A 109,666-nucleotide genomic window follows, 5' to 3' on the forward strand; every position below is an offset into this window, starting at 1 on the left:
ATTGAACATGACTATTCGTCAATCATATCTTTTTTAATTATTTATTTTCTTTTCAATTATCAGACTTGATCCTGTATAGGGGTGTAGTCATCTCAATAAAAAGATATCTAGTAGTGGGATATTATGATATGATCTGTTGATTAAAGATTTTAAAAAAAATCTTTAGAATTATTTGGATTTGTTAAAGTATGCATTAGGTAAATGATGCTTCACTTTTTCTAGATTTATTAGTAAATTATAAAATATTTTTTATCATGATTTATAAATTTAATACATGATATTTTGAATTGCTAGACATATTTTTTTCTAAAATATTAAGTGATTTATGATAGAAAATATTAAATTTGATGTGAATTATATGGATTGATTTCGATGTTGTATGGTTTCACAAATATCCGATTTAGATTACAAAATATACTTCAAAAAAGTATTTGGGTTTGAGATGGATTTGACTTTAGCCTGATTATTACATTGAATCCTACCAGTGGGGGTTAAACATTGGTACTTTGATACTCTATCAGTGGAAGTTATATATTGATAATTCGATATTCTATTAGTAAAGCGGTTAGATGCTAATATTTTGATATTTTACCAGTAGAGATTGTGCATTGGTAATTCAACATCCTACCAATGGATCTAGTTAAACCCTAATAATTTGATGCCCTGCTAATGGAGGTTGTGTGTTGGTACTTTGATTTAGTTCATGACTATCAAGATGAATGTGATGTTTTGAAAGAAATCGATTTATGAACTAAAATAAATACTCATAAATCTTATTTTGATTAGGATTATACTTTTTAAATTGATACACCTTGTATGCTTATTTTTAGTATATTACTATTGCTGGATTTATTTAACTAAAGTGTTAATTGCTTACTGGACTGTCAGCCTCATTATTATTTTTTTTTCATATTCAGATGTTTAGTTTCAAATATGGGTACTACTTGGAAGAGAGATTAGAAGCGAGATTCAATAATATCAATTTTATTTAGATTTATATTTATTATTATTAGTTGAGATTTATCAGTCAAGATTTATTTAATATAAAAACTTTTGAATATATCTATTAATTGAATTTGTTAACTGAATATTAACTTTTAGTTATTTAAATTAATTTTTTATGATGCATTGATATCATATTTAGAATACCTTACATGTTTGTAGAAAGGATTCTTAATGAGTATGCATTGATTGCCATGACCTCTAGATTCATGATCTCGGATCGGGAGTGTGACAACAAATCTAGCATTACCTTTATTCCAGCCATCTATTAGTGACAACAAATCTAGCATTATCTCTATTCTAGCCATCTGTTAGGAAGGATACTCGATGCCAGATGCCAATCTGTAAGGACTCATTGCTGAATGCTAGTTGGGAAGGATGCTTGTTATGGAATGTTGGTTGGGAAGAACACATTATCAAATGCTGGTTGGGAAGAAGGATGGTCATTGTAAAATGTTGGTGAAGAAGGATGCTAATTGTTGGTCATTGGTAGGCAAGGATGATGGTCATTGATTGCCAGTTGGATACGGATGCCTCACAATGGTGTGGGAAAGTTGGAAGAAAACCCTAACAGTCAAGATGAGAAAGGATCAAGGGCTCTCGAAACTTTGAAATTGAAGAAAATGGTGATGGGATTAAGGGCATGTAGATGCTAATGCAGGATACTGGGTCTGGAAGATCAAGACTTGGGATATATCTTATACGGATATCCGGATCCAAATCCCCAGATATTATAGAGATCTATATCTAAATCCGTATTCAACTAATTTTTTAGCTAGCTATTTGGATTTGTATCTGGATCTAGTTGGACTCATCTATATATATCCAAATCTAGGCCAAATTGGCTGTAGATATAGATACGGTTGGAAAAAAATTCAACCCGCTTTGGCCCTAACTTTAGGTTATGATACATGAGCCCTTTATTGATATACAAAAACACCATACATAGGATAAATGTGGAGGAAAGAAATGGAGAAAAAATATAGATCAAAATAATATCTCATAGATTGAATTGAGATATCTGAGACACCTATTTCTCATCTCTTACTCATCATAAAGAGCCTTTTGCCCGAACTTTAGTATGTAGGCATCTTGGCAAATATGCACAAATGCATACATAAATGTGGAAGTAGAGAGAAAAGAGATCTCAAATACTAAGCCATAGCCTCAACTAATGAATATCTTTTCCTTTACATGTTAACGAGAATGATACCCGTGCGATGTGTGGGAAGATAATAAAAATTGGAATACAATTTGATGACAATAAAAGGATCATAAGAACCTAAAAAATAAAATAAAAAATACATTATAAGTGAAATATATTAATAATTATTGACAACATTACTATCAACATCTCACTAACAAAAAAATCAGCAATAATGAAAAAAAGAAATTGTTAAATATAATAGGTGAATATTTGTAGTAGGATAGAAAAATATGTGGTTATATGGAGACATCTTATTCTTTTTGATTTGATATTGAAGGTTTCAACTGATTCTTTTTCTTTGAACTTGGACAGTTGTTTTTATTTTGGTTGGAGAGTTCATCTAGCAATTATTTCAACTTATAAAAAGAGAGAAAAAGATTTAATAATATATATATGATTTTAAATAAAAAATAGAAAATCAATATAGTTAGACCTTTCTACTAGATTGATTATACAAGGCAATAAGCTGTAGAAGAGAATAACTTTCTTCAATAGATGTAATATTATTTAATATTTATTATATTAAATAAATATTAAATAACTTCTATAGTGAATAGCAATGTATTAATATTATATAAATTTTAAATAAATAATACTCATAACATTGATAAATTTAAGTACAAATCTTATAATACTAATATTAACATTAATGTTAACATTTATTAATATTAATAAATATTAATAGCAATACTATCAATATTAATAAATATATAATATCAGCAATATTATTAATCAATATTGCTAATAGTATTAAATTTTAAATCAATCTTTGTATTCAAATTTTATTAATAATAACATGTTCTTTTTTTAAGCATGATGAAAAAAATTCATATGTATTATTTTTACTTATACATCTATAGCATAGAAACTATAAATATAATACTAATATTGATAAAGATAACATGAACCTCTATTATAGTAGCGGTGGCAAGATTCATTCCTACTTATAACAATCAAGTTTTAGTCTTCAATTGCTTCCAAGTTATATTACAATAATTCAAACATCACCATTATATGAAACAATAACTGAAGGAATTTTAAGAATAAATAAATAAGATTTATTTCTATGAAATAAAAATTTCAAGATGAAGTTAAAATAATAAGAATAATTGAAGGATAATTTGAAAAAAGTATAGTACTAAACTAGAGATGAAATTTTTTTTTCTAATTTCTGTTACCTTCGATTACCATGATACTAAATATGACGTTGCAATTCAGATGTTACTATTATAAAACAAATAAATAATTGAAGGAATTGCATGTTAATAGAAGTTAATATTTATAAATATTTAACAAATTTGTATATTAGTATTTAGTATTTGAATAAAATAACAGAAATAATCAAAAAAATTAATGGAAAATATCACAATACTAACCTAGAGTGTGGTTTTTTTGGTTTCCTAACTTTCAATCTATGTGACAATAAATACAAGGTTGCAATTCAAACACTACCTTTATATAAAGAAAGGAACAATTGAAAGAATTGCATGTTAAGTGAAGTTAATATTTAATAAATATTAAATAAACATATATAATAAAATTTGATATAACAACAATACTCGAAGTAGTAATTGAAAGAATTAATAGAAGTAAATATTTAATCAAAATAATTGTATATAAAAATAATGGAAATAATCAAAGAAATAATATAGAAAAATGCAATACTAACCTATAGGCGAAGTTTTTTTTTTTTTCATCTCAATTGCTGTGACAATAAATATTCATGTGTGAGGAAGAATAAATAAGTAACAAATTGTTAGGTGTGAACTATGTCATGTGGATTTGAAGGATTTTGAAAAGTCATATTTCAAACTCCTATTTCTACCCTTTGTACTTTTTTTTTTTTAATACTGGGACCTGAAAGGCTCCTATTGTCTATACTTTATATGTGATTTTTTAAAAAAATATTTTTCTTTTCTAAAATGCTAGGAGTCTTCTTATTTTTCTATTTTTTTTCTTTTTTTTGAATATTTTTTAATTTTTCATGAATTTTGGAGACGGCTCTAACTTTCTCTCTCATTGTTGGAATTTTTGTAAATTTAAAGAGTCCAAATAAAATCCTAACTCATCCTTTGTGCATGAAAAATATCAAGATTTAAAGTACTTCTATTGTCTATTCTTTGTATATGATTTTTTAAAATATTTTTCCTTTTCATGAAGTCTTTTTATTTTCCTTTTTATTTTCTGGTTTTTTCTATGAATTTCTTTTAGTTTTTCTTGAATTGTGGATAGGGCTTAACTTTTTCTCTCCTTTCTATTTAATAAGTACAGAAATAGAGATACATTAAGGGCATATGTAGTCATAATTAGCATATGCATGTGCAAAAACCTCAACCGAAGTGGCTGTGTGGACTCTCTCATTTTTCTGTTGACAGACACTTGATATGCAACTAATGGTTGATATCACTTAGCAGGATTGATGAATTAACTCACTTTTAATTAAAAGGATCAAACTATTATGGGATAGTTAATAAAAGAAGCACACAAAAAAAGTTATGAGTTGGCATTGCATGAAACGGAGTAAAGAAAATGGATAAATTGTGAATCACCTTGCAGTTACCTATATGCAGACATTTTAGATATGGTAGCTTCTTTGCTTGTGCATTAGCAAGGTAACTAATCTCTACCATCATGACAAAAACTCTCTATTTCTCTACCATACAAAGTCTTTAGAAGAGGATTCTAGTTAATCTCATGCATTGGAGAACATTAGTGATTACAAATGAGGTTCTTGATGAAATGTTAGAATTTAAACAAAATTTAGTTTATTTACCGTGAGAACAGACTAAATATATTCTCCTGTAAATTCTGCTGTGGCCAACAGGACTTAGAATGGGAAAAAGAATTACTTACATTTATAATCTGCCTACTCAATAATGACCACTAACAGGAAGACAATGTTGTATGGTGAATAAATATCATCACTAATGACCAGGGCCGGTCCTGATATTTTTTAGGCCTGGGGCCAAATTAAAAAAAAAATTACTAAAAATTAATATATTTTAAATATTAATTATTATTGAAAAATTAATCTACGTATATTTTGTAATGCAAAATTTTTTATAATTTCTTTGTAATCAATATTTGACAATAATTCTTCTTCAATAGATAGCATAGCTAAACCATTTAATCTTTCTTGTAACATTGTTGATCGTAAATATGATTTTAATAATTTTAATTTTGAAAAACTTCTTTCAGCAGAGGCAACAGTGACAGGTATGGTCAATAATATTCTATATGCAATTGATGTATTTGGATAACAATTCATTTCATTAATATAATTAAGTATATCTATAGCAGTATTGTTTTCTTTTGGCATAATTGCTTTTAGAACTTTTAATTCTGAAAATAAATCAATCACATCAAGATCATAATGATCACCATTTGTTAAAATATTTTGAAGATTAAGACAAAATTTTTTCAAACTTTCTTCATCCAATGAAATTAATGTTTTGAAATCAAACAAAAATCTAAAATTATTTTCATATAATTGAAATTGTTCAAACCTATGTTTCAATGAAAAGATAGCTTGATCTACTAAATATAAAAAATAATTAACTCTAAATGATTCTTCTGGTGATTGTTCAATATCTACATTAATATTTTCGTCAAATTATTTTTTTCTTTTTACTTGACGTTTTATACGAAATATAGGATCAATTCCCATCTCATTTGCAATTTCCTTAGCTGAAATCATGGCAGAAGTAAAGCCAGTCTCTCTATATCTTTCAAAAAATGAAACTAATCCTTTTAATTGATCAATGGCAACATCTATATACATATCCTTAGATTGTAAATTTTTACTAACTAAATTAACAGTAAATAGTATATCATACCAAATAATCATTCCTAATAAAAATTCAAAATTTTCAAGCTCATGTGTTGCTAAAGATTCAGTTTCACTCTTTGTTTTTGAATCCTCACAAATTTCAGCTAATTGATATAAAGCTTCTCTTATTTGTGGAGTTTGAAATTTTATTGCTTTGACGCTCTCAATGCGACTTTCCCAACGTGTTTGTGACAATGGCTTTAATGTTAAATTAGGTACATTATCAAGTAAAATTTTTCATCTCTTTGTAGAACCACCAAATGCATTATATATACGTTGTATTACACCAAAAAAAGTTTTAGCTTTACTACAAGATGAAGCCATATCACAAAGTGTTAAGTTAAGACTATGACAAGCACATGGTGTATAAAATGCTCTAGAATTTATTTCTAATAATCTTTTTTGTACTCCCTGATTTTTTTCTTTCATATTAGATCCATTGTCGTATCCTTATCCTCTTATATCATCAATGTTTAAATCAAGAGTTTCTATAATAGATTGTAATTCATTAAAAAGGTCTAAACCTGATGTATTATCTACTTTTAAAAATTCTAAAAAGTATTCTTCTATTGTTATTGGTCTTTTTGAGATATTCACACATCGTATGATCAAAGACATTTGTTCTTGATGACTTGCATCTGGAGTACAATCAAGTATAATGGAATAATATTTTGCTTCTTTAATTCTTTTAATTATTAATTTTTTTATATTAGATGCTAATGCAATTACTAACTCATCTTGAATTTTATGACTAAGATAATGATATTGAATTTCATTATTTTGAATACGTCTAAGATGTTCTTGCATAATTGGATCAAAAACAGCAATCATTTCAATTAATCGTAAAAAATTACCATTACTATTTTGATAAATTTTTTCATTCGTTCCACGAAAAGCTAGAGAACTTTGAGCAAGAAATTTAACAGCAGCTACTATTCTTAATAGTACTTTTTTCCAATGTTCTTTCTCTTTATTAATTTGCTCTTGAATATGTTTATCGATTGTTTGATTTTTTTTAAATCTATTCTGTAAATCAATCCAAATGGTCATATTATGAATGTGATCATTACTAGTTTCATGAGCTTTAAGTCTTTCACTAAGGTGTTTCCAATCTCTAAAGCCATCACTTGCTAATTGACTTCTACTACTATTATCATTTGATTTAAATAGCTTACAACAAAAACAAAATAAATAGCTTACAACAAAAACAAAATAATTTGTCTAACTCTTTTGAATATACTAACCATTTTCGATCATGTTGCTCTCCATTTGGTAAAGTTCGATCATAATGTGTTAAAGAAAAATATCTATTATATTGATCAAGAGAAAATTTTATATTAATATCTCTTTTAGGATCATTTTTAATTAATAAATCTTTAGAATTTGTATCAAGACTATCCCATATCCTAGGATCATAAATGTCAAAAGTATTTGATTCACTTGATTTTTCATTCATTAAATTTTTATCACCACTAATGAGATCATCTGTGCTATTAGTATTATCATTATTAATAATATTATTATCATTATTTAATTCATAAGTAATATTTATATTTTTATTGACAAATTCACTAGCAATATTATTTGAATTCTCAACTATATCACTTTTTTTACTTATAATAAATTTATCAAGACCTCCTTTTAATGATTGAGTTAATTGTTCTTGTTTTCTTTTTTTCTTAAGTTTTTCATGACCCGAAGGATATTTTCTAGGTATCATTTTGATAAATAAAATAATAAATATTAGCTAAAATTAGTAATCAATAAATTTAAAGTTTAGAACAATAGAACCTGATTTAAAGCTTTTTGATAGAACAATAGAACTTGCTTGAAGGCTTTGTTGATGGAACAAAATTTGAGCAAAAGCTACTGTAATTGTAATAAAAATTTAAACCTGAAAAATAAAACATGATAATTAATCAATTATTTTAAGAATAAGATATAGTAAAAATAATAAGAAAATGAAGTGAAACCACAAGCTATCTAAAAAAATAAGATGGATATAAAGACCATAATTATATTTATTTAAAAAAGCAAGTCCTAGATGTACAAAATTAAATATATTCCATCATATGCAAGAATACTGACCTATTGATTGAGACTCTCACATAGACGAACTAAATTTCATATACCTAAACCAATTGGATTATAATTAACAAATCCATGTAATTATATTGTGTGAACCATTTTTTTTTTTTTATTGTGTGGACTGTGGACCATCTTTTTTTTTCCTTCTTCTTCTTCCATAGTAAAACAGAGGACTCATCCTCTCTTTTTTTTAATAAAACAGTGTGGATCATCTTTTTTCTTTTTTTTTTTTATTGTGTGAACTGTGGATCATTTTTTCTTTTCTCTTTTTTTTTTCCTTTTTCTTCCATGGTAAAATAGGGGATCCTTTCTTTTTTTTTTTTTAATGGAATAGAGGACTCATCCCTCGTTCCTGAGGTAAGGTCGTAAGGGAGATCCTCCTCTCCGGCCAACACCGCCCACAACTAAAGGAGCGGTCTCCGACGATCAGATGACGACAACCACAGGCTTCAGTGATTTTTTTTTTAATTTTAAATTTATTACATATGTATAGAGAATGGTCAGAGAAAAAGTTCATCTGGAAGACTCAATGAGCTGAGAACAAGAGAAGCTGAGAGTACAACATATTCAAGGATCTAAAAAGAGAAATAAAAAAAATTATATATAAAGCATCAAAAAATTCAATTCAGCCAACAATGGTCGAATAGTTTTTTTTTTCCTTCTTTTTCCATGGTAAAACAAGGACTCTTTCTCTTTGTTTTTTTTTTTTTTAATGAAACAGAGAACTCATCCCTGTTCCTGAGGCAAGGCCACAACCTACAAGGGAGATCCTCCTCCCCGGCCAACACCGCCCACAACTAAAGCCTTCGACGACCGAACGACGACAACTACAAGCTCCGGTGAAAAAAATGAAAAAACAGGGGGAACTTGTTGAACTAGGATTTCAAAAAATTTTTTGACAATAAATCAGCAAAAAATTAAGTTTAAAATTCATAGCAGATTGAAAGAGGAGGATTGAAGAGATTTACTTGACTTTTTGACGGATTTTGATCTGATTTTTGACGTCCAAAATAAGGAAGAATCACCGATGGACAGCAAAATAGGATGAAAAGATCGGAGATGGAGGAGGAGGCGGGGGAGAGGAGCTACAGGTTGTGAGAGGGAGAAGACGTTTGGTTTATCTAAAAAAGCCGTTGGGGTGCTGGGACTCGGGAGAGGAAGGGGCGTTTGGTTTACCCAGACGGAAAAAAAAAAAAGGGGCCTGGGGCGGTCGCCCGCTTTGACCCGCCCCAGGGCCGGCCGTGCTAATGACTCTTGTGACATTTTACTAGAAAAAAGAAAAAGAGGAATGTCATTGCATCTTTTGAGTATAAAAGTTTCTGTATTCCATTTAGATTAATACGATTCCAATGATGCGAGGCACATATTTTATAGACAGATATGTATTTCTCTCTCTAAGACTAGTCCACTGGTTTTTCTATACTTAGAAAAAATTATGCCTTACACCACATATACCACATAATGCACCATATCAATCATCTGATCTCGTTCTTTTGGAGTCTAATCCAAAACAGACGCATGATGAATGGAGTCTACATGAATGAGATGAGGCAATTGTCATGGTGCATGCACCATTATGTGGTGGGCGTGGTGTAGGATATAAAATGAGCAATTGTTTATATAATTAGCACCCACCCATTATTCAAATGGAAAGAGAGTTTTCTCTCTCTTTTTTATTTTATTTATTTATTTGTGGGGGGAAGGGTTGGGGGGTGAGGGTTGGTGGTGAAGGAGAATGACCATTGGGATTTTCTGATCTGGTACAAGATTAGACTAACCAAAACACGGTTGACGAATTAACTTACTTTTAGTCAAAGATATCAAAACCATAAAAGCTTAGCAATAAAAGAAGTAAATATCAAAAAGTTACAATACGCTTGTTATCCAGCATTAGATGGCAAAAAGCAGATAAGATGGATAACATGCGAGGTTCACCTTGCAACTGTATGAATATGAGAGCTTTTTCTCTTTTGCATCAAGGAGTAGATATATAACTAGTGGACCCCATGAACAGACTAGGTAGTATTTTTCTCTTCTAAATTCTGAAATATATCTGATCGGACTTAGAGTAAGAAATCTTATTTATATTAAGTTTTACCACTTAATAACTCCACTAATAGGGAAGAGAACATTAGATAGTGAACAAATGTCATGATCAGATGCTTATTGTTATATTTTGATTGATAAAAGGGTTTCTATATTGCATTTGTGAAGATTAACTTGATTTAGAGTAATAAGAGATGCAGATTTTGCACATATAATATATGTCAGTTTAACCATGTCTATTCTGCTATTTTTGTTCCCTTCAGTCTATAGGGAAATGAAAAAGGAAAGTTCAAATGTTCCTTGTCAAAGAAAAATGCTTTGAGCCCTATGTACCAAAAAGAAGCTGCATTAACTCATGTTTTAATATCACAACCCAATGGATTATGTCATAGAGACACAATGCCCTTCTTTTTTTGGTAGGCAAAAATGCCCTTCTTAGGTACCACGTCTAGGCTCTATAGCATTGCTCTTTATTAAAACCTCAGCCTATTTTTAGCATGCTAGAAAGGAGAATGGGAATGGGTATCAGTTTTCACCCATTGTTATGTTCGGCAATTCATTTGAAGTCCTATCTAAAAGAATTAAAACCATACTTAGTATCATTTGCTCTTATATTGGATCTGTGCTCAAATAGCAATAAAATGAATTTATTACATATTATACTAGTAGATATGAGTAATTTATCTATATATATTTATATATATGTATATAATATTATTTATAAAATAATATAATTTTCTATCTATAATATTTTCTAATATTACAACATGTGTATAATATGTCACAGTAATATTGCTATTATTAATATTTTTATTAATGCAATACATTTGCATGAAATAGAAACATAATAATAACACTATAATATATATTGCTCAATGCATATTATATTACCTATCACATATCAATATGAGTATATAATACTGATAATTATTAAAATATTTGCTATGGTATCTGTTACACTATTAAAAAATTATAGTATTCTTTCACCCAAAAAAAAAAAATTATAGTATTCCATTATATCAAACAATTTTACATTTTAGATCATATATTATACATAATTTTGTTATCATAATATAACAATCATAATATATACTTATACAAAAAGGAAATATATTATATAATTATTTTAAGATAATATATATTGTTAGTTGTTACATAACTTTTAATTATTATATGGTCTTCAAACATTCAATGCTAACAGCCGTTAGAAAGATCTCTTTTTCAATCCCACCTACAATCCAAAAATATTTGACAAATAAATTAAAATGTTAAAGAAATGAAGAAGTGAAATATGATTGGGAGAACGGCAGGAGATAAATAATGAGTTAGAAAATGGAAAATTGTAGGCTTCTCCAAACGTTTACAGCGAATGAAGCAACTGCATCGTTGATCACATCACATGCAAAGATCCAATCAGAGCCATCGCTGCTTTATCTCACGTGATTCTTTTTGTTTTTCCTTTTTTGGGTAGACGGCTCACGTGCGGTGGCCCAGCGCAACTCCGCAATCTTATCCGCCTTGCCTGAGAAACTAGACGTTATTTGAGCACCCCGTCGCTTCCCTCCATCTTATCCTGTCTATTCTCCCGTTTCCAGTGATGATGCGAGCTAATCACCTCCGGCTTTCTGAACCCTCGCCTCTTTCCCTCTCTGTTCCCCATCTTCCCTCCCTCTCGCGATCCATCCGCCTCAAGATACGCTCCAAACATTCGTTTCCTTCACGGCGGTCTTCTCTCGGAAATCTCAATCTCCGCCGTTCTAATCTTCTCCCTTTCCAGTCGAACCCAAACTTCCAGGTACCGAATCCTCTCCGCTCCTTCTGCATTGCCTCGGTGAATCTTGGAATTTATTTTATCTGGTTACGAAGTTTCTGATTTGTGCTCTTAGATTGATGCGGAGGATGGTTGTTATGGTGGATTGGAGATTGCTGCTGATGAGTTCTTGGAACTGGGGGATATGGATTTGCCGGTGGAGCTCTCTGTGACTCGAGCTCTTCCTCCTGCTCTCACACTCAGAGAGGGTTTTGATAAGATGAAAGAGGCGATCGAGACGCTCAAGGCGAATCCACCGTGTTCGAGGAGCGGTGTTTTGAGGATTCAGGTGCGGCTATTTATTTATTGATTGCACTAGTCATACTATTTGGGAAAGTTTTAAATTCTTGGTGACTTGAACCATAAATAGATTTAAAAAATGGGGAAATTCAAAAGGGCAGCTTATATATTTATATTTTTAAATTTTTCTCTGGGGTCCAAGGACCCCCCCCATTGTATTAAAAAACTTTTTTTCCTTCAAGTTAATGGAACAAGAATTGATGAATTATGTAGATCAGATGATATATCTTTATGCAAATATAAGGTTCAAGTTTGGATCATAAATGATGATTGCGTTCTGGATTTGGATATGTTAATGGAAGTTCTTATTGAGATTTGTAATGATAGTAGGTTTGTATCCTATTTAAGTGACATGTTGGTCTACTGTGCCATCATATGAGTCTGTGAGGCTCAACATAGACTACCCAACATTCACTCAAACTCACCTAAACTCATAAGTTCTCCACTCTGTCATTTACTAATTTCGAGTGGTATCATGTGATTTTTAAGTGGAAAATATTGTATTCAAAGGACTGAAGAATGAACCAAAGGCTAGTTTATTTTTTTCTTGGGGAATTTTATAGGAAAAATGGTAATGCTACTTATTCATTTTATAAATTATAGAAGTAAGTTTGACCAATCATATTCATGTATTAGGATTGTTGTTTTAGTCTCTAAATTCACTTCTCATCAAGCTAAGATCATTCAATCATTATATGGGAAAAATGAGTTTTCTTCAAATTTTTGTTACCTTCTCAACCTGAAATCTCAAGTCAGGGATGTGGTAATTGCTGCATGCTCATAGGGCACTTCCCCCACAAGCATCCAATGCTTCCATGATGATATCAGATATAATGCAGTAGAAATAAATCAAAGCAACTAAAATCCAAATTTTAGTAACTAATAATTCCAATTGATAAAAGATATCCAAAATTCTTGTTCACAAGAGTATCACATCAACTATTGTTTAAAGCTTAAACACTAATCAAAATAAGGAACCTATAAAATGTTTCCACGATTAACCTATGAAAGTAATATTAATTCTAAGCTATGATAGTATGACTGTCTCTCTCTTCTACTCATATACCCATAGCTTAGGGTGCAAATGGGCAGGTTCCTTGTTTGGGTCTTAATGTTGGACCTAGACCCAATCCAATAGAAGGTCGGCCCCACTGCCAAATTTTTTGACACAACAGATCATTTGGGTCAAGTCGGGTTCATATATAACCCAATCCCAACCCAGAAATTCGGATCTGGGTTGGGTTTGGTTGCTCAACTTAAAACCTGTCATAATAGTAACCCATGGTACAAATACAATATAGACAAGGTCAATATGATGAACTCATTTTACACATCCACATCTGAGGCCTACATCGTAACAATAGCCCATTCATGGTTTATTTCACCCTCCAATATTCCAAATACTAATTTTCTGATATAGCAAATCTAAAAGGTCTCTGAGTTTTTACATAAAATGAATTCCAACATTGCTAAAAAACAGCCAACAAATTGTGACACAAAGTAATAAATTATAGCTTAGAAACTTAGAGATTGTGTACTTAAATTTGGAACATTACATGAGAGATGTAGTTTGCAGATGGCAACTGCTATAAAGATCTATGATGGTTACACAAAAAGGCATCTTTGATGATGCATGGGCAGTAACCTATGAATTAAATGTTCCTCCAAGCTTTTGACCATTACTACTGCTGCTTGCTCCAAGATGAAGCTGTTCCTCATAATGATCAGTGATCTTGTGACCACTCAGGGTATGACTTCTTGATTTTGTCCAGTCTAAGTTAGCAGCTTCTTCATTCAACTGTATCCGAATCAATATAATTAGATAAAAACAAGGAGATATGCCAATGCCCATATATGTATTAAAACCCAAAGCACATACACCATGAGTACCTGTTTATTTTGGCCAGAAAAGCCTGCATTATGTCAGAATATGCCATGTGTGCCTGAAACAAATAAACAACAAAAGCAGACATAGCACAAGGTTGATGAACAACAGTTTTGAGTCGCCAAAAAAAAAAAAATCATCAAAGTAACAAGCCCAAGTTGTGAAAATGAGTTACATACAAGTTCGTGCACCAGAGTTTTCTTGATGCTTTTATATTTTCATATTGTATAGTGAACTGACATAACAAAACTAGCAGAAAGAGAACAAGTAACAATCCCAGGTAATTATTTTGAAAAAGAAGATATAAACTTATTTACCATGATAAGAAAGAGAACAAACAGAACTTGCAAATCCTTTGTCGGTTCCCATAGCAAAACATTTGGAATCAGGATTTATACCAATGGTTGTTACAGCTCCTTTAAGTTTGACAATATGAACTATGTAGTTGGCTCCTGGCTTTGCTGATGTATCCCTTTAGAACTCCTTATTGTTCAAAAAGTAGCCTTTAATTGTTTAAAATCTTTAAAAAATTATGATTTCTTTTATTGAATGAGAAAAAAATAAACTCTTCATGGCAGTTGACAATAAGCATCAGTGTCAAACAAATGTTATAGCATGACCTGCCATATCTCTCTGCTAGTTGGCTGACATCGTGCAACTTTTGCCAATGCTAAGGTCAGATGCACAACAACATCACAGAACACTACAAAAAGTTTAAGATATGCTACCAATACCTTTTCTTTTTGACCAGACAACTGGTTGATTTAAGATCACATACGGATACATCTTGAATGAACAATAAAACTGGATCAAAATGATTGTGTCATGTTAAATCAAATGTAACATGCACATTTCACCTTTAATAAAATATATGAACCAACAGAAATATGAATCAACAATCCTTTAATAAAAACAATCTCTTACACTTGACCAGTCCATGGCCACAAATTATGAGGCTGCTCATAGAAACATCTTGTTGCATTGTAAACACCTGCAATGATGGTGGCAGCATAAGCAACTATATCTGAATTAATTGTTCATAAAAACAAAAAAAGGCTAGGAAAGTCTCACCTTAGCAGTTGCAAACAAGAAGCGTATATCATGCATGCACCATTCACTTTATCAAAGAAACAACCAAGGTTTTACATCCCGATGGGATGGAGGGTGTCTCAGCAGGACAGAGGGCATCCCGGTCGTTCCATCCCGTTCCTGTGAGAAAATAGGATCGGGATGAGTTCGGGACTCCAAAATCCATCCATGCGGAGGGAGAAAAAGAAAGAGGAAAGAAGGAAAGGAAGGAAAGATAAGTAAAAGAAAAAAATGAAAGAAAGAAGAGGAAAAATGAAAAAAAGAATGGAAAGAAGAAGAACAAGAAAGAAAAAGGAAAAGAAAGAAAAGAAGGGAGAGGAAAAGAAAGAAAAGAAGGAAGAAAGAAAAAAGAAAAAAAAGGAAGAAAGAAAAGAAAGAAGAAGGGGAGAAAGATGGAGGATATTTATTGGGATGCACGATCGGGATAGTTGTCGAGACGAGATGGGACATCAGGGTGTCCCATTTCATGGAGAAATCGGGATATCTTCATCCCACATGATTTAAAACCTTGGAAACAACTATCAAGTTTCAGTTCCATTTCACAAAGCCTTTTTTGTTTTTTTTTCGTGGGGGGGGGGGGGGAGATGAAATCGCATTTCACAAAGAACTGAACTCACCTGATTTGTAGCATTTAACATAAAAATTAAAGTAATAAACCTATAGAAGGAATCTACCAACACTGTTAAAACAAACAAAAGAAAATAGCTCCAGATCAAAATTCAGAACAACCTCCAATAAAAGTTTAATAAATTAGTCTCTAAATAAGCATGTAACAATAAGGTCCATACATCTAGATAATCAGAACAATCATCAAGCATATATTGCAAGTCTTCATAGTCCCAAAATTAGCAAAGTAGCACCACAACCCTGACTGGACGTGATAGAAAATAGCTGCAAAATAATCCCTTTTTTCCTTAGATATATAGTTAATTATGTTTAAAATTTAAATATTCTTAATAATGTAAACATAATAATGAAGATGATTGTTACTGGCATAAGCTAATCATTAGTATTATAACAATAGTCATTTCGTAATCTTCAATCCTATATTTTGTATGAGAAGGTGGACCAGCTGCATATAAAAAAATTACCAAATTAAAAATTGTAAAGTTTTAATGCCATAGTATATGATAAAGTTTGTGGATGTTCTGGAAATTGAACCTACAAATGAGGCAAGGTGTCTCGAAGCCAATCTTGTGTGCATATCAATGCCTCAACCATATCGCAGAAGGCAGACTCAGATGCAATAGTAGAGATAAGAATTGCCAAGATATCATGAATCATCTTTTAGATAATATTGGATATTTTGATTCACTTAGTCCCTAATAGTTTAGTATGCCAAAATTTTGATCCCCTAGTGGATGAACCAGCTTAAAAAAAGTATGTCACAAGTCATTTTTGTTAGTAATATTGAGTTTTATTTAATACATACATCCAAATTGGAAATCTTCTGAACTGGATAGTTGGGCAACTTCTTGGAAAATTCTTCAATCTTGCATAAAAAAATTGTCATCTCCTGATCTCCTCTACCTTGAGATGTAGACACCATCTCCTCCACTTGAACATGAGAACCATATTCGCCATATAAAATTGCATAATTATCATAAATATTTTGAAGAACATCATGCACTTACATTATTTAGATTTATGATGCCCAACCAATTGGAGCAATACAAAATCCATCTCCCCTTTATCATATGACATAATTTTTTGTGAAAAAAAAAGCTACAAGTTTGGCATTTTGTTAGTATATCATAGATGGATATATATGTGGACTTTTCTAATTCATGTACATTGGCATGCTTGCTTAATACTCCATAAGAGGCTAATGAAGCAGTATAGCATTCTTTATTGCCATGCTTCTTTACTTTATCTTTTCTTCATTTTGTTGTAAATTTTGGATTGCCTTGGAAATACATGTTGTTGTTACATCTTGCTGACTTCTTAGTTGTCTGTTCTTAGTCTTTGAGAGTGGAATCTGAGGTGTCTGGATTGCATTTCTACAGGTTACAGTGCCTCCTAGTACAAAAGCTTTAAATTGGCTGTGTTGTCAATGCAAGGAATTGTTAGTGTATCCTCAGTTTTATTTTTCAGCAAGACAAACTCATCAGCAATCTCTTGAATTGGCTTCGTTGAATGGAATGGTTGAAGTTTCTGGTATCGGGACAGCAATTTATGTTCATGGCTCTTCACACACCCAAAAAGGATGTAATTTGATAGCAAGGTGAGCTTCTCTATCGTTTCACTAAATAATGCTTGCAGCAATGTTGGACACATAGCTACTGAAGTGGGTATCTTTTCCCCATTTTTTTCTTTTTCTTTTTTTGATTCCTAAATAGATTTGTGAAAATCTATATTGATAAAATAAAAAGGACCCCCTGAACTATCTTTGCTTTTGTTTGTGACCAAGGTTCGTGGATTTGGTATCGGAATCTGTGCCGGTTGCCGGCCGGTATGGTATCATATTGTACCATACCATATATAACTGTTCTGATGATAAAAAATCAAAAAAAATCTCATCTAACAGCTAAAAAAAAGAAAAGAAAGAAAATCAAGCCGAACCAGACCGAACTGGTACCGTACTATACCGTATCGGACCAAACCGTATGGTATCGGACGGTTCGGACCGATACCGTACCGAACCGATTGGTTCGGTCCGGTTTAGACCATTTTCCGAAAAACCGATCTAAACCAAACCGGTTCTCCGCTGGTATGGTACGGTACGGGATGTACCAACCGGTTCGGGCCGGTACGAAATGCCATGTTTATGGCATATTGATAATAAATACATTAATGTCCATTCAGTACAGGAGATTCTTTGAGCAAGACAGTGGGGAAGCAGCTATACAAAACACAGATTACCATTGCTGAAGTAAATATTGTTTGGTCATTGGGATGTGCATTTGCTTGATGAAAGATCCAAGAGCAGGCTAGGAAAATGACAGAATGGTGAGGAAGTGGGGAAGAGGCATGCAGCATTTTTAGAAAATGACTGGGACAAAAGCCACCATGTACTTTTTGAATTGGACAGTTTTCTGCATGCCCTACAGCTGACATCCTAGTGCTTAACTTGAGGATCAAAGTTGGATCATTGCAAATTGCATTCTTTTCAAATGGAGCAATAACAGTATATGCAATCACACTAGGATGTACTATCGAAACATAATGTCAGCAGAATGCATGTACAAGTAACAGTAAATCTGTAATATAATGTAAGAGCAGAGTACCTGGTAGCTCTAACAATGTCAGTACTTATATGAAAATCAACCATTTGGTTTCTGTAATATTTCTAAACAGCAAGTCTATTAAAAATTTAAACTTGGAAAATCATAATTGAAATTATACTAAGATGAACCTTCTAATGATTATGTAAACTAATCATTTTCACTGAATCTACTTAGTCCCCCCCCCCCCCCCACCACAAAGTGAATCACGCAATCATTTTGCAAACCTGCAACAAGGTGCATATAAAGAACAAATTGGAATTTTCCTTTATGATTGACCACAGACATATACAAAGCATTAAAATATAACAGTCGAGTATGACATATTGGATGAACTGTTAAGCAATGTTAGAGATATTTCTTTTTGACAGACCAAATAGCAACGTATCTTTGCTTATGCGGACTTCTGAGGTGGAGAGCCTTTACAAGTGCAGAAGTTAGATCAACTAAAGCTTCTTGTAATTATTAGTAATCCTCTATGATCTTTTGGTTTGAATTTTCTGATTTCTGATTAGAGGCATGATAATTATATTATGGTAATATATGAATCTTTTCCCTTTCTGACTTAAAAATTTAATTTTCTTGTCCAAACCCATGCTTGTTTCATTTTCTGGAATATATTTCTAAAAAGAAACATGTAACAGCAACTGATATTAAGAGCAACTAGAGAAAATAAGCGGCACAATAATTGATTCTTATGCAGATACCTTTCAGTTGATTCGCCCCTGATAAGAGCTTATGGATTCATAGGTATCCATTATAAAAAGGAATCATTCATGATGGAGGATAGGCCTGGTTCATTTTTCTTCTTTATACCACAGGTGAAATTAGCACTTCTTTAACTACTGCAGTACATGTGTGATTGGCTTCTTGTACATATTTCAGTTCTGTTTTCTTCCTGAAAAAATAAAGCTAAACTGGGATATAATTCCAAACACCTGCAAATGTACTGATTGAATTTTTTCACAGACGTGGCAGATGCTGGTTTTACACTTCTTTATCACATAAAAGTTCTTTTTAAAAAAAAAAAAAAAAAGATGTTGGGTGTGTAAACTTTATTTTCTTTCATGATGTCTGAGTTGCCAGTATTTGTAGAAAGTCACATGATTATAGAACCAAACATCATCAATATCTTAAAGAATTAATGTTAATAATCATTAAAACCAAAACGATCAAGCCATGTTCCAACTATTTGGGCTTGAGTTCCCTTTATGCCTAGTCTACTAAAGGCAGCTTTTTCAGTATTGCTGCAAATTTTTCTAAGTCTTTTATGACAACTTCAATCAATGTTGGCCCAGGTTTTCTCTTACTCTATCACAATGTCAATCCATGTTAATTTAGTTATATTTCCCCTCTATCTAAGGCCCTCAACAGAGAGTAAATGATCTTGCCTAATTTGGGCAATTCTTAGATTTTTGTTCCATGTGGATCTCCATCTCTTTGTTTCTAATTGGTGCCACTTTTATGCCTCCCATTGTTTTGACTATATCAAGCTGTCTTTACAAAATATTGATAGTTTAATGCAGTCCACATGTTGACCAATTAATCAACATGATCTCGTTCACATATATGATCAAATAGATGCTTCAATGAGAACTTCATTGTTTCAATAAAATATCCTGCGATTTTTCTTAAGTTTGGCCAATTATATGGTGTGTTGCCAATTCAATCTAAAAGCTTAAGATGATCGGACAAGGGCCAATGATGTATATTACGCTTAATACCATCATGTGTGGCCTGGATCATGCATGTGGAGATGAGACCAACAACAAGATGAAATCCAGGGAAATTAAATAAATAACTGGCTTGAAGGTGATTCCTTGTGACCTCTAGCAAACCTGACCTATGATTGTATGTTAACTGACCAAGGGATCTCAAAAGCTTAAGCTTACAAGGTATAAGAATTTTTTTTTATGCATAATTCAAATTCTTTTTTATGCATAATTAAGTGACATTAAGAATTTTCATGCTCCCATCTAAAATTAACTTTACTAGTTTTTATTTTATTTCCAGACCATGCATATGGAAATTACATATTGCCATCTATTCAAAGATAAGCCCATGAACAATTTGCTTTAGAAATTCATTTAAGGTGGTGTTTGGGATGTGGTGATGGCCCCAAGATCAATAGTGATGTGGGTTGAGGTGACTAGATCACTATGTTTTGTTGCGTCTAGTGATCCTATGTGACAATAATCCCAAATCACCCCCACTCCTACAATCACCACCCAACCAGTTATGTTAAACCTATCCTTAAGGACATGTTTCCAAGATCACCCCAGGGTGGTTAGGCTGAAATCGTGGGAAAACAAATGCTCTTCTGTCCTTTGGGAAAAGTGTCTCAAAAAATGCCGATCTCTGGATGAAAAAGCTTCTAGTTGGGAAGGGTTTGATAATCCCATAAAAGATTTCTTCTAGTTGGGAAGGTTTGCTAATTCCTTGGAGTTACTTTGACATGTTTTGATTAATTTTTGGTCTTGTTAAATTGGTTTGAAATGACAGGTTTTGATAATTTGATTTATGTTTATGTGTGTTTTCCTATGATTTATTTGAGAATTCTATTTAACAGTTGCAAAATATATGGAATACATCAGGGGTAGTGATCATATTGGGGTCACCAAATGCCACCTAAAAGTTAATGTTACTAGGGATTCAGGTCCCAATGGGTTGTCCCGAGACGTCCTGCGGGACACGGGGACGGGGTACCATCCTATGTGTTGGAATAGGGCCGTCCCATTAGCGTCCCAGTATCCTGATCAGGATGCCTTGGGACATCCTCTGTTCTAATTGTTGGGATCGGGCGGGACGGCGATGCATCTTGTTCCATGAGAAGACCGGGACAGATCTGTCCCATGAGATTTAAAACCTTGAATGTTACCATACTTGATGTTAGCAAATACCAAAATATATAGTCAAATTCCTTAATAATAAGACTAGTTTGTGACCCTTAGTGGCTGTGATCTTTCACCTATAGTGAGACACTCATCTCAGAGTCTTGTTTTTTCTCTAGGAATAATTGCTTCTGCAAACATTTTTTGGTACTGCTATATTTTATTAGAATCAGAGTTGTTTAAATTGTAACAGTATAAAGATTATTCATACTAGTGCTTTTTATTAGATCACAGTTGTCTAAATCGTAATGATTTGTGGTGTCATTAGTTTCTTGTTCACAAAAGCTGAATGAGTGCATTTCTCTTATTGGTATTTGGTACTGGTGTTTCTTAGGAACCTCATTCATAACTTGTTGCCTAGCATGGAACCTCTTTCATGATAAACTTGTTCACATCAGCATGAGTGGAAGAAATATCAAAATAATTAAAATAATTGAAATAAGCATATAATTTATTTATTTAAACTAATGATTTCCATGCATTTTTACTTATTGGTGACACTTCAATTTTATAATAACTTTGTATGTTTTCTCTCATTCTCACTTTTTTTACTTGTGCTCCCTATTGGGGCAATCATGGCACAAATTAGGTGCTTACTGACATTTACATGTCATAACTACAACTATGCCACCAGTGTAGTGCTTTTATGCCATTTGCTCCCTACTATCACCTCCTTTCAATAACATTGGCTTCTGTCTTAAGAAAGTCTGGGCTCCCCCCCCAACACCCTCCACTCCTATTCTGCAAACAGATTCCACTAACCATCACAAAATTCACATAACATGAAACTAAATTAGACTAGAAGGTTTTTCAAAAGATAAATCCCAGCTAGTTCATGCAAGTCTACTTTGGATCTCTCCTCTAGTTTTTGGACTCCCCAACTTGAATGTCTGACCTCCTTGCCCAGGCACCAATGGCCTACAGCCCATATGGCTAAACCATCTTACATGTTTAGCTTCACTTTCTTTTATATGTCCTATGGATTAGCTTTCTTTGCAAAGTTTTTCTAGATCTCTTCTTCCTAGTTTATATTCAAGTGCTTCTTGTATGCTACCATTTTATCATCTTTCCTTCCAACATTCCCATCTAAATATAGCTTGGTGGTGTTGTGCAGAAACTGTTCAATGTAGTCTTATTGATACTTGATGGTGGCATGGACTCTAGGTCATATACTGGACTATCTTCCATTTTAAGTCTCTGGGTTAATACTTTATTTTGTGAATTGGCCTTTGACAATACATTTTTCTTTTTATGCTTTCATGCTTTTAAAACTGAGATGCTCTTTCCACAGATAGAGCTGAATGAATTTGGGGGCTGCTCTTTATTAGCATCCACACTGATCTGGGATGATTTTGTATCATATACATTTGAGAGAGCTGTTCATACCTTTGAATTATATTTCCACCAGGTATGCCAGGTTTCTATATTTTGTACATTTTGCTGGTAGCTTTGTCAAACAACTATGACTTCTCAATTACTGCAGTTATATATACACATACATCTGACTGAAATTTGAATGCAGAACCCATTCAGCTGCTAGGCTCAGGCTTCCTTTGCCTTTTCTGTCAATGTAATTTTATGTGTGATGAAGTTTGCAAACATGTTTTAGTTCCAAATTCTGTGTTCTCTGTGTGTTAAAAGTACTATGAAGATAGGTTAATTTTGTCATTTGAAATTGATGCTCTGACTTGATTAAGATGTCTGCAGGAGAAGAGGATCACCTTGTTGGATGCCTTTATTTGAATCCATCAGCTTATACTCTTATATATCCTCTTTGATAATCTGTCCATGTTTCTGTCCTAAGTGATATTTATGTGATTAATGAATTGTACCTGGATGCTTGGGAGCAACCAATGAATTGGTACAGTTGTAAAGTTATAAATTTACTTCTCTTTACTCCGGTTGTAACATTTTCCTTTTTTCAGGATTTGATGCAAAATACAGGTATACTTGGATAAAAGTAGATCCTAAAAGGCTAGAACCACTTGAATTACATAAAACAGGGCTCAAGTCGCTGATTACTCATGTTGTGGCTCTTCTAAGAACATTTTAGAACTATGTGCTTTCTCCCAAACGTTCTATGTATAACCTGTACCACCTGGTACCATGCATATTATACCAACCCAATAAGGTATCAGTACAATATGGGGCTGGCACTGAACTTATACATGGTACAACTTCTCTTTCGCGTCCAGCAGCATACCATGTTGGTGCAGGATGACATACCGACCCAATGCATAACAATAAGCATCCATATGTGGCCCGGTGTCATAACTGAAAATCTTGCTTTCTCCAAGAGTATGGAAAAAGATGAAAATGAGTACAATAATAAATGAAAGCAATTGCTGATGGTAGAACTCAGTTTAAGACTATTCTGATAACCATAGACTGGTGTAGGGGAGATACTAGAAGCACAACCATAGCCTAGTAACCTACTATCACTGTTGCTATCTTTTGTTCCTTCTTTGAGGATGATTCATATTAGTGCCTTACATTGCTACTAAAGACTTCATCAATTTTGTCTTCCAAATATTGTTGTCAACAACTTCTTGATTCAGACTCCATCTCAGCTATCTTTCTAGACATTCTATAGTGTTGCTGGACCTTGCTGAGTTCTGAAGTTAGTTTTTTCACCTTAATTTTCAGATCAGGCCAATTGTCTGTTGCCCAATTTTTTGTTCCTTTTTCCTTTACAGCTTGCAAGTTCTGTTGTTATGTAGATATACCTGGTTACTGGAAGCTTTCTTTACCTTCCATCCATATTTTTTGAGAAGAGTCTAGTAATTTAAAAATAGAAATGATTTAGGTTCACATTGTACTTCTAGTTCTGGGTACAATCTTAAGGGGAACCATCATAAGCAAGTTCTACCGTACCATAGCAGTACCAAACCAGCATATCGTCTCGTACCATACCAATACTCGGTATGCTGTCTTGTACCATATCGAATCACACACTGATACTGTAATAGGATGCTACCAGTATGGGGTCTGGTACCGAGATAGCGAACCTTGGTCATAAGAATTGGGATGCATGAAGACGAATAAGTTGGTGATGGAAATGATGCAATCAAGATTAAGCAAAACCATATCCAACTTATGTTAGATTCTGCAATGGACTTATGCTCCAAGCATATTTGAAACCTTCATCTGTAGATACCTCATCTAAGTCTGTAGAAAACTACGGTCATGTTCAGTTTTAAGTATTCTACCATGCACATGTTCCATTTGAAATCTGACAAACTTGAATGTACATCCTATGACTGAATAACTTTATTCCATGATTCTTTTCTCTGTGCAACCTCAGCCATATACAGAGGATATTACCAATATCTTTTCTAAGTACCAATTTTCAGAAACTTCCCTGTTAATCATCTTCATCATAGTGTTATGAATTTGGTAGTACGAATTTGTTATTCCAAAGAACCAGAATCCTGCTCCTTGGAAGTGGTTACTACTGTGTGTCAATTGCTTGTATATCCCTACAAGCAATGCTTGCTTTATAAAATTCTTATGTACAGTAGTGCCAAAATAATCGTTTATATTCCTTCAAATTACTTTCATGTCTCTGATTTTAGGCTTTTAGTGATCCAACTAAGGATGGTCATTGTGCTTTAGAGATATTTGCAAGGTATCTTATGCTTTGGTCATGCTTCTTGCTGACTTTGTGGATATATCATCTTGTATTTTCTATTTGCATCATAGTTTGCTTCTTTGTTTGTTTGTTTTTTATCTTACTTGGAAGTTAGGACAGTTGGAGGCCTGGGGATATCTGGTGATTCTTCCAGAATTCCTCATTATATTTGGTGCCAGGTTTCTATATTCCAGCGTCTTCTTAAATCTTAATTTGGTCCAGCAAAATGTGTTTCATACTCGTGAACTCTTGAAATTTGATGTTTGTTCTTGTGACTTAATATATAAATCTTCTGGGATGCTTTCACAGAATTACTGTTAAAACACTTTCTGGTTTGCTTCTACCAAATTGGCACATAGCCAGCTACCCACAGTCATTAACAAGCCAAAACCCTCCTCTGGCACAACTGTATCCTAGATGTTTCAATTATTTGCATTGTCAGACCTGATTCTAGTGGAATTGCTAACCACAAGTTGTAACTAATATCACCAATATGATAGTCTTCATATTTTTACTTTTGATGACTATTATGAATGATTAAGGTGAGCTTTTTGGTTTTGATTTTAGTGAATTATCTATAAATTTATATGTCAGTGAATCAATTGAAGGTTGCAATTTACTTTAGGCTGGCCTTTAATAGTCAATCTCAAATGTAATACTGATGTTATGGCTGAGTGTGATTGACTTGTGGTTCCACGTCCTTGGGTAAGTCTTCTTTAACCAATTCAGTTCAATATGTGTAGTTCTTTCATGTCATTTGAATAATGGAGCAGTACTAGAGTGAGAGACTAAGAGTATTGGTGGCAATGTTGGCGGTACCATCCCGAACTGTGTGGTTTGGGGCATATCAAGCCATATTGGGGGCAGATCGTTAGGGTTCTACCCCTTAGTTTGAGAAACTGATGAGGAAGGTGGAGAGGGAGAAGGAAAGGGTGGAAAGGAGAGTGAGAGAGAGGGAGGGAGAGGGAGGAAGGTAGGGGGCGGGAGAGCAAAAGGGCAGCATAGGGGGCAGGGGGGAGGGCTTTCAAAGCACTCTCTCTTCCGTAGTGCCAGAATATGGGTGGAGACCCTATTTTGAAACAAAATAACGGTTTTGCTCCCCATTTTTTTGAACTTTTTTAAAGTGAAGTTGGGTAGCTACCGACTTCGTTTAAAAAAATCAAAAAAAAAAATGAAGTCAATAGCCGTCACCAACTTCACTTAAAAAATTTCAAAAATATATATATAAAGGGGACAAAGCCTCTATTTTTTGTTTTGAAGGCTCCATCCTTGTTACAATGTTGCAGAGGAGCGGGAGCTTTGAAAGCCCTCTCTCCACCCTCCATCTGCCTCCCTCTCTCTCGCTCTCCCTCCCATCCTCCCTCACTCTCTTAATTGTCCTCTCTCTCTAAACAATATAGGGATGGAGCCCCTGTTACATAGTGCTAGAGGAGAGGGGGCTCAAAAGCCGTGTCTCCCTCCCCCTCCCTCCCTCCCTCCCTCTCTATCTTTTCCTCTCTCTCCTCCCTCTCCCCTTTTGGTTTCTCTTTGTTGATACATGCCGGAATGGCACGGTATTGTATTGTACCACTGGCCTATAAGCATGGATGCTGGTTCCAATATTGTGGACCTTGACTAATGGTAATACTAGTGAGTTTTCTAATCACAATATATTTACACAATATCTACTTTACATCCTTGCCTTTTTGTGCTAGTTGTGGATAAACTTACTAGGCATATTCTGTTAAAAACTAGAGCTCGGCCCTACGTGCAACGAGATGTGAAGAATAACAGGAGGAAGAAGGAAAGAACACCAAATCGTACACACACACAAGAACACAAGGATTTACGTGGTTTGGAGTCTCTTGCTCCTACGTCCACGATCGCACAGAAAATTTTTACTATATAATTAGGGAGTTTACAAAAATACAAGAGATGGGGAAGCAACTCTCTCTCACACGTCCTCTTTTCTACACAGCACAGATAAAACTTGGGTCAAGGGAATGGATCAGGCTCCACAATCCTAACAACTCTCTCACTTGGAGACTGAAACATCCAAACATGCATCCATCTGAAAAATAACAAACTCCCGTATCATAAATCTGTATACTCTGTGCGGCACCTCCATTCAACTAGCTTCAGAGGCCAATTGAGGCCATGTATAGTCTCAACTTCTCTGCAGTTGCTGTCTTTGGCAACATGTCAGCTGAATTCTTTGAATCCTGAATTTTCTCAAGTGACAAACTTCCATCTTCAAGCAATACTCTGATGAAATAATATCTTAGCTGTATGTGCTTTGTCCTAGCATGGAATATCGGATTCTTGGCAAGATAGATAGCACTCTGGCTGTCGCAAAATAGTATACTGCAACTCTGCTTTCTGCCCAATTCTTTTAGAAGGTTCTGCAGCCAAATCATCTCTTTGTTGGCTTCTGTAATTGCAACATACTCTGCCTCAGTGGTTGAAAGAGTAACAATCTTCTGCAACTATGAAATCCAACTTACTGCTATCCTGCCAATGGTGTAGACATATCCCGTGGTGCTCCTGGTGTCGATATCACCACCCAAGTTAGCATCTACAAAGCTTTATAGTGTTTGACTGCCCCTCTTGAAACATAAGTCGATATCCTTGGTACCTTTCAGATATCTTAGGATTCATTTGATAGCATCCCAATGTCGTTCATCCGGATTTGCCATGTATCTGCTCGTAGCTCCCACTACATGTGTAATGTCGGGTCTCGTGCATACCATTGCATACATTAGGCTGCCAACAGCTGAAGCATAAGGAACTCTCGCCATTCTCTTCAGCTCATCATCATCCTTGGGTGATTGCTCCTTTGAGAGTTTGAAATGACCAGCCAAAGGTGTCTTCACGGACTTTGCATGTGTCATGTTAAACCTATCCAGCATCTTTTCAATGTAGCTAGCTTGAGTAAGCTTTAGAGTACTAGCTACCATGTCCTTTTCAATCCTCAATCCAAGTATCTGTTTTGCTGTGCCCATATCCTTCATTGCAAACTTTTTTGACAGCTTTTTTTTTCATCTTTCAATCTCTCGCATGTTCGGTCCGACTATCAACATGTCATCAACATATAAGAGTAAGATAATGAAGCTACCATCGAGTACCTTGAGATAACGGCAATGATCTTCCTGGCATCTTGCAAAATCATTGTTAGTCATGAATTCATCAAATTTTTTGTACCACAATCTAGGGGCCCGCTTCAAATCATACAAGCTCTTTTTCAGCTTGCACACAAGATCCTCTCTGCTAGGGACTATGAAACCAACAAGCTGCTGTGTATATATATCCTCATCTATCTCATCATGTAAGAAAGCAGTAGTAACGTCTCACTGTTCTAAGTATAAATTTTCAGCTACTACTAACTTAGAATCACTCTAATAGTAGAAAGCTTAACAATAGGAGAAAAGATTTCAGTGTAATCAATACCTTCTTTCTGTTGGAAGCCTTTTATAACTAGTCTAGCTTTATACCTCTTACAGCCATCATGCTCCTCTTTGATCTTGTTAACCCACTTATTGTGTAGAACTTTCTTTTCTTCCGGTAGTGCACTGAGCTCCCAAGTTTGATTTTTGCTCAAGGACTGCATCTCATCCTTCATGGATAGCTCCCACTTCATCGAATTTTTACTCTAGCATTCAGGTTCACCACCATCTGTCAACAGAAGATAATGAAGATAAGGTGAATACCTTTCCAGTGGTCTTGAAATTCTCATAGATCTCCTTGGCTGAGGTGTATCTGGCTTTGGTTCAGGATCTTCTTTAGTTCTTTTAAAAATGTCCTCCTTTGTAATCTCTTCCAACTCAACCTGTTCATTCTCCTTGACCAGCTCTCCTGTACTGTCAGAAACATCCTTGTCCTTGTAGAGGTTTCTTTCATTGAAGATCACGTTCTTACTTTTGATAATTTTTTTGTCTTGCTCACTCCAAAACTTGTAGCCGAATTTATCAGTGCCATACCTAATGAAGAAACACTTTCTTGACTTTGCATCGAGCTTGTCTTTCTTTTTAGCATTGACGTGCACATAAGAGACACAACCGAAAACCTTTAGGTGGGATAAGCTTACTGTCTTCCCTGTCCACTCTTCTTCTGGTAGCTTGTAATTAAGAGGGATCGAGGGACCTCTATTTATCAAATAGGCAGATGTGCTAATTGCCTCAGCCCAAAACATCTTGGGCAAACCAACATGAATTCTTATGCTTCTGGCTCTCTCATTCAAGGTTCGGTTCATGCGTTCAACCATTCCGTTCTGTTGAAGTATGCTCGAGATGGTTTTTTCCATCTTGATTCCATTTATTGTGCAGAACTCTTTGAATTCACTGTTGTCATATTCACCACTATTATCAGACCTTAGACATTTGATCTTCTCACCAGACTCATTTTTCATCAGACTTTTCCATTTCCTGAAAACAGCAAATACGTCATATTTATTCTTCAGAAAGTAAACCCATACCTTTCTGGTGGAGTCATCAATGAATGTGACATAGTACTGCGAGCCTCCAAGGGATGCGATCAGAGAGGGACCCCACACGTCTATGCGTACAAACTCCAGCTTTCTTGCCTTTGGTGTTCTCCCAATCTTTGAAAAACTAATCTTTTTCTGTTCCCAAGAATACAATCCTTGCAGAAACCAACATCAAGGGACTTTAGATCTGCCAGCTTGCCCTTCTTTAACATTATCTGCATACCTTTCTCGCTCCTGTGTCCCAGTCTGCAATGCCATAGGTCTGAATCTGCCTCTACTAGTGCCACTATATCTCTGACATTACTTGTCATGTAAAGGGTACCCAACTTGTTCCCTTATGCTATCACCATAGCACCTTTGGTGATTTTTCAAGAGCGACCAATGAAAGTTATAACGTATCCCTCAGTATCCAACTGCCCAATTGAAATCAGATTTGTCCTTAATTTTGAAACATGTTTAACGTTCTTCAGCTTCCATATCGACTGGTTCGGCATCTTTATATGAACATCACCTTTCCTCACAATATCTAAAGGCTGATTATTAGCGAGATAAACCTTTCCAAAATTCCCAACAGTATAATTTAGTATACACTCCTTCTGTGAGGTAGATTGAAATGAAGCTCTGAAGTCTAGGATTCAGGACTCTATAGGACTGTCCACACTGAGGATCAGGGCATCATTTACTTCATCTGTAGCTGTATTCACGGATTCCTCATTCTGGCCTTTGTTTTGATTTTTCTTTCTGAACCAACAGTTCTTCCTAATGTGACCCTTCTTGCTGCAGTGCCAACAGCCATCACCCTTCAGTCTTGACTGGCTTCTCGTGTTGGACTTGGATCTGCCATGGTTTTCATTGCGTTGTGTAGTTCTTCTGCCTTCGTGAGTGACTAAGGCAAAACCAGAGCTCCCTTTGGATTCTTTCCTCCTGATGTCTTCACTGAGGATCAGGTTTCGGACCTCTTCAAATCTTAATTTGCTTGAGCTACAAGAACTACTAACCACTGTCACAGTAGCATCCTAACTCTCGGGCAAAGAAGACAATAATATCAAAGCACGAACTTCATCCTCAAAACTAATTTCTACAGAGCTTAACTAGCTAGTAATGAGATTGAATTCATTAATATGGTCTATAACAAAGGCACCTTCATTCATTTTTAAGTTAAATAGACGGCGCATTAGATATACCTTGTTGGAGGCCGAAGGCTTCTCATACATGTTGGATAGAGCCTTCATCAAATCAGTTGTCATCTTTTTCTTCATAATATTAAAGGCGACATTCTTGGCCAACGTCAATCAGATAACTCTGAAGGCCTGGCGGTCCATCAGCTTCCAATCAGCTTGTGACATCTCGACAGGCTTCTTTCTTTCAAGAGATAGATAAAGCTTCTTTTGGTACAGATAGTCTTCAATCTGTATCGTTCAGAAATCGAAGTCCTTCCATCAAACCTGTCAATCTTAACCTTTTCTTCTTCAGCCGCCATTGCTTCCACTCTTTCCCTCGAATCTAGGGGCTCTGATTCCGGTTGTTAAGAACTGGGACTCGGCCCTACGTGCAATGAGATATGAAAAATAGTGGGTGGAAGAAGGAAAGAACACCAAATCGTACACACACAAGAACACAGGGATTTACGTGGTTTGGAGTCTCTTGCTCCTACGTCCACGACCGCATAAAAAATTTTCACTATATAATCAGGGAGTTTACAAGAGTACAAGAGATGGAGAAGCAACTCTCTCTCACACATCCTCTCTTCTACACAGCACAGATAAGACTTGGGTCAAGGAGATGGATCAGACTCTACAATCCCAACATATTCAACATGATATTTTTTAATGCATGGTTTGTCGAACCGGACCTAACCACTCAGTTTGGCTTGTACCGAGCCGAACTGGCGTGGAATTGGGTCAATTTGGCCCCTAAACCAAAATAGGGGCCGAACCAGTTCGAACTGCTCCGAACCGGAATTGATCGGTTTGGCCTAGTTTGGTTTTATTTTGTGGTTAAATGGGTTTAAAGAGATGAGTGGGAAGAGAAGTCGGAAGACTTCTCTTTCTAGGTCTTCTGACTTCTCTTCCCATTCGTTTTCGTTTCCGAAAACACCTCTCCTCTTTTCAACAGTACAACCAAGGTGCAAAAGGAGGAGAAATCATCAAATAGAGATATGTAAGCTCATCTCCCACCTCCCTTTCTCCTCTTCCTCTCTCTTTTTTTTTGACAACTTGAAAATTTGTGGAGATTGAAAAAATAAGGGAGATCATGCCAAAATTTTTAATTTTGGTATGATTTTATTATATATTGTAGAACTATGAATGATCTACACAATGTCACTAAAATCATTAATTTTCGTTAAGTATACAAGTTTTTAAACTAAAAATAAGTATTCGATATTAAAAATTATTAAAAAATAAAATTCAAAAATTAATAGTAAACTTAAAAAATTGTTTAGGGGCTTACAACTACTTTTGATGTAAATTTGGTGTCCGTTTATCAAAATTTTAATGCATCATATGCATAGTGGCTTAGGTCTAAATTCGAATGAAATTGAAAAATAAATAGCATTTCATGCATGTTCACTATCTTAAAAAAATATATGGCATTCGTGGTAGGATCTACATAGATCTAAAGTCAACTTAATTTTTCATAATTTTTAAATTTTATAATATTTTTTTAATTTAAGATTAATAAAAATATATAATTAATTCAAAAAAATAAAAATTAGGATAACAAAATTTTATCATTTTTTAATAATTACTGAACTATTGTGATTGTTCAACTTTTAGGAATGGATCTCTTGAGGAAGGAGCTAGATCGTGATGTTTGTTGGGACCATAGGCAGATGTTTTCGGATTGGCACCATTGAAAATGCAACTGGTGCAACACACAGTTTAAGAAGGGATAACTAAGTTGAAGGAACACTTGATTGGTGGTTACTCCAATGTAGCTATGTGGTAACAGCAAGATTTTAAATTTTGTAGGACGAGATTGTCTCGATTTTTTCATGAAATGGGACATGCTGTCATCCCATCCTGTCCCGACTCTTGGGACAGGAGATGTCTCAAGATGTCCCGATTGGGACACTGGGACGTTAGCGGGATGTCTTATTCCGACACAAAGGATGGTACCCTGTCTCAGTGTCCCACAGGATGTTCCGCTGGGATCTGAATTCTTGGATAACAATGCCTACAAGAGGTCCGTCGACTAATGAAGAAGCACTTCGCTGATTTCAAAATAGTGAAGTAGAGAACTTCAAAGAAGAAGATAGAGATGGACCACCAAGCCTCACAATCACTTTCTTATCACTCTAGAGAGTTAGAGGAAGCATGTGCTTCAGATGATGAGGCACAGATCTAGGATGCAATTAATGTGAGCTTGGAAGATTAGTGGCAGGCATAGGGCTCAGTTTGCACAGTTAGTTTATGAGATGGGGTAAGAGTTTACGAGCACTGTAGGCGAGTCAGAGTTTAGGAGGACTTCCTTAGTTAGAGAGCCCGTCGATAGAGATAGAGCCATATTGCTTCTATATTGGGAGCTTTTGATAGTAGGAAGAAGTTCTTTAGAGAGATTCTAGCTAGAGCCACTATCTATGACTCGAATCTATATGCTTTACCCAGGAACGATTTCAATCACTAGAGGATTGATGGTATATTGAAAAAGGATTAGGAGGATATGTGGCAAGCTATTGCATCCTCATTTTACTTCGGTCACATCCTAGCACATGCGACAGGCAACACATATTATTGCTCTATCATTGTATCTATATAGGTTGCCGGTCTAGGTGTAGATGCTTCAGGACTGAAGGACATCTATGGTGAGCTTTTTGACAATAATGAGCTATAAAAATGAACTACATCATATCAAAATAAGTGGTCGATGTATGGACTGACGGTGATGTGTAATAGTTGAACTGGTCTTAGTAGACGAAGCATTATCAATTTTCTAACATATTGTGATGGATTTTTTTTTTTCAAAAATTCATTGATGCTTCGGATTGGATACATGATGCCATGTATATCCTCAGATTGATGGAGGAGGTAATCGATCAAGTCGGAGAGCAAAATATCATGTAGGTTATCACCAACAATGGGCCATAGTATAAGATTGCAGGGGAGATCCTGATGTAGTGGAAACTACATATATTTTGGGCACCATGTGCTACACATTATATCAACTTGATGTTGATAGACATTGGGAAAATTAGTAGGATGCAGAAGATAATGGACTTAACACAAACTATTACTAAATTCATTTACAATCACACATGGGTCCTATCATTGATGTGATAGTATACAGGGAAGACATATTGAGATTAGATGTCATATGATTTGCTATGAATTATATAGTACTTGATAGCCTTATTGACAAGAAAGTATATTTCGTCAGATGTCTGTTAGTCCCGAGTGACGAGAGAGTAGATATGCGAAGGCAAGTATTAAGAGGAGCAATGTGGAGAACTTAGTGATGAGATAGATATTCTGACAGTGGATCGAGAACATAGTGAAGGCTATCTATCTTTTATATGGGGTGCTTCAAACTGTGGATAGCGAAAGGTACCCCAAATGGGCTTCTTGTATCACATGATAGAGAGGATCAAGGATCAGATTAGATTGGCAGATCCGAAATATGCCCATAAGTACATCCACATCATTGAGCATAGGTGGGATTATCAGATGGATAGGGACCTGCATCTAGCAGGTAAGCAGCAAATCAGGAATGCTCTAAAAAGTTGACTACTCTTGTATTAATATAAATATACTTAATTCTGAAATTTATCTGTAGCTTACTATCTAAACCTGAGGTTCCAGTATATGATATTTGGGATAGATATGGATGACAAGCTTCTGACGTCCCTATAAAATTCATATATAAGATGGAGCCTGATCCAAAAATCGCAGCTATGTGCATAGGAAAAGTAAGTTAGATTGACTAGTTTTTGTTAACTTTGTTGTATCTTCAACAAGTAACATATTATAACAAATATATTTTTTATAAATAAAAATATTTAGGGAGGGCACCTTAACCTTTGGAACCAATGTGGCGATCATAATCATAAAAAAGATAAATCCAGGTAGATTATATATGAACAATGACAACTCTTATTTGACATTATGGAGTTACTAATAAGTCTAATATGATATAATCTTATTTTTAATTTTATTCAATTTTAATGGCTTTTGCAACTAAATTATGGATCCATTTTGGATTGGTGGTAAGAAATTTGAAACGACTTGCCATTCGGATCCTCTCCCAAATAGTCTCCTCAAGTGGCTGTGAGTGTAATTGGGCGACCTTCATCCTTACCACACCAAGTAAATAAATCATCTGACATAGAAATACCTCAACGATCTTGTATATATTCACTACAATTTGAGATAAAAGCTCAAATGCATTCAAGAGAAAGTTGAGCTGAAGTACTCGGATCCTACTGCGAATGACTTTGTTAATGATAAGGAGGATCCGATCTAATGGCTTATAGGCCAACAGTAGGAGCCAAAGCTTGATGAGCTAGGATCGCCTCCATGACTAGCCTGTTTCGTAGCTAGCGAGGTTAGGGCATGGCGTGGATGCTGAGCAATAGGCAACTAGCAACATTGCATGTAGACTTCCAACTAATTAGCCACAACATCCATCCTTGCAAGGCATGATGAGAGGGCAAGCAGTTGCTCAATGCAAAGATAAAGGAAAAGGAAAGATAGTTGTCGCCTCGATGGAGAGGGTGGAGTAGTTAGTTGATCCAGTTCACTAAGATTCAGAGATCATACAGAGTGGTGATGGTAGTTCTTTTGTTGGTCATGAATCTGATAGTCAGGGAGTGGAGAATAGAAGATCATTGTTTATGAGACACAACTGTAAGGTGATCTTCGATTCACTAGGATGTCTCAGTTTATGCATGCGACATAAGATAGGTACCACGATGTACAAGCTAGTAAAGCCTGCGAGAATACGATTGCATATGGAGGATGAGTTCCTTTAGATCATTCAAGATACCATGCAGCTGTAGATGACCTCGCATGTGGAGTTGCATCCATGTATGTATCAGATTCTTCATCATATTCTGGATCCTCTTACAGCCACAAACATCTTATGATCCATAGGAATATAGGTATGTTGCATTTGAGGCATTGTCTTCGAGCAACTACTATCCTATGCAGCCCGAAGTATCTTATGGATCGGATTTTGTTGCCGGCATATTCAGATGGGTGCCTCCACAACTGTACTATTAGCTTAAGGACATCTCTTGGAGGTAGAGTTTTAACAAAAGATCTGGGACAAGTTATAATCCAGCATGCATACCTTATAGGATGAGTGCAGAGGACTACAATGTTATATGGTTAGAGAGATGGGCTGATATTCTTTCAGATTATGTAAACGATTCTGACATTTATGAATGACATTGGCATTCGATGAGATTCTAAATCTCGATATGTATTGATTATTTATTTTTCCATGTTTCAATAGATTTGAGCAAGGTTTTAAATTTTGTGGGATGGGACTATCCCAGTTTTTCCATGGAATGAGACATGTGGCCATCCCATCTTGTTTCGATACTTGGGATAAAGGATGTCCCAAGATATCCCGATCGAGATGTTGGGATGCTAGCGAGACTGTCCTGTTCCGACATATAGGATGATGCTCCATTCCAGTGTCCCGCAGGACGTCCCGTTGGAATCTGAATCTTTGGATTTGAGCATTTTAGGATTTAATAATATCTAATCCTTGTAAGGCTATCCCTAGGCTATATGTTGAAACTTGTAATGTTATTCTCCTCGGACCATGGCTCGTCGAACAGTCCTGAATCGGACGGTTCGGGGTGTTACAAGCCGTATCGACTGTAAATCAGGATGGTTCGGCATATATATATATGTATTTGGAACACCGGATGAGGAAGAGGAAAAAAGAGGAAGAGAGAGAGAGGAGGGGAGGGAAAGAGGGGACGTCACCATCGGAGGGTTGGTGGTGTCCCGTCGAGGTTGCTGGAGGGCCATGGATGCCTTCGCGACTCTGTCACTCGATAGGACATTTAGTCGAGAGAGATAGAGAGAAAAAGAAAATGAGGATACCAAAGAGACGTGCAGTCGGCGGAGAGGGTGCTGGATGGTTGTCATGGCCATCGAGCAGTGGAAAAGGTGCGGGCTGAGCCACAGCTGTGGAACAAGGGCGACCGCCCTGTTTCACACCTGCGGAGCCACGAGCCATGATTTCGCCATCCAATGGCCATGACAGCCAGTCAGAGACCCTTTGGTGGTCTCTCTGTCGACTTTTCCTCCCTCTTTTTGTTTCCCGCCTCCCTCTCTCTATCTGTCTCTCCACCCTTAGCGGCCCTCTAGGTGTGCCCAGCCTGTCTGTGGCCACTGCCGGCATCTCCTCTGGCCACCCTCTCCCTCCCTCCCCCCCTCTCTTTTTCTCTCTTTTCCTCCCTGGTTTCTTTCTTCGTTTCTATCTCAGTTCATGCCGGTCCGGTTTGGTATGGATCCATACTAACTCGTACTGTCGGTCGCTGGCATGGATCTCGATACCGATTCCATGGACTGTGCCTCTAATATAACATCATATCAGATCTAGATCCACATCACATACTCAATCGCAGGTGTATCAGAGTGATACAAATGTCAAATAACATCAACAAATATCAAGTTGGGCTTAAAATCATTCAGGAAACTATGAAAAAATTGATTAGATATCTTAGAAATCAAAAAAAAGAAAAAAAAAGGGACTAGCATGACCTGTCGTATCAAGTGTCAGTATGGTATCAAATCAGAACCGTACCATGTTGGTCGCCAACCGATATGGGTACCAATACCAGTTCAGCCTTGCTTTGATGCATGCTATTTATGGATATGTAGAATGAAAGTAAGGTTAAGTAGTCATCAGTTGGAATTATGGAGTTAATCGTAAGTTGGAATTATGGAGTGTGTTAGAGTCTAAATATTGTAAGGTTAAGTAGGACCAAGATGAAATATATGACATGTAGTTTTACTAAAAATTAGAAAGATGAATATGCTGAGAAAGTTGAAGATCATGAAGGTTTTAAGGATGATCATTTTTGGTATTTAAACGAACTATTCCTAAGGAAGAAGAGATTGAAGAAGATATTATCGATAGGGTTAAAATAGTGGATAAATGGAGATGTGCAACTAGAATATTATATGATCATATGATACTTGTCAAGCTAAAAAGAAAATTTATAAGAGAGCTATATAATCAACTATGCTTTGTGGTACAAAATTTTGGATGGTTCAGAAAAAAAAATATACATAAGATGAGTGTGGCTGAAATAAGAATGTTAAGATGGACATATGGTAATACAAAAAAAGATAGAATAAGAAATGAAGCCATTTATAAAAAAGTAGAGGTGGCACCAGTTGAAGAGAAATTGGGAGAAGGATAACTTAGATGCTTTGGACATGTACAATGTAGGCTGAGTGATGCACCAGTTGAAGGAGATTTGATACATATAAAAGGAAAAATAGATATAGGTATACCACAAGTCATATGGGATGAGGTAGCAAGAAAGGACTTGATATCGCTTCATCTTTCAGAAAGTGTAGCCTTAAACATAGTGGAATGGGGAAAATAATTCATACAGCTGATCCTCCCAGTTTGACATTAAGGCTTAGACCTTGTTTGGGATTATTGTTGGTAGTAGTGCTTTTAACAAAAAGTTATTTGCTGTTTACTTAGCTACATTTCTTAAGTGCTTTAGAACGTGTATATATATTTGGTAACCAAATTGAGAAAGTACTTTTAGTATTGCAAATGACAATAAAGGACATCCAGCATTGTATAGTATTATATAGTATAGTATTGTCTAATATAATATAATAATGTGTTATTATATATTAAAATATTTTTACATAATATAATATTATTATAATGTAATCTAACATATTATAAGCTAACATATTATAGTGTTATAGCATAGTGTTATAATATTATAAACTAAAATATTATAATAATATAATGTAATATTATATAGTAATATAATAATATGATATGATATGATATAATATAATATAATAATGTATTATTGTATTTTAATATGTAAATTATTACATAATATGATATTATTATAGTGTAATATAGTATACTATGCTATATTACTTAATATAATGAAAATATGAAACATAATATTATAATATGATATTATAATATAATTTCCTCACATAGAGCTTTTGGGGAAGAGCTCCAAAATGGAGCTCCTCCCAACTAAAGCTTTTTCAGCTTTTTGGGAAACCAGAAAGCACTTCTCAATGTCTACCAAACACGCTCATATCCCCTGAAAGTGCCTTCCGCCCTCCAGAAAGCACTTTCTGAGTTTCTGGCCTTGCAAAAGCTCTCATAAACAGGGTATTAGTTGAGTTGAGTATATGTAGTTGTTCATTATCTTTGCTGTTTAGTTTTTTAATTGCTGCATCCTAGGGAATTTCCTGTATGTGATCTTTTTCATCTTTTTTCCTATGTTACTGCTAACAGCTCTCAGAAACAATTTTTTATGTCAATTTGAGTTATATCTAATTGCGAAGCTAATTAGCAGAAACTTAGTATTTCAAAATATATTCATTTTTGTCTATATTCTTTTTTAGATGTTCTTATAGTTATCAAAATATGCTGTTGGATATTCTTTGCAGATTGTACATTATATTCATCCAATTAGCACATATGTCAAAGACATGTGGATGAATTACATTTGTGGGCTGTCAAAGTTGATGGAGAGCAAACATGTTCAAATGGTATTTATATTTAAACACTTACTTTGATGATGCTTGTTAGGATTAAAATGCTTGTTGTTGAAAAGTGCATGACATGCCAGTACTCCGTTCCTGTTAAAAGGGGAATCTTTTCCGAAAAGGACTACCATCAAAGAAGGGGCATAGAATCTTATAAACAGATGTGTGAGTTATCAGATGTTTACGTGGAAAGAACTATTTCTTATGTACCTCATGGAATATCATTAATTCAGTTTATTTTGTCTAACTAAGCAGGTTAAGTGCATGATTTAATTTTTGATCAACAAAGGATAATTTAGATTTTAGTGTGCCTAAGCTCAATAGTTTAGGGTGCATAAACTTCATGGAGTGTAAAGATAATTGAAGCATTTTAGATTTTGTTTTGATTTGCAGAGTTATTTATTAACTTATAGAATAAGCCAGACAAGTGACTTTTCAATTCATTATTTGACTTGGTTGTCATGCGATGTTACTTGTTTTTCTGAATTTTATGTGAGTCATTTTAGTCTTTTAGTTTGAATGAGGTAAATAATCTTACAACGAGTAGGGTTGAAGGGAATATTAGTTTGAATGGTATATCAGGTTATGTCATATGACATATCTATATATGCAACTAATGCTAAGGACATTTTAGTTCAAATTTTAAATAAAGTTCTGGAGTTTTCTTCTCTCCAATTGTGACTTATTATGAAGGTGTGGACTCCTTCAGCTTAAGCAGATTGTTACTTGGCCATTTTGGTGAACTAGTCCCTCTTCATATACTATTCATTAGCCTATGTTTATGATTCACCTTCTTTGTTTGCTAATCTGTTTAGACCCCTATATATCACAGCTGAGTCACAACATAAGTAAAAATTTTTAATACTTCGATTGTTTTGATAGGAATACCATAGCCTGCACTTTTCCCCCTGAAATCCGAGTCTGCTATAGAATTCCAGCATGCTTTGTTTCTGCTCTGAATTTAGAACTTGAGGAGCCTGATCATATGCAGGTCAATCCTTGTTAGCATCTAAATTCTTACATTTAAATATCTGGTTCTCATGTATTAAAACCCTCCTAACTTTAACCGTACAATTTATCAAGCAGTGGAGGTAAAAGCTTAAACTAGCGTATCTCATATTTTTCTATATCAACTCTCGTAATTTGAGAAATCGAGCTTATGTTTGATTTGTGACAGTGCAAACAAGAAGGAATACTTGATATGTGCAGGAGGACAATTTAATGATACTTTCTTGCATCTTCTGAAAAATTTTGGCAACAAGAGAAATCAACCGAATAACATGAATGGGCATCTTAAAAACTCAGATGATTGCCAACTCCCAATTAGGGTTCAAGGCAATGAAACTTGCAAAATTTGAAGAGAGATTAATTTCTGTTGATCAAGTGTTAGTTCTATATGTTGAAGAGTCTTATATCCTAGGTTTGGTGAGAAGTGTCAAACCTAATCATCAATGGTAAATGAACTTCACCTTGCACTAGATAATTACCAAGCTAAAATTTCCTGCTGAAATGCATCTGCATTTGAATATAATTACTTTGAGACATGGAAGTATAAGGATTATACATGGTGTCACATGCTTCCATAGTAGGTCACTTATAACCTCACTGGCTCTCTTTGGCTTAACGATATCAACAGGAGCTGAGGCGGAAAGGTCAATGTCCCTAAAGATGAATGCTACATTTTTGTTAAATTTATGAACTGAATACTAGAGAGAACTGAGTAAAAAGAATCTTTTGTTTTGTTAATAGCATGAAATGATGTAGTTAAAATGAAAGTGCTTGTGAAATGAACTTAGATTATGATCTATTAATGAACCAGAGTATGTCTTATGCTACGTGCTTGTTTTGAAACTGATGTGTGGAAGTTATATAAAGAAGGTAATCTTGTGCAAAAGGGGAGTGATTCCAAAGTTTGAATAGCTTATTAGGTGGATAGCCCTCCACATAAGGATGGATTATTGAAATATATACACGCAAAGTGCCAGATCAAGTCATCTCTAACAAAGTTCATATGAATTATGAAATTTTTGACAGTTTGAATCAGATGAAGAAGTCATGGGTTATTAAGAGTTACTGGTTTATTTTAACAAGGTTGTCAAGGTGGCCAAGCAGTTCTCAAGCAACAGGGGTCCCATAGACACATAAGAAGCTTGCCTTGTGGCTTAGGGAAAAATAGTGAGTGAAGAGAGGTGAGAGAAAAAAAAGCATCATAAAAAGGCAAAAAAACACATGAGTTGTGAGCAAAAAAAACAGAAAAAGGCACTGAAAGAAAAGAGAAGAAACAACAAAGGGTCCTTTTTTTAAAATTAGGATAAACAACAAAGCATACATGAAGGAAAAGAGAAATAAGGGAAAACTTAGGGAGATGTAAGGAAAATAGTTAGAAGAAAAGAATGACAAGGAGGAAGAATATAGGGAGAAGAACCAGTCAAAAAATAGTATGAATATCTTAAAGAAAAGGGTTAAAGATGAAAAAAGATGGTCAAATGCAGGCCACTGGTGAGTCGGATGGTTGATGATGAGGTTCGATATACTCTCTTTATTTCCTCTCATAATCAAGGGCAGCAAGCATTGTTTTATTTGTGTGCACATAGCATATACATAGCATATCATGGATGGTCATATATGATCATGGATGGTCATATATGCTGTATTGCTTATATGGTTAAATGGTTAAGCCTGACTTACAAGTTGTGATAGCTTTAAATTTAGTGTTTTATTACTTACAATAGTTTAACAGCTGATTATATTATCAACCAGTTAATGAATGGCACTAGATGCAACTAAAATGCAATTTAACTAAATTGATATGTGTATATTGTTGGAATCAATGTCTACATGATTGGTACCAGGTATCGTACTAGTATCTTGTTTGCTGCATTACAATCAGCAGTACGGTATGCAACCCATAGTCCCATACCGACACAGGCTTGTGACATTTTTTATCGTTCTCAGCCATGGTACTACCTGAAACTAGATGGCATGTGGTATGGGCCATGGGACTGTTCCACTCTATTCATACCAGTTTGGACTGGTTAGCTTATACCGAGCCGAACCTGGTACCCATCCTGATTGCACACCAGTACAGTAAGGTTCTGAGACCTTGGTTGTAATTTAGTAGGCCAAGCTTCATGGAGTTATCTAAGTCATTACTGTATCATGATAAAATGAATGCACCAAAAAATAGAAGCTTACCATATCATGATAAAATGAATGCACAAAAAATAAAAGCTTTCTATGGCCATATATATGCAGTTGTGTATAATTTTATAATATGTTGTATGTCGACTTGTCAAGAACTGGTACTATTATTTTGAGTTGTCAGCTGCAATATATATACTTTTTTCCCTGACTAAAATCCTTTTGTTGGCCTATATCTTCATTCTAGGTATACCTGGATGCCGAAATTCTTGTTAAAATGGATGCTGGAGTGAATAATTTGCTTGAGGTATATTCTTTATTTTTCTAAATATTCTTAAAGATACCTGTCCACATTCCTCTGTGGCTCTGTCTAAGTATGTTGGAGTTTTTCATTCACAGTTCAGTTATACGAAAGTTATCTTGTTTTAGTATAGACATTAGTTTCTAATTACTCAAGAACAAGGTTTTGAAAATTGGTACTGGTGACCGTTTCGATCACTGACTGGTTTGATACGGTACCGGTTCAGTATCATACCGACATACGGTATGCGGGCATGCCGGCCGAACCGACACGGCAATTTTTTTTGCTTTTTTTTTTTGGAAGGGGGTGTCCAATCAAGTTGTTGTGGATTATTTAATATTTCAAAGTCTAAATTGATATTTAGTGGTATTCATTAATATTCATATAACACTGATACACCTTTAATCGTGTGTGACACGAATCTAACTATGATATTATATTATTTAGCATCTTAAATACTTAATATATGGACTAGATATCATTGGATCCTAAAATGCTTAAATCAATTAAAAGATCTAAAAATACTCAATATGTACCAATCATCAGAATTTGATCTACCGTCGATATCCATAAATATTTGGATGATTTACATAGTCAAGAGGAACATCAGTTCATCCCTCTAGTCACACAGTATTATAATCCTCTGTGCTCATTTTATAAGGTAAGCGCATTGGATCATAACTCATCCTTGATCTTTCACTGAGGTCCTGGCTCTGAGAGGTATAGTTGGGCTGATAGTCTGATTATGAAGGGGCCCATCCAAATATATCGACAGCAAATTTTGATCCATAAGACACTCCGGACTGTACAGGATAGTAGCCACTAGAAGACGATATTTTCGATACACCATATCCATATCTATATCCGTAAGGATCATAGCCTGTCTGTGGCTACGGATAAGAGGATCTAGAATACGAAGACGAACCTGATATATCTATGGATCCTACTCCACGAACGAGGTCATTTATAGCTGCATCACATCCTGAACGATCTCACTGAGTTTGTCATCTGTATGAAATCATATCGTCATGGGCTCTACCAGCTCGTACACCATGGTCCCTATCCTGCGTGGCATGCATAAACTGAGACTCACTAATGAATTGAAGACCACCAACCGGCTGCGTCTCCTGTCCTCCGATCCCTCCATGATCACCAGATTCATGAGTAGCTGAAGAACTATCATCACTGCTCTGCCTGATGTTTGAATCTAAGTGAACCGAATGCTCTCTCTATAGGGGCTGCAACCGTCTTTTCTTTTCTTTTATCTCTATGCATAGCAACTGCCTGCCCTTTCGTCATGGCCTGCTCTGGCTGTTTAAACTGCGAGGGTGGATACTATAGCGTATCGACTGGAGGCCTATGTGGAATATTGTTACTTGCCTATTAAGAAGCATCCACCCCAGCCTCGCTAGCAATAAAACTGACAAGTTGTGGAGGTGATCCTGGTTCATCAAGCTCTGGCTCTTGCTGTTGACTCGTAATCCATTCGATCATCGGATCTTCATTTTCATCAACAATATCACTCGTAGTCAGATCTGAGTACTTCAGCTGAACTTCCTCTATGCATTTGAGCCTTAGCCTCAAATTATAGTGCACACACATAAGATCATTGAGGCATTTCTATTTTAGACGGTTCCTCTGCTTGCTGTGGATAAGGGCAAAGGTCGACAGGTTGTGCTCACATCCACTCGATGAAACCGTCTGAAAGAGGATCTTAATAGCAAGATCCTTCAAATTTCGTGCAGATCCACTAAAATGCATCCACCATTCAGCTGCAAAATTATTAAAATCTAGTAAAATCAAAAAGAAGATTGAATATATCAATATAATAATAGATTTATTAAAATATATCTAGATTCATCTTTGATTTGTTTTTTATCGCTACATTACTTGCAAATGATTCTGTGCCCTCCCTAAATATTTTCGTTTGTAAAAAAATTATTTGTTATAAATTTTTAATGTTTTACTTGTTGAAGATACAGCTAAGTTAATAAACATCATTGAACTTAAGTTGTTTAAGACACAGGGCCATGATGTCTGGATCAGGCTTCGTCTTGTCTATTATATTTCGTAGGGCGGGCAAAAGCTCTTCATCCATGCCAATCTCAGGTATGGAGTACTGGAATCTCGGATTTAGATAATAAGCTGCATATAGATTTTCATAATTGATTAAGTTTATTTATACAAATTTTAAAAGAGTTTTTGATTTGCTGCTTATCTGCTAAATGCAACTTCCTACCCATTTGATAGCCTCATTGATGGTCGATGATCTTGATGTACTCATTGGCATGCTGTGGATCTGTCATCTTGATTTGTTTCTTTGCCCTCTCCATCATATAATATAAGAAGCCCATCTGGGGTTATTACTCACCATCCACCTTCTGAAGCACTTCATATAGAGTCTTGATAGCCGCCACTATCTTCTCGACCTGCTGTCAGAATGGTTGTCTTGTCACTAAGCTCTTCACATTGCTCCCCTCAGTGCCTGTCCTAGCATATCTACTCTGTTGCCATTCAGGACTGACAAACATCTGATGTAGATGTACTTTCTTATCAATTAGGCTATCAAGTGCTATACAATTAATAGCAAATCGTATGACACTTGATCTTAATATCACCCCCAGCAAACTGCCACAGCAATGATAGGACCCATATATGGTTGTAGATGAATCTGGTAATGCTCTGTGCTAACTTTACTATCTTCTGCACTCTATGAATCTTTCCAATATCCATCAACATCAGATCGATACAATGTGCAGGACATGAGGTTCAGAAAATATGCGATCGCTACTCTATCAATATCTCCCCTGCAGCCTTATACTGTGATCCATTATCTGTGATAACCTGCACGACATTCCGCTCTCCTACCTGATCAATCACCTTCTCCATCAATCTGAGGATGTAGCTGGCATCATGCATCTCAACTGAAGCATCAACAGACTTGTGAAAAAAATGTTCTTCCATCACAATATGTTAAGAAGTTGTTGATGCTTCGTCTGATAGGACCAGTCCAATCATCATACATCACAGTCAACCTATACGTAGCCACTTGCTTTGATACGAAGCAATCCATTTTGCAAGATCCTTCTTATTCTGGTCAAGAAGCTCACCATGGATGTCTCTTGATTCTGGAGGATCTACATCTGGACCAGCAGCCTGTATAGATGAAATGGCAGAGCGGTAGGATGGATTGTCTGCTGCATTCGCTGGAATGTGACAAAGTGAAACCAAGATCCAATAGCTTTCCACATATCTTTCTTCTTATTTTTCTTCAACATAATATCAATCCTCTGTTGCTTGGAATCTCTGCTAGAAAATGTACATGGATCCAAATTGTGGATAGTGGCTCCTATTGAAATCTCTCTAGAGGACTTCTTTCTACTATCAAATGCTCCCAACATGGATGCAAGATGGCTGGTGTCTCTACTGGTGGGCTCTCTAACTGAGGATGTTCTCCTAAACTGCGATTTGGACTTTGCTGCAGTGCTCCCTTAGCCTAATCCGTCCTCATAAGCTGATGGCCCAAATCAGCTTTATGTCTGGCTACCTCCTCTAGCTGCCACTGATCATCCAAGCTCGCTTGAATGGTAGCCTCGATCTGTGCCTGCTCATCATCTGGAACAGATTTTTTCAGACTCCCTGAAGTGATAAGAAGGTAGCTCTGCTGCTCGATGGTTCACCTCTACCTTTTTCATCAAATTCTTTTCTTTGCTGCTTTAAAATCAGTGAAGTATTTCTTCATTAACTGACGGACCTCTTGTGGACACTTATGGTACACAGTTACATCCGGATAGCCGCCAGCCAAATGTTGCTTCAACCGTGTAACTTCTTCTTTGAATTTTATGCTACACCATTTATATCTCCAATGATGCCGATCTGAGAGTATCTCCTCATGCTTCCAACCAATGTCACGTTCTGGATCCTTTTTCTTCCTTGATGAATCCATTCCTGAAAATTGATAAACACATCATTTCAATAATTACGTAAAAATGATATATTTTGTTTATCTATTTTTTTTATATTTTTTAAATTATTTATTTATTATTTATTATTTTTTAAAGTAAAATATGTTCAAAATTTTAAAAATTATGAAAAATAATTTGATCTTAAATCCATGTAGAATCTTATCACGGATACTACATATAATTTTTTTAGACAGTGGACATGCGTGAAATATTTTTTTTTTTTCAAATTTAGGCCTAGGCTACTATGTACAAGATGCATTGAAACGTTGATAAATAGGTATCAAATTTATGTCAAAAGTAGCTTGTAAGTCCCTAAATAATAATTTGATTTTACAGTTATTTTTTAAAATTTATTTTTTAAATAATTTTTTATTTTAAAAATATATATTTAATTTAAAAAATTATATACTTGACGAAAATTAATGATTTTAGTGTCATTGTGTAGATCATTCATAGATCTATAACATATATTAAAATCATACCAAAAAAATAAATTTTGACATGATTTTTCCTTATTTTTTCGTTATTCATGAATTTTTCAAAAAAAAGGGAAAGGAAGAGAGAAAAAAGAGATAGGAAGGAGAAACATATCTTAAAGGGGTTTAATCCATGATTCTTGGAGTCTTCTTGCCGATCTCGGTGTTAGGGAGTGAGAAAAGGTGAGAGAGAGATTGAGAAACGGAGAAGAAGTCGAAGACTTCTTCTTTATCTTAGAAAATAAGAAAGAAGCTGAACCGGACGGTTCGGCTCGGTAAATATGCATACCGCCCGGTTCGAAACGAAATCGTCTGGTTCGGTGCCGAATCAGGCAGTCTTATTTTTTTAATTTTTTTTTTTATTTTTCCATGTTAGGTGTCGAAAACTAGGGCCGAACCGACCTGGTTGCGCGCCGATCTGGCTTGGTACGCCTTGAAACGGGCGGTTTGGTCCAGTTTTCAAAACCCTGCTCAAGAATGCTATTTTGTCTTATCTTATTATTTTTCTTTTATCTTGGAAGCTGTTTGTAGAAGATCTTAATCTTTTCTGGATAACTCTTTTGATACATAAACCCCTTACTGTTTGGATAATGGTTTTAGCAGGCTCCAGTTCCCATGTTCTGCAAATATTGCTTTGAATCATTATTATTTTTGCAGGAAGACTCTCCAAGTTGTTGCCGTTATTATTTTAGACATTCATCCACTGTTTCTTTTGGAAGTAACATGGTATGATTCTCCTCTTATTTATTGTGTGAACACACTTTGATAATTTTTCTTTATTATGATTCTGTTCATAATTTTTTTATGAATACACTCTGATAATTTTACTTTTGGCATAGCTATTGTATTTAATTTCTGTGTGCCATGAATCAAATTTCATGGGGCTTCATTTAGGGACTGGAAAATCATGCTATAGGTCGAACAGAAATGCCCTTATAATAATTGGCTAGTTATAGAGCAATTACTGCATGTTACAACTATCCACTCTTCATGGTTATTAATAGTAATCATGTTTAAAGATGTCTAAATATATGGTTGAATTTGTAGAGTGAATTCTTGAATTAGTAGTGTACAAAGAAGGTAGACTGTCTTCAAGTGGAATTTTTCCAGTGGAAAACTAGTTTTGATGCCTTATGTGACTGTCAGCTTATGGATTCTCGTGGAACCAGTTGCTTGATAAAAGAGTGTGCCAATGTCAATTCTCTGTGGGCTTCACTTATAATTGAAGAATGTGTTCGACTTGGTTTGACGGTGAGTTCCACCAGTAAATGGGAGACTTGCTATGATTTAGCTGTACTTATAATTACTTCTTTATTTTAGTACTTCTGTATAGCTCCAGGATCACGATCATCTCCACTTGCAACTTGTGCGTGTGGCCATTCCTCGACAACTTGCATATCATGTTTTGATGAGCGCTCCCTTGCATTTCATGCTGTTGGCTATGCAAGGGGATCTCATAGACCTGCAGTGGTCATAACATCATCAGGAACTGCTGTGTCAAATCTTCTTCCCGCGGTGAGAATTTTGAACTCTGGCTATCTGAAGTTTTATAGTTCTCATGATTATTATGCTTCTCAGTTTCCAATCGTTGTGCTTTTATATATTTTTAAATTGCTAAATTTTGAATTGATGTGAGATTATTGGTGCTGCTTACTATTCATTTTGTCAATTCAAACCTCTTCAGCTTCACTTGTTTGGGTTCATATGGGAAACTACGATAGCTGCCTAGATACTAGATTTGCCCCTTAAATTTCAAGTTTTCTCCCAATGCATTTGATATTTTATCAGAATCTTTTGCAACCATTCATCCAACATAGTATGCAGAACTCTGGTAGTTGCTTAGACAGTAAATTTGTCTTTTTAATTTCAATTTTTCTTTCAAAACATTGCATATTTTATCAACTTTTTTGGCACCTGCTCATCAAGCATCATATGCAGGTTGTGGAGGCTAGTCATGATTGTGTACCTCTTATGTTACTCACAGCTGATCGCCCTCCAGAGCTGCAGGATGCAGGAGCAAACCAAGCAATTGATCAGGTTTGAGATATATTTTCTTCCTCTTATTTGCTGATCTATTGAGCTGGAGCAAACCAATGTTGGTTCTTCATATGTTTTTCAATTCTCTTCTTTAATCTTTGCTGCTTTAGCATTGCTGTAAATGCTTGTTTTGGACACCGCATCATATTTTGCTAGAAATTTTAGATTGTTTAGAAGTTACTCAAAACTCTTCGGAGCCAATATTAAGCCCTTCTGACCAAGGGGCCACTTATTCTTTTTGAGTCACTGGGGATTTAGATGGAGGGAATCTTTATTCACAAAGATTCATGTTTGAGGTCTTCTTTGTATATGGAAACTCTGCTTCTTTTGTCTATTTCCATATTAGTTGGGGGCAGATGGTTTTTCATATTGACTTCCAAAGTACTCTCTTGAACATATGCTTTGTTTGAAGCATGGTTTGCCGAGCCCAAATCAGGTGGTTCGGGGCACGCTAAACCGTACTGATAGCTAACCAGTGCGGTTCAAGCGTCTGATTCAGAATGTTGGTGAAAACGAAGTGAGGGATAAGGAAAGAGAGGAAGAGAGAGAGAGGAGGGGAGGGAAGGAGAGGGAAGGCTAGTGGTGGTCGGCGGTGGCCCACCGAGGGGAAGGCGGCAGGAAGGACACCAGAGTTCCATCCGGAACCCGTGACAGCCACGGTGGGGGTGGGAGTGTGGGGTTTGGGCCACCCGACAGTCTCCCCACTGCATTCTCCTCCCTCCTCTCCCCTCCCCCTCTCTCATTCTCTCTTCTTAATTTTTTTCGCCGAGGACCGTGAAGCCAGGGAGGCCTTGACAGCCGGCTAGCGACCTCCGCGGCCCTCCGATGGCCACTGCAGGCATCTCCGGGCCTCCCGTTCCTTCCCTCCCTCTCCCTCTCCCTCTCCCTCTCCCTCCCTCCCTTCCTCTCTTTCTCTCTCTTTTCCTCCTTGGTTTACCCCCTGTTTTTTTGTTGGTTCAAGTCCAGTACGGTCTGGTACAAGAGCGTACAGTACCCGACCGTACTGACTCGTACTGTCGGCTGGCCTGCACGGTGCCTGGTTCCGAGTCGGCAATCCATGGTTTGAACTTTGAAGTTTACATCCTAATATTTTCATGTAGTGGGAGACTCTGATAAAGGACAACCTCAGTCCTTTTGCTCTAAGAAATGGAGCTCTACTTTGATCAATAATCTCATATAGAAAAACTAAATTAGTTTAATGTTCTTTGCTTGTGCACATGATATCAGTGTATGGTGAGTATGGGTGTAGGACTACAGCAATCTTTAATGAAAGCATTGCAGACTAGATCATGATGCCCCCTCCAAATGTAAGGTTGTCCAAGTGTACAACCTGGGGGCATGCTTGTATGTTGAACTATTCTTCTCTTCTATAAGAGTTGCGGCTCGACCTTTTTAAGCATGTGTTATTTTGACAGAGTCATCTTAATTTTGCACATGACTCACCAACTTATTGATTTGGTTAGTTTTCGAATGTAATTTCTGATTTATGACCGGAACATCCAATACATGATGACAAAAATAGAACAAAAACATAACTAAAAAATTGCCCATAATTGAGTAAGAAAAATATATCTAGAGCAGTTTGAAAAATAATTTTGATTATAAAGATGCTTGAAGCTTCTGGTATGACAAGACATATAAATAAGTATGAAATAAACTTTATTTGTGAAAATAGAAATTTGAATATCATATCATATGTTATTAAGATATGTGGTGTCTCTCGGTGAAAATAGCAGAGGTTGAGGTTGGATTCTGAATATTGAAAACTTGGTATTACCAGGTTGCTCCAAATGAAACTGTTAAATCAAAAGCTCTGTTACATCTGTTTTATTAAGTTTTAAGTTTTTTTCTTTCTAAAAAAGTCAGATTTGTTTTTGTTTCATGAAGATCATCCAAGCATCTGGAGTGTTTAAACTTAAAATAGTTAAGTGTTTTAAGTATACCCACATATTATAAGCAGCTTTATTTAACATGACAAACCTGTGCAATTTTTATCTATGACTTTAATTGCTGCTATAGCATCATCCTGACTGGTCATAGGCTCATAGCATTTAGACTTCAGTTCAAAATTCATCTGTAACTTGCACATGGTATTCTGGATATGTTGTTCAAACTGTCTGACTAATAATTTTGAAAACAATTTGGCTGAAATTTCAAAGTGATTGTGGCTCAGATGCTCCTACGAGTACTTATAGCAATATTGCAATGACACTTTTACTGTTGCTGTTTCTAAATACATATCGTGAATACTTGCTTAAGTTGTAGTAGATAATGATATTTCCCCTACCACCTTACCTAGAAAAGTTAGAATTGGTACTTGCACACAATAGGATGGTAAGCTACATATGTCAATATTAATATACAAATCACAACATTGGCCTGCACAATTCGACTACCAGAAAGTATATCTTCTCCTTTCATTGATTTTGTTTTTGAATTTATATAGTTTTAGCCAGTTTTATGTGGAATATTTCAGAATAATGGTTTTGATTTTTTTAACAATAATTTATTAACATATTGTAGTGTCTGTAGCTTACATGCTTGGTTTATGTTGTATACTGTGTGATGCATGTTCTAGATTATTTATTGGGATTTTGTTCACCTACCTGGATTAGAAAATGTAAAATGATCTTCGAGTATGTGAAACATGGTTTTGCCAAGGCGATGGCTGTCTAACATACAGGAATAGAACAGATCTTCACGATATTTTATATTGTTTAACCAAATGTTTAAACTTCTTATAAGAAGTGCCAAACAATGAAGATATTAGGACTAGCATTGCATGTGTGTATTAGATATTCTGACACTTGCATTAATTCATAGCTCTCTGTTCGCAAAATATCTCATAATGATTAGGCCAATGGTAATGTCCTAGTACCAAATTTGTTCAAAATCTTGTTGTTTTCTACAGCCAGATCTTTTATCAACCATTTACTTGTGTAAATGCTCTAACATGTCACGGAATTATCACAATTATAGTTTATTTACTTTTCGTTTAGGTCAACCATTTTGGCAAATTTGTGAGGTCTTTCTTCAGTTTTCCTCCGCCCACTGATCAAATACCTGCAAGAATGGTCCTAACAACTGTTGATTCAGCTGCATACAGTGCAACACAAGCACCATATGGCCCTGTGCATATTAACTGTCCCTTCAGAGAGCCATTGGAAGACTGTCCAAAAGAATGGAATATAAACTGTTTAAGAGGATTAGATTTGTGGTTGTCAAATGCAGGACCTTATACTAGATACATCAAAATGCAACATTGCTGCTCATGCAATGATTATAATGGACAAGTTGCTGAGGTTCTGGAAGTAATGCAGAGAGCAAAACAGGGTCTCTTATTAATTGGTGCTATCCACACTGAAGATGAAATATGGGCAGCTCTTCTTTTAGCTAAACATCTTTCCTGGCCAGTTGTTACGGATATTTTGTCAGGACTAAGGTTGCGCAGATTATTTACTTCCTATACAGAGACTGAAGACAGGTTTTATTTTATTGATCATTTGGATAATGCTCTACTCTCGAATGCTGTCAAGGGCTGGGCACAACCAGATGTGACCGTTCAGGTACGCTTTCTTCATCTCAACCTCTTTTCTGCTTTCGCTATTCCATCATATTAATCTACTGCATAAACTAGCCTTTGAACATGTACTGATCATGATATATACACATGTTAGCAGATATTTACAGCTTTTCACAAAGGCACTGAGTTAGTCAAAGAGAACTATTTGGGATCACATTGTGGTGAGGGAAAAGAAATTCTTGAAGGGATGTTCGAATATGCATAAACTGAGATGTCAAAAATAGAACTGAGGAAAGGGATTGTGTGCAAGGTGGATGTTCATATGGCCTACAGTAAGGTAGGAAAGAATCCCTAAATTCTCTATGTAACATAGAATGAGCTTTAAATTCAAGTTGAGGATGTGGATGTAATCCTACACTTAAGTTACAAATATATATTTCCCTCAGTGACCATCCTCTATATGATTTCTGTATTTCAAGATTTTGAGATAGAACACTTGATCAAGATTCTCTGTCCTTAGATGTATTTGGCAAACTTGACGTGCTAGAACAAGGTAACCAAAAGGATGCAAGGAAATCTTGTAAGAGATAATCAAGAACAAAGAAAGACTAATTAGAATGAGGAGAAGGAACAAGAGGATAAAGTAAGAGAGAAAAAAAAATGGCAGCCTAGTGCATGAGGCTCCTGCTATTTTGGGGTCCGAGGACGGTCTGATTATGCAGCCTTAGCTCTGCATACAAAGAGGCTATTTTGTGTTTCAAACCTGTGATGTCTAAGTCATAATGGAGCAACTTGCTATTGCGCCAAGGCTCAGCCTCAAGAGAAAGAGAAAAGCAGAGGGATGTAGATGTCACTACTTAATCCATGTTTGTGAATTCATACTTTCTTATAGTTATTGATTTGAGATGTGGGGCGCCATTATCTCAAAGTCTAGCTACACACAGAAGCCTTAATATAATTACAAACAGCAAATATACAAGTTTTACTTTGAGGCTCCCTTGAGCTAGAGTTTCTATTGTATCTCCACGTGTGCATGGATATTATTTATCTAAGAAGGAGCATTCAATGACTGATGGGAGCAATACGATCAAGATTCTTAAACACACTTCCATTTGATCGATGGGATGCATCAAAGGCTGAAATTTCATTTGTTTACTATAAGAATTGGCTCAAGAATGAATGCTTACTGGGGAAATAAAGAGGGATTGGGATGGAATTGCGAGCAAAATCTTAGGCATCCAATATGAGATTGGAAGTATAATAAAGAAGGATACATAAAACAAACAGCCAAGTTGGAAATGATACAGACATAATGGAGAGAGGAAGTGGCAGACAGATTTTTGAACCAACCCCTTGCTGTTATCTGCATTGTTAGGCTTCCCTTTAGAACCCCCATTTTTTAATCTTTCTCATGGAAAATATTTACCTGAGAATGCTGTTTAATGTCCCAACTTGGATGGCAGCAAGGATTCAGATCCTAGGTATTGGTATCATATCAACAAATGACAGTACAATACACTGACATGGTCTGCCGTATCACTCCATACTACTTGGTATGGGATGTACCATATCATACCAAGGGGAAATTGGTACAAAACTCAACTTCGAGTTGGCACAAGCTCCATACCACATTGTATGCCCCATACCATGGTGTACCAACCAATACCGAGGCATACCAAGGTACATACCGACATGTACCGAAGTTTACCGAGTTGTATCGAGGCATACCGAGATAAAAATTAAGAAAAATTATGAGAGAGTTATTTCAGTACAAGGTGCATACCATACTGTACCGACAGTATCGTGCTGAACTGGTAAGGTATTGATACGATACCCGGTATTGAGATTGTAGATATTGGTACACTATATTGCATGCCATATCGAGAAAGTGTTTTTGATAATGCACTTTATAGATGGCGAATGCACCCTTATTTAAGCTATTTTGGCCTCTAATTATTTCTTGTGCCTTTTTTTATGTTTTACTGTTTCATTACTATGTTTTTCTACAATAATATGGCAATTCTACTGATTAAGTGCCCTTATCATCCTATCCCTGTTCAATTTTTGTTGAAGTATTCTGCTAGTTTATTATAAAGTTTTATTCAAAGGTCTAGAGAATTTTCATAATAGCTTGTTTCTGGCACATGCTATGCATATGCAAGCATGTATATTGAGAATCTTAGAGGCATGAGAAATCATCTTTTTGTCTTGCTAAGGCTCTGTTTGGATTAGGATTTAGGCCAATCCTATAGGATTTAACAATCCCAAGGATAAAAATTCAGTACATATGAAGGATGAGTGTTTGGATGATTAATCTTGGGGATAGCTACCTTTTGAGTTATACTAATCCCATAGGACAAAAATAAAGTCCTTAAGAGGACATTATTTCAATCCTATAACTATCAGGCTTCTCTTCTTATCCCCCCTCTTGTGATAGACTTGGGATGACATGCCCAGTTTTGTAGATTCCTTTGCTCTTCATTACCCAACTAATGCTCCGCTCACTCTCTGTTCCGATCCTCTTCCACCATGGATGCCCATCCTTCCTCCCTCCTGCTTCACCCCCTCTCCACCGCTGCCAACATGCGCACCCTCTCCCTTCCTCTTTCTCCCCGACTCCTTCATTGCTATCATCGATGCCTATGGTCGCGCCACCCTCGTAGACCTCACCATCGAGGTCTTCAACTACTTCCCTCTCTTCTCTTAGACTCTTACCCCAAGACCACCCATGTCTGCAACACCCTACTCTCCGCCCTTTGTCACCCTAGCAACTTCACCGGTGCTTACACCCTCCTCCATCACATGGCTATAGGATCATGCCCCCCCTGATTGCAGACCTTTGCTTTCCTCAATGCTTGGTGTATCGTCGATAAGCTCCGCAAGGCCCAAGATATGCTTGAAGGAATGTCCTAGAGATGTCCATGGCCACAACCTCCTCCTCATTCATCCACGCTGGCTATCTCAAGTCTGTCAAGGAAATGGTCCACCGGATGACGAAAGAAGGCATTTTGCCGGATGTTACCACATTTAATTTCCTCCTGAAGGATTTAGGCTATTCCATAGTGCAATAGATGATGGGCACAAATTGTTCCCAGCGGGATTAAAGAAGGGGGAGAGAGGGGATCCAAACATAGAACAAAATCAATTATGAATGGGATTTTTCTCCCAATAGCATTTCCTGTATAATCCTGCAGGATCAAAACCTAAATCCTATCATGAATTTTATTGTAGTTATAAATCCTAAGTATCCAAACAGGCCCTAAATATTTTCTCTTGCCTACTAATGGGAATCTGGTTTCTTGAGAGAGAGAGAGAGAGAGATAGAGTTGACTAAAACATGGCTGTTTTGGTATTCATTAGTTGGGGAAGACTCTAGGACCTAGGTTGCTTAATATAGAAAGAACAAGTTATTTTAGATGGTTCCTTACTTGTATATTGATGGTATACCGAAGTTTGCAAGTTTTGACCACTTGAGGAAATTTCTCAAATGCTTTAGAAATTGACTTCCTTATCTTATAAACTATTCATTTCCCCTTTGATCAATAAAAAAATAAGATTTCTTATACAAACTCCTCCAATAAGGGTCAATGTGGAAATTCACTCTTTATATAGACCAATAATTAAAATATCTACATTGATATAATTGTTTGGATATTGTTGATCTCCATGATGGGTGATTAGAAGTTAAAGAACTATTCTATAGATCTAAACATACCCTATGGAAAAACTCTTATTTCTGGCCTCTCTAGAATTAGGTTAATGTTTGAGAATTGATCTGCCTACACCTTGCTATATGTTTTCCCTGGGAAGAGGAATTAGAGTAGCTAGCTTGTGTTATTATTATTAATGAACCTCCATCTCTTATTTTATAACTTTCCTTAAGCCTTGATAAAAAAATCAGATTAATGAGCACATGAACAATCATATTTACTGGAGGTCAATGCTTGGAATTTTTGAATGTAGAATTAGGTTTATGACTATTGAAAGTAGGTTCACCGAACCAGTACCTATTGCCATACCGGTTGGCCATCATTATGGTTTGGTATCATACCGGCACATAGTACGAGGTAGCATACTGGTCATTTGACCAGTATGCCATTTTTAAATTTTTATTTTTTCAATTTTTGTTTTTATGTCGTATTTTAATCATTTTTTCAGTTATGTTTTTGATCTTATTTTGATGTTTTTTGGGTCACTAAATGGACTTGAAATACAATTTAAGTACTTATAAGTGAATATACACCAAGGTTGGAGGACTCGGTATCGAAGCTTGTGCTGGTTGGTCGATGGTACGGATCCATACTGGACCAGACCGGTGTGAACCGACATAGAGGAGAAGGGAACTGGGAGGAGGAAAAGAGAGAAAGAGGGGAGAGGGAGGGGAGGAAAAGAAAAAGAGGGAGGGGAAGCCACCGGAGGATCTTCGACTAGCTGTCATGGCTGTTGGATGGCGCAATCACAGCCTCCGATGCTGCGAGCATGAAATAGGGACGATCGTCCCTATTTCACAGGATTTTTTTTACAAAAATCTCGATTACAGTGAAGCTAGCAATGGATTTGCCGGTTTCACTTAAGTAAAGCCGACAATCTTAGGTTTTTTTTTTAAGTAAAGCTGGCACAATTGGCACACCCATTGCTAGCTTTACTTTTTCTTATATTTTTTTAAAAAAATCCTCAAATAATGAAGCCAACAATGGGTCTGCCTGGTGAAGCTGGCAAATCCATTGCCAGCTTCACTATTCATCTTCGTTTTTAAAAAAAAATCGATGATTGAACAGTGACGGTCGTCCCTGTTCCACGGTTGTGGCTCTGCCCGCGTGTTTTCTGTCGTTCGGTGGCCACGATAGCCATTCGGTACCCTCTGGCAATCTCTCCACCAGTTGTGCCTCCCTTCAATATTGTCGCTCTCCTCTCTCTATCTTGCTCGATTAAATGTCCTATCAGGCGATGCCGAGCCACCAGAGGGCCACAGCTGCGGAGGCCTTCATGGCCCTTCGACGGCCTCAGCGGGCCACCGCTGGCCTCTGGCAGCATTGCCCCTGTCTCCCTCCCTTCCTCTCTGTCTCCCTCTTTCCCTCTCCCTCTAGTGTGTCGTTCTGCTCGGCCAAACCGTCCCGGTTTACCGTCGGGATGGCTTGGAACGCCCTGAACCATCCAGTTCGAGATGATTCGGCAATCCTTGTATTATACACAATATAACAAATGGAGTCCATCAATGCATTTAGAACACAAAATATGCAAAACATATAAAATTATGTTGTGTCTATGTCCCTCGTAGATGTCAGGGTCGCGATCATAGTTAGGGCCAGAATGTTACACCAGGTTTCTTGATAATCAACCATACATTCCTGCATCCCATATCATGTTCCTGTTGGATAGCCATCTTGATATCGAATTATCGATCCTTTCCCTGATATTGGATCGGCCATTCAAGGATCATGGCAGCAAAATATAACCTGTGAGCTACCTGGATTGTGAAGGATAGTGCCCACTTGAATATAATGTCTCGGACGAAGGATATCTATGCGGATCATAGCCTAGTCGTTTAGAATACGATTTGGTGTATGACTTGATCTAGATACATCTATTGACCCCACTCCATGTTCAAGGTCATCTACAGTAACAATGACCTCAAGAGATTGATTTCCTATATATAATAGTATCCTCTTGGGCTTTAAAAGTCATGCACCATGGTCTTATATATGGTGTGTTGGGATCCACGAAGATCCTGAGATGGAGATATATGCAGTCGTACCATGTCCAGTGCTACCTCTCAAGCTGCAAAATGCATTGTTACTCAAACTATTGTTGTCATCATTGCTGGTATCATAAGATGCTCTAGTCAATTGGTTATCCAAGGGCTCATTGTCTTAGAATTAGAGTGAACAGACTCATCATCAACTCCCTTCAATGGAACTATAGTTCCTATTCCTTTTCTTTTCTTGTTGACATGAGGAATTGCTTTCTTTTCCTAGATGCCTGTCTGTCAAGCTCTATTGGGTGATTTGATTGTGCCCATCATTTTGAGTAGACTAGGTACTATGGTAGCCTTTCTCAGCATCTCTCCATCAAATCTTTGGTAGGATGTCTAAGATATGGAGCCCCAAGGTTTGGTGTATTGATCGATTCTACACCATGCCAGGCATACCGTAATGTCTCGAGATAAAACTGGTACGCTACACTATATGATACCAATACCTGATATGTCACTTTATCATACAGTATGAGATATTGATACTGTAATAGCATGTACTGGTACGAGTTTGGTACCGAGATGATAAATCTTGTAGAGTCTTATAATCAAGGTTTTAAATCCCGTGGGATGGCACTGTCCTGATTTTCCCATGGAATGAGATGCATTGCTGTCCCGTCCTGTCTCGACACTTGGGACAGAGGATGTCTCAAGATCATGATATTCTGTATCAGTCCAAACCGGCTGGTACATCCCGTATCGTACCATACCGACGGGGAACCAGAACGGTTCAGGCTGGTTTTTCAGTATATGGCCCGAACCGAACTGTACCGATTGGCTTGGTACGGTACGGGCCTGAACCCCGCGAAACCAGATGGTTCAGTCCGGTTCGGTGCAATACGAGTCCGGTTCGGTATGTTTTAGTGCGGTTTTCTTTTGTTTTTTTAGTGGTGATGGATGAAAATTTTTTTGATTTTTTTAATATCGATATGGATCGATATGGTCTGGTAGGTACCATACCATATCAAGTAGGAACTGATTTATGAAACCTTGCCCAAGACGTCCCAATTAGGATGCTGGGATGCTAGTGGGACGGCCTGTCCCAACATATAGTATGGTACCCCATCCCGATGTCCCACGAGATGTTTCAGGATGTCCCATTGGAACCTGAATCCCTGCTTGTAATGGTCAGCTCTCTCTCGATCTTTGGGGCTTCTTGGCTGGATGTGAGTATAGCATGTGTCATTCTGCACATTGTTCTGCATCTATCCCAAGTTGATGCTATAAACTAGTCGAGAATGTAATCCTTGCTCATCTAGCACTAGCTATTGCTGCCCTCAAGCCAACCAATCATCAGATCATCTTCATTATATACAAAGTCATTGTATAGTGGATCATTGTACTTCAGCTCCACTTCTTTTTCGATATACTTCAGTCTGAGGCATAGATTATGATGGACATATACAAGATCATTTAGACACTTTTGTATGAGATGGTTTCTTTATTTGCTATGGATAAGGCCAAAGGTAGAACACTTACACTCATAGCCATTGGAAGAGACCATTAATGAGAGGATTCAGATTGCCAACCTCCTCAGGATGTCTACCTAAAGTGGAACCGCCATTCAATTGCAAATGCAATCAAGAAAATCGCACATCAGATACTATTAATCAAAAATTAATAGATCAGCTATTGTCAGTGTTTGAAAATACTTGGATTCGTGTTTTCTTTGCTTGACGTAGCTAGCTTACCACCAAAGCTATGGGAGCCTTCTTAAATGTTTGGTCTATGAAACAAACACTTATTATATGATGTAGGGTTCGCCAAACGGCCTTGAATTGAACGATTCAAAGCATGCCGAACAGTACCAATAGCTAATCGGTGTGGTTCAGATGTCCAATTCAGAATGGCGGCAAAGACAGGGCGACAAAGAAGGAAAGAGAGGAAGAGAGAGAGGAGAGGGAAGGAAAGGGACAGGCTGGCGGTGGCCCGCCGAGGCTGCTGTCCTCCCGCGAGATGCGAGAAGAGAGAGAGATAGAGAGAGAAGGGAAGGAAGAGAAGAGGAGGGAGCGGAAGGTAGGGGGAGGCTGCCGTGGCTGCCAGATGGCCCAAAATTGTCCCACGGCGATTGCGGGTTTGAAACAGGGGTTTGCCCTGGTGTTGTATTTTTCAAAAAACACAACACAAAATGAAGCTGGCAAATCCTATTGCCGGCTTCACTATGTATCATGTTTTTTAAAAAACACAACGGAACAGGGTGAACCCCGATTTTGAGCTCACATGACGAAACAGCCTCATTTTGGGCTATCCAGTGGCCACCTGGCAGCCCTCCGATGCCCTCCCACCACCTTCCACTCCCTCTTGTTCTCTCCCTTCCCCTCTCTCTCTATCTCTCTCTTCTCGAATTTTCTCTCACCGAGGATCGAGAGTTCGGGAGGCCTCGACGGCCCTCAGGTGGCCTTCACGGCCATCTCGGCCACCGCCGGTGTCTCTGCCGGCTTCTCTTTCCTTCCCTCCCTCTCCCTCCCTCCCCCCTCCCCCCTCTCTTTCTCTTTCTTTTCCTCCCTGGTTCATCACTCATTTCTATGTCGGTTTGGGCCCGGTACAGAGGTCTACCAACTTTTATCGCCAGCCAGCCAACATGGGGTCCGATTTCGAGTAGGTGATCTTTGATATGATGTCAATGTTTTGCATGAGTTGACCAAGTTGTAATCCTGTATGACACTCAAAATACCTTTAATCTTCCGGATATTAGGCAGCTACTATTGGATCTGGCTCTATCTTATATATTACATTGCATAGGGTGTTCAGAAATTCTTTGTCCATATCTGTTATTGGGATGCTGTGCTGGAATTTTAGGTAGAGGTAGAAGGTTGTCAATAGATTTTGCAATCTAATTAGTTCATAAACAAATGATTGCTAGATGTAATAAATTAATAATTAATGAACAAGCATATGAAATTATGAATGAACAAAATATTACATGCTACTTGTAATTCTCTATCCATCCAATAATCCCACCTCTGCTCAATGATGTTAATATATTCCTTGGCACCCTTTGGATCTGCCTGCCTAATCTCTACCCAAGCAACCATCATGTGATAAAAGAAGCCTATCTAGGGTTATCCATCACTGTCCATGGTCCTCGGCACTTGATACAATGGTGTGATAGCCTTAACCATTCTCTCAGCCCGTTGTCAAAACTACTATCTCATGACCAAGTTGTTGACTTGACTCCAGTGCTTGCTCGAGCGTATATGCTCTTCTGCCATTTGACACTCTCAAACATTTAATGCTGGCCTAGTTTCTTTTCGATGAGGCTATTGAGTGCAATGTGGAGGCAAAACAAATAACTGCTGGCCTCAATATCTCACCCACTGCTGGCCTCAATAGCATGCATGTATGGTTATATATGAATTTGGTAATTACTATAACAAGCAGGCTAACCCACCCAAGTAGCACAACTAAGTGTACAATGATTTTGTACTAGAACAAAAGTCTTCATATATAAACTTAAATTTATATACAGGACTATGGTTTTTATGGGAAGAAATCAACCAACAATTTTCCAGAGATAGATAAGATGCTAATAAATGCCTCTCACCCCTTCCCAATTCAGAAAAAAGAAAAAGGGAAAGAAGAAAAGCTATTGGCACCCATAACTAAGGCTCTCCTTTGGCTTTGTGGGCCTCTAACCATAATCTTCAAATCTGTGGAACGTCTATTTAAAACTTTTTCATTAAGGTTTGCCATGCCATACTGAACCGAATGGTACGGGTCCTACGGGACTTACCATATGATGCTGGTTTGGTACCGATACATGGTATGGAAGTGTACCGAAACTCTATACACCAAATTAGCCCGATATCGAGATAATAACAGGTTGGTATTGGTAGGGGGCCTGGTCCTGAGATGGCGAACCTTGCTTTCCGTCATTTATCATTTAAGATTTTATCTTTAAGTAGTTAGAATCACTTTTTAGAATTTGCATTTTCAATGAGGGGTGAATTTGTCCTTGACAAAATATAATAAGATTATTCACATGCTTTGGTGATCGGTTAACATTACATATTCTTTTGCTATATGTGGAGCACCAAAAATGTTCATTTAGTGGCAAAATTTTGCCACCTATTTAGCTTTACTTTGCATTCTTTCTTTTGTCATCAGTAGATGATTTCCTACTAGTTATCAGGGAGTATTTAATAATCAAGATGATAGATATATTGTTTACATTTTTCACTCTTTTGGATCTAGCTTTGCATACCAATTTGTCAAATTGGATTTTCCATGTGTACTTAAGTCATTGACTACAAGTTTTTGCTTTTTCTAAATTAAAAAAATCTAAAAGATGAGTCTTACTTATGACATCAATGATGTATCACCCTGGTTTTGTTTCTGGCCATGCCTTTCTAATGGTGTTCATTGCCTTTCTTTTCTAGCCTGTACCTTTCTTGGATGCTTGGTTATATCCTATGTGTGATTATGCTTGAGCAATTTAGATTAAGACACAAATTGAAACGTCATTTTAATGACTACATAATTGATAAATAAACGGAAATGATTTTGTGCAAATGTGTCTGCTTTTGATCAGTCAAGTCATAATATATTGAAGGTTTGTTAATATGCTTCTGATTTTTTGGATCTCAACAATAACAGATCGGTAGCAGGATTACAAGCAAACGCATTGTCCAGTTCTTGGAGTTCTGTTCTCCATCTGCATATATCTTGGTTGACAAGCATCCATATCGTCATGATCCTTCTCATATTGTTACCCACAGAATCCAGAGTACCATATCTGAATTTGCAGATATTTTACTTAAAATTGATTTCATGAAGAAGCCTAGAAAATGGAGCAGTTTCCTGAAGACACTGGATATGGTGGTACCAACTTCTTACTGAAAACAGATTTATGATTTTGAATATGTGGTATTTTTATCTTGTCAGTTGAGAGCCATGAATGGTACAGTTCAGTGAAACCTTTGAGGCCCTTTTTTTTACAAGTTTTCTGCAACACTTTTAAGATTTGTGGACCATTTGCTTATCCCATGAGCTTTAGCTCCTTATAATCATCACAAGAAATTCAATATATTCATCATGGTCAGAAAAATTCATTAATCCAATTTTCCTAACCTGTTTATTGGTCCCTGATAAACAATTGCAGCTCAACTTGTTGAAATCCTTATGTACAAAATTACTAATAGTTCTTAAATAACCATGCCCATTCAAATAGTAAATTCACTAAGTTATTTGACCTGACAATACTTGTTTATGTGCTAGTGTTGTTTTTAGCCTTGTTGTGGCCTCACCTTGTTCGCTTGCTTATAATAGCTGATTTTATTTTTCTCTTGAGTTCACTTCATTTTGTGATTATTAAACTAGGCCTTTTCTAGTGACAGGTTATGGTAATCAGCAGGAAATGCTGTGCTAAAATTCTTGCTAAACTACTTTGACTTTTCAGTCAAAGATGAGTAAAACATGTTGATCTGGGATTTGTCTGCCATATAACATTTCCCAGAGAGGGTTAGCCTCCTCCTGGGAGGGAACCCTATTTCAGGTGTGCACATGTGCCTCCAGCATGGAGTGGGGCTGGAGCTGGGTGTGCATGTTGGAAGATTTCTTCCTTTGCCTTTTAAATAGTTGGTTATATTTATATGTTCTCTTGCAGAATATTTACTTTACATAATCTGAACCAGATTTCTTCTTTGAAAGCTAAAGAATATGAATTGTTCCAGGTTGCATGGGAAATAGCATTTCAAATTCATTCTGAATGCTCGCTAACCGAGCCACATGTTGCGCATATAATTGGAGAAATACTTCAAGGTGATGTTGTCTTATTTGTTGGGAACAGCATGGTCATTAGAGATCTGGACATGTACGGAAGGGGCTGGGTGAAATCTGTCACAAAAAACACTCACCTGATGTCAGATTGGGATCTACAATTCCATGGTATACAAGTGGCTGGGAACAGAGGTGCTAGTGGTATTGATGGTTTGCTTAGCACAGCTATTGGTTTTGCTGTTGGATGCAACAAACGAGTAAGAAACTAAATTTGTTTGCATCAAACCAAATGAAAAAATTATATTTACTTGCTTTTATCGTGGTTGTTGATGAATGGCACATGTCTTAAATGCTAAGATTCTTTTTGTGAATGCTCATACTGACACATGCAGGCACAGACACAAACTGACACATGCATACATAAATGTTCATTCATGTACATGTGCATGTGTGGACTTCATGCAGTTGGGTGCGTTACATATATTTTTGGTTGTGTAACATAGTTAGCCATACAGATTAAGGCATAACTGCTTTTGTCAAAGACGAATGCAGATATTTTTATCATGAAACATGACACTGATTTGGAAGATTTTGGGCTTTTGGGTGCTTTGTCGTTAAGGATCAATCAAGAATTCAAGACCATAACAAATAAATATTTATTGCTTGGTACATCTTGCCATGCGGTATTCAGCAAATGCCTTTTCGTGACACCATGTTTTTCTTGATAAGACCTTGGGGCCTTATGAACTGCACATAAAGCAGAGAGAATATTAATACATTTACTTTTCTTTTAAATATGTTATTTCCCACTATAATGATTAAGTGAAACTGCTAACAAGGTGATAGCGAAGCTTCTTTCAACATTGAGAGACTTCATTAGTGCCCTCAATTCAAGCATGTGCAAGAAAAAGGTTGGAGGCTTACAATCTCATCATGTCATTAGATGTCAAGAATTGGGCATGGATCAAGGCAAAAACCAAAAAGATATCCATCCTTTGACTTTCAGTCTAGGTGATGGGTTATTAAGACCTGAATAATAAGGATGAGCCTGACCCACATTCTCATTCTTTTGTAAATTGGAGTATCTACTAGTTTGTACTATCTGGACTACCGTCCTGACTAATATCCAGGCAACAAGGACAAACATCCCAATCTTCTAAAGATTGTTATTGTATTTTACACCAATATAATGGCCAGCTGTATTCAATCAGTTTGTTTGTTATTCATGTTCTTTTATTTGTCACTTTGGATGGATTAAACATAAGATTAGAGACTTACATTAATTATATGGGTGACTATATTCAGGTTATTTGTGTGATTGGTGATATATCTTTTCTTCATGATACAAATGGATTGGCAATTCTTAATCAAAGGTATCAGACCTTTTTTTTTTATAAATAAGTATCATGCACACATTCTTTTTTCCTGCATCCCTATTTGCTTGCCTTGCTTATATCTTTTTGGACAAAACATTATGTATTTTGGTGTATATTAAGTGAATGCTGAGTAAAGATTGATATTATGCCAGCTGATCTTTTGTTTTGGACTTTTGGTTGTTAATGGTTTCATCCAAGGTTCATCATCTCCGTATCGGACTCCGTACGGGTACTATCCTATTACAGTGTCAGTATGTGGTTTGGTATGGTACGAGACACCATACCTAAATGTACTAGGATGATATGGTATGCCTTGTATTGGGCAGTATGGTATACCATGGTTTCAGCAATTTTGGCTCTGGTGTTAATTGATCTTGACCAAAAATTTCAGTCTTAGGTGTCGAAGATATAGAAAAATCAAAAGAAAATAAAAATGATAGATGACTCTAAAGTAGACTCATTTTTTTTATTATACGATATTTTTTTATGAAATTTTCAGTGTACCAACATGGTGGTTTCATGATGAAACAATCAATACTTGATTTTGTCTAATGTTTGGGTATACATGATTTATGATATTTGTTGTTGTATAACTTAACATATTTCTTCTGCATAATTGAGGTTAAAGGATACATGGAAATTAAATGTCTGATTGATTTTTATTGTTATTCAAGTTCACCATGTTATTTTTTTTTAGTAATTAAATATCCATTCACTTTGTTATGTATATCTAAATTATGCTTTCTATTTTGTGAAGGACAAAGAGGAAACCTATGACTATTCTTGTAATCAATAACCATGGTGGTGCAATTTTCAGTCTTCTACCAATTGCAGATAGGGCACTGCCCAATGTGTTAAATCAGTACTTCTACACAGCCCATGATGTCTCGATTAGTAAACTTTGTGCGGCACACAGGTAAAAATAATTCTTTCATTTGCAACAAGTGTCATAAGATATTTTTGTTCTCCTGACATGTCAATGTTCCTTTTTTTCCTTTTTGGCTTGATTGCTTCTAAATAAGAGCTTATCTGGATTGCACATTTATGTTTGACAAAACCAGTCAAAAAGACATTTTCAAATGCTATTAAATAACTTCTGATGTACATTCAAGAAATCTTCAATGAGGTAACAATGTTTGCCCTGGCTGTAGCACAAGCACAGTGCTCCTACTCACATAATTAATACAATTATTTTTCAGAATTCATAACCAATACCAATAAATGTAACTCTCTGCTTGCTTGTATGAATTAGCTTAGTACAAATTGAATTCTGGGGCTTGTGCCTGGAGAAATCTCAACTCACATGAACCAAGCCCTATAATTACTCATGTCTAAAGTGAGGCCTAAATTTCAGGGAAAAAGTTTATCCAATGTTTTACGTCCTGGCGGAACAAGGGTAGTCCCGACCGTCCTATCTTGTTCCTGTGAGAAAATGGGACCAGGATGGGTTTGGTGCTCTGAAACATCGACGTGGGGAGAGAAGGAGGAAAGAAGGAAAGATGAATAAAAGGAAAAAAAATGAAAAGAAAGAAAAAGAAAAATGAAAAAAATAAAGGAAGGAGAAGAAAAAGAAAGAAAAAGAAAAGGAAAGAAAGGAAGATAGAGGAAAATAAAGAAAAGAAGGAAGAAAGAAAAAAAGGCAAGGAAGAAAGGAAAGAAGGAGAGAAAGATAAAGGATATCTACCAGAATGCATGACCAAAACTGCTGTTGGGACAAGATGGGATAGCGGTGCATCCCGTTCCATGGAGAAATTGGGATACTATCCCATGGGATTTAAAATCTTGGGTTTATCATTGTTCCTGAACGTGCTTGTGCAATATGAGTGGTAGAATGGAGAAGCACAGTTCCTACCCCTCCCACCACGGATTTGAATACCGGCCCATGCCAGTGTTCAGGACTAGAACCAGCATAGGTAATTATGCTGACATTGGATGCCTGTGTTCGGGGCTAGAACCAGCATAGGTAATTATGCTGACATTGGTCATCCAGCAAGCCACTCCATATTAAGTGGTGGCAGCCATAAAAACTTGTGCCAGTTCCACCATACTGATGAGCCAAAAGGTTCAAAGCAGTTCTTTTATTCTCTTTATTCACCATTTTATTGCTTTAGGAATGGTGTCCGAGTTTTTTGATAGCTGTGAACAGCCTATGACTGAGCAAGCAGAAAACTGAATCTTGACATTTTCATCATTTTATTGGTTCACATCTGATAAATCAACAGGTTTACTTTATCTGCTTAAGTGCAAATTTACTTTCGTCTGATCAAGCTCACTTTTCTTTATTTTGAAAATCATCTCTCCTATATATAATTGTTATATAATCAAAGTTTTAAATCCCATGGGATGAGGCTGTCCCGGCTTCTCCATGGAATGGGACGTGCTGCTGTTCCGCCCCATCCGGACAATTGGGACAGAGGATGTCCTAAGGCGTACCAATTGGGATGTGAGATGCTAGCGGGACAGCCCTGTCCGGACATAGGGGATGGTACTCTGTTCCGATGTCCCGCAGGACGTCCCGCTGGGACCTAATTTTTGTATATAATGAACTAACTTCATTTTCAATTGTATAAGAAATTGTATCAAAGCAGTTCATTTGCTTCTCTTGCATGGACATTAATTTTTCCCAAAATTGTATCCTAATTTTTGGCTTATTTCTATCTATGATGATCATTTCAAACCTTAATCAAAAGTCTTGGCCTTGGTTCAATTTGAGTTATGGTAAATATACAGACCTTGATGTCTTTGGTAGAATCCAAAGTTTATTAACATACTTTGTCTATAACCATGCAGTCCCCGATACAGTATGTGGTAGAGTCCAAAGTTTATTAACATACTTCGTCTATTACCATGCAGTCCCTGATACAGTAAGCATTAGATCTCATCCCACGTGCTTAACCATGCAGAATGCTCCTTTGTTAAAAGGTATATAGTCGGCTGGCATTTCCTTCTCACTGGTGTGATCCAAATTCATTGTTGCTGGTAAATGTATTTTTATTGTCGATATAATGGAGGGTATCCATTAATAAGGAATCTAGGCACACTTTTGTTAGGTGTAAATATAGAAACTAGGGAATGTGGAATCTAGAACTAGAAATTTGTGGACTCTCAAATTAGAATTTATGCGGACTCTAGTATTTTATTTTTATGCAGACTCTTATTAGTTTTGTGTTGTCTATATAAACCCATTGCTTACAGCTTGGATTATTGAGATTACAGAATATTGAGATATCCTCTTTCTCTCTCCCTCTGCCTTCTCCTCTCCTTTTCTTCTATTTCTTCGCCTCCTTCTCTTCGCTCCCCTCTTCTTCTTCTTCTCCCTCTGTCCTTCATATCACTGTGCTAGTTTATGCATGATGTTATGGTTGACCGTGAAAATAAGAACTGTCCATGTCAGGTTTTTTTGTCTTTACATTGTGCATGATGATGGAGTTTCAGTTTCAGCTTATCAGTGTTCAAATTGAATTTGCAGTGTGAAACATTTACTAGCACAGACAAAAATGGAACTGCATAATGCTTTATGGAGATCTCAAAATGAGCAGACGGACTGTGTAATAGAAGTTGAGAGCAGCATTGCAGATAATGCCAATTTTCACAGGTTTTTCTTGCTAAAGTTATAAGCTAAGTAGTTTCTTTCACTCTATAAGCTTTAACACATTTATTTCCTTTCCTACAGCATGATAAGTAAGTCTGCTTATCAAGCTGCAAACCAAGCGCTGGATTTCCTAACAAGGTTTCCAGATTCTGAATATGTAAAGAATGACTTGTTTGTTAGCAAGATCCATAAAATGGAGTTCTCATTATATAGGCAAGTTTAGTGTCCTTACTCTGACTAAAATCATTTTGAACATATTGTTATTTAGTTCAAGTTCATCTTTTTCCCTCTTATTTTGTCACAGAATCCAACTTTGTGCTCCGCTTTCTTCAAGTCCACTCAGAAACGAGAAGAATAAGTTCTACCGTGAAGGTTTTATCCTAAATATAACTCTGGATGATAATAGTTCAGGGTTTGGAGAGGTTTGTCCACACTCACATTGCTTATCTATATAACTCCTCTGTATAACAAAAAGTAAAAAAGCATTTTGTTTGTTACAATGAAGAATCATATTCAAGGTTGGCAATCTCAGTAAAGGATATTGTACCCATACGTTGCTGATTTTGTATGGTACAGGTTGGTATTATATGGTATGCACCACGTACCAAAACAGCTCTCGAGCCATTTTTCTCAGTTTTTATGTTTGTATGCCTTGATAGGGTTGGTATGTGCCCCAATTCACCTCAATACACCTCGGTATCGGTCGGTAGGGACCTGTACTGACCTGAATATGAGTTTTGACTGGTTCCAACCTGGTACATACGATACAGCCTGAACTAGGCAGCTCGGGGCCATACGACAATCCCTGATCTTATTCGCTAATTGTAACTTATTTGACTGAGATGCTTGAAACTTAAAATTGCTTGGCATATTAAAAGTATTTATTTTAAGGGTACTAACTATTCTTGCTGTTTAGTCATCTTCTATTTATCTGTAGGGACGCTGCTAGCTCAAGCTCAAATTTCTAGCAGAAAACATGTACCTAGACCTAGAAGAGCCATGTCTTATGCTGAGACATTTCTTAATCAGGGATATTTTTGAAGCCTCATGGCCTGCTAGTGGATTTGAATATCATTTGCATTCCAAGATTTAATGATTTGGAACTATTCTTTGTTCCAACTTTCCAGTTATTATCTTTACAAATAGCATACTCTATCTGGCCTGCAAGCATTACTTTTGTAACAGAGATATATTGCTTTTAACGAAGATAATTACTAATTCATCTGGTAAATTATTTGTTGAAAACAAAAATATATGAACTTAGAGCAAACATCTTAGGCATTAACCAAATATATGAACAAATGGCCATGTATGTTGAGCTTTATTTCAAGGAAGTACTCGAGTGTTACACACTCATAAGGTACAAGTGCCTAAAATGAGATTTATGAAATTATCCTTTTGTTAAAAAAAGTAACAGCAAATGGCTTAGAACAAAATCTAGGAGTTGTTGTACTGAACAAATTTAAATGGTGCTTTGACTATGAAATACAACATTTGAAATATGTAAAATGTATGTTAATGTCTTCATTGAGTTGTATTGAGATGATAAGCAATGATATTTCCTTTCTATAGGTCATGTTTGTTTTTAAATTATTCTAATGATTAAGGTCCTCAACACCAGTACCAAGAACCATACTTGTACTTTACAAGTTTGGTATGGTACAATTGGTAACACATCCTGTACCAAGATATGCTTCCAACACTTCTTCTCAGCTATGGTAGCAGCTGGAACCAAGAAATATGGGACGGTTTCACTCATTTCAGACTGGTATGGACCAGTTTGGCTCATATGTCAAACTTGGGACTATACTAGTACCTTGCTGCTATGATACGATTTGTGCAGGGTGGTACAGGTTACTATGACAAACCTTGTTAATGATGATTGTAATGTAAATTGAAGTACTTGATGTTTCAGTGGACCCTTTTTAGTTTTTTTTTTTTTAAAAAAAAACATTATAGATTTTAACATCATTACATACAACTATCTAAAATTATGGATGTGACATTAATGTCAAAAATGTTGATGTTAAAAGTTTTCTCAGTGGGTAACAGTTAATGATATCTTGCTGCTGTTCTATTCTTTTACTATCTTATTCCCTTGTGAGTTTTCAAACAGGTTGCCCCAATCGAAATTCACAAGGAGGATCTGTTAGATGTTGAAGAGCAGCTGAGATTTCTGGTTCATAGAATAGAAGGTTCTGAGATAAGTTATTTTCTTCCATTGCTCAGGGGCTCCTTCTCTCATTGGATATGGAGAAGCTTAGGAGTTCCAGTGGGTACACCTGAAAAACAATACATATTCAAATGATTCTTTTCATTGCTAAATCTAATGAAGTTTGTAACAGAAGTTATCTCTTGTTTTCAGCCATCTTCTATATTTCCAAGTGTTAGGAATGGCATGGAGATGGCTATACTAAATGCACTAGCAGCTAGAGCAGGATCTAGTTTATTGGAATTAGTTACTGGATGTAGAAGTTCCACACAAGATTCTCAGTCATTGACAGAAATTATGAAGGGTTCAGCAAGGATACAGATTAGTGCCCTTGTAGATTGTAATGGCACTCCTATGCAGGTAGCTCATGTAGTGTCTCGGCTAGTTGATGAAGGTTTCACTACAATCAAACTGAAGGTAATAATCATTACTTAGATTGTGTATCAAAGGTAAATAGGGTTATCTGATAATAGCTCCTACTACAGTTGGATGCTGTGAATTGGTTGTTACTGATGATTTAACCTGCCCAATTTGCAACTTTTAGCTTTCATCAATATGGCTACAAAATGTTTGCTGGTTGCTTTAGTATATCTTATCAGCTTGTTCTTATGGTTTGAAATTTAAACAGAATGCACCTTGAGCAAATCCTTCTCTTTTGAGTTCTTCTGTTGTCAATAATTTATTTTTAATGAAAAGCAAATTTTTAGACTTGTTTCCCTTGTTTAAAAACTCGGTAAATGTAGATATTTGAAAATTTAAAAGCAAAGTTTCTTGTATATCCCCTCCTCCTGCAGGTTGCACGTCGAGAAAATCTTATTGAAGATGTGGCAGTCATCCAAGAAATTAGAGAAATGGTTGGATATAAGATCAACATCCGTGTTGATGCAAATCGGAAGTGGACATATGAAGAGGCAATCGAATTTGGATTTGGTGTGAAATATTTTGACCTACAATACATTGAGGTATATCTGGTAGAAAGGCTTTTTTTTCATAGAACAAAGTTACACATGCTGAATGGTGATTATAAGCATACAGAAATAGATGTTTTCCCTTGTTTGAATTTCTCTCTAGTCTCCTTAATATTAGAAGATTGGAATTTTATGCTTGTCCAATGGAAGCAAATTTTTTTATGCATAACAAATGTTATTACAAATTTTTTTATCCTGGCACCTGGGGACCACTGTACAAATGGTGGCCGTAGGATAGGATCCAAAGGGGAACCCAAGGTCAGTGCTCGGCCAAGACTAACTTTGTTATTATTTCGACTCACCAAAAAGGAAGACATGACACCTAACAGGCCAAGTCAAATAAATCCTACTGCCATCCTAAATATAAGAATCAAGATCATTACCTAATTAGAACAATGATAATAAGTGCAAGACCGAGCGAATAATTATTGAGTTGGCGGTTAACAAGGGGAATGATGAGCGTGGATTGGTAATCCTGGTGGTTGAAACTATCAGGACAAGTGGAGTCCAAATGTGGGCAGCTACTGCTGGGAGCAGGTGGTTGCCATGTTGTGTCTTCTTGTATAAATAATAGAATGTAATCCAAACAGGGGCCTTTCGCCACTCAGACTTTATCTTTATCCTTAATTTATTGTTGCTTTTATCCTTTTAAATTCTTTTTGATTTCCTTGCTTTCAATTTTCTGGTAGAATTCTAGTTTACCAGTAGCAATAAAGTAACTCATAGCCTGGCTACACCCTACTTTCTCATCTGCCAATCTAGTGGTGTTCTAGTGGTGTGATGGTAGAGAGAGTTCTTGAAGTTCAAGGCACCTGGACTCATGCCACTCTTACTTTTTCAATTCCTTTATATCCTTTTCAGCTATCTGATGTTGGTGGCACACCTGCATGATGACCAAACCCAGCCATGAGAACTCGTCTTCTACCAAAAAATATTTTCTGGCATGCCCATCTCTCGATGGGAAAGACATCAATCAAATTTTTTTTGGCATGCTCGGTGGGACTCTATTGTGTAACTATCATCATCTCACCAAGAAAGAAGATGGATAATCTCTAAATGATGGTGACCTGTTCGCCAACTGATCTTCTGCAGGAAGTGGCCATGTGGCTCTAGTCCTCTTTGGAAGAGAGTCGGCATGGCCTATTGGAGGCATTCTTATGCCAAGTAGCTGTCATGCTAAGGCAACTATCATGCTAAGGAAACTTGCAGAGCGAAATTTGACAACTTTAGAGATGGTGAAAGATCAAGGTGAAAGGCTTTTTCCTATTATGGAGGGTCAGAATTATTAGCAGCAGCATGTTTTCATGCATGCTCAACCTGCCCCTAGAGAAGGTAAATCAGCCTATCAATCTTTGAACAGAAATGTCAGGATCCTCAGGAAGCCTGACTTTGGCATTTCAACCTACGAGAAGGACCAGGCCGCAGAATATATTATGGAGTCCTTGGGATTTATAGACTGACATAAGGAAGGGATCCTACAAGTGAATGTAGGATCAAGTCAAATTGAACAAGTAGTCATCAATGGCTCGATTGATCCTAGGCTGACAATCGAATTCAAGGGATGCATTGTCCATCTTGATTTAGAGATGGTTGCTAGAAGAAAGATCAGTAGAATCACACGATTCACACTGATACAAGTCTATATTATTAAAGTCGGTCATCCCGTGGCAGTAGCAGATGTGGGGCAATCCTATTATCCTATGGTAGCAACAATCTCCTTTAGGAGAGCTAGGGGGCAACCACATTAATGGAAGCCTCTATGTCCTCTGCTTGGATGATGTGCACTGAGGCCTTATGCTGGGAGGAGATAGTATGTTAGCTTTTTGGGAAAAAATTTGATACAGTTTGGAGTTGGATCATTCAGATTGTCGGGGATCCTCATGCTGATTACATAATGTGGATCTTAGTACTTTGTAAATATTCGCTAAAAGATTAAGGAAAGTGCTAAGTTTAAAAGTGAGAATAAAGTACAGAATAATATTAAATTGATTGCCAACAAGATTTTCTGTGGCTGGTTTTGGCCAAGAGGCAGATACAAGTGACAAATATCTAATGCCCACCACTTTACCTAGGTACGAATTCCCTACATTGCATAGGTATAGGTTCCACTTTAGAGATTTGTGATGATGTTCTCTATTTTCTCCCTTTGCCTTGGAGTTGATCATAAAGTTGCTCGGACTAATCCACTCTGGCAAAAAGATTTGGAAGTCTGGATTTGCGTTCCTCTAGCTGATGACGAGCTTCATCCAAAGCTTGGAATTGCTCCTAGTAGTTAATCTTCGGTGCAACCCACTCATCCTCCAAAGGTTGCAGTTGTTGGCGGGCTTGGCCTAACCATACTTCGAAGGATGTAACCAAGGTTTGCGGACTCAGTATCGGAATCCATGCCGATTGTCGGCTGGGATGGTAACATGACAATTGGTACGGTAACATACCATACCGTATAGGACTATACTATACCGTATCGATAATAAAAAAATCAAAAAAAAAATCTCACCCACCAGTACTAAAAAAAAAAAGGAGAAATCGGACCAAACAAGCCCCGAATCATACCAAACTAGACCAAACCATCAGATATCGGACGGTTTGGGCTGATACCATACCGAACCAATCAGTTCGGTCTGGTTCAGCTCATTTTTCAAAAATCCGGTCTGAACCGGACCAGCTCTCCATCAGTACGATTTGGTACAGGTGTACCGATCGATTTGAGCCGGTACAGAATACCATGGATGCAACCAAACCTAGTTGAGCGCGGATTTTGTTTTGGATCATTTGATAGGCATTCGAAGCTGGTTTGCTTTCTTCCTCCTTGGAGACAACTTCAGTCTCTAAGCTATTTGTCTAGGATGTGGAGTATCGACTTCCTCAGCGAAGGTCACCAATGGATGGTGGATAGATGAGATATTTGTTAGTCTTCCATGGATGTCAGAAACTTGGTTTGCGAAGGAATAGGCTGAATGCCGTAGTGCTGCAACTGCATCCAAGAATTCGGTCAACCTGCTAGGAGAGACAAGTTCATAAATCAAAATGTCGGTGATATCTTGGAACAATCTCTTAGTCTTGTACACTTTGGCCGAAACTTGGAGAGATGGATCAAAATGGGTTTTGGCCAAGTGAGCCAATAACCAAGATTTGGCGCTCAACGAGGATTGGAATATTGACCGATTGTCAATGGCCTACAAAAATAGGTGAAGTTAGGAGACAAAGTGTGCTTGTTTCAAAAACAATGGTCAATACTTCATGATTGGAGGCCGAAGAACTGGTGAGGGATGCTCTTGGAGAAGGCATCGGGGTTGGATGGACTAGAGGTTCCTAGGGAGAATGAAGCATCTCAACCATTGTATCAGCAATAGGGACTGAAGGATGTTCCGATGTTTGAGGCTCTTGAGGATGTTCAAGGTAGGGAGACTAAGGAAATGACTGATAAGGGTGAGTTAACTCCTTGGGTGAGTTTGATCTTCTGAAAACTCAGCCTGTGTCGAGTTTGTAAGGTATGACCTTTCCTAGTTGCTAATGTCAAATATTATGGTGGACTTGAAAGATATGACCTTTCCTAGATGCTAAATGCCTCCCTTTACCACTTTGTCATGGTGAAGGAAAAGGAGGAGGCTTCTGTTTGTGAATGAGTGCCTTCATCTTTTTCGGGGCAGCAAATTCAACCTTTATTGATATGGGCCGAACCGAGGGAGCCTTCAATGGAGCTGCAAAATTAAGGATCAGTCCTATATGGATTTTCCATCTAAGCAAATCAGTTCAGTTCAATCAAAAATATACATTTACCTTTGTTTTTGGTTGCAACTGGAATCTTGCCTATGGATGGTGAAGGGGATTTATCGTTGGTTGGCATGAACCAAAATGAACATCAATCATGGAGTCAAGAGGTGAGCCGCTGTTGATACGATCCAAAATAGTGGTAGCACTCATAGAAAGAAGTCTGATAACATAAGCATCTCACCAATCCATAACTCTCTGATCATGGTAGACCTAAGGTTAAGAGGGATAAAATGATAGTCCAGGAATAATTGGTCATAAAAGAAGATGGTCAATGCAATTAGATACGCTAAAAAATAGGTAGTTGATCAAAGAATGAAATATTCAAAGAATAGAGAGGCGGACAAGGAATGCCCTAGACTAGACTGAATTGGCTGATGAAGAAATTGGGAGAATAATGCTCAACTGAGCATTTATTGTTGATCAATCTTTTTATTATCGATATGATGAGAAGATCTCTAGGAACCAGGAAATCCTTCCAGAGAAGTCCCATATCTTTGGCCTCTTCTACGGACATGTCAGCCCATAGGAATACTACCCAGGCAGGCTTTGGAGAGTGCAGGATAAGGAATTGAAGGCTTATATTTGTACGAGAGGGGCCTTCATAGAACCTCTTGAAATACTGCATCAAAGAAAGAATGGGCCCTCCAAGTGGGCATACTAATGACCTATGGGAATGGTTTGAGACATATCAATTACTAGCGGATGAATCCTTGAAATGTATGTGTATAGCTAAATTTGGAGCATCCAGAGAGGACCTCCACATCCCCAACTTCCAGAAGTTATCTCCCTAAGGCCTTGGGAAAAATAAGCTAGTATAAGAGGAGCCAGTGCTGTCAGTAGGTCTTCGGGTTGGGCCACAACCAAATTGAGATGTATTTGACCACTTTGATCGTTTGGGAGCCTAACAGGTATTTATAGACCCAAACTAGGAAAAAGGCAATATATTTTTAGTGCATGATCAACCCCATATGGTGGTAAAAGGTTTGCACATTAGCGTTGTAGTTGGTTGATTTATTCAGTTTCGGGCTGAAATCATTTGCGAGGATGTTTGGCCTGAGGTTGAAGAGAATACTCAAGTCTAGCAGGCTTGGGCCGGTCATCCTATTATTCAGGTGAAAAGTGTTGGTTAGACCAAATGCACAAGATGGCAAGAATTAAAGGCCGGTTGGCCTTAGGAAGGAATTAGAAAAGGCCAAGATATCTGAGAGTCCATTCTTGTCCTATGTGGATGACTTCTGTTAGGAAACATGGTTGAACCATTGGTTCTAGAGGTCACATCAGGTGGGAAATGGTCAGTGATAGGTTTTTCCAGATCAAGGTTTATAATGTAGTCCCTCACAAAAAAGTTTTTTTTGGTGTGATGAGGAAAGATAGAAGAAAATGGCTCGTGCACTCTGGATTTGAAAATAAGATCTAATATGTAAAGACAAGAGAGCTCTTGGATCAGTACTTGAGGATCCATAAATCACAGAACTCGAAATGCTCAAGTTATTCCTACCTCTCATGAGCAAGAGCATGAAGGGAAGTGGGATACTGGCTTATTTTGTTGCAGAGCAAGAGCAGGTGTGTTAGACTTAAAGGTCAAAAGAGATAATATGGGTGCAAATGGATCAGGTCGGACCAGGTCATGAGTGATCCCGATCTGGCCCAGTCCCTTGATCGGATCCTAATGTTGGACCCAAACCAACCCAATTGAAAATTAGGTCGGATCGGATCGGGTCTATAATCAAAAAGTCTACCCTATTGGATCATTTGGATCGGATTGGGTCCATGTATAATCCGGTCCCAATCTAAAAATTTTGGATCCGGCTCGAGCCCAAATTCTGATCGGACCTTGTTCATATGATAAATCAACATATGCAAAGTTTATGACAAAAGAAAATAAATATTACTTTATCTTGACTATTAATTTATGAGTAATTCTCAAAATCTCACAGTCAAATTTAGTAAAACTGTATGAAACATAACAATACTACAAGAACATTTGGAATTCTAATCCATTTTATTTGTTCTATAATTTACATGTTGATTCAATACTAAATTCAGGTCGGATCGGGTCGGATCCGAATTCAGTAAATCCAAACCCGATCAGAAATATTGAACGGATCCAATTTTAGAACTTGATCCGACCCCACGGGTCTTTTAAAATGGGTTGGATTGGGTTTAAGCAGGTCGGGTTGGGTCGGGTCACGGGTCGACCCGATCCATTTGCAACCTTAGAAGATAAGGAGGCTTAGAAGAGGAGTTGCTTGGGGTGATAGAAGAAGGTGACCCTTCTAGGTTTTTGAAAAAACTTTTGTGCCCTACAAATTTGTGCCCTAAAAGGATTCTAATCAATCATAGTAGCTCGGGAAGTGACTTAGTCAGAAGGGTGAACTATCTCATTATAACATGTGGACAATCCTTGATGGAAGAAAAGGTGCATTGATAGGAGTTATGGTTGAAGAACATCCAAAAGTATGACAATTCCGAAATGCGTACGTCTTTCAAATTCCTAAATGCTGGTACCGGTTCCTTGGAAACTTCTAATCAACGGTCAATAGGATATGGGGGGCATTGTTTACACCACATCCTAGCATCAAGGAGTCACTATACATATGGCAGCTATGGGTTAGGATTCAAAGGGGCACCTCAGGGTCAATAGGTCAATCTTAGGCCAAGACTAACTTTGATATCATTTGGTCTCAACAGAAAGAAAGACATAGCACCTAATAGGCTAAGTGAGGCAGCCATTAGACTAAGCGGCTATTAGGAAGGCCAGAGTGAAGTCGAACTGGCCCGACCACCCATCCTAAATATGAGGTCATTACTTGAACAGAAGGATTATAACAAGTACAAGATCGAGCAAATAGTTATCAGACTTGGTGGTTAACAAGGAGCATGACGACTGGAGAATGGTAATCCTGATGGCTAAAACTATCAAGAGAAGTGGAGTCCAAATGTCGACTACTATTGCTGAAAGTGGGCAGTTGTCATTTGTCTTCTTGTATAAATAATAGAATGTTACACGAGCATGGTATCTTTTGCCACTCAATCAAACTTTATCTTCATCCTTAATTTATTGTTGCTTTTATCCTATAAAATCCTTTTAAATTCCTTTCGATTTCCTTGTTTTTAATTTACAAGTAGAATTCTAGTTTACCAATAGCAGCAGAGTAACTTGTAGCACTAGCTACACCCCACTTTCTCATCTTTTTATTGGGTCGTCTAATGGTAGAGGAAGTTCTTCAAGTTCAAGGCACCTGAACCCATTCTACTTTCACTAGCTCCTTTCCTTTATGTCCTTTCTAGCTATTCGAGACTGATGGCACACCCACACGATCACTGGACCCAGCCCCGAGAACTTGTCTTTTACCAAACAAGTTTTTCCTGGCATGCCTGTCTCTCAATGGGAAAGGGAGTGAAGATCAAGTAAGTGTAGAGAGTTTAATGTATCTGACATTTGACCATGAGGTATATTGCTTCTATAATTTTGAAGATTTCGTCCTCCCATTGGCTGCTAACTAAACCTCCTGCTAACTCCATATCAGTGCATGACTAGGGAGTATGATTGTGCCACTCTTGAATTCTCTCTTTAGTCATGACATGAACATGCCCATGTATTTCTCGTAAATGCCATCGCATACTCTGGGAGAAATACATCTAACAGGTAACTGCTGCTGAGAGAGTTACCCACATTTATTATGTCCTCAGAAGATTCAAAAGGCATATGTTGATCCATAGCAAACAAGAAAAACCCCTGCAATTTGTGTAAATTATATATAATACTAATGCATTGTGGTGCTAGGGCAGTTGATCTTTAGCCATATAGATGTAGCAACATTTATGCACTGCCTCTTGTCATGACTTAACCCGTCCCATCTTTATTATGCAGAAATATCTATTTCTGATGAAACTACCCATTTAAATTGGGAAGTTTTGCAACTCTTGCTTAACTAAATTTCTTTGTAATTCTTTGGCACATTGATCTCTCTCCCTCTTACTCTATTTCTTTTCTGCTTTTTTAATGGCTATTTGTTTCAAATGTTTCAGGAACCTGTATGTCTTGAGGATGATATTATAAAGTTTTGTGAAGAAAGTTGTTTACCTGTAGCTTTAGATGAGACTATTGACGATCTTAAAGGAGATTTCCTCAACAAACTCCAAAACTTTGTACATCCTGGAATAGTAGCTATTGTAAGTAAAGTCTGAAGTATCATCTGACGGAGTATTCATCATATTGTTTTTAGGCACATGACCTTGTCTTTTGGTTGATCTATCAGGTAATTAAACCAAGTGTAGTTGGTGGATTTGAAAATGCGGCGCTTATTGCAAAATGGGCTCAGCTTCATGACAAGATGGCTGTTGTCAGTGCTTCCTTTGAGAGTAGTCTTAGTTTGTCAGCATACGTGCAATTTGCATGCTACCTTGAGCAGCAGAATGTAACAATATCCAGATTGAGAAAGAGAAAGTTGAGTGCAGCCATAGCTCATGGCCTAGGAACATATCAATGGCTTCAGGAAGATGTATCCACTAACCATCTAGAGTTTCATGTAGCTCCAAATGGTGACAAAATTGAAGCCTCTGTGAAAGATGCAGATACTTTCCTTCGTTATTTTCAGATCAAAGATAAGACAGTTCAGAGGATCTACACTGGTGAACAACTTAAATCCTACAGAATAGAAGTAAAGGGCGATAACTTTTCCTGTTCATTCAAATTGCAAGAGGCGGGTGCTGACACAAGGGTAAGCATTTGTGCATTTGAAATTTTGAATTAAAATGCTGCAGAGTGCAGATAAGGTTCATTATTTATCAGGTGTTATGTAAATTGTAAGTTTAGGTAAGTTCCATGTCATTGCAAGGCATGAGCAAAGAACCTCCCAACCTTGTGTCAGTATGGCACTTGTACCATGCTGTATCAAGCTTATTGTATTGTACCAATAAAGTAGTGGTATAGTACTCGCTGCTGGTACAGTGAACCTTGATAAGGACTAGCTATAGGTGATCAACTCTCACACAGTAGGTCATTGAACTTTCAAGGAGATTACTGCTTCAATGATACTCAAATGATTGAAACCACCCATTTTCATATTGTACTAACTACTAACCCATATACCCACACGATTTTGGAGGTACCATGGCTAGGCATGAGCAAGAGTCTCCCAATCTTGTGTTAGTATGGTGGTTGTATCACACTGTATCAGGCTTACTATATCACACCACTAAAGTAGCAAATGCATTTCTACTTAATTCATAGGAATTTACACATGGTTTGAAATACCAGTGGAACAAGATGGTACCACTAGTGCCATATTGTCTACTAGGGTTCCGACATCAGGATGAGACACAGGCCGCCGTAACCTGCTCCAGACAAGATGGATTGACACGAGTTGGTACATACCTCAGCTCGACCAGCATGGCACCTATATCAATCATGCCGGCAGTACCGGATTATATTGATCTGTACCAAAGCTTGATATTGTTGTATGAAGGCATTCTGACTAGGACACATTTTTCAAAAGGGGGCGCTAGGGGGGTTCAAGATGCCTTTAGGCATCTAGTGAGGTCCGTTTGATCCTAAAATGTCAGAGAGAGAGAGAGAGAGGGAAAATTGGGAGAAGGAAAAGGCTTTTTTCCTCTCGCCTAGGAGGGGTCGCCAACGAATCTGTGGGAGAGGACACTCCATTCGACTGAGGCATTCCTGTCTCCATTTTTTGTCTCAAAGTTGGCAAAAATCAGAAAAGGGGGAACTCATGTCAATTTTTTTTGTTTTCTTTGAATTATGGATATGTTGTAGGATTGATAGCAGCCCACAACATGGTGATTTTTGTTTTTCAACCAATATTTTATTTTACTAAGTATATATGTTTCTGTACTAAAACATTAATAATGAATAAATGTATGGAAATTTGGGCTGAAAAATTGTAGGTTTGCTTGGATTTACAATATGCACGTGCTGCAATTTCTGTGGCTAGAGTGTCTTTAGTCATTTAACTAATTTTTCAATCAAGAAAGTGATTAAAGAAATTCTCAATTTCCTTAATAATATAAAAAAATACCAGTAGATGTCATAAAATATAAATATCTTGAATTTTGCTATCATGCAATTCAGTGATTAATGGAGTTTTCTTGTTTTAGATTACTTTCAATGGAAAAATAAATAAAAATTTGAAAAATGGTCATTAAATGTAATAAACATGGAACATGTATTGATTTTAACAAGATGAATTATAAAATTGCCATCTTGTAATTTATTAATTAGCATGTAAGTTCAATCTTTCAAGCTATTTTTGAAGAAAAATTAAGAAAAATAAAATATGATTTAATTATTAACAATACGGAACATGTATTTGACAGTTATTGAGAATTCTAATAATATGACAAATTCTAGCAATTTGAGGTATGTATGAAGAATGATTCTTGGTTTGAGTGGATAATATCCAGGGAGCATAGGATTTTAGGCTGATAGGTGACTTTTAGTAAGAAGGATCAAAATGCTCAATAATGGGTAGTGCCATGGAGGGATGCGCTCAGAGAGACAACACTGTGTATGCAATTGGTGTCATGAACAATAAAAGAGATGGGTTCACCAAGTTGAAGCAGCATTTAGCAAGTACCTATGTTGATGTGCAAAAGTGTATCAAGGTGCCTAGAGAGGCAAGGACAATAAGGAATCACATGTGGAGTCTAAAGGAAGTGAAGCATGTGGCCAAATATGAGCTGGCTTAGTGGCTTAGGACCATAGGGCAGCTGAGATCAATGATCAGCATGGCAGAGTGATGAAGGCAATGGTAGTGAGCTCCTGATCCAAATGTAATGGAGGCTGCTGAGATGGGAGGCTATCCAGGTCTCTAAACAGATGCAATGGATTATAGGAGTGTGAGGAAGCTATAAGACATCATAGACAGTTTTGGTCTTCACATTGCAAGGGGAATGATGGGTCCAGTGCATCCAAGGGAGGGCACATAGCTAGGGAAGGACCTAAGCTATGCAGGACCTAGTTGATCAAATGTGGTGGCAGAGGGATCAAATCCCTATTTGATACATTTCATAAAAGGGAGGAAAAGGACATCAGGTTATGTCCCATTATTTATGACAATGATCTGGCAGCCTACCCATATCCATCAACTAAGCAACCCTAGATAGATACCCACATCAAGGGATAAGAAGCATGTAGATGGGGCTGCCATAGACAAGTGGTTCCATTACAATCAAATACTGACTTATGCTGCATCAAACATTTTCTTTCGAAACATGATTACCAAAATGCAGAAGCAGGGTCCTAGTACTAGGCCTCTTGAGACTCACAAGCCATATTCAAAAGGCGGAGGTTGAATGCCTGAAGAAGTAGATAGACAGATATAGGCACTAGTATTAGTTATATGGCATGACATTGATGTGTGATGGATGGTTCGAGCCAACTGGGAGCATCATCAACTTGCTACTGTGTTATGACAAGATGACTTTCTTTGACCTTGATTTGATGGATCAAAAAGGGGATCCATGTTTTCAACTACATCCTGAGTCTGATGAAGATGGTAGTTGAGGTTGTTCCAAGTGGTCACAAATAATGCTCCCCAGCACAAGTGAGCAAGTGAGAATCTGATGGAGGTCATGTGATATATTTAATTTACTGGATGCCATGTGCTATTCATTGGATTGATTTGATGATGAAAGATATTGTGGACCTATAACAAGTGAAGATAGCTGTTGAGCGGGGGCAGGCCAAAGTATATATACAATCGCGCATGGGTCTTTGCGCTGATGGGGCAGCATTTCAGGTAGCGTGCAAATTGAAGTCAAGTGTGACTCAATTTGCCTCGCATTTAATAGCTTCAAGGAACCTCCTTGATAATAAAGCAAGTCTCAATACTATTTTTACATGCAACAAGCAGATGTCGAGTAAGTACAGTGAGTCAACTGAAGGCATGATGATCAAGGGGATTGTTTTGAATAATCCATTCTGGGAGGAATGCGCAAATATGGTAAATGCAGTGGAGCATTTGAATGTGGCACTGTGAATGGTTTACCATGAGAAGGTTCCGCCAATGGGTTTCTTTTTACCCAAAACTATGGGATGCCGAGCAGCAAATTACCGATGCAGTGGGTGAAAAGGCATCTCCATACCTTTAAATCATTAAGGAGGATAGATGGGGCATAAAGATGGGCAAGGGTTTGCACCTAGCAGGTATAACAGCCAAGTGGTTCCTTTTATGAAGTATTTAACCAATATTTCTTTTGTCTTCATGATTGTAAACTTTGTGCTTTATTAGACGGTCCTCTTACTTGATTTCAATGTAGCAATTCCAAGAAGACATAAGCCTAAATAAGGAGCTGCTATGAGTGTTCAGGGCAGTGGTGTAGCAGTTGTCCCTTGATCTACACTGCAGCAGCAACTACTAAGATAACATTTTACATTTAACTGAGATTGGCACCAAGTCCTATTTATCTGATCAGATGAAATATTCTGCAAGAAACATGGAAATTTCTAGGAAAATGGAGCTCAATAATCAGTAAGCAGGATTTCTCCATATAAACTATAGGAAAATATTGCAATAGAAAATCATAATTTTTTATTTTCTGAGACTTATGTCACCTTAAATTATTTAGTTGTAGGAGTGTGGTGGGTGTAGTGGAGCACCAATGCACCTAATATGAGGAAGATTGCCATCTAAGTTCTCTCACAACCCATCTCATTGAGCAGATGCATGACTTGGTGTTTGAAGACAGAAGTACTTGAATCAGAGAAAGGAAAGGAGACAGGAAAACTCATTGAGCAGATGACTTTCATGATGAGGAAGATCCTGTGCTTGGATGGGTGGCAGATCAGCAGCCTCAATAGATGGGTGCTAAATGGACTAGGGGATCCTCCATAATTGGACAGAACCATCACAAAAGATTTGTGGGTGTGCAATGTAGATAGATTGGCAGAGAAGCATATGTCACCCACTATGAGTGAGACCCAACAGGAGACCTAACAGGAGACTCGACAAGAGTCAAAGAATTTTGATCAGTGATTCAATTCTGAGATGTTCGGGTCATGGTGTGGTGCATCGGCCTTCAAGTCTGGTCAATGCGGTGTGAAGGGCAAGTCCAAGGAGAAAGCAGTAACTGATCCAGTTGAGGCAACCGGCAACATATAAGGGCAGGAAGATGATAGTGAGACTGTGGAGCCATGATAACAAAGATGATGATGACACTAATATCTCGCCTTGCCTAGATCGTCTTGCACTGATAGTGAAGATGATAATTACAGATTAAGTGATGGTTCTGGAGGCTAGAGTGGGAAGGTGGGCAGTCTAGAGGTAGTGGTGGTGACTATGCTCAAAGACTCATTTTATTCATTGGTGAAAGTTTATGCACACCACGTGGCATACAAATCATGAGGCTAAGACTCAAACTAGATCTGGAAGGGAGACATTGTCCTACAAGAGAAGAGGATCAAGGAGTGCTGTAGCTGAGGATACATAGGATCAGGGCTACAGTATAGGTATGTATAGAGGTTGGTGATAGTTACAAAAAGCTGTCTTGGGGAGTGGGAGGTTTATGCACACACCCTGCACATTAGAAACTGAGATGATGGAAAAGATTAGACAAGAAACAAAAGGAGATGAGGAGCAGTACCAGGAGACTTGGAAGCTATCAAGCTATCACAGGGTGTGGAGGGAGTCAATTTTAGTGGCACATCTTCTAGTGCATTGGACAGCTAAATGTTCAAAAGATCTCCCCATATGTTAGAGGTGGATCTCCTAATGCATCAAATAGTTAGAGTGGACATTACACTCCATCCAAGCATGATCCATTTGGTTTCCACCACTCATCATATCCTATAAGATCCAGCTCTGCACATTATCTGTCCTCTGGATAAGATAATAACTAGGGATCAAAGTACATTGTTACTTTATTGTACCTTGAGCAGGATGACCAGGCTTCGATGAGTACCAGATGTACATATATCTGTAGCATCAAGAGCCACAGGCTAGTCATTATCTGACATCTTATGACCAGCAGGGATGGGGACGAGTATCCAAGCTGGTGTAATATTCCAGGTCCAGACTACCAGCAACACGTGGATGTAAATGAGATCCATTAACATTCTACATGGGATTGGACTATTAAAGTGAATTATTATGATTTTCCTTTTTTCAATAATATATTGTATTTTTCATTCTTCACTCATAGATGTTGTTATTTAATTGATAATAGACTGTCTGTATCAATAATGACACTCATTATCACATATCCTTTAGAAAAGTTCTTTAAATACTAAAAAAATACAAAACAAGTTAACCTAAATATCTTCATCATGCATAAAATTGCAAAAAAGTAATGAAAAGAAAAAAAAAAGAAAAATTGATTTTTGGTCATCACGATATGGGATTAGTATGAATGGCCCGATACCATATTGGTCCGGCTAGAAACCAGTACCAGGCCCTGTATCGGTTAAAAACAATGATCGCACATATTTACAAATGACTAAGTAATAATCAAGATGAACTCATACAAAAATTGAACGACTGTTAGCAACAAAAACTGCAAAATGATGTTCTACAATGCATATACATAAATATCCTCAATTATACCTTTTATGCTAATGTTTCTTATTGTTTGCATAAATATTTCATTTTTCAAGCTTATTGCTTCCATAGCTGTGCACAAGGGGTTAAATGATACCTGAAAACTGGACAACCAACCTGATTACTTTACAATAATCAGGTAAGGTTTCAAATTAAATATTTGATAACCTTGTTGGTTTAAGCTTGCATTCTATACACAGGATCTAATTTCTTATGGGACTGAACTTGGATGTGACTATCTTCAAATCTGGAAACCCTATAACCTGAATACACATACACAAACTATATATGTACACACACATATTGGTTATATGACTTACATTAATTCCTTTTCTTGATGTTTGGATTATATATTTTTTTCTTGTCCATGTGCTGCTTAACTCTTGCCCACTGCTACTGCAGTTCCAAAATCCCTGCTGAAACTTAGATCTTAATTATGTTTCAATCAAACTAAACATAGCTATATATTTAAATCTATTTCAAACATATTTGGATTTTTTTTCCAAACCGATCACTCGGTCTCCGTATCCTGCTTTTATCCCAACTACATTTTGCCACATATTCACTATATACAGAGGACTATTGTGATAATAGTCCTAGTTTGGAAATTGTTAACCCTTGGCTAGTTGGCCTACTAAAACCATGTACTTAATAGAACTCAAAAAGAAAGGGTTGGGGGGGGAGGGGGGGGCGATATCCCAACTCCAATCTGATTGTTTGTCCGAACTTGATTTTTTCTTATCGAATTCGGATATGGATGCAATATGGATCTGAACCAAGTCGGACCCATTCACAAGCCTACTTGTCCATCCAGACCAGTCTGCTTGCTCTCCCACTTTGTACAATTGTTATGTAGCTAGTAGCAGATATTCAACATTCCTGTCACCTTTATGAAGTGATTTTGAGATTGTAATTGAGCTTGTCAACCTATCGAGAATGATACTCTCCAGTCTCCACAGAAACCATCAAGGTCGAAAGAGGGCATCTTTTTTGGAAATGACTCTATAAAATGTTTCCCTTCACCTCACAGGTGATGAGAACAAGTGGAGCTGTATACACACTGGGCAGATAAATAGATGATGAAATGTGGTCTTGTAAAGTGATAAAATGAGGGAATTTCTATAGTAGCCTTTGCTTATCTGGATGGAGTTTTAGCTCCGTTCTTTTTTTTTCCTATCCTACTTATGGGTAATGTTTTTGTTGGGACAGGGGAAGCATGGTCGAGATATGGATAGGCAGGATAGCTACTTTTTGTTCACCTACCATGCACAATCTGATGGCTATGATATCCAAATGTTACTTCAGGATGCAGAAATGCTAATCTGTTGCTTTCTTCTATTGAATTTGACTATTCTATTGCAACATCTATCTGATTAGGATACTCTAAACTATATCAGGACTGGACTGAATTGATGCAGAAGCAAGCAGTTGTCTATCTTCATGGCTTTCTGGGTACAAGTCAAGACTGGGTTCCCATAATGAAGGCTATATCATCCACTGCACGATGCATTTCTATTGATCTTCCCGGCCACGGGGAATCTCAGGTGCAATGGGATATGGATAAGAGCTCGAAGCAAAAGCTGAATATCTCAGTTGAAGCAGTTGCAGATATATTAATGAAGTTAATCTGTGATATTACCTCTGGAGGTGTCATTCTTGTCGGATATTCGATGGGTGCTAGGATTGCACTGTACATGGCATTGAAATACAATGAAAAGGTAATATGACTGCATGGAAGTCTTTGTTGTAACCTTCTTTTTTATATTGAAAACTAACACAATTGCAATCACAAAGATCAATGGAGCTGTTATAATATCAGGAAGTCCAGGATTAAGAGATAAGGCAGCTAGAAGAATTCGTAGTGCACAAGATGAAGCAAGGGCTCACTTCCTATTAGCACACGGTCTGCAATATTTTCTGGATATATGGTATGCTGGCAGCCTATGGAAAAGGTGATTACCCAATAATATCATATTGAAATTATATTAAGCACCTTAAGTATGAATAAGACAAGTAGGATAGAAAATTTTAGTATCATATGGTGCAAATCAATAATGTTTCTTTTGTCTTCACTTATTATAAATTTATAATGGACCAGAAATGAAAATACACAACCATACACAGATATCCTTGTACCCTTGATTGTATCAGTAATCTAGCAAGTGTCTAAATCTTCTGATTCACAGCTTGAGAGATCATCCACATTTCAATGAAATAGTCAGAAATCGTGCAAAGCATAGTGACATCCAGGCTCTTGCAAAAGTTCTCTCAGACTTGAGCATTGGAAAGCAATTGTAAGTTTACCATCTCCTGTCATATCTTCTTCCTTAAATTCTATCAACAAACTTGGTTCATTATTCACAAGAAATGGACTTTTTCAATATAATAATATAATCTTCTATAGATACATGTGACCATGTTTTCAAAGTTACCATCTTCAATGTGGATGACAATTCTCTTCAGCTTATAAATATTTTTTACCTACGATACTGAGCCTGAAGTTGAGAAGTGTACTTACAGAAAATACTAAGATAATGGTAGCATAATATTAGTCCTTTTGTTGCCCAAATGGTCATTTCTCTTTCCTTCTGTTAATGGAAGACTTTTGCAAATGTATTATTTTAATTAGTAATGTGTACATTTTTTCAAAATTATTCTCTTTAAATTGAGATCATCTTTTGACGAGGTTATAGGCCTTTTGTTTTTTTGGACCTATAATTTCAAATATGAAGTGGAAAAGTGTGCCTAGTAAAAATATTAATGCACTAGTAACACAATTTTATCCCCTATATTATCCGGACGGTTATTCCTCCTGTTATTTAGTGGAACACTTCTGCCATATATTGACTTCAATTTGTATAGCTAATATCAGTCGCATGCCCATGTTAAAAAATGTTAAATTAAGTTTTAGATAAGAGAACTCCAAAGAAAGCAACTATATTACTAAGAAATTAAGTTTTCGTTCTGTATCCACGGCATCAATGGTTTGATTTGCCTTCCTTGCATTTCATAAAATTGTCATGGAATTGCTGGGAACTATGTAACTAAGAAGTTTGTAACATATAGATCTTATGTCTTCTTTTTTCAAAAAAGACCCCTTTACTTGAAACTTTCACTTGCCTGGTCAACTAATCAAGAAGGCATGTCTAACATACTGCAAGGCAGTGATTGTCATTCCAGTGAGTTTCAGCCGACCTTTTCATCAAATTATCCATGGAGCCAGACTACTGTTTGCATCATGAATTCAAATCTTCCATTCATTTGGAACTGTGGATGGTGAAGAACTGATTCCCATAATATATCACTGTCATGATAGGTCTTTGTGGGAAGACTTGAAACACTGCCAGAAGCCTCTTCTCTTCATTGCCGGAGACAAGGATATAAAGTTCAGAGACATTTCTAAGCAAATGTGCAGTGAAATCAGGACATGCTCAGAAGGTAAAGATCACATTGAAAGAGTACAGTTATCTGAAATGGTTATAGTTCCAGACTGTGGCCATGCTGTGCATTGGGAGAACCCTCTCCCAGTGATCAATGCAGTGAGGAAGTTCATAACAAACTTTGACAAGCTATAATGCACTGGTTCCAGCATAATTCTCAACCCATGATGAGCGGCTGCTTGATTGGTTTTACTTTGACTTTGTACCATCAACTTATCTTTTGCATGCTCTACTGTTAACGTCGTCAAAACCAGCAATATCAACAGTCAAAACAGGTCAATTGCCTCACTAAACTGACATTAGAACAGATGGTCCCAATTTTCTATCAGTTTCTGGATATTGAATAATAAAAGCATCTTGTGTAGTTTGTAATATGTTGTCCTCCTCTCTGAAACGCAATCCTTTCTGTACAGCAGGTCCACAGGTCACCAGTGGATGTGGTGAAAAGCTAGCAGATTCATTAAATTGCTATTTTTTGGGGGATTGGGCCATTGATTGGAAAGTAACGTTGCAGCCTACAGGACTCTGTTCTCTGTGTAAATGGTTTTCCTGCTATGCATCATGGGGGAAGTGGTGTAACTTATGAATGTTTAGTTGCCAAATCAGCAATTTATGGCCCTGAGGAACTTTAGGCACTCAACAAGCATCCCTGAGCATTTTTCTTGATTGTCCATCTCTTCATTAGAGCTAGACCAAGGGTAGGTCGTGTTTCACCTCTGGTGTTTTTTTGTCCCTAGTACACATTAAGCCACCCGATATTATCTTCAGAGGACGTTCCATCCAGAGGCCGGTCCGGAGCACCTCGCACCGAATTAATTATGGTGGTCCTAAGAAATTTTGAATTTATGCAATCATGATGATGAAAGGAATTATCACCGTTCCTGGGCTCTGAGGATAGGCGATCGATGAACAGTTGAATTTGGCTATTAGAAAGGTCTAATGAAGCATCCAGGTAGATCCTTCAAGGAAGCATTTTCATGCTCCAGCAAGCATGGCTTACCAGGCTATTAATATTTCTTTCGTGAGGTTGGTGGAATAGGTTGGATAAGCTGTGAAGGGATGGAATGACATGTATTTAGTCCGTTGCTGGTTATACATTAGATAGTTTTTGGATATTTATAGAAGATCAATAGATCTAAAAAAATACTTTCCAGTTAGCTTCTTGTTTTTTTTTTTTTTTCCCTCTTAGGATGAGGATAACTATCCAATGTATTTAGATAAGTCCTCTAAATAGATCACCGGTTATGTTCCTCTACCAACTATTTGTGCAAATCAAGATGCTTGCACTCGATTCTTAATTAAGAAAATGATTTTTTTTTTTAATAATCTGAAAGCGATTAAGAAAACAAATTTGATGACCCCTACGTCTTCGCTGGACTTTTTCTCAAGGAATAGAAAAAACAAATGTAACCAGTCACTCGCAAAGAGCATCCTATGCCGATCACGTGGATTACAGGATTCTTCGTTCCTTTTTTTTTTCCCATTCTTCTTGTTATTGTAGAGGAGAGGAAGACCAGCTCGTGCCTCATTGGGGGCAACAAAGCCACTGAAATATCAGGGATTTAAATGCTAATTTTTTATCTTTCTCATTCTAGCGGTACACTATAAAGCCAAAGCCATCGTATACCACCAATGGTGGCATTTTGGTATCCTAAAAATCTGAAAATTTGATGTGATCATGGATGAGCTTCAGACGGCAGGAATAGAAAGTCACTTCTGGGAAATAGAACAGGTAACTGCTCATCTACATAACCTTGGTAGTCCCTTGAGGTTGCCATACATCATCTGATAGTGACAGAAAATTTATTTCTAAAAGAATACATATGTTTCTTCCAGCTAAGGGTGCAGCGCATAAGGGGTGCAATAAAAAAGAAATATGACATGAATCCAGAAGCCTGCTAGTACCGCTAGGAGCAAACTGGAGTCAACTGCAAACCTGCAACAAAAAACCCACAACCATCATCTCCTCCCCCATCCCTATGGTACAAGTTTGTAGCATGCCCCAGCTTCCTGTCAGTCAACATATGCATCCGGACGAGAGGAAACCTGCTTCCCCCGCATAGCGGAAACTTGTGTTTCTACAATGTCTAAGCAAACCAGCCAGTTGACAAATCTATTGTTGCAGACCATTAACTCAATGTATCCAGAACACAAGATCTTATCATCCCTGAACTGATTTGGGGTTTCAGGTTCTGCATGTTGGTTTAACTAGATAAAAAGACTTGCTGTATGCACATCAAAAGAGGATGAAGGTTTCCACACTTTTCAATGAACAACGGAAGTTCAGTACCCACTTCCGGTGGGAAGTTCGCTGCTCATCCAGATGTGTTCCCAAGAAGAGGAGGAAACATCTAACAAACACTGGCAGGCATATTTAGAAAGCGAAAGTGTTTGGATTCATCAAATTTTAGCAGCATTCAAGTAAGAGAAAATCCAAGAACTACATTTCCTATATTGGAGATGCATGTATGACAAGATACAAAATTGAAGATATAAGCACTATATCATTGGATAATGCATAAACTGAAGATGCGAATACTGCATTGTTGGATAAATACAAAAGTTGTGATGACTCACTGCAGAAGAAACCTATTCTATACAATAGCATAGATTCATAGATCGGAAGTCTAAAATTCAAAGTAAATTCATTCGGTAAGCATATATGGATTTCCCTTGTGATAAATGATCGTTTCAAAGATATATGGAAAGAAAAGAAGCATTTCAACTTTATCAATAACAACTTTTATTGTGTTTTAATGGCTGAGTACTTTGGGAAATATATTGAGTTAGAGGTTTAGGTGACTGAATTTATTTTTAATGAATGGTTCCAACAAAAATCACTGCAGAAAAGAAAGCCATATCAAGTGATGAAGGCCATTCCAGATTATGATTTTTCTTTCAGATCCTGCAAATGGAAGAACGACATAAACCGGGTCATGGGGGCATGATCCAGTAAGGAAGATGTCGACATTGATGTCAGGTGACAATAGTACATTCAAGAAAGATTTAGTTTAATCAAAAAAAAAAAAAAGAAAAAAAGAAGAAGAAGAGAAGCATGAATAGCACGTTATGGCGAGAAGCAGTCAGCATGATTTACAAGATATATAGAACCCTATGAGGGAATCTCTTGTTGAGGTTAAAGGGAATGATGCAGTAAGATATTTGAAGTTAACCGTTCTGTAGTCTTCACTTTGATACGAAGCAATAGTATGAAGCAGAAGCCATAGTTAGAGACCATAAGAATTCTATAAGACATTAATATTTACATCTGTTGAGAGTTGCATATAATTTTATCTCCATAACACAAGGGTGACTCATTGAACAGCCAGAGTTCAATATAGACTTACAAGAAATCTAGAGTGTCATATGATAAGTAAGATGTAAAAGTCCTCAAAAATGGCTCAACAAGTGTTGTTGGATCTGAAAAGATATGCAAAGATTGTCAATTCCAAAACCTAAATAGTGGCTAATATCAATAGTGAAGCCTGCTGTTTGTAGAAGAGGGAAAAGAAAAATGAACCAAAAGAAATAGGATATGTTCTGTTAATGTGACTGGATAGTTCAAGAATTCCCACTTTGCATGAGTTCATTCACAATCATGCTGGAAAATATGAAAATGATGTGACCATGATGACTATTAACTCAAGGACCATCAGCCAAAACAGAAGTAGGAAGAGGGAGAGGTAGAGGAAGAGAAGCCACAGCCAAAGTTTTGGTTATATTTTTGCAGCCTGAGTCAAAACCATTTTACTCGAAAATTCAAAACAGTAAGATTTTTCCTCATGATTGGCAATTAATATATAATGCTTGAGAAAAATATTGTTTTTTTTCTTACAATTTCTGACTAATATATGATGCTCGAGAAAAATCATCAATGCAAGAGTTCGTTAACTATAGCACAAGAAAAGGATAAAGCCTTCTTGTGGTTTTACTAACAAGAGTCATCCATAATCTTCGGCTTTCACTACATAAAACGTGCATGCACAACAAACATTACCAATTTTGGCTTTACCTCCTCATTGAAAGAATAGTATAAATACACAATGGAGTATAAGATCTAATATCCAAAGGAAATGAAGATCAAAATAAGCAATTGATTTAACCACACCACTTCCAATTAATCAATCATCACAGAACATTTAACTATTCTGAAAAACTACCAACAAAGTTTGTTTCGCACTCCAAACTGATATCTAATGAATATAACTACCAGATAAATAATCCTTGGTGCAAAGAATGGAAAATAAAACAGAATGTGTGCAAAGCATGAGACCAAGCTGCAAGAATGGTTTCAAAAGAAATTCTCATAAAGAATCTCCTATAACCAATTTATCAACATATATATAAAAATCAAGCATGCACACTTTGTTTGGCTAGATTGCAGCTATAATGAACCTTAGTACTCACCAATAAGCCTTGTCACATAACAACAGCAATAAATAAATAAATTTATATGATGTAATGGTAACAAACTTACATAGCAATGACACTTATTGAGGATGGTATCGATATACAACAATCTCTTAAATATCTAATTCGCCAATGGTCCATTGGTAACTTCCAACAAAAAGTCTGATTGCGGCTACACTCTTTCTTAAAAAAAACAGTAAATTTTTATAACCGTAATACAACAGCATCCGAAAATCATATCCAACCCACGATCAATAAAAACAGGACTGCCTGCTTATGAGTTCTAAGCTTCAGGTAACATTTCAAACTCATACCTGACCTGAGAATCTACACTATTACCAGCCCTCCGTGCCTTCCACTTCTCATATTCTGGATCATCTGTCGGCAACTCAAACCGACAAAGGGGGCATGTGTTCCGAATACCGAGCCACGGCAAAATGCACTCCTCATGATAATGGTGGGAGCATGGAAGTTGCCTCACTTTTTCCTCTGCCAAAATCCCATCTTTACATACTGCACAGACATTGTTATTGTTATCAACATCTTCTTTCATCATCACAACCAACGGGAGGTTCTCGACCACTGATTTGGCTGCCGGAGGACTACCCTTAAGAGAGCTATCATAGTCCGCAAATTGCCCAAACAAGACCTCATAGGCCTCATAATCCGAGGTGTAGACAAAGCCCTCATGATCATCAACAAAATAGGATTCCACATCCTCTGGTTCGAAACCGTTCCTTCCCAAATTATTCACAGCTGAAAGAACCTCCCATTCAATATTCCTAGCTGCGTCTTCCTCCTGTTCTGCTTCACCATGGTTGAATTCTCTGACTTCATTGGATCTCTCGTCATTGCCGACGACCATGATACTAACAACATCCCTCTCTTCGAGCCGGTCGTCCACCTCCTCCCATTCCAATTCTATGTTCAGGTCCCTCCTTTGCTCCTCCAGTTGGAGGCGGTCCCAGCATAGGGGAAGGCCAAGATCGTCGTTGATCCGATCCTGGGATTCGCCACCATCGCCGATGGCAATAATCTGCTCATCACCCATGGCGACGATCTGCTCATCCGAATCTGAATCCGAATCGAACCCGACGATCCTCAGGCCCTCCGAATCAACAGGACGAGCCCTGGAAAACTCGATCGATTCCGACGGCGAGCTCCTCCTTCCCAAAAAGAAATCATCAGCTCCCCAATCGGAGACCATGACCTCCCGCTCCGCGCCGTCGGGATCTTCCTGAACCTCGAACCCCGATCCCAACCCTAAACCCAGCCCCAACCCAAGGTATTCTGATCCTACCTCCTCCGGGCCCTCGGAAACCCTAAAATCAGGGGATTGGAACGGTTCGGGGAAGAGATCCATGGTGGGGGCCAGGGCGGCGCCGATCCGGCGGGCGGAGGATCGATCAAAGAGATCGAGGGCGAGAGTAGCGTGATCGTCGGAGGACTCTTCGGGATCCAGGTCGGAATCGCCTGGATCGGGGGGATCGTGGGAGAAGACGGGGAGATCAAGGACGAGCGCGCCACCGTAGGCGGCCGGGAGCCAGGAAGGGGGCGGATCTAGGGTTTCGGGGAGGTCCGCTTGCTCGTCCATCTCATCGGCAGCGAATTCTTCGAGATGACGAAGGAAGAGATCGGAAGCCTCCGCCATTGCGAAAGACGGGAGGTGCGATCGGAAGAGAAAGACGGACAGAGAGCGTTTATGGAAACGCTGGCCCAAATCGCGCCAGGACATTGGTTCCTATTTCAGAGTGCGGATGACCTCAGGTGCCGTGCACGTGACGAGAAGGGCCGGGGCGTAGGTGAGTGGCTGGATCACGGTTTCCTAATGCGAGTAGTTGGGTTGCTGCCTTAGAATGCAATTCAGAATGATGGGTTGAGAACTTTTTATCTTTTAATATTCACAACATAGAATTAAAAGGGGCAGAGGAGGGTTGGAGGGATCAAGTATGATGTTGAGTCCAATATGTAATTAGTAGTGGGAGATGGAGAGATTCGTATAGATGATGGAGTCCAAACATTAGGAGATTAAATTTTTTTAAGTTGAATTAAGTTTCAATTGTATAAAAAAGCCTTGTGTTGATTGGACTCAAAACTCCCTATTCCTTTCTAATACGTGGTATCAATGACCCAGTCCTATTTATTGTTTCTTTAGAAATCACTACTTAAGAATTGTGAAAAACAAGGTTGAGGATATCCGCAAGATAAGATAGCGTTGGCCGATTTTATTTGGCACTCAATGAATGGACCATGCTTAATGTTTTCTCATAAACATTGTGAGAAAAGTTGAGAAGTATATGTGAGAGAAGATCCATGTCAAATAAAATAGATGCACGAGGGAGCTTTATTGCAAGAGTATATGAATTATTTTGATACACCGATCGATCAGCCAATTAGCAACAATTGAGCGATGGTTGTTAGCTTGATGCCCCACCCATGCAATGGCCTGATCATGAATTTTGGTGATGCAGCAAATTTTAGCACCGACTTGCATTTTGGATTCCAGTAGTTCTAATCATGTTTACTCCAAAAAGAGTCGATTTAATTTCTGAGGTGAAGGAAACTACTATTCAGTTGGATGATGGTTTAGTTTGTGAGCTCAATGGTGTAGGGACGGTAAAAAAATCCAGACGTTTGATGGAGTAATACTTACTCTGAGTGAGGTGCAATATGTCTTGAAGATGTGTTGATTAGACACGTGTTAGCAGGTAGAGTTTCGATGGTTTGTACAAAGAGTTGAAACATGATGCTTGGGATGGTGATGTTGGACATAGGCCTCCATCTAGGATCACTTTTGCCATAGCGACAAAAGCAGATTCTCCATGGAGTTTGTGGAAGAAAGCTATGAGTGGTACGAGGAGTGGATTCAAGCGGTGCTTAGGTAAAGTAAATGGAAATAGCTATTGCTCCTGGGGGAGAAAGTGTTACTTGAGAGATGGTTAATAGAGTGTTTCTCTAAAACCTCTTGGTTGGCTTGACAATGAAAGTTAAGATGGAGAGCGTTAGAATGTGACACCTCTTGTTCATATTGTCGTACCAAAATTTGGATACTGCACTTCTCAACGTCAAGTCAAGACTAACTCGGGATGTCGGGGGTGCGATTGAGTTGAGCAGCTCGAGCTCCACTTGACTTAGCTATAATCGAGCTTAAATAACAAAATATTCAGCTTGAAAGTCCATGAATCTATTCAAGTTTATAATATAATAATTTTAATAATATTATTTTTATTTATAATTTGTATAACTATATATTAATTATGAAAAGATTAAGGTTCGAACTCGAGTATAGTTCGATTTGAGCCTACCTTGTTCCAAACAACCAATAAGTTGTTGGTTTTCTAATTGCTGGTCATAAAGGGACGAGGCATCGTTTCTCCTTGACTTAGGTCGTACTCTAATTAGAGAAGAGAGTGTTTTTTTTTATTATAAAGTGTATGGTTGTTTGTTGAAGCTGTGTAGAACAGGGTGTTGCTAAGTGTTGTTCCATAAGAGTGATACAGAGTGGTGCTAATAGTCTTCTGCAACTCTTAAGTGAATGAGAGAAAGAGGCAAGAGACGGAGAGGGATAGAGAGAGAAGAAGAAGAAAAAGAAGGGGGGAGAGAGAGAGAGAGATTATTTTGGAGTTTTACCTCGATCTCAATATCTCAGATGTGTCTTAGTGAAGTGCTTCTTCTATGTAAGGTTTCTCATCAAGATCCCTAATGGTATTGATTTTTCTTGTATTTATTTGGACTAAGACGGAGAATGTTAGAAAATGGCTCCCCTTTACCATGTCGTGATACCAAATTTGGATACTCAGTCCAACACTAAGCCGAGATCAACACTTGTTTGAGACTAGCTTGTTTCAAACAGCCAACAAGTTGCTGGTTCTCTAATTCCTAGACATAAAAGGATAAAGCATCCTTTTGCCTTCACTTGAGTCCTGACGTAGCTAAAGAAGCAACTATTCTCCTTATCATAAAGGGTATGGCTGTTCCTTGAAGCTGTGTGGAATAGCGAGTTGCTAGAAGTTGTTTCACAAGAGTTCTACAGAGCAGTATGAAGAGTGTTCCACAACTCCCGAGCGGATGAGAGAAAAAGTGAAGAAAGAAATTAAAGAAGAGAGAGAGAGAGTATTTTGGAATTTGGAGTTCTACGTTGATCTCGATAACTCAACGGTTTCGTAGCGATATACTTCTTCTATGTTGGACTTCTTCACAAGATCTCTACTTGTATTGATCTCTCTTATACGTTCTTTGAATTGATTTCTCTTGTTGAACTCTTATAACAAGGCCATGTACTCTATGAATATTACAATAGATCACTCACTCCTCCATGAATGCAGCTTGGATCTTGGGTAAATAATATTATATCTAAAGATCCATTTTATTTGAGATAATTTGGTATGAAAAAATGAATCTCATATTAAATTATCATATTTAGTATGAAAAAAAAAAAGAGAGATGGTAAAAAAATTACTGAGCCCATGTTTATTTTTCGAAGAGAGGAGATAAAATAAATATCATGGAGTAGTTGGTATTTGATAAATTTTTTAGTGATGGTCATCCATACTTGATAAAAATATCCCTGCATATGCAATCATTGAATTTGTTCTAATATCTTTTTAAATTCATTCAATAAAAAAATTTTATAAAAAAAATAAAATATATATGATATTATGTGAAGGGCTACGTGATTATAGTCATCATTTAAAACTAATTGGAGATGACAATGCTATTCTAGTATTAAAAATTATTTTATATTAGAAGATATATTTATAAATTTAATCATATTCCTATATAGATTTATCTCCAGATAAATATAATAATTTTTTTCAATATTATTTTTTAAAATAATTTTTTAACTAACCAAATATGATAAAAATTATTTTCTTCTATAATTATTTTTTCAGATAAATAATTTTTAAAAATTATCAAATTATTTCAAATTCTAATGTATTCCAACCAAACAGACCCTGGATGTACCCTATTGGTTTTATTTTCTATTATTTTCTTTAGTTAACCATGTGGTTCTGATAATTGATAGTAGAGCCGATTGTTGGCAATCCTGGACAACTCTTATAAAGCATCGAAATTGGTTACTCTTGTAGAAAACAATAATAATGTGGGTTGGTAGAATCAAATCATTTCCATAATGTGTCAATTGATGTGACAAACTCGATGGCCATCATGAAGAAATGTGGAGCAAGTGATTCTTGGACTTGAGCAATAAATAATAATAAATTGCAGTATGACTCTTCGTGATTGGGCTGTTAGACTGAAGCAATGCACTTAAAAAGTGTAATTAGGTACAGTGCTTGGTTGAAGAGCAATGGAATGTAATCGCGGAGGAGCTTAATTAACTGATCATATCCAAAGAGAAAGAATGTTGAGGATCACATATGAGACTTATTAGAATATGAAAATAGAAGGTAGATGGATTCATAAAGATGATCCAGTTCAAAACTTAACGACTTATATGTTGAATTAGGTCCCCACTTGTATGCCAAAATCTTTTCTTTATTGGATTTAAACCCCATGTTCCTCCAAAAAAAAAAAAAAAAGAGGGAAGAGTGGCAACCATCGATCACATAACTTAATCTTCCTTTTTTTTTCACAGCTGAAGAGATTAATTGGCACCGGCACAAGAATAGCACCATTTTTCATTTTTCTTGTACAATCTGCCGGCATGCTAATCAAAGGTTTAGTTAGTAGGATCAGGCATGGTGGTGATTTTCAGCTAGATAACATGGCTTTTAAACAACATTTGAGAGGGACTGGGTTGTTCTCAAAGACAAAAATGTTTTATACTAAGCAGCAAGAAAATTAAGAGGTTGGTGGCTTTGGCCCTTTTTTTTTTTTTTTGCTTTTACAGTATACAGTGATAGATATGGAGACTGGTCGAGATGCATTTAGACCTTGACTGAGGCAAAATGGTTCTTCTGTAGCACTTGGGAAACAAATGATAAGCTAGAAATAGTTTAAAATTCTTTTAATTTCATTTTCTAAATAAAAATAGTAAGTTGAAGCTGAACTCGGTTTATATAAGTTTAGAGAGTAGAGATTCATGTGAAGATGTTAGGTAAATTAATTAGAATAATACAAGCTTCAGAAAAAGACAATATACACTAATATCATAGTGCAACCTTTTTGCTGCCCATCATTAACATTACTTTGGCAAACAGTTGGTATCTAGTCTGGCCCCTAACAAAAGACATGGTTGTAAAGTCTTAGTTGTTAGTTAATAGAAATAGTATAAATTAATTTTAATTTACAAAATACAACTGTAGTATCAAAAATCTTCTCAGCTGGCTTGACACATGGCACGGAGCCACGGATGTCATAAATGAAAGTAGTTAGTATAGAGTAATTATATCTTATATCATATGACGATGCACCATCCCAACCATCTAATCTCATTCCTACGGTCCATAAAAAATCTATGGGCTGCATGATGAATGAAAATCTATTGGAATAAGATGAGGTGACTGACATGATGCGCTACCATATACGATACATTTAGTATAAGATATAATTTATTTATTTTATTATTTATTTCATTTATTTTTTATATTTATATAATAATTTGATATAAAATTTATTTTTTTATGTCAGATTTTCCTGAAATGGGTTCCAACTTCTAAAAGACTTAAAACATATGTTCCAACCAAATTATCAAAATCTTGTGGTTTCCTGTTAACATTGGACACCGGAGGGAACCCACCATGACTTCAGTGGCCTCCATTCCTTTCTCCATCCCCCAAGCAATTCCAGCAACCCAAAGTCCACCAGTCCAGAACTCAAACCTCTCCCTCCTCCAACTCTGCACCCACCTCCACGAGGCCAACCAAATCCATGCCCTCATGATCAAATCCTCCCAAGCCACCGACGCCTACTCCGCCGGCCGCCTCGCTGAATTCTACGCCATCTCGGACCATGGCAGCCTCCAGCACGCCGAGAAGGTCCTCCGCTCCCTCGAACACCCCCCCACCTTCATCTTTAACACCCTCATGAGGGGCCACCTCAACAGACGAATTCCCCTCCAATCCATCCACATCTACCACCAAATGCTCCTCGCCTCCGCCGAGCCCGATCACTTCACCTTCACGTTTGCTCTCAAGGCGAGCACCCAATTGCGCGCTCTGCCCATCGGCCACCAGCTCCATGCTCACATCGTCAAGCACGGGCTCCATTCCAATCCCCACATCCGCAACAAGCTCATCCATCTGTACGCTGTCTGTGGCCGCATCGGCGACGCCCGCAAGGTGTTCGACGGAAGTACCGAGCTGGATGTTGTTGCATGGAATAGTATGCTCGAAGGGTATGCGGATAACAAAGATGGGGGGTCTCTTCATGATCTCTTCTCCAGGATGCCTGCTCGTGATGTGGTGTCTTGGAACACCATGATGGCGTATCACATCGAGATGGGGGAGTTTGAGGAGGCCATCATGACGTTCCGGTCGATGCAGGAGAGCCATGAATGCCGCCCAAATAGAGTGACTTTGGTCAGTGTTCTTTCTGCGCTCAGCCATTTGGGTGCTCTGGGCCAAGGCCAATGGGCACATGCTTACATCAACAGGCATGGAATCGAGCTCGATGAGAACCTTAGCTCGGCGCTGATCAATATGTACTCCAAGTGTGGATGCATCGAAGGTGCGGTCTACACATTTGAGGTGACAAATTGCAGGAGTGCGGATGCTTGGAATGCTATGATATCTGGTTTCACAACAAATGGGCAGAGCTCAAGAGCTGTGGAGCTCTTCTCTAGGATGGAGTCGTCGGCGGTGGAGCCTAATAGGATCACCTTCGCTTGTGTTTTGAATGCTTGTAGCCATGGAGGATTGGTCGATAAAGGCATCGAATATTTCAGGAAGATGAATGATGTTTACGGGACTGAGCCCGACATTGGACATTATGGATGCATGGTGGATCTCTTCAGTCGTGCAGGTTTGTTCGAAAAGGCTGAGGAGATGATTCGAGGAATGCCGATGGAACCCGATGCAGTTATGTGGAAGGCTGTGGTGGGTGCTTGTAGAATCCATAGGAATCTAGAGTTAGGTGAGAAGGCTGGATTTAGGCTTGTTAAAGCGGCTCCTGATGATCATGCTGCATATGTTCTGCTATCGAATATTTTCGCCATGGCGAATAACTGGAATGGAGTTCATAAGGTGAGGAAAATGATGTCAGAGAGAGGAGTAAGGAAGGTGCCTGGCTGCAGCTCCATTGAATTGGGTGGGGTGGTCCATGAATTCATAGCTGGAGATGTTTCTCAACCAAGGAAGAAGGAAATATATGAGATGATGGATGAAATCGGGGAGCGATTGAAGCTTGCAGGATATGAGCCTGATACTACACAAGTGTTACTGGATATAGATGAAGAAGAAGTGAAAGAAAGCTCCTTGGCTCTTCATAGTGAGAAGATTGCAGTAGCCTTTGGACTTATCAGCACCAAAGCAGGCACCACCATTAGGGTGGTGAAGAACCTCCGGATGTGTGGAGATTGTCATTCTGCCATAAAGCTTCTTACTGAGATCTATGAGAGGGATATAATTGTTAGGGATGCAAATAGATTCCATCACTTCAGGAAAGGATCCTGTTCTTGCATGGACTACTGGTAACCACCATGATTGGAATTACACTAATTTTTTCCCCATTAATTGGAGAGTGTACAGGAGAACCGGCCGGAACTGCTAATTGAATTTTTCAACAATCTTAGATGTGACGTGATTTGTGTAGAGCTACAACAAGAGAGTAGAGCTGTACAATTTGCAAGAAGATGATCGATGCTTCGTTATTTCGCTATCTTATACATCATTTGACATCCGTTCATGCAAGATATTAGAACAGAGATGAAAAGATAATCAAATCAAGATGATTTCTCTTTATCACTAGATAATATCGAAAATGGATAAAACAGCCAATGAAATAAAGCTTGGTTATTACCAAAGAATTTTTCCAATTCTCAAAGTGCTTATTACAGGGGAAATGGTAAAGAAAAAACACAATTCATTTTCATTTTCATTTTCCATCTGAATTTGCTTCTAGATTTTTGGTGAAAAGTGAAACGTCCATTTTTCAAAATCTTTAAAATTGATCCGTGGATTTTTTTTTTTCTTGCCAAAACAAAAAAAATGCAAACTATTTTTTCTAGCATGGAAAATAATTTTCTTTCTTTTCTCTTTTTTAATGTTTTGCAATTCAAGAGGTAATATGTAGGCCTGAATTGGGTTCGGGCCAGCTCAACAGGTGAAATAGTTTAAGTCGAGTTTGGGCCTAATTATAGAGTCCTTTTGTCTTTCGAATTAAGTTCGAGTATAGTTTTGGCCCGGCCCAAGCCCAAGCTCGAATTCAAGCCCAATCAATAGTCCAAATATTTGGTCTGAGTTGGATCTTTAGCCAAGTAGGTTTAGCTGTTAGGAGGGGTTAGCCCAATCCCTAGCCAGCTAATCAGTTTTAACTTTAGGCCCGATCTCATCGTCTCGAAGAATCTTCGAATCCGAATACCTGATAGAAATTGGAATTCCTCTTCCCATCTTTCGATCTTCCCTCATCCTCAATATCGGTATTCCTTGATTCCTCATCCTCTCAAGATTTTGGATCTAGGGTTTTGAAGTTCTTTTCATCTCCACCGTCGGTTGGTCGCTCCATGGTCCATTGGTCTTCCCTCATCATCGATCATCCTCATGCATCATCATCAATCATTGATCGCCGTTCATCGTTCGTTGTTTATCAGCCTAGCAAATACCTCCTATCGGCTCCCTCTTCTTCCGATCTTTCCTCATTATCGGTATTCCTTGATTCTTCATCCTCATGAAATTTGAGCTCTAGGATTTTGAAGTTCTCTCCACCTCCACCACCGGTTGGCCGCTCTAAGATCTAAGGCTGCAAATGGGTCGGATTGACTCACGATCCGATCCGACTCGTGGAGATCCGATCCGAACCATTTAAAAGGATCTACAGATTCAGATTGGGTTTTAAAATTGGATTCGTTCTATTTTTCAAGTCAAATTTGAATTTATTGAATTTTGATCTAATCCGACCCACTTGAATTTCTAGATTTATATGGATCATATGCTCAATAACCTGATTTGATCCGAACTCATTATATAATCGAAACCTATTATATGCTAGCATGGGCTAGGCATAAATTACAGTGGACTGCCCATTTACACAAAATTATCTTCTTCCCTTTCCACCCCTATAATTGAATGGCACCTACTGATTCAAGCTAATGGAGTCCCCAATAAACATTATCTTCTTTCTTTCAACCTCCACAAGAAATCCTTCGTATCAAACCTATACAATATTTTCAAGTTAGAAAATTTGGAGGATTAATGAAAAATAGATATTTCACTTTCAGTTGTATCCCACGACTGGCTTCCACATATACATGAGGTATATCTTGGCAATTTTCTGGTATATAGATGTCACATATTGATGACCACTCCAAAAATCATTATGCCGTGAGTGTCATTGAATGGTAAACTAGTAAGATCAACTCCACTCATGAAAATCGACTGAATAGCTATAGTTGATGTCAGTTGGTTAATTTGACCCATGATCTAATTCAGATCCAATCTGGACCCGAATCGGACTTGTATTTCATGGATTAGGATCAAATTATACATTGACCCAATTGGGTTCAAAAATTTGATCATGGATCCGATCCGATCTAATCTGATATTCTATTAGATTGAGTCTGGATCCAATATTAAGATCCGATTAAAGAACCGGATCGGATCGGGATCACTCATGACCTGATCCAACCGGATCCATTTGCACCCCTGCTAAGATTCATCAATATTTCCTCATCATCGATCATCCTCATCCATCATCATCAATTATCGATCGTCGTTTGCCGTTCGCCCATCATCAGTCTTAGCGAGTACCTCCTACTGACTCCCCCTTCTTCCGATATTCCCTCATCTTCGATATTCTTTGATTCCTCGTCCTCTCGAGTTTGGGGCATAGGATTTTGAACTTCTCTCATTCTCCATGGCTAGTTGGCTACTCCAAGATCTGTCAGTGTTCTCTCATCGTCAATCATCCTCATTCATCATCATCAATCGTCGATTGTCATTCATTGTTCATCAACACTAGTAGGTACCTTCTAGGCTTCTATCGACTCCTCCTTCTTGTCTTCCGTCGGATTTGGTGATCTTTAAAAAATTTTCAAGTTTTCTAACATTGGGAATGGATATTGGAAAGTTCAAAAACCCTAAAATCAAAAGATTTAGTATATTGGTGATAAGTATATGAATTTATCCATAAAAATATTAATTTATAAATCAAATTATTTTTATTTTTTTAAAATTGATGCTTCTTTGTATATTTTGCAAAAGAGGTATACCAATCTGCAGATTTAAAGGGATCAAATGAAATAAAAGATAGAATCGAAATGAAACTAAAATCAAAGCCAAAAATCTATCGTATCAATTTATAAATTGATGGTCCACCATAGACCAATGGGTCCATAAGAAACTTTGTGAACCACATGAAAAAAAAAAAAAAGCTAAGTGACTAACAGGAGCATTTAACGTTGGGTCCATAAGGAGCAAACAGTGGCTCAGCTTAAGTGAGCGCGTGATGTCAAGCAATTCAAATGCAAACAAACAAACAAATAGGGCCACGTGATTTAAAGGGGCATGTGGCTGAGACTTAACGTGGGCTCAAGCGGGTCTTCGAGAGGTTTCGCACGAGAATAGATAGCAAGCAAACACATGGTTTTGACGATCTTCACGCAGCGCAGGAGCAAAAATAGCAAGATGCGGGCATCTTTCTCTCTCTATTTTTCCTATCCATCCATCTATCCTTTGTAAGTAAAGTCCTAATCGTCACCTATTCTTCCTTTTAGTCTCATATTTAAAAATCATAAAAATCTCCTCCCTCTTAACATCTATAAAAAAAACTTACATACCTCTTATTGAAAATATATCTCTTCACATGATAATTCCTATAAGGGGTCTGTGTGACAGACAGATATACCCACCTTTTAAATTTTTTTAATCACCTTATTCCAACTTTTTTCCATTCTTCCAACACACGAGAAGAAGAATCAGCCAGAAGGAGGTTGGCCATAAGCCAAAAAAGGGAGAGAAGCTGATTCTGTAAAAAATTTTATTTTATTTTCTATTTCAACTTTAAGCCTCGTTAATAGCTTAGGAGTCAAAATTTTTGTAATCAAAATTTTTATTCAGCAATAAATTAGTTGTTCTTTTTCTATTTAATTTCTGTAATTTTAATTTCTACAATAAGATAGTTTAAATTTCTGCATCTTTTAATTCTATAATTTTTAATTTTCATATATTAAATTTCAGTAAGTAGAATTAGATTTTATTTTAATTTTTTTTCGAGCTTCAAATCAACTATATCTAGCTAAATCTCTTTATAATCTATACCTGATTCAATGCAAGAGTGGATGATTGATAGAAGGCTCACAATTTTCTAAACCGTTTCTTTTCTTTTCTTATGAAAATCTTGATGGGTTATAGTTGGATCAGCATCCCTTCATAGCCTATACTTGAACAACACAAGAGAAGTGAAGAAAGGAAGAGTCTCTTAATTAAGATGAAAACAAAATGCTTGATGGATCATAGTTGAGTTAAATCTCTTCATTATCCATGCTTGTTCATATTTTACACCTTAATCAAGGGACATTATAAGAGAAACTATATGAAAGCTCTTTAATTCATTGGTCTAGTGGATTCAAAAGCCCTAGATCTTTTAGATAATTTACCTTTTATATTTGATTAGTTTACTGCTTTAGTAGTTCGTAATTCAACAAACAATCTCTCCTCTTTTTCTTTAAAGCTCGTCTGAGCAAGTATTTGAATACAGTTTAAAACTCAATTCCTTGTGGAATCGATCCGTACTCGTCGGACGTGCTATATTACACATCGTGCACTTACGATAAATTTAAGACATATCAATTAATACTTTATAATATTATAATAAATCAACAATACTATTTAAAAGAAAGAAATAAGTGGAGAAGATTATCATTACCAATTAACATACATGTTTTTGCAAATATTTAGTTCATGAATATTGATTTTCTTTTTAGTAATCTATGTTCTTATTTGGACATAATATTTTTACTAATATCTCATTCTAAAATAGATGAAAATGAGACCATTAAACATATAAGGGACAAGGATGATAAAAATAAAGATACTATTAAAGCTATTGAAAGAGATAAAGGTTTTAAAAAATGATCTTGTATATGGAATCACTTTGTTGAGGAAAGAAAATCTAATGGATTAATAGCTATAAGCAAACATTGTAAAAAATTATTAAATGATATTACTAAAAGAAGAACCAATCATCTAAAATAATATCTTGAAAATATTTGTAAGAAGTATCGAAAGAATTCGGTTAATCAAATATTTATTATAGCAAGTTCAAAAGATCTGATAAAGTCTTTTAAATTCAACCAAGAAGAGAGCAAAAAATTTCTTGTAAAATTTATCATATGTGCTCAACTTCCATTTCATATTGGTGAGCATCCTATTTTTTCAGATTTTATAAGATTTATTCAACCATTGTTTAATGTTATTGATTGTAAGATAGTAATTAAGAAGTAATTATATGGCTCTGTATCAAGCAAAAAAAAAAATTACATCATACATTCAAAAAATTAAGTTCTTGAGTTAGTTTTATCAGTAATATTTAGATATCAAATCAAAAAATTGATTATATTTTCTTCATGACATATTATATTAATTTAAATTTTATTCTGTATAAGAAGATACTTAGTTTCAAAAAACTAATATACCCTCATATAAGTTTTGCAATTGAAGATGCTATTAGAAAATACCTTCTTGAATGAAGACTGAATTCTAAAATATGTGCTATTACTTTAGATAATTGCTTCATAAATTATACTATAATTAGAAGGGCTCAATATCATTTTTGCTATGAAATGTTATTTGATGGAAAGTATAGTCATATTTAATGTTGTGCACATATATTAAATATTCTGATTCAGAATAAGATGAAAATAATTCATGAAACTATTGAATGCATAAGAGAGATTATTAGATATATGTCTGCAACCCCATCTTGAATGCAAGATTAAATAAAAATTATGCAATGTATGAGACTTTCTGCTAAAAAAGGACTCACTTTGAATGTTGCTACAAGATAGAATTTCATTTATGAAATATTAAATGATGTAACCAGTTATAAAGATGTTTTAATTAGATATGCAATCGAGTATTCATGTGTATATCCCAACCATGATGAATGAAAACATATTGGTATAATTTTTAAATTCTTAGAAGACTTTTTAAATGTCACTAAAGTATTTTTTGATTACAAGTATTCAACATCTAATTTGAATTTAAAAGAAGTTTAGAAATTAGGGCTTTATTGATGGATGAGAATATTGATACTAATGATATATTGAAGTAATTAACAAATGGGATCTAAAAGAAGTTCAACAAATATTAATCTTAATGCAATAATTTATTGATAATTGCTTCTATTTTGGATCCTAGATCAAAGTTAATATTTATAGAATTTTGTTATCAAATGACATTTGATGTAGAGGAGAGCAAAAAAAAGATTGATGATATTTGTGCTTGTCTTTATAAATTTTATGATGAATATGCAGATGCAATAAGAGTACATCTATAGATTCAAGAGAGCTAACATCTAATTTCGGTGGATAGAGTGATATAATTCAATTTCTTCTTTTAACTTGAGTAAAATAAAATTTGGTATAAATTTTATTTAGTTTAAAAGTCAAAGTTCTACAAAAAGATCAAAGAGTTTAGAACTAAATAGTTATTTGGATGATGATGTACTTTTTAATTTAAAAGATAAGCGGTTTGATATCTTGATATTGTGAAAGAATAATGCAACAATCTACCCTGTATTATCGAGAATGGCTAGAGACATTTGTGCTATTCTAATCTCTATTGTTTTATCATAGTCGGTATTTAGCACTAATGATAAAGTTGTGAATCAATATCGAAGTTCATTAAGTCCATCGACTGTCGAAACCTTTGTTCGTATCCTTTATAAAGAAAATGATAAAAATATATAAATATTTTAAATTTATATAATATTTTTATTCACTTATAATGTTTATATTTTGAAGATTTATAATTGATATATGTATTAACAGTTACAAATTGCTCGAGGTTTTTAAAGTTGAATATGGATGATAACATCTTGGAATGAACCAAGCAATAAATTTGCGACATGGATATAATATTAAGTAACCATCTTTATAATTTTTTTATCAATATCAAGTT

At 36.8% G+C, this 109,666-nt stretch overlaps 3 protein-coding genes and 1 pseudogene across 10 annotated transcripts; 2 read left to right on the forward strand and 2 right to left on the reverse strand.

The window, feature by feature from the left end:
• Positions 1–11,714: 11,714 nt before the first annotated feature.
• LOC105061098 (protein PHYLLO, chloroplastic) lies at positions 11,715–91,174 on the forward strand. 8 transcript variants are annotated; one of them, XM_073256999.1, is made up of 30 exons: positions 11,717–11,967; positions 12,059–12,271; positions 17,263–17,480; positions 19,184–19,301; positions 22,663–22,779; positions 39,088–39,189; positions 42,575–42,634; positions 47,727–47,795; positions 48,216–48,320; positions 48,390–48,584; positions 49,008–49,106; positions 52,106–52,672; positions 62,978–63,202; positions 64,054–64,356; positions 65,405–65,472; positions 66,233–66,391; positions 68,945–69,070; positions 69,149–69,280; positions 69,372–69,489; positions 71,184–71,339; positions 71,433–71,696; positions 72,074–72,241; positions 80,054–80,197; positions 80,284–80,745; positions 87,975–88,295; positions 88,372–88,529; positions 88,764–88,871; positions 89,894–90,015; positions 90,167–90,292; positions 90,431–91,174. In XM_073256999.1, the coding sequence occupies exons 1-29, from the start codon at positions 11,770–11,772 to the stop codon at positions 90,169–90,171; spliced, it is 5,100 nt and encodes a 1,699-aa protein (XP_073113100.1). In that variant the 5' UTR covers positions 11,717–11,769; the 3' UTR covers positions 90,172–90,292; positions 90,431–91,174. The 8 variants fall into 8 exon arrangements, with proteins under 8 accessions (XP_073113110.1, XP_073113108.1, XP_073113100.1 ...); XM_029260707.2 differs by having other exon boundaries at positions 11,718–11,967; positions 89,894–90,292; XM_073256991.1 differs by having other exon boundaries at positions 11,718–11,967; positions 89,894–90,292; positions 90,434–91,174.
• On the reverse strand, positions 44,012–46,574 carry LOC114912736 (uncharacterized; annotated as a pseudogene).
• A 3,267-nt stretch (positions 91,175–94,441) lies between the features above and the next one.
• Positions 94,442–96,158, reverse strand: LOC105061096 (uncharacterized). The gene has a single exon (XM_010945054.4). It carries the CDS (start codon positions 96,076–96,078, stop codon positions 94,711–94,713), a length of 1,368 nt encoding a protein of 455 aa, XP_010943356.2. The 5' UTR covers positions 96,079–96,158; the 3' UTR covers positions 94,442–94,710.
• Positions 96,159–101,102: 4,944 nt separating this feature from the next.
• LOC105061095 (pentatricopeptide repeat-containing protein At5g48910-like) lies at positions 101,103–103,229 on the forward strand. Its single transcript, XM_010945053.4, has one exon. The coding sequence runs from the start codon at positions 101,132–101,134 to the stop codon at positions 103,022–103,024; it is 1,893 nt and encodes a 630-aa protein (XP_010943355.1). The 5' UTR covers positions 101,103–101,131; the 3' UTR covers positions 103,025–103,229.
• The last annotated feature ends 6,437 nt before the right edge of the window (positions 103,230–109,666 follow it).

Source organism: Elaeis guineensis, chromosome 1 (assembly GCF_000442705.2).
Source record: "Elaeis guineensis isolate ETL-2024a chromosome 1, EG11, whole genome shotgun sequence".
NCBI lineage: Eukaryota > Viridiplantae > Streptophyta > Magnoliopsida > Arecales > Arecaceae > Elaeis > Elaeis guineensis.

Bases quoted from the DNA above. Each gene is read 5' to 3' on its own strand.
- LOC105061096 (XM_010945054.4), bottom strand. From the start codon at position 96,078: ATGGCGGAGGCTTCCGATCTCTTCCTTCGTCATCTCGAAGAATTCGCT.
- LOC105061098 (XM_029260707.2), top strand. From the start codon at position 11,770: ATGATGCGAGCTAATCACCTCCGGCTTTCTGAACCCTCGCCTCTTTCC. The intron at 39,190-42,574 runs GTATTTATATTT...TCTTCATTCTAG, and splicing joins AGAGCAAACATGTTCAAATG to GTATACCTGGATGCCGAAAT. The intron at 80,746-87,974 runs GTAAGCATTTGT...AAACTATATCAG, and splicing joins AGGCGGGTGCTGACACAAGG to GACTGGACTGAATTGATGCA.
- LOC105061095 (XM_010945053.4), top strand. From the start codon at position 101,132: ATGACTTCAGTGGCCTCCATTCCTTTCTCCATCCCCCAAGCAATTCCA.